A 120,048-nucleotide genomic window follows, 5' to 3' on the forward strand; every position below is an offset into this window, starting at 1 on the left:
GCTTTGGTTTCGTGGCTAGCCAAGACAAAAATCCTAAGCAAACTGGCTAAATTGTTGCTTAGGCTGATGGAGATGCTCTAAAGGACCAACAAAAGTTTTCCATAAGTCCAACAAAAGTTACACTAAAGTTACAACTAACCCTTTTACCAATCAATAAAGTAAACACATATCGGATGCAGTTGATCCAAGCACTATATTTTTCGTGTATATAAGTATCTAACTCTATACATATCGGATGCAGTTGATTCCCATGTGGGGTCCTCTCATTTTTTTTTTTAGAATTTTTAGATAGCTTGGCCCGGCGCACCCGTCGATGTGATTTTGATCGTATAGCACTACTGCCCTAAAAAGTATAATCCGAAACGACAGGATTTGGGGGGAAACGATTTGGGTTTTTTTTTTTTTTGGGGGGGAGGGGGGGGGGGGGGGGGGGAAAGCTGGAAATGATTTGGGTGGGAAAAGATGTGGGGCCTAGTGCCCTGTTATGGAAAATTTTGCCACATCACCAAGCTGTTTGCCATTTGGACATTTTTCATTCAAGTTTTTAATGGAAGGGTAACGTTGAAACTATATGAGCAAAATTGAAATCAAAAATTTTAGAAGGACGAAATTGAAACTGAGATATTTGTAGGACCAAACAAAAAAAAGGATAAGGGCTTGTTTGATAACCTAAATTCAACACTTAATACTGAATCAATTAAGTAATAAGTGATTCAGTAGGTTTGATATCCACATTTCATATTACTTAACAAATTAAGTATCACTTAAAATATAGGCTAAAAAGTTGAAAAAAATTAAGTAGCTTTGAGCTACTTAATTCTAGCTGAATTTTTGTGTACTTACATTCAACCGTCATACCACCACCACAACCACTTCCACCAACACCTCCACCACTCCATCACCACCACCACCTCCACCACCACCACCTCCACTACCACCACATCACCACCACCACCACTCCCTCCACTACCACCACCACCACATCACCACCACCACTTCCACCACCACCACCACCGCTCCTACCACCACCACCACCACTCCACCACCATCACCGCCACCACTACCATCACTACACCACCACCACCACCACCACTTCCTCCACTACCACCACCACCAACAGCTCCACCACTCCACCACCACCACCACCACTCCATCACTACCATCATTACACCACCACACACCACCGCTCCTACCACCACCTCCACCACTCCACCACCACCGCCACTCCACCACCACTCCTACTACCTCCACCACTCCCCTACCACCACTCCACCACCATTACCAAAAGTATATTGTGACCGTTAGTAAATTAAGATAGAATTGGAACAAAATTAATTCATAATTTTTTTAATTCAATACTTAATATATTTATCAAACAGCTTTTCAGCTTAAAAATTTCAGCATTCAGTTTTCAGTACTTAATTTTTCAGCTTTCAGTTTCAGTTTTCAGTTTTATCAAACAACCCCTAAGTCTTGCGTCAATTAAATCTAGTATTCTAGTTCTAGTGTTGCTTTAGGAGAGGCGTTGTGTTTACATCATCAGCCAGTAAAAAGGAGCTGCTTCGGAAGCAAGGCTGGCCCCGTGTGGTGCTTTTATCAGCTTTGGCCCCGGTTCAGAAAATTTCTTAAAAAATAAGCAGTTTATTTCATATTTTTAAACTCAAAACAATGTAAATAAAAAATAATTTTTTAATTTTTTTTGCACCGTATTAAAGCTTGATGAGATCTATTAAATAATATCCATATTGGTAAAAAAATTATTTGCATAAACACATTATTTTTGAGTTTGAAATTGCCTCATTAAAAAATAAGTATTTATTTTACGTTCCGGAATGGGGCCTAATGGGTTAACTTTTTTCTTTGGAAACTGACCCACCACGCGAATTATAAGTACGCTGTACGCACTCATTCCGTGTCTCACTTCGATGATCGAAATCGTTTATTTTGTCAAAATTCATTTGTGAGAAGATCATGCTAAATCTCAGCTTGATCGATTTCAGCTCGATCAGATATGAACAAGTGTGTCTTCTGAAAGTTTTATTTTTTTTCCCTTCAAAATGCGCAATTAAAAATATTAATCTTTAAATCACGATTTTGCTGATATGTGAGGGTGGGCTCAATTTTTTGCATGGTCCCATAGCAAAATGAATTGGACCCAATGAATGATTCTAATTATATAAGTGAAATATAAAATGAGCATACCCTCGCAAAGACGAACGAAGTGAAGGTGAACAAAAATTGATATCTACTCGAAAAGCTTGTGGAATTGAACAAAGCTCACATTACTTCGCAAGGAAAAAAAAGGACTGAAACATAAGTAAGATTAAAGGGAAGAAAAAAAAAAACGCAAGACAGTCAGCCAATTTATTTTATTTTATGCCTTAAATATTTTACCTCGTTCCTTCTGCATCTCTTCTTTTTGGATAACTTGGACAAGAAATAATAATACTCCTAAAAGCTTGACGAGGAGACAAGCGACAGCTGATGTGGAGAATTATTCAGCAGGAAATTTTCTTCATCACGCATTTTGTGGTCTCCACCATAAGTTTTTTGGAGCCCACAAATATATACGTTATTACAGTGTTAGGGAAGATTTTAGAAAAGTGTAGAGACGACAAATATATTCTTATTCTCCCTCCTTCATTTGTTTTTTAAGTTAATACTAAAATTTTTGAAAAATTATATTCCCTCCGACCCAAAATCTTTGGGTTTTTTTGATATTTGCGTCGTTCTTTGAACTCTTATATCTTTCAATTTAAAGTTCTCGATTAGATCTATAATAAAAAAAAATTAAAATTATGAAAAATATCATAAAATGAGAGATATAAGAATTTAAAGAACGGCGCAAATATTAAAAAAGACCAAAGATTTTGTGACGGAGGGAGTATGCACGTAGAGTACTTCCTCCGTCCCATTTTGGTTGTCCCTTTTTTATATTCGTGTCAATTTTCAACCACTTATATCTGCCAACGTGAATCTTAAAAAATATGTAATATGTATCTTATTTGATAGATTTCAATTCGTTTTAAAATACAAAGTTGTCGAAATCATGAAAAACATTATCGATTGAAAGATAAAGGCAATAGACACAAAAGAAACGCGAATCAAAAAAATACACAAAAGAGACAAAAGGAATAATGACAATGAAAATGAGACGGAATGAGTAGTTATTTTTATTTTAAAAATAACAAAAATTGCAAAAAGAATAACTGAAATTGTACTGAGAAGAGAGTACAAGTTTCTTTTTTTTTCCTCACTTTATTATTTGATTATTTACTACCAATAAATAAGGGGAGATTTAAATATCCATCCTCAAATCTCATTCAATGTAAGTATTTATCCAGTGTATTTTGAACAGTTATGTTTTTATCCTTTGAGATGATGAATTACCTATCTTACCATTTTAATAAGATATCCATATATGTGTGTATTGACTTCCTAAATTAGTGGGATTCAACCATTTCCTAATTTAGTGGGTTTCAAGTCATTCAACCATTTCCTAATTTAAAGAGGATTTCAAAATTTAAAAAATCTATATTAACCAAATCCAACCAATTTATTTTTCACCAATTTAAATTCGAAAACCATATTTATTGTTCCCTATCTACCATGTATTATCATGATTTTTTTTGAAACATGATGGAATCGACTATGTTTTTCATGATTACCATAAAAAAAAATTCGGAACACAGACAATATTCAAATCGATCATGTAATGACTCGGAATTTTAATGAATAAAAATTTCGTCATTTTCTTTTTAATTACTCGATATTACTTTTAATATTCCTTTTTTAAATTATATAATCTGTCGTAATTAGATTTAAGTCCTTTAAATTATATTTCTTGACTAGAAGTCCTTCATGGCTAGTAAAATTAGTTTTCAACCATCTAGTTGGAGGAACCGGACTACCAATTCACTTAGTTACTTTCTCTTAACCCTAGATGAACCTTTTAACCTTTACCCATTGTACAATAAAAATTAGAAAAACTTTTATTCATTGGACAATAAAAAACCTAGATTTTCCACCAAAGGTATCATCCTAGATTATTTAAGTACATATATAAGATTATATATAGTCCTATGTACTTCATAGACTATAATAAGCATGCTTAAAGGACTTATAGTCATTTCTAGGTATTATTCAAGTATATATTATCTCACATCTTTAACCATTGGTCAATAAATGCTAGGAAAAATTTTACTCCTTGGGTAATAAAGTTAGTTTACCAACAAGTACTAGGATAAATTAAATAAGTCACTTCCTAGATTTTTCATGTGCTTGTATACTTAAAGATATGTAAATGTACCATATAAATTTATTACCATAGATTCACTAGGTACACAAATATAGTATTCTAAGTGGAGCATGAGCCTATTGGACTATTTTATTAGGAAATCTTGATGCTTGAAAATCCTACTAGATTACATAGTACCTTGTGTACTTCTATATATACTTGGACACACACATACACACACACACATATATATACTCATACAAGGTACAAGAGAGAGAGAGAGAGAGAGGGAGAGAGAGAATCTTGTTGTACCTTGTTGGGTGAAGAACAAGACATCCTAAATTTTCTTCTACCAAATTCAAGTTATATATATAAGAACTTGGTACTAGAAAGAGATGGATGGATATGAGAAGGATTGGGAGAGTACCTTGATATGATCTACTTATGCATTTCTTGAAGTCAAATCTATCCACCATTGTCCTTATATATATATATATATAACTTACTAACTAAATCTTTGGACCATCCCATCTTTCTTCCACAAAATCTTCCAAATCAACTCCATAGTACCAAATCTAGCTGTGCATGCCAAGAACTAGGTAAAAGATGTACAAGCAACCTCATAACCTAACTCATTAAGCTTTTCAATCAAGCATGAAAAGTGAGAAAAAGATGAGAGAGAGAGAGAGAGAGAGAGAGAGAGAGAGAGAGAGATTCGGGTGAGAGAGGGAGAGAGGGAAGCCTTGGCCTATAAATAGCAAGCTCACCCAAGTCATTCTCACACCTTCACTCATTGCTCTCACTTCTCTCTAGAATTTCTAAACTTTCTTAGTTCCAAAGTTCAAGTTTCTATTTAAGTTTCTTGAAGTTCTTGAGAGTTACCACCAAATCACCTCCAAAAATCATCCCTAGATTTTTAAAAGTAGCCTAGTTTAGTTAGCAAAGTTGTTTCTAGGAAGAGAAAATCCATCTATCTTCCTTTCGAATCACTTCGGAGCCATTACGCCTCCAATTCGCAAAACCGACGACCTATTCTTAAAACCGACCAACCGCTAAGAAGAAATGTAAAGTCCCTTGTCCACTCACTCAACGTATAGCATAGAACCGTATGTTGAAAAGTATAACGTAGAAGCTTCTTATGGGGTATAAGTAGAATGTCCTTACTCTCTAGTTCTAAAGTATAACGTAGAATATCATTAACAGCTTTCTCTAATTATATAAGGTTATCTATCACCTATAGGTTTGAAATGCATGATAATTAGTAAACTTATTCTCGCTAATGGAAGTATGAACATGTTGGAATAATTGACTTTTACTCTAATAAATATGTGTTGTTTTGAATTTTCCACAAAAGAAGAAAGAACGTTTTTTCAAAAGATAAGACTTTATCATTGATAGAAGTATTCGTATTTTGATCTTTAGGATGATTATGAGCATGTATTATGAATTGTTTGTATTGCTTGTCTTGTTGTAAAGCATAAGTGATTTTCACTCTAAAGGCATCCGTACATGTAGCGTTATACTTTAAATGATGATTTGAGCATGATTAGTGTTATAGAGTTGGATGATCTTGTTAGTTTAGTTTCAAGATTACAATGAATAATTATGATTATGTATGTGAAAAGTACTCCCGCGGAGTCGTTGCATGAAAACGAGACACGGAAATCGAGAAACTAGAAACATGGCACCTAGGGTGTGACTAATGAAAATTCGTGTTTGGAAAACGAGAAATGTTTTGAAAATCGCAATGTGGCCAGACGTGGTAGCCCATTGTGTGGTGTGTGTTTTATGTGCCAATGGAAACCCGGTGCGGTGGAACCATTGTGAGGATACTCGGGAGTCCGGAACAGCGGAATCGAGATTGGGTGTGTGGCTTGGTTATCCGCGAAGATGAGCCAATGCAAAGTGTGCCAATGGGAACCCGGTGCGGTGGAACCATTGTGAGGATACTCGGGAGACCGGAACGGCGGAACCGAGGTTGGGTGTGTTAAAAACGATTTTGAAAATGTTGATACGATAATGAAAGGTGAAACCGGTGACACGGTCTTCAAGAAATTGCATAGGAGAAACTTAGAAATCATGAACACCAAAGATTGTGAATAGTGAATGCGGATGTGTCATTGTTATTTGTTTGTTAGATATGTATGTACTGAGTAGAATTTGTTAATAATATGCTCTAATGTGTGTAAGTTAAATGGTTAGTGGGTATGAGTTAGTTTATTGAGTTTTTGTAGCTCACGGTGTTATCTTTGGTGACCTTGACATATTATATTGGCAGCGACGCTGGTATAATATGTCAGATTTTATAGATGAACAGGGTGAACTCTACACCTTGGAAGCTTTCGGAGTCGAGAAGCTGGCCAGGATGGAGGAGCAAGTGAAGCAGTAGATAGGAACCCTAATTTCCCCTCCTTTTGTTGAACAAAAGTACTTTTGATATAATATTGAGCCAGACTCTATTTAGATTTTCAATGAAAATATTTATTTAACGTTTCCAAAATTCGGGGCGTTACAGATCATCTACCGACGAAATACACCATAAAATCTACTTGATAAATACACCATGAAAACCACTTGATAAAATACACCACGAAATTAATCTGCTTGATAAATACACCATGAACATGATATCTACCTTGATATATACAACATGAAATCCGTATGATAAAATACACTTTGAAAGTAATCTGCTTGATAAATACACCATGAAATCCACTATATAAAATTCCCCATGAGATATGATTGATAAAATACACCACGAACGAAGAAATACACCATGAAATATGTTTGATGGAGTAATATACACCACGACGAAATACACCATAAAATTACACCAACAAAACTCTCGATTCTCATAGTGGTTTGGGTTTTTGGCAACTAAATCAAAAAATATATAAACAATAAATGTGTGGTAACACTAATTACCACCATATATCTATAAAATACATGAGGATTACCATCCCCCTGATCAAGCAGAAAAGAAAAACAAATGTAATGAACCCACCATCGATTCAACAAGCTATGCAATGAAGCTGCACTAGGAGAGTCCTTTTTCACTCCATGTTAGATTCGCCTCCTTCTTCTTCACCAGTTGATGACGACGTGTCAGGGCGATGTGATGGACGACGGGATGAGGGCGATGTGATGGACGACGGGATGGCGATTGGGGGCCTCTCGCCTCTCTCTCCAAAACCTGCAAATGGCAATGGGATTTTGCCGAAATGGGGGTTTAAATGGTTTTGCCAAATTTTTGGGATTTGTTAGGATTGATTATCCTAAAATTAGACTAAAGGACCTTCAAAATTATTTTTTAGTCTCAAAAATCTTTGCCTAGATAGACATATATTATATATATATTAGTCAATGTATCTATATAATAAAGGGCAATCTTGGAATTATTTAAAAGCAAGAATGAAAACATAACTGTTCAAAATGACTTGGATGGATATTTACATAGGATGAAGTTTGAGGATGAATATTTAAAAACAAACTAGGTAAATGCGAAATTAATGCACAAATTTGTTTATAAACCAATTATATATCTGTTATTCGTAGCAGTTAAGCATCTTATTCACCAAACAATTTGATTTATTTATTTCCGTACCATTAGGTTCACTTGCTCATATTTAAAAAAAAAACTCATATAACAAGACATCAGATAAGCAAATAAACAAGAATTACCGCAAAGGTTACCAGATTTCACTAAGAATTACCTCGTGTTTGAAATCTTCGAGTTGCTATCAACTCTATGAAAGATAATAAGTGATTAAATTCTTTTCATCGATGGTAGAAAATCTTACTTTTTCACCACCATCTTTTTTGGTTCTACCGGTATTTATTGTTGCTCTAAACTGTTCATCTTGTAGATCCCATATAGTAGAGTATTCATTTAAAAAATAAACTTGATCAGACATCGATAGAAATATCAAAAATTGAATTTTACTTTGTAAAATAGATAGTTTATCTTTATTATTATTGACAGAAATTAGATCGTCCATTTTATAGACCTTTGACATATCTATCGACTTCCGATCAAGCTGATTTTTTTCGTGGCAATACTATATTGCGGGTCTTAAAATATGAATGATTCGGATCACAACAATAGACCGTAAGACCCATAATAGACAATGATAAAAAAGTAAGGTTTTACATGGATAGTGGATAGAATTTATTCTCATATAATAAACGAGAATCCCCGTCATGGATGGTATTTAAAAAAAAAAAAACCCACCTCTTGTACTCGCACTACTAGATAACTTACCCTAAACGGCGTCATCATTTACATTTGGAGTGTTATACTTCTTACGTCCCAATTTGTTCCTCCAACCTTGAAAATTCAATTATTTTAGGAAACACATATCTTATTTGGATCATAACTTTGACAAAAAAAAAACTCAACTTAAAAAATACTTATTACGCGTACTTCCAATCACTATTTTCATTTATCTCTCTTTATATCTTCACTTATTATTTTTATCTTCAACTATTATCCTACTTTCTCTCTTTATCATTACCCCAAAAATTCTTTTAAAATTTTTCAAAATTGTCATCCAAACACTGCATTACACCTAAATTATTCAACTTTCCACATTTACCCTTAATTTTTTCAAAAAAAAGTTTATTCTACTAAAGAAATGACAAAAAAAAAAAAATCAAACTAATTAAAAGTCAAATAAACAAATATTTTGGGTCAAATAAATCGGAGGGAGCAGTAAGGTAAACCCTGATCACCACACTATTACTCTCTCTCTCTCTCTCTCTCTCTCTCTCTCTCTCTCTCTCTCTCCATATTCATCTCCCTTTCCAAATTCAAACCCAACCTTCCCTTTCTCTTCACCTCCCCCACTTCCAACTTTCCCCCCCTAAACACATATAATACGCAGACATCCTCATCACACACATGACTCCCTTCATTAATTAACAAAACCTCTTCCCCTTCTCTACTCTCACCAACTATAATACTCCATACACAGAGAGAGAGAGATCAGAGAGAGGCAAACGGCCGCACACTGGTCGTAGCCATGGCGGATTACTACATCCCAACATCAAAACACTCCACAACCTCCTCCTCCTTCTTAAAAAGAACCAACGTCGCTCCCTTCCTCTTCGTCGCCTTCCTCTGTTCCCTCGCTTACTCCCTCGGTCTCTGGCAACACACCCACTCCGCCACCACTTCCAACCTGGGCCAAACCATCCCCTGCACCACCACCACCGCAAACACTACCACAACCACCACGTCCTCAACCAACCCCCGCCACTCCTCCGCCCCCTTAGACTTCTCGTCCCACCACTCTGCCGACGACGACGACGACACCTCCGGAACAACCTCCCTCGACGACACCATCAAAGTCTACCCCCCGTGCGACGTCAAGTACAGCGAGTACACCCCGTGCGAGGACGCCAAGCGATCCCTGAAATTCAACAGGGACAGGCTTATTTACAGGGAAAGGCATTGTCCCGCGAAGGAAGAACTGCTCAAGTGCCGCGTGCCTGCGCCGTACGGGTACAAGAACCCGTTCAAGTGGCCCGCGAGCAGGGATCTGGCGTGGTACGCGAATGTGCCCCACAAGGAGCTGACGGTGGAGAAGGCGGTGCAGAACTGGATTCGGTACGAGCCTGAGGGGCACCGGTTTAGGTTCCCCGGCGGCGGGACCATGTTTCCCAATGGAGCGGATGCGTATATCGATGATATCGGGAAGTTGATCAATCTTAAAGACGGGTCTGTTCGAACCGCCATTGATACCGGTTGCGGGGTGAGCTTCTCGTCAATTTTCTTTTTATTGCTCGCCTGTTTAGGCCAACTTACCCGCAACTCAATAAATTTTAAAATACCAATCGTATTATCTAATAGCATGGTTCAATTAAAGCTGGGACAACTCTGTGTGAACTATTGACCCCAAAGTTTTCTATGCAATTAGCCAATTAGCACCAACTTAATCTTGTTTAATTAGCTAATAATTGAATGATTCGAGTCCAATTTAGTTTGACCAGCTGGGTGTGGCCTGTGGGTGTGTTGAATTTTGGACAATGATTTTGGAATTCATGTTTTCTCTATGGTAATAATTGAATCTGTCAAATCTAATGGTGTCGTGAAATTTGGGAATTAGATTTGTCTATATCTACACGTTTAGGGAAAGATTGCCTGATTTTGACTGTAGAACAGAGAGGGGTGGTAAAGTGAAAGAAAGTGGTTGGCCAGCCAGAAACAGGGTAGCTTTCGGATCTTAATTTGTCTTAACCCAGAAAGGAATCGAATCATCTCTTGGGGGTTAAAAAAGACAGCCCCATGGATTCTGCGACGTTACTTTGTTTCTGGAAAGTAACGTACATTGTTTGATTTTGTGCAGTTTACTGACAGGCCCCACATTGGTTTGTCATTTTCCTTTTCTTTTTTCATCTGTGTCATTTTCCAACCAGCAATACACAACAGAGTTCAAAGTTGTTCTCTGCATATAGATCTACGTACATTTGACGGTTTCGGATACATGTTGTGTACGGAGTTGTGTTCGGAAATTGTGTTATTAGATTTTTTGTTTCCAATCAGCTCATAATCTCGCTGGACTAATCTGTGTTTGATGAAGTCGATTGTGGAATTACGCTTAATACAAGTACGTGGAAAGCTAAGGAACGTTGAAATTATGTTTTCTGATTAATTTCTAGTAAAAATTTTGCGAATTGAATTGCGCAGGTTGCAAGCTGGGGAGCATATCTCCTGTCACGAAACATACTTACCGTGTCGTTCGCACCTAGGGACTCGCATGAAGCGCAGGTGCAATTCGCTCTCGAGCGAGGAGTGCCTGCTTTGATCGGAGTCCTTGCCTCCATCAGACTTCCTTACCCGTCAATGGCTTTCGACATGGCTCACTGCTCTCGCTGCCTTATTCCATGGGGCCAACATGGTAATCTCCATGCTCCAATTGAAAATCTAATGTTGCTTAGATCAAAGAGTAGTGTACTTTGCGGTCTAAGGTTTTTTTTTTCCCCCCTGAAAAGTGGCCTACGGCCTACCTTGCAAATTTAAGTGAACATTCTATGTGGCGATATAATTCTAAGAGCAATGGTATGGTGACATATTTTAGTATCATAATTTGTGTACCATGAGATGTGTCACCAATGAATTGATAGAATGTGCTTCACTGCATGACAAATGAGACACGTCAAATGATACTCAAATGTGGTCACCAAAGTGTTACTGCATATTGTTATTCTAATAAGAACGAACTTGTGACTAATATATCATTGTACCATGGGATAGGCGGCGTTTACTTGATGGAAGTTGATCGAGTTCTAAGGCCCGGTGGATACTGGATCCTGTCTGGTCCACCGATCCGCTGGAAGAAATACTGGAAAGGATGGCAACGAACACAGGAGGACCTTAATGCGGAACAGACTTCTATTGAAAGTGTAGCCAATAGCCTCTGCTGGAACAAGTTGGTTGAACAGGGTGACATAGCTATATGGCAAAAACCTATCAATCACTTGCACTGCAAAGCTAACCGTAAAATCACCCAAAATCCGCCTTTGTGTCCCGCCCAGGATCCCGATACAGCCTGGTTAGTAATCCACTATCCACAGCACTACATTCTGGACACATTTTTGTAATTCATTTTTTTTGTTAGGCTTGTAGCACTGCTGACCGGCTTTTCGACGATTTTTGCAGGTACACAAGAATGGACTCTTGTTTGACTCCATTGCCCGAGGTTTCCGGTGGTCAAGAAGTAGCTGGTGGGGAATTAGCAAAATGGCCACAGAGATTGAATGAAGTTCCCCCCAGGATTTCAAGGGGAACTGTGGAAGGAGTGACAGCAGAGGTTTTCCAAGAAGACAATGAGCTGTGGAAGAGGAGAGTGTCCTACTACAAAACTGTAAATAACCAACTCGGGCAAACTGGAAGGTACAGAAACCTACTGGATATGAATGCATACTTGGGTGGATTTGCTGCTGCTATTGTTGGTGACCCTGTTTGGGTGATGAACGTGGTTCCGGTCGAGGCGAAGGTCAATACCCTCGGAGTTATTTACGAACGCGGATTGATCGGAACGTATCAGAACTGGTAATTCAACTAATCTGTTAGTCAAAGAACTTCATTTTACTTGATTTTTGTTTATGGACTTTTGTGGCTCATATGAAATTGGTTCCATTTGGCAGGTGTGAAGCAATGTCTACTTACCCTAGAACTTATGATCTCATTCATGCTGATTCAGTGTTCACCCTCTACAAGAACAGGTAAACGTCAACTCTAGAGATTATTTTTAGTAAGAATGCAAACAGGTAAAAGCCAACTCTAGCTGGAGGCTATTTTTTAATAGGAATATTTTAAGACTGATGACACTTTATGGATAATGAAATTTATACACGCCAGGAAATTTTATATTTTGCTAAAATGTGATATAAGCCTCAATGTATGCCTATGACAAATGATGCTCCCCCTTTATTATACTCCGTAGAAGAGTAGATTTTTAAGAAGTCACGTTACGCCCAGATGTGAGGTCACCGGTTCATTCATATTCAACTGCGTGACTTGAGGCTGCGCTGGCCGACTGCTGAGCACTGCCAGCTCGACCTCGTGTCCCGTCTCGGCCCACGCGGTCGAACATGAACAGGCCGGAGACCCCACACCAGCGACCGCGTGGCATCTCACGTCACCGTTTTGCGTAATCCTCTCTCTGTGAGAATAAAAGGGCAGTTGAACTGCTTTCTGATACACTTGATCTCGACAGATGTGAAATGGAAGATATCCTGCTGGAAATGGACAGAATCCTGAGACCAGAAGGGAGTGTAATATTCAGGGACGATGTGGATGTGCTGGTGAAAGTGAAGAGGGTGATAGATGGAATGAAGTGGGATAGCCAGATTGTGGACCATGAAGATGGACCCCTGAAGAGGGAGAAGCTTCTGTTTGCAGTCAAGGTTTACTGGACAGCTCCTGCTTCCCCTGATCAACAAGGATCTTCATAGGGGGAGGCCAGGGCACTACTAAATATTTTCTTCTTCCTATTTTTAAATCCTTTTTTTTTCTTTTTACAGTTTGTTATAGTTTTTTTGTTTTTGTTTTTTTTCATTTCTTTCTCCTTTTGGAAATGTACTCATTTAATTCTTTTGTGATTTTGTTCGCCAAATGCAGAGCCAATATTCATCAATACAATCAAGTGTTTTGATGTAGCCAAAAACTTTACATGATTTTATTCTCTTTTTTCCATTTTATAACCGGTTTGATTCAATGAAACAACCCCTAGTATTACTCAACAGGAAGGTTTTTAAAAGTAATTAACCTCATCATACTACCTAAGGTACAACGCACCCCTTCTGTGGGTGAGGTTAAATCTTTTGTACCAAAATAGTGCATGTACCTCTATTTTCGTGCAATTTCAACAACACGATAGACAACAAGGCCCCGTTCCGGAAAGAAAAAATAAATTTTTATTTTTTAAGAAGGCAATTTTAAGCTTAAAATCATGCGATTATGCAAATTATTTTCCTATCAATATGGATCTTGTTTGATAGATCTCATTGAGATCTTTAATACGGTGCAAAAAAAATGGAAAAATTATTTTTCATTTACATTATTTTTGAGTTTGAAAATATGAAATAAGTACTTATTTTTTAAGAAGGTGTTCTGGAACGGAGCCTGTCTTTTTCGGGAAAGAGTCTTTTGTGCAATTCTATGACTAACATTGCACAGTAACAGATGTACATGCACTTCTGAATACATGTGACTTAACACATGTCAAATCTTTTGTACCGAAAAAATATCTGTACCTCTCTTCTCCCGTGCAATTTCAACCGTAAGTTTGCACAATATTCTCTTTCTAGTAAGGGTCTTTTGTGTAATCTTGCGGCTGACATTATATGGGAATAAAGGTACAGACGTTTTTGGATACAAGTGACCTGAGGTGCCTGGAGTAGGGTAATGGAGAGAAATGGACTCCAGGTTGGCGTTACGCAATGAAGTGCCTAGCAGGCCATCACTGTGTTACACACCTCCGAGCCGTCGGATTGTGCATTCAACGGCTCGGATCTCATCTTGGCAACCAACGATCAAGGGTCGTTCATTGCCGAAATAAGATTCGAGCCGTCAGACGTACGATCCTACAGATCGGAGGTGCACAACACAGTTCTGCACATACCACTGCACAACACCATCCCCAATTCGGAGAGACACGCACAAAACAGAAAGTTTAGAAAAGTGTGATTTGGGACGTGAAGCAGGGAAAAATGTTTGTAATTTCGTTATCGACTGGTTTAAAGCTTCTATGGGAGTAGCAGACTAGTAGTAGTTTAACTTGGTCGACGTGCGATACTATGGTAAAATAAAATAAAACTAATGCGTTGGGATTATACAATTGGGAGGGCAATGGACATAAACACCCCCTTAACATTGATTTCCAGCAGTTAATTTTGAGGGCACCCATGAATAATACAGTAAGTCGATCGTCACCCCGCTTCAGGCGCCACCAGTTTCAATAACTCTCTTGGAATGCACCAAATTCGGGAATTCCATCAGTTTTGAAGACAAATTAAAAAATATATCAAAAGTCCAACAAATTTTAAACTTTCGTCGTCATTTGTTTCTTTATTCTATCTATCTATATAAGATAAGATAAGATACACCTTCAGTGTTCAAAAACTTCCAATGAGTTGGCCTAGCGGTCAAGCCTAGAACTTAATGATTTACTCTCTCCTTAGGTTTCATGTTTAAAACCTCTTAGGTGTTATAAATACGAAGCATTTGTTCCGGCTTCAAGTGGCATCCCAAGCAAGGACGGAGTCAAAAGAGGACTAGTAGCCGGCCCCCTCCCTACAATTTAAAAAAACCCTACTTTTACATTGAAAAAAAAAATTATCATCAACAAAAAAATTTGATTGTGTATATTCGGCAATTCGCTTCCCCTACGCAAAAACTCTAGCTCCGTCCTCGGCTCCCTGCTAGTAAACGGTGGGTTCATGGTCTCTTAGCATAAGTCAAGTCACATGTAAGCTGGTCCGAATACTTAGTAATAAAAAGATGAAGTGTTCGGCTAAAATTTGAAATTTTCAAATTTTCTCTCTTTTTTTTCAATGTCAGCCTAGGAAATGGTTCCTACTTCCTAGGAGAGAGAGTTTCATGCCGCTACTAACTTGAACCAACTCAAAACCTATGAGCTCCCAACTCTTGATAATTAGTTGATTCACGCAAATACTTCACCATCCAACAAAGCTATAAATGGATGAAGAAACCCATGCAAAATGGCACATTTTAAAAAAATATTGCTACCAGCTTTGAGTCATGGCAGCCATTAAGTCTCTTGTTTCCCTCATTTCCCGAGCCACGTTGTTGTTTGTTCTTGTGGGGCTGGTTGTGGTGCAGACCGAGGCCCAAACTTGCACGTCCCAGCTCGGTAACATCAACGTGTGTGCACCGTTTGTGCTGCCCGGTGCGGCTAACACCAACCCTAGCCCCGAGTGTTGCACCGCACTCCAAGCCGTGGATCATGACTGCCTCTGCAGCACCATCAGGATCGCATCCCGTCTCCCTTCTCAGTGCCACCTCCCTCCTCTCTCCTCTTGCAATGGTAGCAATTACTTCTCGATCTCACTCTCTCGTCAAGTCTCAAGCACCTTTACGTATTACGCATTTAGAACAATGATCACAAAGTATCTAGAAAATAAATATTGGACGTAGATTCGATTTTGATATATACTATAGACCACAACCTGGATAAATCTAGTCTCTGTGATTTCTCTAGGTACTTTTCTAAAGACATAGCACTCTTGCGAAATTTTGAAATATTGAATCTTGAGAATTGATTCATGAAGTGCTTGAATTAATTTTAGTATTTTCTATAGTTCTAGGCTTCTAGCTGACACTTGCCCGTATTTCTTGTGCAGTTAACTGAGGCGGTTGTGTGATGACGGAAGAATAATGGTCTAGTTTTATCATTTTAGTGTTTTTTTTTTTTGGTGTGTTTCTTTTGTTTTTCTTCAAACTACCCCATGAAGGGTCAGAATTATTATTAAATAAAAAAGAGAGGCATGTTTCGTCTGATGAAGGGTACAAATTAATCATGCATGAGCAAGTTCTGACTGCTTCAATGAATTGATATTTAAATTGATCCTCGCAAAATTCAAACATAATCCAATTGATCGATATTGTGGTTAAAAAACCATAACGTCATTGGCATGGCAACTTCCTTTTGCAATAATCTTATAGCGATGGTGACTGGCAAGAGGTCCACTTGTTTTTGCACATGGTTCGTGATGTAGTGAACATCAAAATTTCCTACACAAATCAAATGCACAGTTGACCAAATCGAGTAGTTTTGCCTAATCAATTTATAACATAAAGCTAAACCCATCATGCAACTATACGACAGATCAATATCATTGGTGTGTGTGTGTGTCTATGTTGGAGACAGGAATGAAATCAAGATTTCAAATGCGTCGGGATCACAACATAAACAACTCTTTAATATAAATAGTATTTTGCATACAGAATCAGTAGGCCGATATATACAAATTTAGAAGTAAAAATAAAAGAATACATACACAATGTTACTGTTACCGGGTGGCCCCATAAGCCCGCCCACCCACTTATCATTGATGTGTGTCTATGTTGGAGAAGTTTTTTTTTATGAATTAGGATCGCAGACTTGTAATATATGGCCAATCTTGATGGTTATATGGACTGAATTAATAATGAAAGTGAGAGGTTAGAGCCCATCCGCGTGCAACATCAAACCTATGATCGAATCTAGGCTAGAAGTTGGGGTACAAACGAGCCGAGTTGATCAAACCTATGAATCTAGGCTAGGATTTGGGGTGCAAACAAGCTGAGTCCAACCAAACCCTACTAGATTTGTGATCAGTTCAGCAAGGTATTGGTCAGACTCGAATTTGATTCTAGATAAGTGAGCTCAAGTTTGGCTCATAAAAAAAATTTGAAGCTCAGGCTTGGCTAGTCGAAGCTTGTTAAACTCAAACGAATCGAATTGAGGCTCGAATTTAGCCTCAAATTCAAGCTTGAAGTCAGGATCAAACTAGCAGAATAATATTACCAAATATATGACAAAAACAGGGAGAAAAAAACACCAAGAGCATGAAAGCTAGAATGGGAAGATCTAAACAAAGAATGAAACCGATAAGCAACGAAAAGTCTGGGTACGTATCCTTTCGAAAGAGAAAGAAGGGATAAAGAAGAGGACTTAAGAATTACAATACTTATGTCAGTGTGGGACTTAAGAGTCCAACTACAATTGGAAAGGAACAGGACTAAAACAGTATGGAGATTATATCATCATGCATCAGAAGTGTCTGAAGATTTTCCTTTTGAACCTTCAAAGGAAAGCTCCTGTCACATAGCTAGTCTTGTTTTCAGGCCAAAGGCTATTGCCGGGTGTTCGAAAAGCTAATCAGAAAGCCCGATTAGCTTCTCTTTTTTTTGAACTGTGTAGTGGATCAAAATATCCGAAGGTTCAAAAAGGTCAAAGGGGTGATATCACTATGGACTCATCGTTTAGTTGTCTCAGTTCATCTGTAGGTCAAGACACATCTTGATATTTCACGTCACATGTTATCCGAACAATAGGCGAACTTCTGAGCATCTTGCCGAACCTTTTAAGTATAACCGAACGTTTGATACTAACTTCATTCAGGAAGTATTTCTATCGCTCGGTGAGGTCCTTTCTCTCGGTAAACTTTCCGTTGTTCGTTGGATGCTGTTTACGCTCGGCAGGACTTTAAGTATCTGGTAGTGTTTGCTCGGAATAACGTTCGGACACCGTCTTTGTAGAACCTTCTAGAAGCTTCTAATGATATGTGGATTGTCTTCTCTGATAACCGAGATGACATCTCTGATTGATGTGACTTGTCAAGTATTGACAAACGCGGCTCTGCAATCTTCAAGAAGCGGCGTTCATTACATGCTCCTGACATGTAACGTCATCCGAACGTGGCAAAGCACGTGGGCTGCAAAACCAGCCTGTGCCGCACTTTACATCTTTGCCTATAAATAGAAGAGTGCTCCTTCTAGGGTGAGGATCTCTCTCAACTACTCTCTTCTCTCTCCTAGCAAATTTCTTACTAAACTTCTTTCTTCTCTACTTACTAATTTGTTCATTGGAGCTTCTTCTTGGAGGAACATCCCCCTCCGATTCTGCAGGTACACAAAGATCAACTCAGCACTTCCACGGTTCATCAAAAGGAGAAAAAAAATTCAAGAAGGTCACGGTGAAATCAGCCCCCACAAACTACAAAAGCCTAATTAGCTTAGGCTCCGTTCCGAAAACCTTTTTAAAAAATAAGTACTTATTTTGCCACTTCTCATTCAAAAATAAGAAGGGCCATTCCACAAAATTCAAATAAAAAGTTCCTTTCACATTTTCAAACTCAAAAATAATGCAAATGAAAAAAAAAAGTTCAATTTTTTTTGCACCGTATTAAAGATCTCAATGAGATCTATCAAACAAGATCCATAGTGGTAGGAAAATTATTTGCGTAAACACATAATTTTTGAGTTTGAAGTTGCCTTATACAAAAATAAGACTGTTGCTATGATAATAGGTGCCGGCGGAGGAAAATCGTACCGGCGGCCACGCCGGGCCATATCCGGCCACCTGACGGCCAATCCGAGCCATCCAAAAATTCTATAAAAAAAAACGAGGGGGCCCTTGGCAGGAATCAACAGCATCCGAGGTGTGTAGGGTGCTTGATCCGAGCACCCCTTTTCCGTGTATATATGATCAAGCACCCTACACGAAAAAGGGGTGCTCGGATCAAGCACCCTATACACCTCGGATGCCGTTGATTTTCGCGCAAGCCCCCTCGTTTTTTTTTTTTAGAATTTTTGGACGGCTCGGATCGGCCGTCCGGTGGCCGGAGACGGCCCGCCGCGGCTGCCGGTACGATTTTCCTCCCCGGCCGGTCGGTACCTATATAAATTCTTTCAAAATAAGTAGCAGCCTTCTTATTTTCAGGAACAAGCCTTCTTTTTACACAAAAAATAAGTTCTTATTTCGTTTCTGGAACGGGCTCTTAACACCATAGTACTGTTAAACACATGCAGGTGTTTGCAAAATTTGAAGGTTTGGGTGTTCATTTGCGTACCCTCACGTGTATGTACCGTCGCCCTGACACAGCGCGATTGCCCCAATAACCATCTTTTTCGGTGATTGCCCGAACAGCCCTGTTATGAGCTGGGACAATCCGTAGAGATAAATGCGTTTGGCCCCATTTTGGATCCCGAAAAAATCTAGAAAAATATCCATAAATTTTTGAATATTATTTTATGGGACCCTGTAAAAAATCAGCTCCAGCGGATATCGGTAAGTATTACTTTTGGATTCGTAGAGGCGAACTGAGCAGTTTCGCCCCTACTTATCCAAAAGTAATACTTACCGATATCTGCTAGAGTTGATTTTTTACATAGCCCCATAAAATAATATTCAAAAATTTATGGATATTTTTTTAGATTTTTTCAGGATCCAAAATAGGGCTAAACGCGTTTTTCTCTGCGTGGTTCTATGCGGATTGTCCCTGCTGTTAGAATTTTTGTTGCCCGAATGGGTAAAAATGGATTGCAGCCTAGGAGTGGACATAGGCCCAGTGGCTAGCCGACCCCGTTGGTTTGAAGGTTTTAAATTTTGGATTTTAATTACTAGTATTATTCTATTTTTTTAATCATTATTTTCATTTTTCTCTCTATCTTTTTAATCATTACTCATATTTTCAATCATTACTATATTTCTCTTTGCATTCATTACCTACAAATCCAAATACAAAATCCCAAAACAAACTGGGTAAATGCTTTTTTTCATAAGAGCAAGTTTACCGGCCAGTTCTTAGTTAAAAATACTTATGAATAGTGCATATTTTTATTTTACCTGCTCATATTTTTTTCAACACTGCACAAACACTATCTATTTAACCTTCTCTCTATTAAAATACACATTTTTTCAATCTTTTCTTTTATCCTATTATTATAATATGAGAGAGAGGGGGAAAAGGAAGAGGGAGATAGAGAGAATTAAATAATCAAACAAATGGGATTCTGGATAAACAGTTGTTCGGTATTAATACCTAACCAATTCTTCAAAACTATTTTACCTCCTCTACTGCAACTTGTTTTTTCTGTTCTCCTTCGGTAAAAATGCTAAAATGACCATTTTACATCATCTAGTAAACTTGCTCTAAGGGATTGGAGTTATACGTATGGCAGGGTCTTGATTCTCACAAATTAAGCTCTTATTAGACCGGCTTAAGCGAGGGCTTAATATGCAAACCAAGCCCGGCCCAGCGTACAAAATGCCTACTGCTGCATTATGGGCTACTAAACACTTTCTGGATTGCAGTTTTCTGCGCCACTAGTTGTCTCTATTTTTATCTTCATGCGAAATGGTCCCATCTTATCTTATGTATCCTTCCAATGAAAGGGGAAAATGACGGTTCAAGACGTGTTTTGATAATTAATACCCAATAAGTACATGCTAAGAACATTTGTTAATGCTGAAAATGTTCTTGAAGGGTATTAATTATCAAACTTGGAGGGTCTTAATTATTAAAACACGTCATGAGCCGTCATTTTCCCATGAAATTGAGTACTCTTTTATTGGGCCTGCGTAACCCAACAAAATTGCCATCGAGGATTGGAACGTGGTACTAATAATGGTCCCTATATAGTCTGGTTAGAGTATATCACTTGGATCTGGTTGGTCAAGACTCATGTTCGAGTTTCCCTAGTTGTTTATTGGTGTTAAAAATATTACTAACGCCATCCATACGTAGGACTTTAGCTTTGATTCCTAACATAGGTGCGGTAAGACTTCCTATAAATAGTGATGTATAGTGACGGGACAATACTTCTTAACAAATGTGATTGAGCACCATACAGGCATATCTGCACTTCCATCACTGGGAAAGACTATCGTGGAGTTGGTTTTTTTTAAGGGTGGGCATTGTGTCATGTCGTGTCGTGTCGTATTCATGTTTGTGTCATCTCGTATGAGAATTTCTTCAACCCTAACCTGATCTGTTTAGCTTCTCGTGTTATCTTATTGTGTCATATTCGTGTTCCATATAAAAACTAGCAGATTCTAACCCACTAACTTCGTGTGAGGTTCGAGTCATGTTATCGAGTCCTTTCTTCCCATTCTGCGTCGTGTCGTGTCATCTCATCTTCGTGTCAGAATTCTCTCGCTTCTTGTGTTATCGTGTCGTGTCATATTCATGTTCCGTGTTAGAAATAGCTAATCCAAACACGCTAACTTTGTGTCAGGTTTGTGTCGTCATTTGTCGGGGTTCTGTTTTAAGGATTATTGTCCCAAACAAAATTGGGAAAATTAATCTGGTTGTACATGACGTGGTGTTTTGGAAGTACAGACTGCACATGCTAAGACATCATATGTGGCATAATGTGGTTATAATTGCTCCAAAAGCAGGGTGCATAATGTATACAACAAGGTTTTTCTCTAAAGGCTGCACTAAAAAAATGTCATAATGGGGGATGAGTAAAGGGGATCCGGAGACCCTAGCGCCCCAGGTTTTTGCCCAGTGCAGCTTTTCATCCTGATTATTTGTCTCGATAATTAATGGTTTCCATTTATTACTTTTTTGGCAATTTTCAGAGAATTATTGTTTCATCGTGACGAGAGAAATTTAAAAAGTAAAAAATTACGATCGAAATTTAATTTTTTTTCAATAAAGACGAAAAAATTGGCTTATTCGTTTATTTTTGTCTTTATTCAAAAAAATTAAATTTTGATCCTAATTTTTTACTTTTTAAATTTCTTTTATTATGATAAAATAATAATTTTTAAAAAATTGACAAATAACTGACAAATGCAAAAGTAAATAAATAAGGACAAAAGCCGAACAAGGCCTAAACTTTTGTGAGGACAACGTCAAGTCCGTCGCCATGTATAGCTCCATCCTAGCATGCGGTGAAAAAAGTCCTTCAACATCACGTGTCAGTGCTACTCGAGAGGAGTTTAACTTTGCTCATCTTCGTTAAAAGAAAGTGAACATTATCTTTTATTTCAATGGTTGAAATGATATAGATCTTACATGTAAAATACATTTTTGAATAAATATGACATTATTTTATGTTGAGATCCATATCATTTCAATCAATAGAAAAAAAGATAATAATCCCTCATGTAAGGAGAGGGTGAGTAAAACTCATCTCACTCGCTTAACGAAATATTAGCATTGACCCTATAGTCACATAATTTCAAAGTCAACAATAGGCTAGTAGTAGTCCAGTACTAGTAGTATTATCATAGACATGAGCCAACTCTCTCTCTCTCTCTCTCTCTCTCTCTCTCAATGTGAAGTAAAATCTCCGTCCCCACCTCCCCAGCCCCAACCACTCCCACCACTTCCAGCCTCAACCGCGTCCGCGTCTCTTAAATATCACCCAAGCGTGGGCCTCAAGGTCCATTAACCCCACCCCTTTCGCTCTCCTTACTCCACCCCAGATACTCAACTCTCTCTCTCTCTCTCTCCCTTCTGCAAATGCCGACACAATCAACGCACCGACGATGAGCAATGGGTAAGGCATCAAGATGGTTCAGGGCAATCTTCGGCGGCGGCGGCGGCGGCAAAAAGGCGTCGGATTCGTCGTCGTCGTCACCGGCGAAGGAAAAGAAGAAGTGGGGTTTCGCCAGAGGCCACTCTTACGCCGAGTCGTCTTCGGCCGGGTATGGGGATGCAATTGACGCCAACAAGCATGCGATAGCGGTGGCGGCGGCGACCGCCGCGGTGGCCGAGGCGGCTCTCGCTGCGGCGCACGCGGCTGCGGAGGTTGTCAGGCTGACCAGTGGGGGATCCGGGAGTAGCAGTAGGCCCAATACGGCGGCGTATGATAGAGGGCGGCGGGAATTGGCGGCTGTGACGATTCAGTCGGCGTTTCGAGCCTATCTGGTTAGTATACCACTACTGGTACAACTACAACTGTGTACAATTTTGAGCCACATTTTTTGTTTCCGAAATTAACCCTTGTGGTTCTTGGTAATTACCACCGACCCTTTTTTTTTTTTTTGGTAATACACAGTGTCCTGTCTCTCCCACAGCCGTTTCCTACGCGCAGAGGTGACCCCAAGAGTTTCTACGTTAACATGGGGTGAGATGGTCCCAAGAGTTTATGGCAAGGAGAATCGAACTTGAGTCCTAAGTCCTAGCCAAGACAGCTTGGCTTGGCTAACCACTTTGGGTTAATTACCACCGACTTTGTTTTGCTGACCTCAGAATATATTGGTGGTTGGGATCTCTACTCTTCTGGTTAGAATTATCTGTGTAAAATAATAACCATGGAAAGGTGAAGTTATTTTAATAACTAATTTGCATGGTCCCCATTTTAAAAAAATCTTTCCATACCTTCTTCTGAAAAATCCAGCTGTAACCCTTGTCACACCTCACAGTTCAAACTGTTGGAATTTTTCGAGGCATCTGCTAGAAACTAATTGGGAATTAATGGAGTCTGGACTATGTGGGGGGAAATTGTTTTTGGCTTAGAACTTTGGACTCATCTAACTATCTAAGCTTAGTTGCCTTCTAGATTCTAAGAAAGCTGCCTTTTTTAATGTTGCTTTAAGAAAAGGGTTTTCACCAACATTTATTTTTGAGTAATCTTGAAATTTTAAAGTACTAATATAGGTAATGTTCTTTCCAGAAGAACAGGGAAAAGAAAGCCCATAATTTATATGTGTTATTCCTTCTCCATTGGACTTTATGTATAGTTAGTGGGCTTTACGATGATCTAAGGAGCATAGGTCGATTAAAATATGTTTGGAGGTGTCAATTAGTGTAAATGCCACATTCTACTAGATGATAATATCAAGAAAAAGTAATATAAAAGCTTGTATGACCAAATACAACGTTATCTTCCACCAATGGGAACAGGGCGTCTGTAGATTCTGTACACACCAAGTCAACATAAATACATGAACCATGTCTTTTCCCACCACTGTGTCTATGGAAGAGGTGATTCGTCATTTGGGAAATGTGACTTTGGTCATGTGCAAATTTATGTAAGTCTTTGGGAAGAGCATTTCCCCTCACCTACTCCCAGCTACCCTCGTGAATTACATTCCTTTTTTAATCACTCAACGTGTTAGACAAGTTTGCGAGCACCACAATTAATCTCTAAGTGATTCATTTCACCATTCGCTACCAGAGCCCCTTTTAAAGCTGGTTCAGTAGCTCTGTATGGAATGACTCCACAAGAATTGATGGCACCTAGGAGGCTCGAACTAGAGACCTAAGAGGGAACAAATCTCTAAGGCTGAGGCTTTAATCACTGGGCCAACCCTTGGGGTTTGAAGTTGCTTTATGTGGATGAGCTGGTTAGCCAGTTCTACTGGTAATGCAATCCTGTAGCAATGTTCACTTTATGCTTATGTCTCAGGCAACAATGACTTGTACAAACTTTGTCGTGTAAAGATTTTTTAAGAGAACTGTATATGAAAAAAAATGAGAGAATAGAGAAATATTTGCGGTAATAATGGTATGTTAATCCAAATCATAATTTCAATTATCAAGAAAAGAAATTATTTCACCTTTTCTACTTTGTGGCCTTGGGAGTACCTATGAATTATATTTTTCCACATAGTTTTCAGTTCACGTTTGGATGATGTGGGTCCAGTGCAAATAGATAGATAAAGGGTGCAGAAAAAAAGTAAGGATGGGGCCTCCAATTGAATACTAGGTTCATAATTTAGACTTTTGCGATGTACTTATTCCTCCTTTCATTCAAATTTTTCTTATTTACTTTCCCTATAATTATATGTGGCCAACTAGGCGGGAGGCCAGTGTTTTGATAGCTTTTAAGCTGTAGTAATGACTTGGTGAACCTGGCGTCGGCTTTTCAACATTCCATGCTAATCTGCTTAACTTTTCGAATTTTATTCTGTAAACAATTCCAAATAGTATGTGATTTATTGTATGAAATGGGTCTGTAGTTTTGGCTGCACTGCATTCCTGCTTATGTATGTGATATGTCTATTTCTAGTTTCAACCGCATTCATAATTACGTATGTCCATTTCTTAGTTTCAAGTATGGTGCATTCCCAACTTACATATGATTCGTACTGGTAGTTTTATAAGGTACTTTATCGTGTGGAAGTTGATCTGGTTAGTATCTGATGGGACATTTTGTAGGCTAGGAGGGCGTTGAGGGCACTTAAGGGATTGGTGAGGCTTCAAGCATTGGTGAGAGGGCATATTGTGAGAAAGCAAAGTGCAGATATGCTCCGACGCATGCAGGCAATGGCCAGAATCCAGGCCCGGGCCTGTTCAAATCGGGCTCATGTGTCAGAGTCTTCACAATCTAGCAGCAAGTCCTCCAACTCTTGCCACCCTGTGAGTATAGCTTTTGTTCTTTCTTATGTAACTACTGAAGGAGAATGGTGAATCACTCCTATTAAAATGTACATTGGCGACTTTAGAAAATCTATTGGTGTGCATGGTGAATCACTCCTAAACCAGATTTTATTTTAATATTCACTTCATTGAAATGTCCTCATGCAGAAAATTTGTATGTTTCTCCGGGTTGTTTCTATTGTTTTACATGGCCAGCTCTTTAGTTATTATATTCTTCGCTTGCAGGACCTTGCGACTCCCAAAAAGTATGGTAAGCAATTTCGTGCGTATAGTACAAAATCTGACTGGTCCCCAATGCAGAAGGTACTTGCTTGAATTCTGTGTTCATTTCCTTCCTTAAATAAATGGTCTCGTGATATTGGAAATTTCTCATTGAAATGCAACTTTGGTAGCAATTTTGTGGCTAAAGAATGCTTCCTTGGGAACTATTTGATTCCATTCATTTGGACTTTTTTCAAGTGTTAAAAATCAATTTACGAACAAGATACATCTCATGGAGCCAAGCGAAATTGGCAGCTTCATAAATTAAATCTGTAGTTGATAATGAGACTAAGATATAAACTTCGGGACATGATATTGAAAATTCAGGTTGAAAACCGTGAATTTGCTTCCAGAAACCAGAGCTCTCAATCATATATGAAGATCAAGGGCAATATTGACCTAGAAAGGATTCACATAGGTTCAAACTGGCTAGACCGATGGATGGAAGAACATCCATGGAACAGCCAGGGAGACGCATCACAAAAATCCGGGCGAGCCGAGGACGAGAGGAGTGACAAGATCCTTGAAGTAGATACTTGGAAGCCTCACCCAATCTCCAAACAAGGCAACAAAGTCTTTGGGGCACCATTTGACCCTCTACCAAGACACCCAACAAAACCCCAGAAGCAAAATCCAAGTACATCTTCCGGCGAACTCTCATCGTTAACATCCCTAAAATTTCCTACAGAAGTAGATCAGGGAGCCTTATGGGCTAGAGAAAACAGCCCGCAAATGTACTCGGCATCGTCTAGACTGGGAAGCAGTGGCAGAAGAGGTTCCTTCACGCCCGCGAGGAGTGGGTGTTCAAAAAGCTTATTTGGAGACTATATGGGTTACCCTAACTACATGGCTAACACGGAATCGTCCTGGGCAAAGGTTAGATCCCAGAGTGCTCCCAGGCAGCGAATTATGCAAGTTGAGAAGCCGGGTTCATTAAAGAGGTTTGTTCGTGGGTATTGGGATGGAGATAGTATTTCAGAAAGGGGTTTGGATATGTGTGAAGACTTCGGTACCAATGCATATCCAGGCCCTGAGATGCCAATGCGAGGAAACAGCACCACCGGGTATAAATCCAGTTATGGTGGTAGATGATAGATAGCAGTAACAGCACCCACACACACGTGGGTCACCGTTCGGAACGGTTTCACTTTTTCTTGAAATCTTCAAGTCTGTATGGGGTTCCATGCTTGAGCCGTGCTTCTCCTTTGTTCTTTGGTGGTTTTGATGAAGTCCAGCCATGATTTTTCAAAGATTTCTCCGTATCTGTCTAACTTGACGCCATCAGTGTACACTTGGATCCTCTTGGCAAAGATCGTGATAGCAACGTTTCCGCTTCCACATTATAAAACGCTGATGTTGGTGTGTGTGCTCTCATCTTCTTCTATGTATTGGCTTGTAAGTGTTTGCTTGTAAGAATTTTAATGACAATATGTGCAGATCATAGAAAGACCAGGAGGCTGTGTTTTGAAGCTTTTTTTTTTTATTGCAACCACCTGTATTTGAGTATTTGACTCTCTTTTGTTTAATCTGTTCGACAGATCATGAGGCTGAGCCTCAAACTTTCCATGTATTTATGGGTTTTTTTTTTTTCTTGTTCTTTCACTGCAAAGCAGTTGACTAAATGCATGAAGAAATGCAAGCACTGAAGCCAGTGTTTATCTCTTTATGTTGAACTATGCATTCACGGATAGTCACTTATCATTTGCTTGACTTTTGGTCTATCGCCTTTATCTTCCCATCAACTCTAATCGGTATTACCGTTTTGTTTTTTGTTTTTTTATCGCAATCGGTATTACAGTTTAGGCCCACTACTCTAACGATCTTCCTTCAAGTCTTCGATAGCCAGTCATCTTTCAACCTAGTCCTAGAAACGCCATGGCTCCATGACGCCGGTGTGGTCCCCTCGAATCAGACAGTCGAAAAAATCAACCCGTAGTATGCGGGGAAATCGGATGCGAGCTACTAGCGCTGCTCAGTCTTTAAATTTTTTTCCTTCTTGAAAACCGGGTTGTCAAAAAGGCAAACAGAGCAAAGGACTTGTTAGTACCCTAATGAAACACAATTCAACCTTGGATGCCCACAAAAAGGACTTTGAATTAAATCCATTGGCCGAACCCCAGTTATGCTCTTCTCTTTCTGTCACTTCTCACCTAAGGTATTGAACACCAGCCAATGTAATCCAAATAATTAAGATCCCAAAAACAAACAAACAAACAAACAGGTGCACGCGGGGAGAGAGAGAGAGAGAGAGAGAGAGAGAAGTTGGTTGATAACAAGGGAACTCCTCTTGTTCGTTTTTGGTGAAATTGCAATGCTTTGTTTTGGTCAAGCTCAATATTATTGTAGAGGAAGCCTTCGGCTTTTTGGACTACAACTTATATCCATCGATCTTGTTTTTTTTTTTCTTTTTTTTTTTTTGGTTAAACAGATTTACCCATCTATCTGTTTCAATTACCGAAAAGCTACAATAGTTTTCTCCATTGCAAAGTGTGAAGAGAAAACCCCTTATTTAGTCATCCGCAACCATATGATTCATAAAAAAAAAAAGGACCCTTTTCTCTTGAATCTCCGAACTCATGGGATGCTGCAGCGTATCACCAAAAAGAAGAAAAAAAACACATCAGAAACCCTGCATCACACACATATACACAGAAGAGAGAGAGAGAGAGAGAGAGAGAGAGAGAGAGAGAGAGAGAGAGTTACAAGTCGCAGTCAGTGTTGGGTTCAATAGTGAAGCCAAGAGAGACCCCACAGAAACCAGGCAAGGTAGCAATAACAGTGGCATTAGGACTGTAGGTAGTGATGAGTCCCATTAAGCAATTGCAAACCATCTGCCGGCCATCGGCAGTTGAATCAGCTACGCTATTCAGGCTACCCACCGCGTCACAGCACGGGGATCCAGGCATGGGGTCAGGCGAGCCGTAAGTGACAAAAGTGTTGCAGGCAGAGATGAGCCCAACCACCGTGGTGCAATCTATCGGTGTGGTTACTGCTGCAGCCCGCAATAGCAACATCGCTAACCCTATCACCATTACCACCACTCTTTGACTCCCCATTGAATCAAATCCCTTAGTTAAACAAACCCTGACCAGGGTTCTTTCTTCTACTAATAGTGCAGAAATTTCGTCATCTGTTATAGCGCTGATGAAGTTGAGTTGGTGCGAAACAAGGAACGCATGTTACTCATTAAGATGGCATGAGTACGCGTGCGAAGATTTGGCTAGAAATTAAACGTTTAATCGACATTAAATTTGCCTATGCAAATGTCTAATTTACTTAGATGCTTAAACGTCCAAAAATAAAAAGAAGCATATCAAAAAGGTCTTGTCCCTTGAGGAGATTGTATGTGGATTAATTCACTCTTCCATTTGATGATTTGGAACTTAATTTATGTATCGACTGGTTCTCTGCTCAACACAAATGAGATTTATCTCTCTAATTCTATCGGGTTACACCGTCTATCTGATTTGTCTAGTGTAATAATCAACAAAAGCTTGAGTAATGATTCTTTCAAATTAAAATGCCGATTAGCTCATAGTTCACTTCTTTATGCCATGAGCTGATCCCCAAAAACCATCAAGAAAATCAGACTTGCTTCAAACAAAAGAACCAAAATTGCTCGAAACAAACAACCCTGAATTGATAATCGCACGAGAATAAAGTGTACAAAAATGGTGTCAATACATGCGAAATTAACTAAAAATAAATGAAAACCCAATAAGTGCGACTGAAACGATAGAACTAACATCAGCGCTAACAAAATCATGGAACATTTCAAGTGTTTAGTACCCAACACGAACACAGGAGACAATGGACTTTCACCGCTTCCCGCCACCACCTCCAAGCTTGGGGCCCTTCGGAGCAGAAGCCTTAGGCATGTTGCCTTTACCCGCCTTCTGTGACTTGGACATCACCTCGGCTTTCTTAGCTTTCTTCTCATCCTTGGTTTTCTTGATCCTCTCCTTTATTTCACTGAATTTTAAAAAACCCAAATTAGCATCCAGCAATAGCTGCATTAACACCCAATTAAAACCTAAAAAATAGCTGCATAAACACAACAACAATCACTAAGTTAAAGGAAACCATATACCGGAGAGCAGCCTCCCGAGCAGCATCACGAACTTCAGGCTTCTCTGCCCTTTTCTTCTGTATAACTTCCAAAGTAGCACCAACAATGGACCTTGAGTAAGGTTTCTTAGTCGCACGACGCCTCTTCTTAACAGCTTCTTGAGCAATGTCCTGCGAGTGTTAGGAAGGGAAATCCATAGAAAATAGGTCAAATAATAGGTCACCAGGCAAATAAATGAAAGGATTAAGCCCCGGTCCAATGATGACGCAGAAAAACAAATCAGCCAATTTAAACTACCTTCTTATGCTGCTTCCTGTACATGGCAGTCCAGCAGAGCTTCGAGGGCTTCAGCCGGTTGTGGAAATACCTCTTGCATTTGGAATTGGCAAAGAGGAAGACCTTCATTGAGCAAACAGAACAAATTACTTTCAGTTTAATGAATACCTGACTAGAAACAAAACAGTTACATAAGGACGGAGGACTGCATCTCAAGGTCCCCAAAGTCTGCAGACAGCCTCTACAAATAGAAATCAGCTTGACATAACCACTGACTTTACCTGAGAGTCTGATCGGACAAATCTGATACCCCTCCCAGGGTAAATCTTGGCCCCGCTGAAGCGGCAGAGTTCGGTCCTGAAATTAGCATGTTTTAGTTTTTAAGTAGCAATTAAAAGATTTGGGGAGAGACTTAGTATATTAGAATTTGATAGACCACCCAAATTTTCAACTCGCCATAGAAAGGACTTGGTAAATTATGTAGATGAAGTTAGATAGAGATACAAGATATCAAGCAAAAGGAAAGGAAACATCACATGTTTTCTGTTGCAACAAGAAGGAAAGAATATAACTTCGCACAAACCTACCCCTAATTGAGTCACCTCCATCGCTTCACTATAATTGATGTTGAAACTGAATAAGTTTTGGCAAACAAATTTATTATAATCAACTATTCTTGGCATACAGTCCAAACAACATCATGAATGTTGTATGGTGTCTTCTATTATTCTACGGACCGGCATATGGACATAGCTCAAAAGGCATACATTATACATCCAAACCCACAAAAGCATGTTTTGTGGTGCATTATGCACAACCTTAAAACAAACATGAGTTTCACTAACATTGATGAGATTGAGCTCAAATTCCACCATAAGCACCAACAGAGGAAACAGCTATGAGTTAGTAAGAGCCTACAACCATTTATCAATTCTACATGATAAACGTGTAATTGAAACCCACTGGAAAGGATAGTGCATAAAACGCAAAGTACGAACTCCAGAACAATGTGTTGATTTTTTGCAAGAATCGATTCGATGCGTAAATCCCTCTTTTCCCAGTTCTTGTCGTGGGAAGCCAAAGATCATGGACTTGCTGCAATCTATCTCACCCACCATTTGATATTAATTATATACGAAAATAGCACAAAGGATTGAGTACCAACAAATCCGTATTTATTACATTAATTATGAACAGGACAGTTAATTGCAGTCGATACAGAAAACAGTCATGACAAAATTCATCTCTATTCATCCATTTTTTCAGAAACCAGAGAAGAGATTAAAGATCACGATTCGTAAAACACAAAGACTTTACTATACAGAGAAATGATATACTAGTAAATCGATAGAATCGAAGGAAGAAGTGGAAATGAATGGAAGAAAGTAGAGGCTAAGAACGTACTTGAGAACCATGGCGGCAGAGCTGTTCTTCTAGCTTGGAAAAACCCTAACCCTAGATTGCTGACCGATATATAGTCGCGAGAGGACCAAAAGTTTACCCATTATTACATGACCGGCCCCTCATTTTTTCAAAACATCGTTTGTACCACTAACTTCTTTTTTTATCCGCAAAACATTTCCAACCCACTTCTATATCTTTATTTGAGAGTGTGGATGTGACATATTGAGGAAAAAATTTGTCATAATTTAATCTTTTCTTTAACTTTTTGCACTTTATGGAAGAAAATTGGAATGATCCATCGTCTTTTTTAGAGATTTGAAAACCCAAAATTATTGTGGTTTAGAGAACCAAAAATAAATTTGAAGACAAAATGTCTAAAAAAAATGATAAATCCCTCCAAGATTTTCCCATAAAGTACAAAGTTGAAGAAAATATGAAATAAATTATAAAATATTTCCTTAATATGTCACATCTACACTCTCAAATAGAGATATAAATATGGGTTGGAAATGCTCTAAAGGCTACCACTACCTTTTTGACTTCTCCCTTTTTCCTCCGGTACATGGTTAACCTTGCTCAAGTTTCTACCGTTCAAGGAAGAAAATTTGTCAAGGCTCTTTAAGCCTAATTTTTAAGGGGCTTTTTCAAGTGCTTTTTTGCTATTTTCTCCTAATTTTTGAAAGATTTTGGGTTAAATTTTTTGCATCATATTTTTCATCTAGTTTTTTTTAATCTTTTTTGTCATCTTATATTAAATATTTTTAATTTTAGTCTATGTAAAATACTTTTCCAATTTCTCTCATTGAAACAAAAAATATATGATGTAAAAATTTGATCCGAATCCTACAACTATAGAAAAACAACAATAAAGAACGTGATAAAAACTCTGTAAAAATTAGGCTGAAGAGGCCCTAACATTGCTCGTGTGCGGACCCTTTTCCACCAAGCCCCATGCCTTGCTCTCTTTTGAGATTGAATCGTGGGTATTTAAACTGGTAGATGGAGTACAAGGATGATAAAAATGATTTTTTTTTACTTCACTTTCTTGCAAATACATTTCAAAATTTGTCTTCAATATGCTTTGAAAATTGTATTGCGCGTAATTTTAAGCACCAAAAGACAAACAGCCTAAGACTGCATTCGTTTAAAAAAAAAAATGGAGTGCATAAGTTATATTTCCCTAAAAGAAAATGTAACAAGATAGTGAGAAATCAATAGAAAATTTGTTTACTTGATACTTTATTACTACAGTATTTTTTCTTGAAAACTCTCTTTGCAAAACTGAAATTCAATCTATTCTAGATAATATTCATCTCCAATAGCCTCACCCGTGAAGAAAGGCCTCATTTACTTGTAAGCTCACAACGAGTCCGAGCCCATAAAGCTATTACGTCGGACGAATTTTAGGGCTTTGTACTAAGCCCAGGATGCTAAAATTAAACCCATAAAAAAAGCTGTGTTCTAAAACAAGATATTCCTCGCCGAGTACTCACTGAGTACTCGCTCCAAGGTGCTTGCCTGCTTGGCCGAGATGACTAATCCCTACTCAGTGGGCAATACTCGCCGACTAACGCCGAGTACTCGCTCCAAAGTGTCTGGCCGAGCGACTACCAAGTAGCGAGTTTTAGAACACTATAAAAAAGACCACCTCCAGATTTAGCTATAGATTAATTGGAAATGTTTGTCACTTTTTCCTCTCTTTCTTTTCGTTTTAGCAGAAATGCGATTGGATAAATTTATGCGCATCTCAATTAATCTCTCACGTGGTCCGATCAAAGATAGGTCATTACGTCGAGAATAGAAAACTCGCGAGGTAACTAAAACCTGGAGTTTGCAATGCACTTACTTCCAACATTTTCTACCACTGGACTAACATCTTCGGGTTACTTGTCGTTTGCTACATATGTTAGTAGGAGTAGTTTATTTAGAAGCGACTGGTAAGATTAACTATATTTATTTAAGCAATAGAATCTACGGGCAACTATTTTCCTTTGTTATTACTACTAGCTAAACCAATACCTGTTTTCCTAGCATTACCGTGTGCCTAATTTGGCTACAAACGAAATCTGGTTTACCTGTTTCGTCTCCAAGTTCTAATCCTTTTGTGAAAATTTCACACTTTAAATTAATTTATAAGGTAGAGAAAGTAACTCCTAAAATACATACTCTCTCCTTCCTATTTTGGTTGTCCATTGTGGTTATTCGTGTCAATTTTCCATTACTTATATCTTCCAATATGAATTTCAAAAAATATGCAATATAGATTGTGTTTGATAGTTTTCGATTAGATCTATAATACAAAGTTTTCAAAATTATGAAAAATATTGTAAATTTTGAAATATAAGCTTTTAAAAAATGACACGAATAACGAAAATGGACAAAGAAAATAAGATAGAGGGAGTATTTTTTTAACTATAATTTGCTAAAATACAATTACTTCAGGAAGCTATATTCCGAGGGGGGTTAAGCTTTTTTGAAGACTTACGTGACGATTTAAAATGTTACTAAAATCTAACATCTCTACAATTACCACTCCAACTAACGTGCCGGCGTCGTTATTATAGTATATCTTTGATTTATGCTTGTTTTTACGTTTTATAACTTATTATTTACTTTTTCGCATGTCGAATTCGACATACGAGAGAAGAACTCAAACGACACCTAAGAATTGACATCTTGGTTAATTAAACTTTTGTTCAAATGTCAATTCATTCATATATTTATATATATATCATGTTAAATTTAACATTCGTGGTTAGAGATACTCTTGGACATGATGCTCTAATTAGGTCTTGTGTCCCACTATATATGGCAAAGTGCATTTTTTTCATTCATGTTCGGACTTCGAAGTTGTTCAGAAAATTTGAGACCTGCTATCCCCCCGGCCCCACCTCCCTTTTCCCGCATTACCTCTCTCTCTCTCTCCATTTTCTTTCTTTACAGTTTGCTATTTTCTTTTTCTTTTTTCCTTTTTTTTTCAGTTTGGTTTTTTTTTTTTCATTTTATCTCCTTTTCTTTCTTTCCAGTTTGAATTTTTTTTTCTCTTTAATAATAGGTTCAAGTATAATTGTAGGCTTTGTAAAGTAATTGAGAGAAAAAAAAAATGTTTCAATTGATCATGTTTATTTGACTGTTTTATTTTTCTTTTTTTGTCCTTTATAGATTAAAAAATATAGTTACGAAAAGAAGTGTTTCAATTTTCAATCCGTTTGAACCAGTGCAAATATGTTATTTTTCTGATCATTTCATCCTAAATGGTCGTAATAAATTTTTTGCTTCAAGGCCTTTCAATGGACACCCTAAGAGAATCTTGAAACTAAATAATGAGTCTTAGGGTATTTGTTGAAAGGCCTTAAACCAAAAAATTCATTATAACCATTTAAAATAAAATAATAATAAAAAACGATCGTTGCTCTGATTTAATTGAATTAAAAATTAAAGCACTTAATTTTTGAATTATATTTTTAAATATACAAATAGTGTATTTATAGAAATTAAATAAATAAGATATAAGTAATTAAATAAATAAAAAAATTAAAAAGTAGGGGGGCCCGAGGGCTCTGCTGTCCCCATTGGCATTGGCACAGTAGCCCCTATGAAGCTCTTAAAACGTTTCTGTTTTAGTTTTAAAAAAAAATAGAAACCAGCCATTTGCAATCCTATGGAGTAGAAACGTGATTTGAGCAACATACTACTGAATCAGTTAGGAGGATCTATGTTAAATAATGGTTAACAAATTTATTAAATTGTACTATAGTTTAAAAAAAAAGTAATCCTAAATATAATATTTGTATTCTGGATTAGTATGTCATTTGCAAAATACATTTCGTAATTAGTTCCCGAACACTAATTGTAATCTTAATGAATTTTTTGCTTTACGGTCTTTCAACGAGCACCCTAAGACTCATTATTTAGTTTAAGGACTCTCTTAAGGTGTTCATTGAAAGGCCTTGGAACCAAAAATTTATTACGACCATTTAGGATGAAATGATCAGAAAAATAACATCTTTGCACTGGTTCAAACGGATTGAAAATTGAAACACTTATTTCGTAACTATATGTTTTAATCTATAAAGGACAAAAAAATAAAAATAAAACAGTCGGATAAACATGATCAATTGAAACATTTTTTTTCTCTCAATTACTTTACAAAATCTAGAATTAGACTTGAACCTATTATTAAAGAGAGAAAAAATTCAAATTGGAAAGAAAGAAAAGGAAATAAAATGAAAAAAAAAAAGAAAATCAAACTGTAAAAAAAGAGAGAAAGAAAAGGTAGAGAGAGAGAGAAAAAGAGGCGGGGGGTAATTTGGGAAAAGGGAGGTGAGGCCGGGGGGTGTCAGGGGGAATAGCAATTTACGAAAATTTAGCAAAGGTGATGAAAAACTCTGCTCAGGCTGATGTGATGTGGACTAGGAATTTATATAGTCTATATAATTATTCTGACAGAGAGTGAGTATTTTTAATATATAGTGCTAGTTAAGTCTCTGTCTCGACGAAAGAAATTTAAAAAGTACGATAATATGAATTAAAATTTAAAAATAGAAAACAGTAAAAGTATCCTTTTTTAATTATTTTTTTTTGTTAGAGATTTTTTAAATTCTGGTTATAATTTTTACTTTTGTAGATTGCTCTCGTCAGGATGATATTTTTGTAGATTTCAAAGTGGACACGAGTCTAATAAAATTCTTGGAAGACAAAAAAAAAAAAAACACACCAAGGTGATTATTTCAAATGTGAAATCATTAATGGCAGAGAAAACGGTTTACTGCATGGTTTGGTACTGGCCAATGATCGATCGTGATTTTGCGTTAACAAAGATCGCATAATGCAAACATAATTAATTGCATTAATTGAAAATGATTTTATCATGGAATTCAAGTTAGCAATAAACTAGCAATATATAAGATATTCTGAGAGTTAAATGTTTGTCCCAAAATATGTTGATCAGGGTATCCGCAATACTATAATCATAAAATGATAACCAAAAGTTGTCACATCAGCTTTTGATTATTTATTTAAGAGATTGTAAGATTATCAATGTAGATATCTACAATGACATAATCAAAATTAGATAACAAAAACTTGTCACATCATTTTTTCAAACTACAAAAAACTGAAAACCGTGAACAGTAGAAAATAGTTTTTCTAAAAATAGATTTGAAAGTATTTACTAGAAATAGAAAATAGTTTTGGAAACTTTTTTTTTGAAAAAAACTATATTTAAAAAACTGTTTTCTAAATAAAAAGTATTTTTTTAGAAAAGAAAGAGAGGGAGGAAAAGGAAAGAGAGATAGAATATTTTTGTATAATGATTGGTGTATTTGATTGAGAATATGTAGGGTCTATTAAATTTGGTTATTGTCAAATGTTGCTAGTTTTGGTTATCCAAAGTCAAAAATTTGATTATTTCTAAGGAGATTGTTAAGTTTGATTATAGCATTATGAGCCATATTTTTGCACCAATATTATTAACTTTAAAAACTTTTTACTTTTAATTATAGCACTGTGGATACTTTCATGTTTTTCTGATTCTTGTTTAGGAAGAACCCATTAATATTGCTAGCTGGAGAACCCATTAATCTCTCTCTCTCTCTCTCTCTCTCTCTCTCTCTCTCTCTCTCTCTCTCTCTCTCTCTCTCTCTCTCACACACACACACACACACACACAAGTCATTCATTTTGTCTAGCTGCAATGTGCGACTCAATTCACCTTCCTAATTTTCCTTCCATAGGAGTATCCATCCTCTTTTGCTGTCATTGATATAAGAATATCCAAGAATTGAATTAGAGTGATACAATACATTGAAGAATGCAGGCCATGCATCCTACTCAAACTAATAACTCAGCAAACAATTCCGGAAAGACAACTGAAGCACACTCAACAATGTCAGATGCGATTGTTTACACGACGGTGAATGTTCGTAAACCATTATGAATAGGTTGTCATTTCTGATCATTATTATCCCACAACAAATGATCTAGAACATATCCACCGAAAAAGGCCAATTGCTACGACCCAAAAACCTCCACCAATGGATAACGATTGGGACACATCCGACACGTGGGAAGGCACGGCAGCCCACGCAGCCACGGCAACTTTTTTTTTTTTGTTAATCGATAGGAGGGGATAGGGGAAGAGGCGCTGCAATTCACAGTGATAAGACTTGAACCCAACATTTTACCTCTCGTATGGGAGTGCCACAACCACTAGGTCAATCCCTTGACCTTACGATGGCTCCTTTAAACATTGGTTTTGGGACTCAAGTCTCAACATTTTTTTCCTCCACACGATTCTCAATAAATTTTCTCTTAAATATTACTCTCATTTATCTATCTCTCTCACCATTCATTAACCAAAATCTAAAAATTCCAAAACAAACATGCTAAAAAAACTAGACTGCATTTGGTAATGCTAGGGCCTTGGGGAAAACACCATAAAACGCATGACATTTGGTAGTAAACTCATGGAGTTTGGTTTCACGATCAAGGTTGAGACTAAAGAATTTGATCCATTCTTAAATTTGAAATTCAAAACCTCTCACGTGCTATTAATTTTTATGGGAGCTGGTTCACATGCAACTTAAATCAGGCTTCCACTGGCATATGGTGAAGATGAGTTTTAAGATATTGGTTGAGGTGCATATAAATGGGTTTGGTTCACGTATGTGTTATAAATAATTAAAACTTGATATTTGTTAGAACATATGAATTACTGCCATATTGGACTTGTGACAGGTTTGACCTTCTTCTTTATGGTTCCATTGAGGGAGGAACCCCGGTAAATTTCAATAGATTGGCATGATGGTTAAGACTTGCTCCCTCTTAAAATATTATATTCGAAATTTTGGAGGTGCTATCAATTCATTTGAAGTCATTGAAAATTTATTGTCATTAACTTCAGGGTTTCGAGATTAATCGAAATGTGCACAAATTCCCCGAACACTTAATTAAAAAAATAAAGAAAAAAGGAGGAACTCTCTTAGAAAAGATGCGTCATATTTTTTTTGTTAGGCAACCTAATTAGCTAAATGGGAGACCCTACTCCACCGAGGGGACAACATGAGTGTTGGTCTCATCCGGGCCGTCCATGTTCGACAATGGACGACTCAGATTTCATTTGATCGAACAAATTTCAGTTGTCCAATCGAGATAAAATCCGAGTCATCCATTGCCGAGCATGAACGGCCTAAATTGGGCCAACACGCACCCGGGTTCCTAATTACCAGTTCAGTTTCTTTAATTTTTTTTTTTTGCAGTTTTTTGTCATGGTAGATGTCAAATTTATCTTGCCGAAATGGCTACTCAAATTCATCTTAGGGAATTTTTTTTTTTGTTACGGAATTTTTTTTTTTGTTACACTCCACAAATTACCATATGTACTTCAAGAATAGAGTACAAAAATCAATTATACGTATAAATTGATTTTCGCACTCCACTTATGGGTAATAATTTGTCAAATCATGTCCCTTTTGATAACAGTGATAGATGTGTGAGATTCGTAAGGAGATAAGATTAGAATTGTGATTGATAATGAGAAAGAATTAGTAATGAGTATGTTTGTTTGAGATGAGATTGGATTAGATGATGAGAATGGATTGATAGAACGAATTAATAATGAGAATGTGTTGGGGGTTGGGTTGGGATTGGTAATACCTAGGGCTGTTACTCGAAACTGAAAAATCGATCGAAATTGGAAAAACCGGACCGGACCGAATTTTTTAAACCGGTTGAATAATTTCGATCCGGTTTCGGTTTATAAAATTCCAGAAAAATAATTTCGATCCGGTTTATGTGTTCTAAAAACTGGTTGAAACCGGACCGGTTATATATATGTATAATATATACATACATATATATATATATATATATATAAACATAGGGGAGGGGTTGAATTATGGGTTTTTGGTTGATATTTTGTGGTGTATATTGGTCTAATAAATATATTTAATATATAAAAATTGTTTTTATGGGCTTAATTATGTTTTTATGGGTTTTTTTATTAATGTATTGGGCTCAAAATTGATCTTTTTTTGTTGGGCCCAAAAAAAAGGGGTTGAATTATAGATTTTTGGTTGATATTTTATGGATTGAATTGTAAATTTTTTGATGTATTGGGCCCAAAATATGGATCATGAATGAAAACCGGATAAATCGGACCGAAACCGATTGAGCCGGTCGAAACCGGACCGGTTTATTTCAACCGGTTCCGGTTTCTAAAAATCTCAAACCGGATAACCGGTTTCGACCGAAAAATACACCCAAACCGGTCGAAACCGAACCGGTATCACCCCTAGTAATACCATCACCCCCGGGTATTCATAATACCCCCTAAAACCTACCTTACTAGTCCCAAGGGATTAATAATCCTAATCCATTTTGAATTACCAAACAAAAAATTGGTAGTCTCTGGAGATTGATAGTCCAATCCCAATGTCTAATAAATTTATCACACGGCGCCAGTACCTTGTAAATTCTCATGAAAAGGTCACTGCAAATTAAATGGAGAATTATTGATTGAGAAAATTATAAATTACAAACTACATTATTACTGCAAAATTATTCTCTGACTTCACCACCTCTCCAATTCTCTCACCCAATTTCGCTCGGAGTTTGGTAGGATACATGAATCTCAATCTATGAAAGTGTACATGAAGAAAAATATACGTTTCAAATTCACAACACAATAGTGTGAATCTGAAACGTCCATTTTTCTTCATATACTTTTCATGGATTGAGATTCATTTGCCATACCATTTTCGATTTCGCCAATAAATACCGAAATAGAACTGTGTTATTCATACAGAGAAAACCCACACAGATCACGAACAATTTTTTTGTGGGGCTCATTATGGGTCCCATACAAATAATCCAAGTCGTTCATTAAATGTAAAACATTTTTTCAAAGGTTTTTGCAAAAATCAGCTCAATCTAATATTTATAAAAACTCGATCCAATCATCTAATTTTTCATTCGAATTTTATGATAATGAAAAAATAGATGATTTGATCGAGCACCTATAAGTATCAGATTGAGCTGATTTTTTAGAGGAGGCTCTTGAAAAAATATTTTTCATTTAATGAACGGCTTGGATCATTTTTGTGGGATCCTTAGTGGGCCCTACAAAAAATCTGTGTGTGATTTGTGTAGGTTTTATAAGTGTGGTTAGCATTATACTTTCCTCTAGCAGTGAAGAGTCTTCTACACGCGCGGGTCCGCACGGGTCAGACAGCATCGTGGGGGCGCCTGGCGGACATCACGAACACTGTTTTAGGGGGACCCCACCTCCCCCCTCTCATTTCTCCCCTTTTGCTCAAAAACCCATCCCCTTTTTTCTCATTTCCCTTTTTGCTCAAAGAACAGATTGAGCAAGAAAAACCCCAAAAAATGCATGGAATCCATTGAAACCCGCTGCTGGTGGGGGTGATTCTCTTCTCAAGGGAAACACCATCCTTTTTTTTATAGAGCTTCGATTTCTGCAACCAATTGAGACTTGCAAAAAGGGTTTGAAAAATCAACCCAAAAAAGCCCACCTCACCCCCATTGTTTGGCGTGCGCCATTGGAGTCATTGTAAGTCAGCTCCAAACCTGCTCAAAACCCAACTTTTTTTATGCATACTTTGCACTCAAAACAAGTTTTCTGGAGTTGTATATAGTCTCTGGGTTAGATCCCAACCAACACTAGAGAAGAGAGGTACTGCGAAGATAAAAGCATAGGCCCACGAATCAGAGTTTTTGTATCTATCTTTTCTCTCTGTATATCTCTCTCTCCCACTATTTTTTATCTGGAATTGGGACTTTAAAAAGATTAGCTTTTTTATCCGTTGAGGAAAAGAGTCAACTGGGTCTTTTCCCCCTGATTTGGTAGTATGTGTTTTGTAAGCTATTGAAAAGTCGCTGAACTTTTTTTGTACAGATATGCAGTGGTTTGGCTTTCACTTTTTTTTTGTTTTGTTTTTATTTTAATGGGTTTTCTCTACTTTTTTCTTCCCTTTTCTCTCTCATCATTTTGAACGCTTCGGTTTCGTCCTTTTGGGGCATCTTGACTGCTGATGACAGCTATAAAGGGTCAACTTATCTGAAACTAGGGTTTTCCTGATTCTTTAAAGAGAGAGAAACTTGACTGAGAAATATTAAGCAGCAATAAGGGTTTTGGTTGGCTTGTACCAACCCTTATTGTTGTTCTTAAATTTTGGTGGGTTTTGGTTGGTGAGTTGAGTCATTTCTTGATGTCAAATGCAGGATATGAGAAGAAAACGTTGAAATAGTTTGGAAGTGTTTTTGATCATTCTAGAGAGAGAGAGAGAGAGAGAGAGAGAGAGAGAGAGAGAGAGAGAGAGAGAACGCAAGCAAGATCAAGTGTTCCACCACTAGATGAGTGATGAGTCTTGGGGGTTTCATTGGTAGTAGTGGCGGCGGCAATGGCCGTGGGGACTCTAGAATAGTGGTGGTTGCTAGTTCCTACAATGCCATGTCCACTGCTCCTTTGGGGCAGCTCATTGCCCGCCCTCTCTCTTTTGCCTTTGTAGGCTTCATGTCTAATATACCGGTGCATTGATACATTTCAAGATTTGCTCATTTTGTTGTCTTATATTGAGTTGGGTTTTGGTTGGTTTGATTTCAGAAACCTAAGATGGAGGGACAAAGAAGTGAGATGGCTCTGATGGAGGAAAATTATCTAATGGGAAGGCTGAAAGAGGACATGCACGAGAGTCGGTCCGAGAGTGATAATGTGGAAGGTGCATCGGGCGATGATCAAGATGCCACCAGGAATAAACAGAAAGGGAGGAAGAAATACCATCGACACACTCCCCAGCAAATTCAAGAGCTTGAAGCGTAAACTTTGCTACTTTTGCTGCTTATTGCTATATATGTTTTGAGAGTTCTGCTAATGCAAGTTGTGCTTCTTGATTCTAATAGTTACTTCAAGATGAATAATCATCCTGATGAGAAAGAGAGGTTGGAACTTGGTAAGAGGCTATCCTTGGAGGGCAAACAAGTCAAGTTTTGGTTTCAGAATCGACGGACCCAAATGAAGGTAATTTCGATCTTTTTGCCCGGGCTGTCATTGGTGATTCTTTTTATTTTTGACGTGGAATGAGTTCTAAAACTGAAATAAGTTGATTTAATCAGACTCAAGCGGAGCGCCATGAGAACAGTTACCTCAAACAACAAAACGAGGAACTTGTAATTGACAATATAAGAATGAAGGAGGCCATGGGGAACCCAATTTGCAGCAATTGTGGTGGGCCAGCGATTCTGGGCGAAATATCTATTGAGAAGCACCATCTCAGGGTCGAGAATGCAAGACTGAAGGAAGAACTAAATCGGATCTCCACCCTGACGAATAAGTTTTTGGGACGGCCGTTGTCTTCATTCGCTGGCGCTGTCCACCCTCCAATGTCAAACACTAACTTGCAACTTGCTGTTGGAATAAATTGCTTCAGTGGTTTAAGCTCAGTAGACACCACATTTCCCATTGGACTTGATTCGAAAGATGGCATTTTGAATTCGTCACCAGTTATGCCCACAGTGCCAACACAACCTAATGGCATAGCACACGATGATTCGTTTCAGAAATCGGTATTCCTAGATCTGGCATTGCGTGCATTGGATGAGTTAGTTAAGTTGGCTCAGATTGATGATCCTCTCTGGATCCGAAGCTTAGATGGTGGGGGAAGGGAAGCATTGAATGAGGAGGAGTACATCAAGTTGTGTCCTCCTTGTATCGGAATGAAACCCAGTGGCTTTGTAGCGGAGGCTACAAGGGCAATGGGTACGGTGATGGCCAATAGCTTGGCCCTTGTGCAGATGTTGATGGATGCGGTAGGCTATTCAATCCTTAGATATCTTGTTGTTCATGTTTTCTCTCCTTTGAATTTTTTTATAGGTTTGCATCTTATATGCCATTTTTTTGCTTTCTAACGCATTTTTCATGGTGGTTGAGTCATTTCACCACCTTAGCGAAGAAGCTGCCAGTTTTTGCTGCAGATATTTCTCTTATTTCTTGCTGTGTTTACGAATGCATTCTGGATCAGTTTAATGCATGATATATTATGCTTAATGATGACTTTATATGCTTTGCAGAATCAATGGTCAGAAATGTTCCCTTGCACGATTGGAAGAACATCTATTATAGATGTGATTTTTAGCGGCATGGATGCATCTAGAAATTGTTCTCTGCAATTGGTATTTTCCTCTGAACTTTCTTTGATTTGTTTTTTTCCTAAGCCGTAAATCCTAAAAGACACTATTTTTCTCTGTAGATGCATGCGGAGTTCCAGGCTCTTTCACCTCTGGTTCCTGTTCGTCATATCAAGTTTCTACGGTTATGCAAACATATTGCTGACGGGGTGTGGGCTGTGGTTGATGTGTCTGTTGACGGCAGCCGACAATTTTCAGATGCACACTCATTTGCCAACTGCCGGAGGCTTCCTTCTGGTTGCATTGTTCAGGATATGCCAAATGGTTATTCCAAGGTAAAGAAGTGTAGTGTATTATTGGTTCAATCTTTACATGAGCATTTACTAGGGTTATTTGTTTGACCAAATGTGAACATTGGATTGAACTGTATATACAAGGGTGTTTGGTTAAAGAATTTAGACTTATTATGACCCAAAATTAAACACGCCTTTGATATATAATCCCTTGAAGTGTGGGATGTACAATACCATGGGTGGTATTATTAATTTGATTACTTTATAGTGGTGTCATTTATATCTGGTGGGATTATATATTCTTTCACTAATGGTCCCGTCGAACAAACTGGCCCTTTATATTTGTTGAGATTGCCTATGTCCGGATATTTCCCATTTTGGGTCTACAAAAAGTGGTTATTGCAACTCAATTTTGAGGTTACTTGGCAATGTATCAAATATACTTGTATTTATTATACTTAGTGATCAGGTGAAAATATCCTAGAGGAGCTCGGTTTCAATAATGGATAGTGGGATTGTACTAAGAATCTGAACCTTCTATGACTATTTTACTGAGGCATGTGCTTATTTTGATTAAATAATCTCTAACCTCCAGATTTCAAGGCTAGGGTTGTTTATTTAATTATTTCCATGATTTTGGTCTACTCCTTGCTAGAACCACGGAAATAGGACTCAAGAAAAGGATACAACATGACACCTTAATTTTCTACTACAAAAACGGAATGGCCGGGACACTGCACAAGTTATGTCTACTCCTAGCTAGAACCCCGGAAATAGGACTTAAAGAAAAGAATACAACATGACACATCAATTTTCTACAAAATAACAGAATGGTAGGGACACTGCACGAGTTTTTGTCCATTTTTTACGTACATGAAAACAGACTGTTCCTTTATTTTGTAAGTTATGATTGTCGTTTAAAATATCAAAGTAATGAGAAAATAGTTTCACAAAGTGGAAAAAAAATAGTGCATCATACGTTCTAGGCAACTCTATTCTTAAACAATTCGGAAGCATTGGCCTTTAGGATATACATAAGATGTCCAAATGAGATCCAAGAACAGATTAACAGGTTTAATAAATGTGGATCTTTGTCAAACTTTGAGTTTTACGTGTATTTACACGATTAACGAGAGTATCCAAAGGGTAACCCGGCTGAAATAGTCAAAGCAACAGTTGGAAGTAACTGGAGTCCGACAAGTGTCGGTGTCTGGCTTAGAAGTGTCGACTATGCTTCTTAGTCTACTAGTTCAGAGAGGAGAAAACCAAGGAGATCCCCATTTCGATGATGTTGAATTTTTTTGCAACATTTGCTCATTCAAATGTCTTAGAGATGTCATATGTATTCGTGAAGGCCTTGGATTTTTCAACTGGTGATGTATAGAATATGTTTCTGATGCTTCTATTCTCTCTCTCTCTCTCTCTCTCTCTCTCTCTCATGTTTGTTTATTAGTTTCGAGGCTGTATTACCTGGATACAGTCTTACATTGTACTCCTTCCAACTTAAAAATTTACCCGTCTCTTGTTTATCTTCTAAAACAATGTTATCAAGTTTTTTGAATGCATTTATATTTTGCAAGTGAATGGAAAGCGTGTTGTTCCTGTCTTATCCTCGGTAACATTGCCTCTTTATGGTTGACTTCACAACTCATCTATCCTAAGCCTGTATAATAGCCTTGATTTTGTGGATTCTTATCAGTGTGTGTGGTTTACCGTCTGTCTCTCTCTCTCTCTCTCTCTCTCTCTCTCAACACACACGCACATACATACGGACGAATTGCATGGGCTTGCACCCATGAAGATGCAACAGTCGCTCATTCATTGTGGTAATCATTGGTCCTTGCTTCTCAACAAAATATGAGGTGGTGATCCCCTTAGACGGAAATATTTGGGTCTTATTGGAAAATCCGGGAAATGTGGTGTGCTTTAGTGGTATAAATTAAATAATGAATTGTTATGAAGGGAGTCCCCTGAATTTCTGGGAGTCGTTATGGCTACCCTCATGGAAAAACACTGAAACGAATGTATCCATTTTACCTTCAAAAAAAAGAAAAAAAGAACCACGTAGGTAAATATTTCAGCCTCCTATGCATATGCTCTCTCTCTCTCTCTCTCTCTCAGTTTGCGACCTTCTCAAGTACTAGTAATCAACAGTGGAAGCAAATCCTTGATAGCGCGTTAAGAACTACAACTACTAAAAACTAGAATCCAGAAGCAGGTGCTAATTCTAGAAATAAATCGCAGGTAATGTGGGTTGAACATACAGAATATGATGAGAGTGTAGTCCACCATCAGTACCGACCATTACTCAGCTCTGGCATGGGCTTTGGTGCACAAAGATGGCTCGCCACCCTACAAAGGCAGTGCGAGTGCTTGGCTGTCCTCTCTTCCATCTCTTCCGTTGAAGATCATTCAGGTACCACTTCGTTTAAATCACCCTTATTTTTTCTCTTTTAAATTCCTAATTTGACTCTAATGAAATCCCATGTTTAACAGGAATTACATTGCATGGTAAGGCAAGCATGGTTAAGTTGGCCCAACGCATGACTCGCGATTTCTGTGCCGGGGTCTGTGCAACCACGCATGCATGGCAGCTAGTTCAAGCTGGAAATGTGGGTGAAGAGGCAAGGTTGATCATACGGAATAGCGTGGATAAACCTGGAGAACCATCTGGAATTGTGTTGAGCGCCACAACATCAGTTTGGATGCCCATAATGCATCAACGTCTGTTTGATTTCTTGCGAAATGAGCAACTGAGGAGCGAGTGGGATGAGTTATCTCATGGTGGGCCAATGCAAGAGATGGTCCACGTGGCCAAGGGCCAAGATCGTGCCAACTGTGTTTCTCTTCTTCGTGCTACCGTGAGTAGTTATCCACTCTTAACTGAATGGGTTTATGGCCTGATTGGTATTGTTTTTAGTTTTCCATTTTACGGAAACAAAAGAAGTGTGTAGTTTGGTAACAATCATCCATTTTGTCATTGTTTTCAGAAACAATTCACCAACCTATTTTATAATGATTCCCGGCAAATGGAAATAGGAAACATTGAACAGAAAACAATACCGCACAGGTTTCCTTGCAATTTTTACTAATTTTGTTTTAGCTCGACGTTGCAGGCTGCTAATACAAACCAGAATGCCATGTTGATACTGCAAGAGACGCAAACAGATGCATCGGGCTCGCTTATAGTGTACACAGCAGTTGACGTAGGTGCAATGCAGATGGTTATGAACGGAGGAGATTCCACTTCTGTGGCTCTCCTGCCATCAGGATTTGCAATCGTTCCAGATTGTTTTCCTGATTCTGCTAGCTCTAACGACCATAAGGACATTTCGATTAAAGGCAGTGGTGGGTCCCTGTTGACTTTGGGGTTCCAAATTTTGGTTAATAATCCTCCTTCGGCCAAGCTCACAATGGAGTCTGTCGACACGGTCAACTGTCTCATCTCTCGCACGATTCAGAGGATCAAATCTGCTCTTCACTGCAATTAACGTGGGTGCGGTTATCCTCCAAGTTTATCCTAGTTTGTCTATTTTTGAGTTCGGCGAAACCATTTATAGGACCTATGAAAAGTTGCAAAGAATGGTTGAGTCAAGAACGAACCCTGGTGAAGGGTGGCGGTTCGGGTATTGACTCGGTTCTCAATAGTCTATTGTTTTTGTTGTTTTTATGTCGTATGGTATAGGAAGGGGAAACTGAAGTAGTGTGATTGTGGGATGGAGGGATTTCCTTTTACGGATTCTGGTTTTTCATTCTCTTTTTGCGTTGAATGCGATGTTGTTCTTTTGTTCTTCTATTTATGTTTGTTCTGAACTGGTCTGAAAAGATAGCTTTCATGCGTTTTTTTCCTTTTCTACTGTTCAAATATGACGCTTGTTCTATATAAATGGGATTATCTTGTTCGTAAAAAAAAGAAAAAAAGCACGATGCTTACTTTTGCCTTTTTCCAATTTCACTGCACTGAATGTTGTGTTGCAAGGAAAGCTCTGGTCACATAAAAAGGGCTATAAATAAGGATTCTTGAAAGTTACTAATGCGCGCTCTCTCTCTCTCTCTCTCATTAACAAAGTAACAATGTGCCAGAAACCTTTGTCGCTGATATGTTTCATAACTCATTTATCTTGAGAAAACCGGTTCAGTGTTGCAATGTTTTCTCGAAATCTCGTTTTTCTCCAAGATAAATACATTACGAAAGTATAATAAAATGATATCCGATAATAACTATTTTTGGCGCGATTAATTTCTTAGTGAACGATCTCAATCATCGTTGTTGGCCCCAAGAAGAGCCAAAATATGGGAGACCGGAGAGGATCCATTTCCGTTCGGATATGCGCACAGTCTGTAGACTTTGTGACAATCATTCCACTGGCAGGCCAACACATCACATTTGGGCCTAGACCCGAACAGGCCCAACGCCTTATTATCCTTCACAAACCTCAAAATTACCCTAAACACCATCTCTTTTGAAAAAACTCAAAATTACCCCACAACAGTCCAATAACTTACACCCGTCCCCCATCCCCCCTAAACCCTTAACAACCCACCGCAAATCTGGATTCACATCTCCTTCCCTCATTCCACCAAAATGTGGAAGCACAAAACCCTAACCTTCAAACCCAATTCACTGTTCCATTCAATCCTTCAAACAAGACCCATGTCACAGTCCACCTCCATACCCAAGAAGCTCCAGCGCGTGCGCGACCACGGCTACGACAACTACATGGAAGTCGAGAAGAAAACCCGGAAAGTCCTCAAGTTCCAAGCCCTGATCCTCTCTCACCCCTCCTCCATCCTCTCCGTCTCCCGCCTCGAAGCCCTCGCCCAGCGCGGCCTCGGCCTCAAGCAGCTCGAAGCCGGCCGGTTCATCCTCAAGTTCCCCCACGTCTTCGAGATCTTCGAGCACCCGGTCCAGAGAATCCTCTACTGCCGGCTAACCCGGAAAGCCCAGCTCCAGATTGATCAAGAAAACCAAGCCCTCCTTGCCCAAGTACCCGATGCCGTGACCCGTCTCAGGAAGCTCTTGATGCTGTCCAACACCGGCCGGCTTCCGCTTGAGCACGTTAGGATTGCAAGAAAAGACTTTGGGCTTCCGGATGACTTCGAATTCTCGGTAATCCTCAAGTACCCGGAGTTTTTTCGATTGTTTGATGCTAAGGAGAGTAGGAGTAAGTACATTGAGGTTGTGGATAGAGATAAGAAGCTTGCCGTGTGTGCTATAGAGAGACTTAGGGAGAAGGAGTATAGGGAGAAAGGAATAGATGCTGAGAATATTAGGTTTTCGTTTATTGTGAATTTCCCACCCGGGTTTAAGATTGGGAAGTATTACAAGATTGCTGTGTGGAAGTGGCAGCGGCTTCCGTACTGGTCGCCTTATGATGATATCTCGGGGTATGATTTGAGGTCACTGGAGGCGCAGAAGCGGATGGAGAAGAGGGCTGTGGCGATGGTTCACGAATTGGTGTCGTTGACTGTGGAGAAGAAGATTACTTTAGAGAGGATTGCACATTTTCGGTTGCCGATGGATTTGCCGAAGAAGCTCAAGGATTTCCTTCTTCAACACCAGGGGATATTTTATATATCGACCAGGGGTAATCATGGGAAGCTTCACACGGTTTTTCTCAGGGAGGCTTATAAGAAGGGGGAGTTGATAGAACCGAATGCTTTGTATTTGGCTAGGAGAAAGCTTGCTGAGTTGGTTTTGCTGAGTCCTAGGAAGGTTAATGTCGATAGAGAACTGGTCAGTTACAGGAGGGGCGGAGAAACTGAAGAAATGGGGAACGTTAGTAGAGCCCTTGAGACTGAAGAGAACGATAGACAAGATGCAGAGAGGGGAGAAAAGTTGCAATCAGAGTTTGATTGTGATGACGATTGTGATTATACCGATGAGGATGATGATAGTGAGGAGGTTGAGGGTGCAGGGGCTACTTGTGCGATGAGTGACTGAGATGAGATAGCCTCTTGGATAGTGACTATGAAGTATGTATGCACGTTCTTGAACGGGATATGCTTTCTGCCCGGGGTCTCTGTTTTTCAATCCTAGAAAGCAGTAAAGAATACTTGTTTAGAGAACCTTGCATCTTGTTCGTCATCCTAATTGTGAAGGTTATCGAAAAACGGATAGGCTAATGCGATAAGGCTGGCATCCCAGCAAGAAGGTATCCCTTCCTCCTAAAGATTTGTAAGTTGATCTCTTTCATAGGTGAATCAACTGGGCACGACCATATGAATTGTGGTTCTTATTTGATGCCTCACTCAAAATTGATCTAGTTGGTTATCCAATTACAGGACCTAGAGTTAGGATCCACAAACGAATGCTAATTCTCTTGAAAACGTCACAGGGTTAGCTCATTTTCTGAACCATTTCATCTTCTCTGATATGAGATCATACTAGAAAACCTTAAATGTCTTTGATAAAGGAGGTTGCGGAGTTATCGTGTTAGGGTCTGATGAAGTTGGATTCCAAATATATAGGTTGACTGCTAGCTAAACTCCCCAAGATGTGAATTAGTTTGTAAGATGCACAAAAGAAGATCGGAATAGCTGATCAAGAAGTAAATGAGATCTGCAGTATCTTGTGAGGTGGTGAACGGTGTTTACTAGATGGTGACTCAGATTGATGTACATATGTTGCTTCGCTTGCTTTATTGTTTGATCTGTTTAACGGAATAAATGGAAACAGTTGTGACAAAGAATACAGAAGAAACAGTGTTACCTTCATTGAATTTGGGCAATTTTTTTTCTTTTAATGTATCTTTCAGCATGTGTTCTGAGAGTTCTTGGAATTTATTTTGTAATAACTAATAAGGTATTACTATTCTTTTCAATATTGATTGTATCAAACTTTCAATCATTTGAATGAAAATTCTTATGTATATTCCCTACGATGATTCTATTCAACTTAATCTTTTTTCTGCAAGCTGCATCTTGGAAGAAACAGGTCATGAGTATATTGTGAGATCACAAATTGCCCTCCTTGGATCGAGTTTCGACTGCAAATGCTAACATACCAAGGGTTGTTTGATAGTTCAGGAATTTAAAATTCCATCCCTATCATCTTGATACCTGCCCTAGTAGTGGCCTTTGCTAGTAGCAGTATGCATTTGATGTTGAAAGCTGTATATTTTAAAAGGCTCAGTTTGGATTGTATGCACTATGCAATAATATTGATGGGAAACGAAAAGGTAATTACGGATCCTCTAATTTTTTCCCTGTTAGATCATGGTATCATGTAAGCCCTTTAATAGCTGATGTATTTAGGTTGTTGGGTGTTGAATTTACTAGTATTAAGAAGATGAGCATCGGATTATATATCTGAACTGGTCATCCAAACATAGCTTAAGACAAGACTCTTGGGAGTTCACAACTCTTGTTAGTAGTTGAGTTTATGAATCTCTCTTGCAGTTTCTGTAAATCCTCTGTTTGCTTCTTCTTCAGCACGTAAACTTGATGTTGAATGGAACATTGTGTCCTCATGATCAACAAGTTGCTTTTATCTTCAATTGTCTTTACATCCATTACTATTGTTACATGATGATATCATGTACACGATTGGTTGGCATGCAATCTGCAACTAGTAGTAAACAATAAGAGCATTATTAGATATTTTGTCGACCATAATAACATTTATAGGTTTTGTAAAGGCAAGTGACTTGAACAGATTAAGCTGAATTGACCCCTAGCTAAACACCCCTAGATGTGATTCCAAGATGGACAAGATGGGATCTAAGTATCTGATTACGTAAACGAGCTCCGCAGTAGCCTATGCGGTGTTGAAAGGGTGTTTATTCGAATACAATGATATACAACCATCGTTCTCTTGCTTTTAGCCGTTTGATCTGTTTGACGGGATAGGTGGAAACAGTTATGGCAAAGAATACAGGAGGAAACGGTGTTACCTTCATTGAATTTGGGCATCGTTGTTTTTGTATCTTTTACCTTAACTAGAAAAGATGTTACTCTCTTGTACATCGATTCTGTCAACCATTTGAATGATGTCATAGGTATATCCCATCTTTTCTATTATTTGAAGCCAAAGCACCTGCTTAGTTTTTGCGTATATCCCATCTTTTCTATTATTTGAAGCCAAAGCACCTGCTTAGATTTTGCTTCACGGACTGGTGCAAGTGATGTTACGTTGACAAAAAAAGGTCAGTATGTTGTCAAATTTGCCAGTATAAGCCTTAAATGAGGGTTTTTTTGTTTTGTTTATATTATCTTATTGTATTGAATTATAATCTTGCTTGCTTCATACAGTTGTTGTGTTGAATGTGAGAATGTAACCGTCATGATAGGGAAAGTCAACTATTATAAGTCTATAATATGCAACTTAATTTTGTTCTGCAAGCTGTCCCTTGGAAGAAACAGGTCATTAGTACACTGAGATCAGAAATTGCTCCCAAGTCTGCAAATGCTAACATACCAGGACTTGTTTGATATCTCAAGAATTGAAAATTCTGTTCCGATCATCTTGATAGTTCCCGACTTCTGGCCTTTGCTAGTAGCAAGCATGTATGTGGTGCCGAAAGCCATATATTTTAAAAGGCTTCGTTTGAATTAGAGGAATTTGATGAGTAACGTTAAGGTAATTCGGTATCCTTCAAATTTTTTCCCCTGGAGCATTCTCGATTTATGTAAACCTTGATTAACTGATGTATTAGATTGTTGGGTATTGCATCCACATCACTATTAAGAAGATTTGCATTTTGACTAGAAACTGGTCATCCAAACGAAGCTTAAGACAGGACTGTCTAGAGTTCACTATTCTTGTCAGTACTTGAGTTGATCTATTTACCTTGCTGATTCCTATCGATCATCTGTTTTGCTGCTTCTTTGATGAGCGAACTTGACAGTGAATGGAATATGGTGTCCTCATGATCGACAAATTGCTTTCATCTTCGATGCCATCTTTCTTTATGTTCCGTAACGATGGTCAAATGATGATATCATGTATATGAGCGTGCAATCTGCAACTAACCAATAAAACAGTATTAGATAATTCGTCAAGTATGATGAAATTTATAGGTTAATCAACGCAAGCGATCGAAACGGATGGAGCTGAATTGGTGTTATCCCATCAGCTTATCGCGTTATAGAGAAAAATCTTGTAAATAAATGGATTACGAGGCTTATGATGTCATTGGCTCTCCTGTAAATAGAGTTTTCCTGGTTACACTGCTCATGCATTGCAATGTTGTAAGGGAGTCTGCTCTCTTTCGGATAAATTGTTCAGTGCACTGCACCCTGCAGCCTGCAGGATAGAGCCGGGCCGTCCATCTCAACAATCAATGATTTAGATCTATAACTTTTTCCCAGTAAGAATTAACTTTGACTGATAAAAATTAACAAACATATCCAAACTATTGATTGTCGAGATGGACAGTCCCAGTGGCGTAGTGAGAAACTTATGTAAGTGGGACACCTTTTAAACACATTTCAAACAAAAAAATTTGTACTAAGCAACGTTAAAATGTTTGTGCTAATAATTAAAAAACCTAACATATTTATTAATATAGTAAATTATATAGAATATAAAAATAATCGAATTGCTTGAATTGTCTCAGTGTATCAAGTCTAAGAGCAATTCACTATTCAATATTTAGCAATACTGCTCCCATTATTAATAATTGCTAAAGTTTAAAACGTATAGCCCATTGTTTAGACATTTTTGAATTTTGGACATTATGCATTAGAAAGTTCCAATAAGTAAGTGACTGTTATTTTTCATATTAGACATCTCATTTCGCCAGTGTAACGACAATGTTCGAATATGTGAAACAAAAAATTGGAATGAAATGATATTCGCCATGTGTTAGAAATATTAAAAATAAATTTATGAAATACAATTAACTAGACAAAATACAAAATATACATTTTAAAATCTTAAATTAAAAAAAAAATTGAGTGGGGGCGCGTGCCCCCGCTCGTCCCATGCTCCCTCCACCACTAGACAGTCCGGATCTGTCATGTTGGGTGCACTATAGGGGATTGCACCGCAGGATTTTTAATTCCCTGAAAATATTACCATACAAATGGCACATAACTTCATCCTCGCACTGGAATGATTTTAGTATTACGATTTAAAACATGCCCTTTTAGTAAGTTTCCCCATCTTAATTCTTGAGGTTGCCGTAAAGTATTTCGCTCTCAATCAATCCGCAAATTATGCTGTGACAATGACGGGCCGTAAATTTCAGTTTATCTTTCGGACCTCTTCTCAATTTCTTTTCACAATTTGATTTTCGCAACCTAGTTGTTCATTCGTTTATTCCGTGAGACGCCACTTGCAAAAAAAATAAGGGCTAAACCTAATTTAGATTTACTAAAAGCTGATTTAAGGTTGTTGGTTGGCAAGGTTTGGTTTTTCTAAAGACCTTAGTAGCTAACTGATTAGATATATTATTAATATTTGTTGGCACACTCATAGAAAAATCACCAGTAAAATATGTCCCAGTAGTTCTGGTAACAACATTTCAAGCCTACTAGTTTTAACATAACATGACAGCATCATCATTTGGAAAAAAGACTATAATTCCTACAAATTATCGAGACACCCTTGTTGTCTACTTCTCCTTGGTTTTATTTCTTGGATGGAGGCATCTAACAACTACCATGAAAAAACAGAAGTAAAGAAAAAGGCAAAAGCAAAATTAGAAGCAATAAGGAGAGGTGTTTGGTAAAGCTATCAAGAAAATTTTGCCAATTGAGGGTGAGTTAATAATGATGTTGGGTTTTTTTTCAATTTCCAGGTGTTGGGTTTGTCATTTGCAAGGAGAGAAGTTATCTTATGAGCCTGAAACACCATATTTGTTGTGCTCTCAAAAAGATCAGAAAATGAGACATCACTATTCCTTAAGCGATGTGGCATAGTACTTAGTACTTAGTACTTAGTAGTATTTTAGATTTCTTTGGTTATTATGTTGGGCTGTTTTAGTATTGTTTACTTTTGGTGCACCCCTCCTTGATTAACACAAAATTTGCGTAATTAATTTCGTGAGCTACCACAAAAAATATTCTGTAGAAATTGGCGCTCCCGCTCTCAATATTAGCTTTATTTTTTTTCCGCTTTCAATCATCGCTCCCTAAATTTAATAATTCGAATTGTTTCTGAAAGATGGTTTCACGCTCATACGCACATATTGTATAACTTAGCTTTTGAGCACTCTCGAGCTCCGTTCCAGAAACTTTATTAAAAAATTAACAGCCTATTTCACATTTTCAAACTCAAAAATAAAGTAAATGAAAAATAATTTTTCAATTTTTTTCGCATTATATAATGAGATCTTTCAAAACAGATCCATATTGCATATTTTTTAGATTTTAATAAGCCCATAATATTTGAGCTTGAAATTGCCTTCTTAAAAAATAAGAACTTTTTTTTTTCCGGAACGAAGCCTCAAGTCACTTATCAATTTCTACACTTTTTTTTTTTATTTCCGATGTCAAGGGCGTTTGAGCCATTTTACGTGCATTCCGATTCTTCTTCTTTCGGATATAGTCAAAGGCAGATCCTCACACTGGAATTAGAAGATTCATAAGAGATTTATCTATTGTGCTCGGCCTCAAAAGGTTGCTAAATTTTAAACTCAAAATACTTGAATTTAGTTTTGATTTCCAATTGCCACTTGAACTAGCTTGGGATTATTTTTATCAATTAACCTATAACCACAAACACATACACTTCCTCCCACACGAGGAGTCCTTGTGAGTACCCGTATGGGAGGAGTTTGTGTGTGTGGTTGTAGATTCGAGTATTTCTATACAGTATATATCTTGTCCCTGTAGTTTTTCCTTTTCGCATTTACCGGCTGTGTGAAATCCAATGTCAACAGTCCCCCCCAGTCTCCACTTTCTTCTCCGTTTCAAAAAAGCAAAACCGGAAAAGAAAGGAAACATCCATCAGGCTACCATCCAAAACCCAAACATAGAAAACATCTCTCTCTCTCTCTCTCTCTCTCTCTCTCTAGTCTCTCCTCTGCAATCTATATACACACATCTCCAGCTCTACATATAGTGAGAGAGAAACAATCCACGTCATCCCACCTCAAATCCAATCCCACCCCAAATCCATTTCTCCACGCCACCCACTCACTCCCTCCCCACCTTTCTCTCTCCCCTCATGTCATCCCCTCCAATTTAATCCCCCTGTTTTTGTTTTGAAACCTTTTGTTAACCGACGGTTGACCTAATTCATCCCCATCCTTTACTAAATTCCCCATTTCATTACACAATTAGATACAAAATTCCAAACAGAGAGAGAGAGAGAGAGAGAGAGAGAGAGAGAGGGTGTAGAGGAGAGAGAGGGATGGGGAATTCGTTCGGGTGCTCGGCGTCGGGAGAGAGGCTGGTCTCGGCGGCGAGGGACGGCGATTTGGTGGAGGCGAAGATGTTGCTCGACTGCAACCCTTGCCTCGCCAAGTACTCCACCTTCGGAGGCCTCAACTCCCCTCTCCATTTCGCCGCCGCCAAGGGCCACAACGAGGTACATCGAAAATCGCATCTTTCTGGATGTACGTTTTGTACGCATCGGTTTGTGTTTACGTACGTAGTTGTTCTTTTACGCGTGTAATTTCTTTGGTGATTGTAGATTGTGGCTTTGTTGATTGAAAATGGAGCTGACGTGAATTCGAGAAATTACTGCGGTCAGGTGCGAGATCTCGGCATTTTTGTCTTTCTAGGTTATTTTTTTCTTTGAATTCGATCAATTGTTTGGAATTCGATTCAAGTTATGCGCTTGGTCTTGTAATTTATGATGGTCAAAGACGGCAACTTGTTGGGTTGATTGAAAATTGGAGGATCTGTGTTTTTTAAAAATTGATTTTGTAGACGGCGTTGATGCAAGCATGTCGTTACGGGCACTGGGAAGTTGTACAGACTCTCCTCCTCTTCAAATGCAATGTGAGTTTTCCTTTCTCTTATTTTGTGTTTTTCGTTTTACCGGCGTGTCTGTTGTTTTATAAAAGGGGCTTAATTTGATGACATATAATCTCCTAATGAAGAGATGGCCAGTGGTTCGTTTCCGTTGTTCTTATTCTGGTTACACTCAGAAGCCTTTCTCTAAAGTACTCCCTCTGTCCCCATTTAAGGTCCCTCGTTATATTCTAACCGGATAAAATGAGTGATATTTCTAAATCAGTAATAAATTTTATATGCAAGATGGATCTTGTTTGACAAAGCTTAATTAGTTTTATTAGACAATGTTTTTCAAAATCACATAAAATATTATACATTACGAGATATAAGCAATTGAAAGAAATTGGCACGAACTCCTAAAAATAACTGTTAAATGCGGACGGAAGGAGTAAGTTGATTCCTGTTGGAGTATCCAACTCAAAATTAATTGGCAATGTGTGGAGAGGTTGCCCAGCTCATATATTAGCTTTGGAGGTTATAACTAACCAATGTTGGACAAACTCTAACACTTAATCTGGAAAAAAAATGTCAAGCTCTATCACTCCCTCTCCCCACATGAGCGATCCCTGACTTGCGTGCGGAGAGGTAAACATAGAGATCACAACAAAATAAGGTGTGGTTATGGGCCTTATGGCACAAACAACGGGGCAATCAATCAAGAGAGTCTTGTTCAAAAGCTTGCGAAAGCCTAGCTCTAATAGCATGTTAAAGCATCAAACTCAAAACCAATTGACAATGAGTGGAGAGGCCACTCATGTTGGTATACTATTATTGGGCGTTGGAATTAACCAATGGGGGACAAGCTCTAACAATTCCTGAGGGTCACATATTTTAGCTACTCTTTTCAGGTTACAAGAGCTGACTATCTCAGCGGAAGGACAGCTCTCCATTTTGCAGCTGTGAATGGGCATGTTAGATGCATAAGACTAGTTGTGGCTGACTTTGTTCCTAGTGCTCCCTTTGATTTGATAAATGATGTACCCGAGAGGGAGAAAACTGATGCTTCCAATATTAGGAGCAAATATGACCAAAGGTATCTTTATTACTTGAATAGTTCTTGTTTATTTTTCAATTGTAAGACTACATGGATATGCTCAAGGAGTAGAATACAGTTAATAGCTTTTCTAAATGCAACAAACACAAATAGTGGACAACTGGTCCCTATAGAACCCACTACCTAATTCTTGGCCAGCTACATGTTGCACTAAAACTGGTCTTCGATATGTTTTCCCTGCAGAATAAAATTTGTGTTCGATTTTTTAAAGAGGGATTTGTCAATGATGACTGAAGAGTCATATTACATGAAGCATTTTATTATTCCTTTATTGATTCAACATTTTAATTAATTCACTTGCAGCGCATTATCCAAGTTTGTAAATAGGGCTGCCGATGGTGGTATCACTGCTCTTCATATGGCTGCATTGAACGGTTATTTTGACTGTGTACAGCTCCTACTTGATCTTCATGCGAATGTCTCAGCTGTGACATTTCATTATGGGACGTCAATGGATTTGATAGGTATGGTTTTTATTTGAGGCTCAACTTATTGACTGTGATCAGTTTCTCAACTCAAAAACAAGAAAATGCATTACTCTGTAGGAGCTGGAAGCACCCCTTTGCACTATGCTGCTTGTGGGGGAAATATGAAATGCTGTCAGGTAGGTTTCTATTCTATTAAGTGAATTTCTGAGGCTTGAAATTTTTGCTTTGTTTGAAATGATTATCGTCTTGTATCTACAGATCCTTCTCGCAAGAGGTGCCAGTCGGATGACTCTAAACTGCAATGGGTAATACAGACTGAATGCTTTTTCTATTGTCGAGTGTTTGAATGGTTCGGGTGATTATTGTTGCTCTTCGTGTGTCTAATGGAAATATCTAATGGTTTGCGTGATTATTGTTTGCTCTTTGTATGTCTAATGGAAATATCTACGGTCTCGCAGGTGGCTTCCTCTTGATGTTGCCAGGATGTGGGGGCGTCATTGGCTGGAGCCATTGCTGGCACCTAATTCTGACTCTACTGTTCCGCTGTTTCCTCCTTCTAACTATTTATCGTTGCCCCTCATGAGTGTGCTTAACATAGCTAGGTAATTTGCAACCAATTACTTCTGCCCCTTTTTTTGTTGGATCAAAGGAATCTGGCATCCACTCCTTTTGATTTGGTTCAACAGTTATGGTACCGCTGGATTACAAATTTTCAAGACTATGGTGTCATTTTACTAATTAGATATGGATGGATACCCCTCGTCTCTCACTCTTCTAAAGGGAAAAAGAGAAAAATTACCTACCAGCTGGTATTGGATGGGTAGGTCTATCTGTATAGGGGACCCCTTCTTTGGGAATTACGAGTTTTATGGGCTTTTTTTGGTAGGAGAGCCTTGGTGCAGTGGTACGGTTGGTCCATTGCAACTTGGTTTATGGGTTCAAACTTCAAAAACAGAACCTTGGCACATGAGGATAAGAATGCGTATATCTGAATTCTGAACTTCCCCAAACCTCGCAGTGTCTTGAGCCTCATGCTTGAGTACTTGACTGCCTTTTCTCATATAATGCAATGCATGACCATGTCTTAAGAGCATGTTAGAACCACTCAAGACTTATGAGTGATATCCCTACAAACCTCTTTACGTGCTTAAATGCTTCTTGCTTAGTGCACACCTGAATCTTCATAGGGAAAACTCTGGGTTGTGCTCGTATAAAATCATGCTGATCTGCCTAACTTAGCAACAACAACAAAAAAGGGTAAATGAACTTTTGTTGATATGCATGATGAGCATTTCCTATCATTGGAATATAATTTGTTTTTGACACATTTATCTATATATGAAAAGGGTTTGATTTCAAACTAAGTGCTGTTGGCTACAAGGGATTCTTGAAATGATACATTTTAAGCTTTCATTTTCTTCAGAGAGTGCGGGTTGCAGTCATCAACAACTGGCTCTGATGATGTTGAGATCTGTGCTGTTTGCCTGGAGAGATCCTGCACAGTAGCTGCTGAAGGTCAGCTTTTTCATCAAGTCTGCAGACTTCCTGTTGCATTTTAGTTTGTGCCTGCATACTCCTCTATGACTGCATGATACGATGTATTGTATATCGGCAGACTCGGCACTGTCCTTAAAAAACATACAGATACCTCTGGGTGTTCCTGTGTGATATTACTGTGAGGACTTATCCATTACTCCTTCATGGCTCTTCTTCCTCTTCCTCTTCCCTTTGCTCAGCATGTGTTGATTCCAACTTATGATGGCGATGTTTAGGTTGTATCCGAGTTCACTTGGAGTTACAAGGAATTTTAGGATACAAGGTATCTTATTGCCTAGTGGACGGGTGGCCTATGAAAACTAAGCTTCTGGCTTTGTATTTGTTTGTTATAATTTTCTCTCACATCGGTTCATTATACCTCGAAAACTAGTATATGAGCATAAGCGGCTTCTCCTCTTATTGCCAATTGGTTTTGAGGTGGATGCTTTAACATGGTATTAGAGCGAGGTTTTTGGAGGCTTTTTCCCTTTGTTTGTACCATAGTTGCCCTTTGTTTTGTTGTGATCCATATTTTCCGGATCCTTTGTTGACCTCTCCACGTGCGAGTCGGGGGTCGCAAGTACGGGGAGTGTTGGAATTATGTCTCACATCGGTTAATAATTATACAACGAAAACTAGTATATGAGTTTGGGTGGCTTCTCCCCTCATTGCCAATTGGTTTTGAGGTGGATGCTTTAACTTTGGTCATAAGGTAGCTGGGAGGGATGGTTTTGCAACCCTTATGTAGAAATGTATTCTTCCTCTGTTTGGGGCTAGTTGGTGGTCTGTCCTACTTTTTTTTTTTTCATATTTTCCCAGAAAAATTCCAATTGGTTTACTTCTTATTAGTTCGTGATTGGGTTACTCTCAAATGCCCTTATTTCTCCCTTTTGTTTATAATTTATCACACAGCCCCTGACAACCAGGAAAAGCGTAAAAGGATTCATTTGGCTGACCCCAAATGATTTTGATATATAAATGCTTGTTGATTCTGACATGAAATAAGCATGTTCAGTGATTCATAGCTTTGAGCCAGATACAAGCATTCTCTTCCGCTAACCTGGATCCATGTAGCACTTTACTTTCCTAGTTTTGATAAGTGCCCGGTCTTCCCTGAAACTCTTAGTTGATGTTGTTCTCTTCCTTTATCTTTGGTTAAGTCCTTGAACGTAGAGTTCAAGCTGATCGAGGAATCAAGGCCCGCAATGGGGTACATTCGAGATCTTAAGAGGAGGTTCGTTACAGCAAGCGAGGAATCAAGCCCTTCTGGAATGGGGTACATTTGGGAAGAGGAGGTTTCATGGTGGGAGGGACTTAATTGAAACATCTCTAGCTAACCAACTAGTGATCTGCTTGTATTGCATCTATCACATATTTTGAAGAAAAATTCCTTTTCTTTGCTTTAAGCAAATGTGAGATCCTACTTGGGGGAATTAACAGGTTACTTCCATAGTTTTCACTTTCAGTATTGATGTCTCCTCCGAGAAAACATCCCAGTATCTCGCCAGTGAAGGAACATGCAAAAGGCAAAGAGAGTGGGTCATCATCTGCCTAAACCCGTTCGGCATTAACGTAAATTTGGTATTCATAAGTCTTTGGTACAAGACCAACATCTGCCTGAACACCGTTGACATCGTAATCTGAATATGTGGATGAGTTTGGCAGTCAAGCCACTCAGAAAACTTCCACTTCCCCTTCAAATCATTTTTGGCAATTTTGTCCTCTCAAAGGACGCGTCATTTCATCAACTTGTTTTTCCCCCCCTCAAATTGTCTTCACACTTGATGCACCCCTTCCTTTGCCCTTTTAACATCGTCTACTCTAAACCAAAGCACTCCTCACTAACTTATTGGTTTGGTTGTATAGAGTGAAACTGTGTGTATGTAACTCTTTCATGTCTTGGCATAAACAGATTGCGAACTTCTTGTTTAAGTATTAACCTTTTCTTATCACAAGCACGGGAACTGCAAAAGTTGTATGGTTTTTGGTTTTGGTCCACCATTTTGTTGAAGCTATTTTTTACCCTGAATGAGGTTCCGCAGGTATTTCTATTCTATTGCATAAAGTATACTAATCTCAATGATTCTCCTTTTATGTTCTCAGGTTGCAGGCACCAGCTTTGCGTAAGATGTGCACTCTACCTCTGCTCAACAAGCAACATCCCTTCTTTATTACAAGGCCCACCTGGGTCCATTCCTTGCCCTCTTTGCCGACACGGGATCGTCTCCTTTGCCAAACTCCCCGGATCTCCAACAAAGGAAGTCAAACTCAGTCTGTCCCTTAGCCTCTGTACCCCGTGCATGCTTCACTCCCGTGACTCGGATCGTTCAACTCCTGATATACGAAAGAATCGTGTAGCTTCTGTTTCACCCGATATCTTCTGCCCTGTCACTTGCAGTCCGTTTCCTTCAGTTATCCCTATGTGCGCTTGTAGTGATGGACCATGCCCCACCTGTGGACCACATGAGGTTGAAGCACGAGAAGGATCTCCTCATCAATCCCAGTCCACAACTGTAGACCAAGACAAACTGGAAAGAGTGAGGCTGGAGAAAACAAGCTGTTCGAGCCTGTTTTGGAGCAGAAGAAGCTGCAGCAGAGAGCACCAGTGCAATTCAGAGATTAACGCCTGACTATCGTGCATGATTACTTTCTCATATCTCATTGAAAGGAATTTTGACAACGGCACTTCTCTGGTACTCTCTATTCTGTTTTTGATTATGCTTCTATTGGTTTGGTGTGTGGCGGGCGTGGCGGCAGTGAATCCAGTTACGGGATTTAGGCATTTTTACCGCATTTTTCAGATTGCTTGGTTAAAATATCTCGCGAGCCTTGTAAAAATTTGTATGGTGGGGTTATGGATTGGTTGCAACTTGCAAAGCGAAAGTGATAAAAGGTCTGCTTATCATTTTGTTATATATGATGGAGTTCCTTTGTATATGTCCTTTTCTCCTATTTTCGCATATAAAGATACAATCTCTTGGCTATAAATTCTCAGAATTCTCAGAATGAAATCTCCTCTTTACGTTTTGCTTGCCCTGAGCTTAGTCGCATAATCCTTGAGAATGCACTCGCGCTTTCAATTCTTGCTTTTCACTCGCATTTTCAATCCTCGCAATTATGGATTTTTGTAGTTTGGGATGTTTTTAAAAGACGCTACCGCATTTGGACTCCCACTCATGCACGTGTATGCAAATTATGTGACTAGGTCATGAGTAGTCTTTGGTGAAGGTGCATCGTAAATGTGACTTGATCAGTGAATCTAATGGACAGTCCAGATCACATGCTTAGAAAGACTTCAGATTAACCAACGCTTTATTCAGTCACTAGCGAGCTGGTCGCGGGCAAGTCCCGCTGGTATACCAATTGCCAATTAGGCATAACTGTGCATGTTTTTTTCTTTTCTGCCAAATGTGTGCGGAGAAATTACACTCCTCTATATTAAGGGAGAAAGGGAAGGGGACGTGAGGTATAAACTACCACAGAGTGGAGTATAAACGACAACTACAACACTAGCGAGCTGGTCACCAACGCTTTATTCAGTCACTAGCGAGCCGGTTGCGGGCAAGGCCCGCTGGTATACCAATTGCCAATTAGGCATAACTGTGCATGTTTTTTTCTTTTTTCTTTTCTGTCAAATGTGTGCGGAGAAATTACACTCCTCTATATTAAGGGAGAAAGGGAAGGGGACGTGAGGTATAAACCACCACAGAGTGGAGTATAAACGACAACTACAAGACTACCTTGCCTAGAACGAAGTTTGAACCCAAGACCTCCCAATTGAAAGGATCCCAAAGATGAGCTGGTTCTTTAAGCCTGTGCAGGTCAAGAAGTGCTATATGGGCTAGATTCCATTGGCAACTGTTGGGTATTCTAGCTTTCTTATTTATTTATTTATTTATTAAGATTTTGGGTCCAAAAGGGACCGGCCTCACTTTGAGTAGATTATTTCACGTCTACCACACAAATAAAAAGGAGTGTAGAAGAGGGGAGAGAAACTATACGCGTGAGAGAGTGCAGAGAGAAATACTACTACTAGAAGTGTAAGAGCAATCAATAAGGTAAAAGACAAGGGCTGAATGGTACTTTCATACTGTTTGGAAGATGATGAACAGTAAAATTTGCATTGTAGTATAGATCGATATTTTGGACTGTGGGGACCACATCACCACTCCAAGAAGAACTGGAGATTCAGGACACACATGGACCTGAGATCCCCTGTCTATCCTTCATCAAACTTAAAGATAACCTAAAAGTTAGGGTTTAGGTAGGACCTACAATTCCTTAAACCTAGAAAAAGAACTACAGTTATCTAGGCAACGGGACGAATTGGAGGCGGATATTACCATCGCTTCCCCATATCACCATTACTGAGAGAGAGAGATTACTAGTGGCACTGGGCACGAACGGGGGTGGGTGAGGAGTCGTGCGGCTGTTATGAATAAGATGTGGGAGTGGGAGAGGGACTGACTGACCAGTGAACCAGTGTGTAGATCTGTCAATGGGCCGGATCCAATCCGGATCCGATAAATCTGAATCCGATAAGATTTGAATTCGATCCAGATTCAAGAAGACTCAAATCCGATAGTGGTAATCTGGATCCGATCCGAAAATTCGAATCCGATTCGAAAACTTTTTTACTTCAAAAATTTTAGCCAAAAAAAAAAAAAAATTCCAAAATTTTTTTTAAAATAAAAATACAACTTCTTAAACAATTTTTTTTTTCAAAATAAAAAATTTACTGTTTTTTTTTTAAATTTTAAAAATAAAAAAATAAAGTTCGGATTCGAATTGATAACGGATTTAATCCGAATCCAATTCTTCTGATCGGGTCTGAATCGGATCTAGTTTATTGACAGGCCTACTGGTGCGGCTGTTGTGAATAAGATGTGGTGGTGGGAGGGAATGACTGACCAGTGAATCCTAATTGTTATAAGTGTAGAATAATTGACCAGTGAACCCTAATCGTTATAAGTGTAAAATAATATATATCTCAAGGGATTTAGGACGGAATAATTGATCAGTGAACCCTAATCGTTATAAGTGTAGAATAATATATATCTCAAGGGATTTAGGACGGTGAAAGGACAGGAACGGGTTCTGAACGGGCACAGGCTTACTCCCGAATCTTACTCAATCCCCAAAAAAAATTTTAAATTTTTTTTTCCTTATCTGCTCCGATCTCTAAAAAAAATCTCCGAATCCTCAATCCGTTCGAGACAGAAAACGGATTGGATTGGATATGAACGGATAGTACATAGTCTAATGGCCATCTCTACTTCCTAGACAACAATAACAAACAACTGACTAAAGCAGAGTACGATAAAAGAAAGACATTAGAATAACAACAAACCCACAAAATCCAACGACCCTAAAAACTGCCGACAAGGTCGAACACCCTCTTTAATTTGTACTCTTTTAATCAAAGATCACTTCAGATGAGACTGAAAGTTGAATTCTCTCTCTCTCTCTCTCTCTCTCTCTCATTTCCTTCTTGCAGCAGTTTCTCTCTGTGCATTGAAGTAAACTGCAGCCACTGGTAGTCCCAAATCATTCTCTTCTGAGAAATTCCTTGTGTTGAAATAGTCCCTTGAGCCTGGTGGCCTCACTGTCATTCTTGTTTTCTGCTTGAACAAGAGGAATACGTATCTGTGGATGCCGATAACCGGCTTTGGAGTCTCGTAACTCACAATTTCTCTTCCTGTTTAGTAATTGGAAAGAAATTATACCCCATTTCCAAGTGATCACAATTTCAAATATATATATATAAAAAAGAGGTTGATATTGAGGATTAACTCACCAAATGAAACGTCAGTTGTACCGGGAATGTCCGTGACAATCCTGAAATAGAAAAGGGTTTGTCACATTTATATTTTTGATATAAACCACCTTGTCCATATTAGGTTTTGGATTCGTGGAGGGAAAATCCAGGATCCAAACACATCATAGTATATAAAACCACACATGATATATATTTACAGGGAATTGGGTTAGACGAAACAAACCAGTGGAGATGTTCGCGTAAATACGGTTCACTAGGGCCTGGAGCATCTGGGTCTGTCATAATCTTCAACACCATCCACAAAAACGAAATCAGAGAGAGAGAGAGAATATAATGCAGTTGAATTTGAAGATTACCAGGGTATAAGCAGCTCTCATGTCTTCACCACCAATCTCTACACGGGGTCTAGCAGTAGTGAGAGAAGGCATGATCTCATGGCCATTCAAAACATGATTCTTGGAGTTGTACATTACATCCATTGTCACAACCGGAGTGAAATTGTCCACCACCTCTCCTACCACTCTCCCTAAGGCAAGTGGTTCTACGAGCCTTGACATCATGACGAGAGAGAGAGAGAGAGAGAGAGAGAGAGAGAGAGAGAGAGAGTTTGGTGCAATAGAGTTTTAGATTGTTAGAGCATTTATAGTGAACAAAGAGATGCACATGCTTGGCTTAGAAGCTTTTAAAAAGAGGTCTTGTTATTATCAGCCCATTGAGTTGACAATAAATACACTAGAAAACAAGAAAAATATGTGATTCTATGTACTTATTGCACCCTTTAATATACATTCACACACTTATTAATGTCAGCCCATTAAACTGATTTTAGAATTTTTCTTTAAAAAGAGATTTGGGAACCGTTTGAGCATGCTATAGTATAAAATGATAAATTGTCGACTCTAATACCAAAACAAAACATGTTTAAGGCCTCCAAATTCAATGGGCCTCATTTTTTAATCCATTTGTACGGTTGGTGTTTTGTTTTTTAATGTGTTCAATTTAGATAAAAAGAGAGAGAGCCAAGAGATCGAACCATTGCATTTTACCTTGCCAGAGCATTAATTACTCTTTTCATACTATTAATTAGTCATTGTATTGTCAACAGAAACCCAAAGTCTCACAAGCTAGCCCTTCAAATCTTTTCGTTAATCAAAAAACACTACATTTATTCTGGGATTTAAACGGATAACTCCCATCATCTTTTAAACAATATTATATTATATGTTAAAACAACTTGATTTTAAGAGCTTGACAGGTAATTTTGCATAAAGAAAATTGTACTTCACGAGTTAAATAAATTGAATTCAAAAATCTAAAAGGCCTCATAGTAATATTTCGCCTTAGGCCTCAAAAAAACCTTAGGCCACCCTGATGTTTGTATATAATTCATAAAGAAACCACCAGATAGGCGAATTTCTATTGTAAAAAGTTTCCACCCACTTGTTGTTGCATGTCTTTAATTGGAGAATCTATGTGTCGCTACCCTATTGGCTTAATGAGAATGAAGAATAGTCCTTTTCCTCTTTTACAATGTCCTTGGCAAAATTCAATTTCCATGCCTTTTCACGTGAGAAACTTATTCACGGCAATCTGTTTGTTTCCGCAATCAAGGGTTGAGATACGTTTTTAAACTATTACCAGTAATAAATATTACTTACCGTTGACAGTTTGCCTTTAATCTGAATTTTTTAAAATACTTTCGAACGACCGAAATTGGCCTCTGTAAACTTTATTTACGGGATGCCCCGTTAAAAAGTTTTTTCTCGCCTTTTCACATGGAGGTAAAACACCAAAAAGCTAGCATGAGAATTTGTACCGTGTTTTTAATCTAGGGGTGAAAAGAGACCACTAATAATTAATACAGCTGTGTTATCCTATTCAAGATGCTTTTAATTGTCTAAGTTAAGTCCTAAAGTACAAAATTCTAGGCCATGAGTGGCTGCGAACCAAAGAGTGAACTTCCACTTTTGAAACTTGAAACTTCATAGCTTTGAAGCTCGATCTTGAACTTGTTACTCTTGGTTTTTTTTAAAGAACTAGCTAGTTACTCTATCAAACAAATTAATTGGACCAAAAAAATAAATAAATCATATATCCATTAATCTTCCATTGCCAATTCATGCATCAAGATGACACATGCATGCTACAAGATAGTGATCCGGACAGAAATGGGTCGCACAGTGTACTTTGTATGAAAACCTCTTATGAGTGACTGTCCAGATCAGAATGACAGTAAATTAATGTGTTCATAGATGTATTATTATTGTATCTTCTATTCTTTAACAGGAGGAGGAGGGGCTTTACCATTTTTATGTTTTGTACTCAGCCCAGTTTCGTATCGAAATGGATTAGGGTTTGTCAAGGTTTTGGTTGAGGTAGTTATGAGAGTTATATCCATAGCCATACCAACATAAGGAGAAAGCTAGCTTAACTACAACCTTTCCTACAACATCGATCGTACACGTGACAACAAATTCCACTTTTCAGATGCAACTAGCAACTCCAAATTCATCCCATAATAACCGCTACATTTTTATAGTACATGAGATATAAAATAATCTCTTCTATCGATTGACAAAAAAAAAAAACCCGCTACATTTTCATAGTGGATTTCACTATGCTATACAACTGAATCCTCTCCCCTGAAAATTAGTAAGATCAAAAAACACAAGCATGTATAGTCATCTGCAGTTAATGCGAAACTGAAATGAAAAAAAATTTATTTCACCCCTAAACGGTTTCTATGCCAATAAAGTTTCCTAAGCGTACTAGCTCTCTCTCTCTCTCTCCACTGCCTACATATTAATTTATATGAATGTATATCATGCAAACACAAGTTTAAGTAATTAAAATTTGCTCTCTCATGAGTTTCAGACTCAAAACTTTAAGATATTAACAATTTTTTGAGTCAAAATCCCGACTTTCCACCCAGTTGGGCACAGTTTTGCTTATCAAAAAAAGAGAAAGAAATACCAGTGCATACTCCGTATCATGCAGATAACATGAACATGAAATTAACAAATAAATTCAATTTTCAATGTACTTATTTCTGCTGAAGAATGGATAGAATGTACTCCGAGGAGTGGGAGCAGCCCATTGATCTGATGGTCCAAAACAAACAGGTAAACGGAATAAACCTATCAGGGGACGACACGTACCTCTGGGTTTTGATAAAGTAATCATATATACTAACAAAAACCCTTTTCCCCAAAATCCTTGAAGTGTCATCTCATTTTCTCCTCCCTCGCCTCATCAATCATCCTCATCGTCAGCTTAAATTCTGGGGGGAAAAAATCCACTTTATTTTCTCGAAAATTTGACACGTCTCGCACCTTTTAATCCTCAAATCAATTTTTCATATTAGCCATGTGTCCTCCTACACGTAGGAGATTGCTTCGGCCTGAAACTTAGGCTTTTGTTTGGAAATTGTGGAAAGAAAAAAAAGAGAAGGGAAAATAATTAAGAAGGAAAATGAGAGAAAAAAGAGAGAATTTGACTGTTTTTCATAACTCTATTTTGCCATTTTCTCTCTTCTTTCTTTCAAAACCAAACAAGGGAAAGGAAATTTTTTTAATTTTCTTTCCTTTTCCCTTCTTTTCCCCATGTTCCTAACAAAGTCTTAGGAATTTACGCTCTCATCTCAGAACTTAAGTTCAGTTTCCTTTGCCATCAATTTTTAGGACTACTTCACCCTACGTACGAGTGAGCGTGTGAGAAGGCTATGAGAGGGGCGCAAGATTAATTCGATGTACGCACGCGTAAACTAACTTGAGACACACTGCATTACAGAAACAAAAAAATTGTCCCCAGAATTAATTCTCTGGAATATTGCTCCTAGAATCCACGCTGTGTGGTTTATATTCACTTAATTGGATGCGCACTGAAGTGAAATTCAATTACACATGCAGTAGTATAAATTTTGAGTAATTTTCTTGATTCCAATACTGAGATTTTAGACTTTCATCTTTTTTGTGCTTGTGTATTTAGCAAGCATATATCATAGGATGGAGACATTCAATAAACAATAATGGATAACGAAATTGGTCTCCCAAAGATTACTCGAGAAATACATAAGTCGATCCGAACATTATGAGTTACCCAAAAAAAATTCACGTAGTGTACTTACTCATTGTTTATAGGATGAAAATAGAAAGTGTCTGATAAATTGAAAAAATTGGTTAAGTGAAAGCCAAGGAAGATGTGCTTTGAACGGATCGATCAAGAAACTTTTTCTCTATTCTGTTTGTAGGATACTGAGGCCCCGTTCCACTTTCTCAAATAAGTATTTAAAAAATAAAGACATATTTTTAAGCTTAAAATAATTGGTTTACGAAAATAATTTTTCAATATTTTTTTTTTTTGCAGATTTCAATTCAAACAAGATTCATATTTCATATTTTTTAATTTCAATAAATGTATTATTTTTAAGCTTGAAAATTACAAATAAGTACTTATATTTTAAAGGGGTACATTGAAACACAACCTAATACGCGTGGAGTCCCCCTTGAAACAAAGGAATATTTTGGTGCAGTCCATTTGGGCCTCTAGGTCCTCAAGCCCAACTTCCAGCCCAATACCGCTCTCTCTCACTGACTCACACACGCAGAGGCCGAGTTGCTGTGCTCGGCCAAGTTCCCGCCCGTGCTTTATAAGAAAGTTCATCGGCCAAGTTCCCGTCAGCAGAGACAGAGCCAGAATTTTTGCCGGGAGGAGGGGACGAATATCCACAATCAAAAAAAAAATTTGATGATAATTTTTTTTTCAATGTAAAAGTAAGGTTTCCTTGTTCCCGTGCTTATAAGTAAGTTCATATGGTGATAAAAGGATATCGTTGTTGGTAGAAGATGTTCAAGCCAGTGGCAGGGAGCTAGGATTTTGACTCTGGGGTGTTCAGATTAATAGGCATATATTTTTTTATCGGAATTATTTATTTATTTCACAATTTTTTTGTTTTTCAATACATTACATTTGTACATTCTAGCCTAATGCAATTAAAATACAAATACAAATCATTTTTTACTTCAACATTCAAGTGATTATTTTTTATTTACGAAACAAATTGAGAAATGAGAATGTAAAATAACCGATTTTTTTTTATCAAATCAAGTAAGAATTATTAAGATTATAAGTAGCTATACACGAATAATTATCAACAATATTCAAAATCAGGTATATACAAAATAAAATTTTGAAAACTCGGGGGTTCGAAGGGGATCAGGGGCCGGGGTGGGGCAAGCCCCAACATAGCTCCACCACTGGTTCAATCTAAGCATCACGGAGCTAATACGGTTGCTCATGAAAATGGCTTCCGCGACATCCGAGGAACGATTTTGAAGGTTGTCTTTCCGGGCGAGGCGACGCCCCTCACCGCGCAGTCTGCCCTCGAAATGGACTTTCGTAACTTCTGTTCTTTAGGAAAGTAGGACGTTTCTTTTTTTTCCTGCTTTGGGTTTTCGTTTTCTTCGTTTTGTTTTCCCTCCTTCCTCTTGCATTCAGATTAGCCAAAAAGAAAAAAAGGAGTAGGTCGGCTGTGGACTTTCCCCTCCTTTAGCTTGAAAAGATGCCAGCCAAATCTGAAAAATTGGGCAGCCCACACACACAAAGATACACTCTCAGGTAACAAATGTCCAGATAAAAGCTACTACTCCTTTATTAATCTGTTGACAAAAAGAGGAATCGGTTGAACTGATAATACCCCTCTTACGTACAAATCTCTTTTTACGATCCAATTGAATTCCGAAGCACCCAAAAACAAAATTACTATTTGCGATCCAATCAATCAGTCATTTGCCCTTGAAGAAATAATCCCATCCCATGATGGACGTAATTAATGTGAAATAAAATTTCTTATGAACTACGGAGTACTAGCCGATAAACATGAATTTATAACATTGGGATTTCACCACATATTGGAAGCAACCCGCATTTAACATAGGGTCGTAAAATGTGGATAAGAGTCTATAACATTCATACTTATTCACATGTAATTTGATTTCATATTTATCTATATCAGATTAATCTAATCTAATCTTGTAAGAGTTAATTTGCAAAAGTTCTACATAATAACAAAAATGAATCATCTCTACTGATAAAAAAGAAAAAAAATAACATTTAAATACTCCAAGACCGCTAGAATATCCCATGCGCCCAATTCTCTACAAGTAGATAGATGCGAAGTATAAAAAACTAAAATACCGAAGTAGTATACGATGGCCGAACCATGATATGTGGGGGGAAAAGACCAAACGAAACATTAATAAAAATTGTAATAATCATCCAACAATCATTTGAAAAGTAGAAATTAGCCTTGCAATTGATTGCCAGAAATAAAGTGGCAGGAATAGATGGAGGAAAAGAGGAAAAATAAAGATCGCGCAGGGAAAAAATATACTCCATTGACTAAGACTTAATTTAGCTTTTCTTTGGATTACTCTTTCTTTTGTTCAAAAAAAAATTGCTTTTGTAAGTTCCTTTCTTAAGTTTCTTTGAATTATTTGTTTGTCTCGACGATAGAGATGGAAAATATAAAAAATAATGACCAAAAGTTAAAAAAAAATTACTAAAGACAAAAGTATAAAAGAGGAGAGATATTTTTTAAGTTCATGATTTTGTATTTTTATATTTTCTCTCAAAAAGATGAATAAATGATTAAAAAAAATTAACCAAAGCAAATAATATTGAGGTACAAAAATAATCCCATAACAAAGTTGGACCAAATTAATGTGGGAATGAGAGGTACAAGAGGAAAATTTTATTCTTCCTTTTTTCCTCCCATAATTAGATTGCCCCGTAATCTTAGATTTCGACTCAGTTTGGATGACAGAAATCTTGTGAATGAATGAGAATGTGATAACATACTTCCATGATTCCGATGTTTGGAATGAACGAAAATAGAAATGTGATGTCACACTCTCAGAATGGTAATTGCTAACGCCACGATAGGTTTGTTTAGTGCCACGATAATCATGCCTATATGACTCTTTTACCCTCTAAGTTTGTATCTCTCTTTCTTTCCCTCACCACTTTCTGTTGTCCACCACAGGGTCACCGACGACCCCATTTGTCTTCGATTACATGTCTACTCCTCGGCTTAACATCTTTCTCTCTCTCTCTCTCTCTCTCTCTCTACAATACACTGTTCCACCTATGGCCACTACCAAGATGAGGATTCTCACTCTTCTTTCACATCTGCCTCTTCAACCAAATTCCTAAATCTGGTCCCAACTATGACTTGTAGAAGAACACCTCATCTTTAGCCTTATTCGCATCATCCCCAGTGAATTCGAATCAAGAAAAAATGTAACCAAACTCTAATTTTTCCCTTTGCATCTGTACATAGATGTATATCACATGAAAATAGAGGATTTGAAAAATGAGATAAAACCAGAAGATGTCGTGATGCTCTCCTCGTCTTCCTAATTGGGATAGAAAAATCGAGTGTTTATGTAAAACAAGAAGAGTGTTTATTTACGTTAGGAGACGGGGTATCTGTATAACTATTATGAGAGAGAGAGAGAGAGAGAGAGAGAGAGAGAAAGAGAGAGAGAGATGCAATTTGCAATTGACGGCAGCGGGGAGGTGGATCTGGTGGTGGAAAATTTATTTGGTGGTGGGTCAGTTTTGGGGACTTGATGGGTGGTTGAAAATCGGAAGAGGATGAGAACTGAGGGGAAAAGTGATCAAAGTGGGTTTCTTCTGCTAGCTGCCAGAAAGAGAGAGAGAAGACTGTGTGGGTTTGACCAGCGAGGACAATATCGTGAAACCAAATTAACTGTCGTGGCATTAGCGCCAGCCCTCAGAATTCTCATGTTTGGAAGAATATGAATAGGAGTGTGATTTCTTACGACACATCTGACCAGGAATCACATTACCAAATTAATTGAGAATCTTATCCCTCCCTTGTCCCAGAAAATCTTAGATTTCTGGCTCAACCAATAAAAAAAAGAAAATATTGACTTCAATAAATTTTCAAAAAAATTGATTCATACATAAGATTATTGAATTAATCTAAACACTAGAATAAAATTGAGGAATTGTATTCCTAGGAATTTCATTCCTATTAATCATGTTCTTATTTCCACCCAAAAAAATAAATTCTTAAGAATCTAGTAATCACATTTCTATTCTTATTGAAGATTTCGGTCATCCAAACCGAGCCTTCAGAAGTAGTGGAGTGATCAAATTTCTCTTTTATTTAAGAAAGTGATTACTCCTGTATTGGAAGAAGATCGGTAATCAAATTCCTAATTAATCTCTTTCCAAGCATAAAAATTTTATAGTAATTTTGAAATCACATTCTCATTGCCTCCCAAGATGTCTGTCGTCCAAATACAACTAATCGAGTTGCACCGGCCTTAACACTAAATTATTAAAAAGGGTAAAGAACACCGACATCTTATGATACAATCATATAGCAATATAAGCAACACTCCATATATAATACTCCATAAATAGTCATACTTGGCTGGTGCATGTGTTATGCTACTACTAACAATTTAAACAACACTAGAAAAAGGAGTAAAATAAAAAAGAAAGTCATCATTTTCACCCAAGGAAAGCTACAAAGTCGAAGAAACTTCCTGAAATGGGTCCCCACAGAAGGTTCCCGAAGCAAAGCGTCCCCTTCGGCACGTGCCTCGTCCACGTGTGTGTACACCTTTCTACGAGTTTCTAACATCCTCCCACCTAGAAAACAATCCACAACTAATCAATTGCACGCCCTCCGTGATTCGTCCGATTGCACTGCCTAATCCACGCCGTCTCCTGATCATCATCGTCACCGTTCCCGTGATCGAACGGCTCCGATTTCACCTCCGCCCCGCCCAGCTGCAACTGCAAATCTCGGTCCTCCGCTGCCGCCGCCGCCGCCTCGCCTTCCCTCATCCGTTTCGCACCAATCGCGACGCCGAACAGCCTCGGACTCGTCTCCGTTTCGGCCTCCGTTTTTGACTGGCTGCTGCTACCGCCGTCGGCGGAGGTTTCTCCGCCGCAGTACCTCTTTAACGGCAAGAGATCGAGCGGCTTCACGGCCGGCGAACTGGTCTCCGCCGGTTTGTTCGCGTAGTTCGACATCAAAGCGTAGATGTTGTTACACAAACTCTTCATCTGACTCAACTCTCTGTTGAGTTGGGAATTTTCCTTCCTCAGTCTCTCTTTCTCGTCGATAAGCTCGGACGTGCTTCCAGAACTCGTCTGTCGACAAAGCACGGGCGTAGCAACGGGCGACGAGTTCGACGAGATTACTTGTTCATCGCCGGAAATCGACGGAGAACCCGTCCCTTGCGGCAACGGTGGAGCGGCGGCCACCGTCACAGCAGCCACTGCCACGGCAGTGGCAGGCGTAGCTACCTTTCTCCGCTGGATATCGCATAGAAGCCGTTTTTCACCCTTTCGGAAGAATTCATTAGAGAATTCCCATCGATCAGGGACGACCTTCCGAAATCCCTAAAAAATAATTAAAAATCAGAAAAAACAGAGCAAAAATAGGAAACGACTAGAAAAATGTTAATTTAATTCATATTTCGAACACATCATGGAAACTTAGACTCACGTATGTGTTCAATTGACGCACGAAGCTCGAGAAATTGTTGTGCTTGAAATACTTGGGTAGCAAATCTCTGGCGAACTCGGTGGGATTCCACACAATGAAGGTAGATCCGTCGTCGTTCCACGAGATGATGTCGTCGATGGCGACGTCGTCGACGAGCTGGTACGTTTTGTTCAGAAACGGCGTCGGAAGCGTCCTCGACGCATCTCCGGCCGCCGATTCGCCGCCGTTCTGCTCTACCGGAGGTGGGGCCATCGCCTTCCACCCTAAGGAAATCGGAGAACTGATAATTAAGCCCAAGAATTTCAAAAACAAAATGATGTCAAAACCAAGGAGCACTCATCGGAACAGTCGGCATACCTTACAGATGAGTTTGCAGGCGATGATGTCGAACCAGATCTGGCAGGGGTTGTAGAGAGAGAGAGAAGCGTTGATCGAAGGGTGTGGGTTTTTTTTTTGGGCAATTCTAGAAGGTTCTGTGGAGCATAAATAGGAGGGGAACAAGTTAATGAGAGAGAGAGAGAGAGAGAGAGAGAGAGAGAAGGAAAACGGAACAAAAAAAGGAATGGAAAGAGCGAGAAGCTACGTGTTAATCCAGAAGGTTTCTCATTCAAGAGTATCTATTTAGGAGTATCATATGTGTCGATATATAAGAGGGGTCCGACTTTACAAAATTATTACGGTTCGATTATAAAAGTTACTTATTAGTGGATGTTTTGAAACACCATCACATGTTATTTTAATTCTTAGTTATATATATGGAAATGACTTCGGTGTCCCCGGTCATTTTGGGAACATCGTAACTTTTGACATTACAAAATCATTATGAGCATAACCAAAACCTATTATGAGCATAACCAAAACCATTATGAGCATAACAGAACCATAGCAAAGCATAACTTGTTTGTTATGCCTTGGTTGGGTTTGATTATGCCTTGGTTGGTTTTTTAAATATTTCTTGGTTATACATTTTTTGAGTTCGGTTATACTTGTAATGAGTTTTAGTTATGCTCATAATGGTGAAATTATGCCAAAAATTACGATGTGACACCATAGCATCATCTATATATATATATATATATATATATATAGAGAGAGAGAGAGAGAGAGAGAGAGAGAGAGAGAGAAATGTGTGTGAATCTCAAATAAATGAAAATTTCTGAAAAGTGTTGGAACACCACTTAGCACAATATCTTTGGATCACTAAGCAATTATCCGTCTGCTCATTGTGTGTTAGTAAAGTTATTATATATTGTTATTAAAAAAAACAAGAAGACTGACAATTTAAGTTTTTTTTGTCGTTTTATATGCACTTTTTTAAAATTTTGGTCCATGTTTTTATACTTTTTCGATTTTTTTCGCCGAGCCAAAAAGTTTGATACTCTATAAAACTTGTGGTAATTTTTTAAATATTAAGAAGAAAAAAACCATAAAAAATGTGTTAAAAATCTCTTTAAAGTTAGGCCGAAGAGGCTCTTGAATGAAAATTCTTAGGCAAGAATTTTTAGATTAGGAGCGGTAGATTGAGAATTAAATCAAATTAGATATAAATCTAGAAAACCTTTGATAAAATGTGCAAATAAATTTTAAAATAGAATGGTGTTTTAGAATATAACCACAATAAATAGATTTTGCTGGGTTTTTTTTCCCATCATGTTGCCTTGCATAGAATCTCTTACTGTAATTATAATTGAATGTACAATCTTTTTATAAAAAATTCTTTCACCCATCTTTCTCGTAACTTGTCAATCTATAAATTTTGTATATTCATTGTACTTTGCATATATGTAGGTCCTATCTTTGGAATTCTAAGGCCTAGTTTTCCCCACACACACACACACACACAAAGTCAACTTGACCCTTTGTTTTGTTCTTAGAGCATCCGCAATGTAATAAGCAAATGCGTATAGATAAGCAAACTTAATAGGGAATGACTTCGGTGTTCCCGGTTATTTTGGGGACACCGTAACTTTTGGCATAACAAAACCATTATGAGCATAATCAAAATCCATTATGAACATAACCAAAACCATTATGAGCATAACAGAACCATAGCAAGGCATAACTTATTAGTTATGCCTTCATTGAGTTTGGTTATGCCTTGGTTGGTTTTTTGGATATTCCTTGGTTCTGCCTTGTTTGGGTTTTGTTATACTTATAATAGGTTTTAGTAATACTCATAATAGTTAAATTATGCCAAAAATTACGGTGTCCCCAAAATGACCGGGGACATCATAGCATCATCCAACTTAATAACAATGCTCAAAAAATGTCTCACATTGTAATAAGCAAAGTTACAAGTCTTCTAGTAAATAACCAAATTCCACCAATTCCATAACTAAACTTAACAACTTTTACCAATAACCAAAACGAGGAATTTTCAAGTGAGGGATTCCTCATTTTAACAAAATGAGGGACTTTTATTTTCCGATCAAATTTTAAAAATTCGAACCGTTCAATGTGTGCAGAACGTAATTTTAAGGGTCCCCGCGAGAAATCAGCAAAAAAAATGGCCGGAAAGGGCGTCATCCGAGCAATTTTTTTTGAACCATTCAATGAAAACTGCTCGGATGAAGCCCTTTCCGGTCATTTTTTTTGCTGATTTCTCCCGGGAACCCTTAAAATCACGTTCTGATCACTTTGAGCAGCTCGGATCATCGAAATTTAATCGGGTAGGGGAGTCTCGCATTTTAATAAAATGAGGGATCCCTCACCGGAACCTAACTCTAACCAAAACTCAATAACAAAACCTAATAACCAAATTCAAAACTCAAAAACACCCTATATTGGAATCGTCTCATCGAGACGAATAATGTGGTGTGGTCGGGTGCGTGATTAAAACTTGTTTGCAATTGGACATAGGTGCATTGCATATTGTGGGGTTTTTTTTGTTAGGGATGCAAAAATAGCCAATGTGGAGGTAGATGTTGTTAAGTTTGATTATGAACTAAATAGATAATCAAATGCTGACGTGACACATTTTGGTTATTGATTTTGATTATTCCTATTGCGGATGCTCTAATAATTCAAAATTTTATTGACATTTTATTGGATATTTTCAAAAAGAAATAGGTAAAAGTCACAATTTTTTACTTTTTCGATATATCTTGTCGAGACAAATCAATATTCCACAAAAGTTTGACACAAAATTAAAAAACTTAAAAAAAAAATTGAATAAGGACAATACAAAAAAGCCCCAAAAGCCAATTGACTTTTTTTGGAAAACTGGCCCTAAGAAATTGAATAATTTTTTTTCACTCCCTTAGAAATCAGAATACAATAATATTTGGTGATTCTTATATAATTATGCGTATATATTAGGAGGACAAGGGGTACAAACCTGCTATGAGTACATACAAAGGGGTATACCCCGTTTACATTATTGCTTTGGGGCCGTCTCGAGTTCAATCGAAGCCGCTCATTTTGTTCAAAATATTTTATTTTCGGTCAATGTAAAAAATTAGCTCAATTGGATATCGGTTATGGCATTTGCGTAACATCCAACTTTATTTTAGAATTCTTTCCTGAATTCAGGAGCAAAGTTGGATGTTTGGTAAACGCTCTTACCAATATTTGAATTGAGTTGATTTTTTGTATTTACCCAAAACAAAATATTTTGAATAAAATGAGCGGCTCCGATTTTTTTTGTTTTTTGAGATCTGAGACGGATTTCAAAGTAATATGTACCCCTTTGTATGTACGCATATTCTTCGATTTTGGGAATGAAACACAATTGCGTTTTCATTTGACCCCCAAAGAGTTATAATGAGAAGAAAAAGAAAAAAAAAAAAAGGAAAAGGAGGTTGCGAAATGCCAATCACCCCTTCGTTTCTGGGTTCTACTCATTGCAAGTTGGGACCTTGTCTGTCTTCTTCTTTTTCATTTTTGTCATGTACTGCTTCTATGTTTTCAAAACTATGGTTCTTGCTAGGGATTCTTGCAGATGAACCCTTCTTTGACTTTGTTTTTTCTAAGGAAAAATGGTGGAGAAGGAGTGACCGGGCCTTACAGCCCTCCCTAGATTTGTCCTCCCTAGATTTGATTGTAGGAACTCTATACCCACGACAGGTCCCGAAAAGGGACCAAAGATCTATAGCAACTACTGACCCATAAATGGCTACTGAAACATCGCTGGATTTTGTAAGAGAGCAGAGTTTGAGAGAACGTCGTTAGCACGACTTGAATCTTGGACTTTCTGACCATCCAAATCACTTGGGAGTCGAAGATATTTTAGAGATGTCATGGATTTATTCCACCATAGTAAAAACATCAACACCATATAGCCTCACCCATTCAAATAAGCACAATAAAAGCATCTTCAAAGGAGGAAACAAAACCAAACCCAATTTGAAGAGCCAAGTTATCAAAACACCCTCCAAAGGAAGAAGCACTTATTTGTGTTGGTGGAAGACATCCTAAGTTCAGTTTATTCAATCCTACCTATAATTAACAATTAACAATCTTCAAACTCGGATTTCTTGTATTCCATAAAAAAAGGTACTCCCTCCGTCCCTTTTTAAATGTCCTACTTCGTAACTCCAACTTATTAAAAAAATATCATCATTATACCTTTCACATCAATTTTTTCCTCCACTTTCCCTACTTACCCATCATCATTACACTTTTTACTCACTAACTTTTCAAAATGGAATCTACTTTTAGAGACAAAATAGACAATGTACCAACTTTACCCACTAACTTTATCAAATGGATACTTATTAAGGGACAGCCCAAAATGGAATACTGAACTATAATAAAGGGACGGAGGGAGTACTTAAAATTAACCCCTAGGAATTTGGCCAAGTGAATGTGAAAAAACAAATACTAAGTGTTAGTCCTCTACAAGGGTCGCTTGTTCGAATCACAATATTTCAAACCTTTGGGCCACTGAAGATTCTGCCCGATCGTTAACTTCGGGCCTTTAGAATCCCGGAATTAGTCGAGGTGCGCGTAAAGATAGCCAAAAAGCCACAAAAAATTTCCTCGGTTTTTGGTAGTGGAGGAGAATCATTCTCATCCAAACCTCTATCCTGGTCCCCTTATAGGATCCAAACATGTCCCATTTCTACAAAATTTACCACCATTCATTCCAGAGTTCCAGCACAAGATTAATAATATTCCTACGCGTATTGTTATCCAACCAAGATAACGCGAAAACAAGTGGATATACTTTAGTATTGCAGGAAAACAACGTTAGTAGTAGTATTTTCTAGTGAGAGAGTCACTTTCCAAGAGCATTTCTCTCTGTAAGTATTGAATGCCAAGTGAAAGAATTATCTGTGCGTTTCCTCAGATACGAAAATAACACACCCTCTGCTGCATTTTGCCAACTTACATCACAAAGAAGCCACACTAATCTAATTGAAGCAATTGGTTATCGAACAGATGGAAGTAAGACGGCTAGAAGAAGCTATAATGGTGAATGAGAAAGAAGTAAGACGAGCAGAAGAAGCTAATTGTGAATGAGACAACAACTGGAAAGCATCGTGCGAATAATAATGAAAAATAAGTTACCTCATCAAGTAACAATGCGATGTATATGAGATAAAATTAGGCAACATAAAATCGATATAGGCATTGCCACAAGTATATCCAGATCTGGTGAATTACAGTTTCCGTAATATTTTCAAAAATGGTTTCAAGTACGTCTTCAGCTCGCTTCGCAGTTGAAGTAACAGAATAAAGACACTAACAAATGTATTTATGTCGTATCCCAGCCCTTGACCTCTTCAATCAAAGCAAGCACAAACACCGTCTTGTAACTCATTGTGTATCTGCTTTTCATAGACCATAAACACCTTTATTCGAGGTGTGGTGGTCCAAAAGAGAATCCTCCAAACGACTCCTTGACTAAATAACACACTCGACAAGAAACCAGAACTTCCGATAGTAAGATTACCTACCACTACAAAGCCTCGGTATCACACATACCCAAGAGCTATTACAAGAAGACATTAATGCAAAAGGTACAACACATTAATTTTATTACCACAACATCATCAAATGAACAGCGGAAGACCAAAGATCCTCAGATCAAGCAATGACTGCAAGTTATCTATGTTCAGTAAGCACTAAGCACAACTTTGATTACAAGATGATAAGAAAATCAGGTCTGCTCCATATTCATGCCGTTCCTAAACGAAAGTAGATGAGATCTCCATTTGGTTATCAACAATTAATCTTGGAGCTGGACAATTGCAATGAATATGCCATACGCATAGAACATGGAAATATGGCAAAATCTAGGTGAGTACATTGCTGTATATTATACTCAGCAAACTTAAACAGGAAGGATCTTACATACTTTTTCAGCAGTAATAAACTTAAAAGAGGAAAGGTGAAGTGAAAACACAGGTTCATTAATTACTTTTCAAGAAACTACTTTATCTTTATGCAGGAAATTTATCTCTGTAGACACTAAGCAGTAAAAAGTAAAAACTATTGCATCAGAAAGAAAGAAGCATGAAATCCATTTGGGAGAAGACACTAGAAAAGAGTAGGATATGTCTCCAAAGAATGATAATTCAGCCTCAAAACTAAAGCATCAATTAAATACAATCAAAAAGCATCCCTACAGCCTCAACACTCTTGGCTCAAAGGCAGATGCAAAACCAACTTGAAGGTGTCAAATACTTATACCACATTGGGGAAATGCAACCAAAAAATGATAATTCAGCCTCAAAATTAAAGTGTCAATTAATACAATCAAAATGCATCCTTACAGCCTCAACACTCTTGGCTCAAACGCAGATGCAAAACCAACTTGAAGGTGTCAAATACTTTTACCACATCGGTAAATGCAATTTTCCCCAAAGCTGAAACTCGTCAATTGGATACAACGACAATGTATCCTTACAAGCCCAACACTCTTGGCTCAAAACTAGATGCAGAACCAACTCCAGGGCTGGATGTCAAACACCACATCATGAAACGTACAAAATGCCCCGCCGATATACAACAATGCTCGCCAAAGTAAATATACCCCAAACAAATGTAATCCACCAAGCCATAAACAAAGGTATTTCTTTAACTAAATCTGAGCAGGGGAGTAAACTACACACCGGTTGCAAGTCCTTAAACAACTTACCATCAACTTGAGATAATCCGAGAAAGAGCAGTACCAAAGCTGGTGGCCCAAAAAATTGCAGAACCACAAGACACAAGTAGTGATTATGCAGGAAAACCTTCGCCCTACTGTATTCCAAATCCGGAACCTTACTAGAATGCAACCTCTGATACCAAGACAAAACCGCTTCATTCAGATACATTTGCAAATTCGAGCGCAAAGTTATAATCTGCAGAAGACCCGAAGCCAACAAACACCAAACCCTAAACTTATCGAAATCAGACTTCAACATACCAACATTACCAACCAACTGATCAACATCGCCAATCAAATTTGCTCCTTTCCTATTATCAGCATTCATGTTGACAAGGATATTAGCAAATGGACCAATCCAAAGCAATGAAGTGAACATAACCAACAATTGGTTAGCATAAAGCAGCATTCTTGCAAACCACCCGCAATGAATTATCGGCAAATTGCACCGAATCTGATCGGTTCCTAGCCAAAATGACCGGGCATTCCTACCCGCCGGCATGAACAACAAGCCCGCTGTACCTCCCATCAAACCAGCAACCAGAAACTTACCAAACCCATCCAAAAACCCAAACCCAAACCCAATAACAAAATTAGGAACAATCTCAAGGACAATCATAAGCCCTAACACAAACCCTAGAATTCCCAACAAAACACTCAGTTGCTTCTCCGACCGCTTCGACGCCGATCTTTCGAACGAAACCCTAGTAATAAACACAAGCAGCCTACAAACAGTGGCAAACCCTAATAGAACAGGAATTATAGCACCGTTAGATATAATACCCGAAGATTCTGACTTGGGTAAGAAACGGTGGAGTAACAAAGAGGAAAGGGCAATGGCGGTGGAACTGAAGGCGGCGTTGAACTGGTTGAAGTAGAGCCTTGACTGGAGGTGGGCGTGAGTGAGCTTGAGCCTGAAGATCTGGGCCTTGTTCTCGTCGAATTCGAAGCTGGGTTTGGATCTTTTTCTTGGTTTGGGATCCGGGTCGGATCCAGGCCGGCGGATGGCAGCCCGGACGCCGTTGGCGCTGGTGGGGGCGGCGGGGACGTCGTCGGGGTGGATGTAGGTGTGGAGGGCGTGGAGGAAGAGGACGGGGATGTGGAGGAGAGAGAGGAGCGCGTAGAGAGAGAGGGCGAGGGTGGATTGGAGGAGCAGGTTGCTGGTGGGTAGCAAGTGGAGGAGTGACATGGTTTTTGAGAAGAAGAGAAGAGATGGTAGTGTTGTTTTGGTGGTAACGAGGACAAATTGAAGGGCCGTGTGACAGTGAGATCTTGAAAACTGATTTGAGATTTGGTTTGGGAATTGAGAGCTCGTTCCAGTAGGGTAAAAATGTCCTTATTTTTTAAGAAGTTCAAGCTAAAAAAATATGAAATTATTAAATTTTAAAAATATACAATATGAATCTTATTTAAAAGATTTCGATGAGATCTTTAATATGATGAAAAAGAATTGAAAATTTATTTTTTATTTATATTATTTTTTAGTTTGAAAATATGAAATAAACTTTTTATTTTTTAAGAAGGTTTCTGGAACAGGACCTGATTCTCTCACTCTTTTTATTTTATTTTAATGTCACTCTCTTTCTTTAACAAAACAAATCATTCAATCAAGACAAGTGATATTAACTAAAAGAAGGGTGATTTTGGGAATGACATTAACAAAAAGAGAAGCGGCAAAATCATTCCCCTTTGGTTTTTGTTTTTCTGTTAGGTGTATTCGGATCCAGAGCCTCTGCCTAAGAAATTTTTCAGTGCCGAGTAGATATATCTCACGTAGTGCCCGCTCAGCACTCTCAAGCCGTCCGATGCACTTTTGGAGGATTCAAATTGAAACATTATCTCTCCTCTCACCCCACCCTTCTCTTTCTCTTTTCAAATCCGAGCCGTTCAAAATCGCATCAGACGGTTCGAATGTGCTAAACGAACATCATGTAATACCCACCCGGCGTCGAAAAATTTCTCCTTCTACTATGTTTTTTTCCTGAGCGCAATTCCGCACATTTGACATCTTGGAAGGAGCTTGACTTTGACACGTTCGACCATAACTTTGATTTTAACCTGGATCTAGCTAGTCGTGCTTTCGAAGCTTCGGAGTTTAGTTGTAGACTTTTCGACGATGACTTGGCGTTTCGTTTGCTTACTTTGGGTATTTTAATTGAGAAATGATATTGGCACTACAAAAATTGATGCAAGCACTCTAAAAAATAAAGAAAAGTGACTTTGAAGTTACACTGATTTTGGAGTGCCTGCATCAATTTTTAGAGTACCAATATCATTTCCCTTTTAATTTTGGTTGTTGGTGAAAAGATAAATATGGTAATGATTAGAGAGATAATGAGTGGAGAGAGAAATGAAATTAATAATTGAAAAAATAAGATAATGAGTGGAGAAAGATATAAGGTAATGATTGAAAAACAAAGTTAAAACAAAATGAAACATCAAAACGAACAAGGCTATCTTAACTGGGATTCGGATATTCATGACTCTTCGATGTTTGGTACTAGGGGATGTGAAATGCTTCACCATTTAAAATCGACATAAAACATGGATGGTACTCAATCCATGGATATGCGCTCACATATCGTAATGGAGTCAAATGAGTCATCAGCAAAGGATTCTTTCTATAGTGGGCTGCGTAGTATGGGGGTCATTTTTAGTCTAGTCATTTAATGTGATGAGAAAAGGGTCAAAGACAACAATAATGTTTTGGGAAAGATTACAATGCATATTCTTTATTTAGGTGTGTATCATATGCACTCTCCAAAATGTTATGAATTGTAGAGAAAAATGTTACGAATCGTATTGCTAAGAAGTTACGAATCATATAAAGGTTACGAGATACACCAAAATGTTACGAATTATAATGAAAATGTTACGAATCGTACTGCTGAAAAATTATGAATTCTAGAACAAAAAGTTGCAAAACATACTAAAATGTTATGAATGAATCATAAAATAGGTGCATATAGCCTTTCAAAGAGTGTGTATTGTAGACCTTTCCTAATGTTTTTTACTATGATTTTCACTCTCCACTGCCACTTCTTCCAACGTATGGCATGTGTTACGTTGTTGCTTATAAGTGTACTTCCAGCCATATAAGAGTTCACAAGGGACAACAGAGTGCGATAGGATGTGTTTCAGAAGGGCATGTTGTACAAGCGCAAAATCCAAACAGGGCGACACATCAGCAATAATCAAACGCTTGACAATCCAAGTTGGTCTGGGAGGGGCACCAAGAAAGGCTCTACTTCCAAAAAGCCTTTGAATAGAAAGAAATGTGTCATTTTAGGTCTTGATTTCCTCCTCATTAACCTGAATCTTCAACCATCCTTGGAAACTGATGAGCCCTTCAATTTTTTCATCAAACTAGTATCTCAGTTGTTGAGGTTCGAGCCAGAAGTAAGCTTTTCCAGGAACCAACACTTCCACCACAATTGAGATAGATAGCTTGACAGCTTTGTGAGCCCATTCCTTTTTCGGTCGGTTTACAAACGCCATCTTAGGATTTTGATGTTGTGTCATTTGGTTTCCAAACTCCATCTGGATTCCAATGTTGTAAAGTCTTTGATCTGAATAGAAACCCATCTTGTGCATCAGGGTCCCATGGTGAACAGGACTAAGCGAATAATGGCATTTGGAGACAATGATTTGAGGGATGGAGGTCATCATGTGGCTAGTTCAACCTACTACAAGATGAGGCCTCTTAGGTCTAAATGGAACAGGGTTATTCAGAACGCCAATTCTGATAAGGGACGTCATCACATGGCTAGCCAACCTAAGCGAAAATTGAGACTCAAGGACCTTGACAATATTCAAAATTCTCAAGCCTTCCAAAAAGGCTACAAGGCCTAGGTGCAAACGATCTCCTACAATTGAAGATAGCTTCAACAATCCTCACATCTTCTGAGCACCACATCATCGCATGCTCCATTTGTATCCTGTATTTGATTTTATTCTCTAAATAATGAATCTTTTGCAGGTGTTGGAATGGGAGATGTTTATATCCGTAGTGTGCTATGTTGTTTTTGCAATCCTATTAGGGTTCACATTTTGATTGGTTTTGTTTGTTGGTTCTAATTGTATCCCCTCTAGCTTGTTATATTTTTATATTATTAATGAAGTTCTCTCTTTCACCCAAAAAAGAAAAAACTCACTCTTCCAAATCCTAATGTCACACTTCAAAGATAAACTAAATCCTAATGTCACACTTCAAAGATAAACTAGAAACCTTTTTTTCTGATCGGCAGATAAACTAGAAACTTGATAGTAGCACTAAACCTCCATAGAAAAATGAACCACTTATCCACAGCCAAGAACCAACCACCCTAACCTAGCTCGCGACGAGCACCTCCAACGGGCTCTAGATAGCAATGAGCACCTCCGACAAGCTCTCTATTTGAGCCATGTTAGGCAAAATGCCTAGTCAAACACACTTTTTCCAAGTCTAAGAGGCTCTTTAAATGACTAATTTTGTCTCATGCTGTAATGGCTGGCTCCAGCCACAAGTAGCTAGTCTCTAATGGCAAGGCAAATTCATTTAACCAATGAAAAAACGTCACTTTATTAACCTCCTCACTAACCATCATTAACTAGGGTTCTAGTTTTGTTAGAGTACACATCTAAAAAAGTGACTAAGCAAAATAAAAGTTGTAATTCTTTAAGTACTTTGAGTAGTCAAAATACCTGTAAGTGTGAGAAAAGTTAATTTGGTGGTCTCGGGAGCACTGCCAAGTGGTGCCCAGCAGCCCTCAACACCACACATTGGCTTCACAAAAATGTGTGGTGTCCCATGGCACTGCCCCAGGACCACTGAATAATTACTCTTTCGTGTTGGAGATGCTTCTGTTAAGTAAACAGATGTAGCTCCCTAGGAGATTTCTCAGTTCAAAAAGCATAGCATCCATGCAATATTTGCTCCATCTTTTCTGCTGAAGATTTTACAAGAAAAGTAGCATTTAGCAAGACACAAATTCATAGTTAGAAGATTTGTCCCTGATTGTTAATAAAACTGTTACTGAGAATGCCAGATAACCCCATCACTTCCAAATGCTGTACGGGCAGCTTGTCAGCTCCATTTGCAAGAGGCGGAAGGTCTTCCCTGGCATTTTTTGTTACCTCCACCGGTTGCATCTGAACTGCCTTCGATGTCTATATCTTTCACACCAGCAGTTAACGAAGATGATGCGTCATGCTTCCCATCCTTTTTGTTGTCGTCGTCATCATCCTCGCCCCCATCAGATGCATCTTCAAGCAACGAACCTTTTCGCCGGAGTTCTTTCACTTTTCGGAATTCATCGTAATGAGCTCGCCTGAGCTCCCTAAACTTTTTGCTGTTCTTATCTGTTCCAGAACCTGACGGAAAAAAGGGAAAGCTCATAAATCAGCAACCGTGAGTCAGAATTGAGACGGTCATTCCAACAAATCAGTAAAAGAGTGACACAAAAACAGAAAAAAAGAAAAAAAAGGGGAACAAAGTTTCCTTATTGTTGCTTGAATTTGCAAAACATAAATCTTCAAACAAACAACTGTAGTACTCCAAAGGCTAGAGGAGAGACAAGACAAAGGAATTGTCCTAAAAGCAAACTAACCATTCCTCAATCTCTCGTAATAAAATAGCAAACAAAAATGAGGTTCGGATGCCTTCAATAGAGAGTAGAGACGATGAAAGGGGGACGAGTCAAACTCCAATTACCATTGCAATTGAGAAACCAGTAAACAGAGAATAGAACAAGAAGAAGTTTATAACTAGTACATGAAAACATTAAGAGGGAAGAAAAACTAAGAACCTCCATCATCTTGGTCCATAGGCTCTGCCTCATCATCAGATGATGTCCAGCCACCAGACATCAGAGGGCTTTTGCCACTCGAAGAAGCCACATCATTCAAAGCAGAACGGATTGCTTCTGCATGCACAGCATCAACGGTGGAATCCTCAAAACTACCCCCTACAGGAGAAAGTGATCCTGCAACAACTACAAAACTTCAGCTCATACTGCTTGGAACAATTATACATTGTCCCAGAATAAGAGCTATACTATATCAGCTCTATAACAAACCATAATTCAAGATTTTACAAAATCTTAATCCACTATAAGCCATCTGTAAATTTTAATTTTCTTGTGCCCTTGTCCTTTTAATCTATGTAATTTTCGAATTCGGTGATTAATAAATTTTTGGCTGATCAAAAAAATGTTTATATGCATGTTCATACCCAAAACCAACACATCTCTATCCAAGGATTCAATGAATAAAACACACGTCTGGTAATTCATCTATTTTTTTTTCTTTTTGCCCCTTACACTCATAGGTTGAACACCACAAGTATTGTGTAGCAGAACTGCATAGATACAAGTAACAATGTCATAAAAATCGCTAGGTGCTAGTCGGGCGGAAAAGGGGCGCCTAGGCGCCGACTAGTCAGCTGCCTAGCATCTAGGCGGGGACTAGGCACCCGACTAATCGGCTGTCTAATCTAGGCGTCGGACCAACGCCTAGTGCCTAGGCGGGGACTAATCGGCCTAGGCAGCCACCTTTTAGAGCACTGACAAGTACAAAAGTCAATCACAAATAGATTCACTTGTACCTATCCACTATCTTTATCTTGGGCATATTCTGACGTATAATGCAAGGGGTGGCTCTACAGCCAAGCCCTGGTGGTCAATTGAATACCAATTCTTATACTCTTGAACACCCAAAACCAGTTGAACACCCAGCCAAAAACCAGCCCACAAATCAATCTAATTTGAACAACCCAATTAGATCTCATGGTTGAAGACCTAATACATTCGCTCAAACAAAGCTTACATTCATAAAGAAACTTGAAAAAGAGAGAGAAATGGGGTAGTATCATGGTTTGCTTTCACTCTCCATGTCCATTCCCGATGATTGAAATGTAGACATTAACTACATTTAAATTTGTTGTTTGTTTAACTTTTAGAATTATGGACAAGCTTAAATGAAATTCAACAGCATTGCAAAATCCTGTTAACTTGACAATGCTCCTTTGAATCCTGGACTATGATAGAAAATATGGACAAAATAAGGAAAGCAAATCTTCAAAAACGTCTGTCCAATCTATTTGGCATAATTTCTTTCACAATTTATTAGTAGATTGATACGCCTAAGTAACATTGGCCCAAAAGATTGTCCACTACGCAATACGAGAATTTTAAAAGAAAGCTTAAATCTTTTTACAAATATATGTTATTTAAGTTCTCAATTTGCGTAGTGGACAATCTTTTTAGAACAAAGGTCATGTTTTTTTACCGCACTATTTATACATAAGTATGAGATTTTTGTGTTTGTATTATTGGTTAATAGAGCCAGTAAAGTCACGATAATTTTTCAATACCCTACTACAAATTCCTAGAGCCGCCACCATACAAGAATGGCAGAATGAACTTTAAATTAATTAGCATAGAAACCATAGTTGTTAGATAACTTGTACGCCCATTTCCTATTTCCTAACAACACTCTTGGTACAATCGATAACTTACCATGGTATGATGGTATCAGAGTTCAAGTTGGCAAAAGGTCTTTTGAGTTCAAGTCTCTCAATTTACATTTGTTCCCCGTTTGCATGTTTCTCTCCTTTGCATTAAGTCAGTATGTATGAATATTTGATTCTCTACGTGCAAGATAGGATTGCAGGTGAGGGAGGGTGTTAGATAGCTTGACATACATTGTTGAGCCCGTTTCCTGATAGCTCAAGCTTTTGGGACTACCGGTAACTTAACAACAGTATCAGTCAATGAACCTTAGTCAATGAACCTTACTCTATCTGGTGCATGTGGTCCATATGCAAGCAATAGGGACTCATTAAACCAATAATTATGTAGCCACGGCATCATTTACTACGTCCCTTGAGATGATTCCTATTAGCAATTATGAGACCATTTCTAGGAGCCATTCACTACAAAACGGAAATGATTATATAGCATATTGACAGACTGATCAATGTGACCCCTCCAAAAGCATGTCCTCTAACTATTTCGAACTTACAATGCAGCTCAGAAGCGCAACAGTGTCATTTGAAACGAAAGCGGGGAAAAATAAAAATGTAAATACAGGAGGGCTTTAAAACATTAAGACCCTTTAGCAGCTTATCAGAGCACTTCTATCCACTAAGGGGAAACCTTTCGCATCCTCTTGACGGGAAAAGAATGTGTTCGAGTTTGTCCCACATCGGTTAATTATCTCCTCCAAAACTAGTATATGAGCCTGGGCGGTCTCTCCACTCATTTGGTTTGGAGTTGGATGCTTTAACATGATATCAAAGCTAGGGTTTAGGAGAATTTGTTCCACTTGTTTGTGCCATAAGTGCACTGTTGTTTGTTGTGATCCATGTGTTATGGATCGTTTGTTTACCTCTCCACGTGCGAGTCAGGGGTTGAACGTGAGAGGGAGTGTTGGAGTTTGTCCCACAACGGTTAATTATCTCCTCCAAAACTAGTATATGGGTCTGGGCGGCCTCTCCACTTATTACCAATTGGTATTGAGTTGGATGCTTTAACAAAATGCAACAAAACTACATTTATGGACTTGAAATTTTCGCCAAACCCCAGCCTTTGGCGACAGTAACTTTTTTTGTAAATAAAAGAAAAGAAAAGGAGAGGACAAATATCAATGCTGCTATAACCAAGTAAATGGCCCAAATTTGGATTTTCAAGGCAGGTTACTGTCCATGCAAATACAGATACACACAGATCATATAGCATAAATTATTGAACGCACCATCATCATCAATCCTGGGGTGATATGGCGTCTTCGGCTCAGTGATTTTCTGCCTCACCGGTTTATTTTCTTCAATTTCCCCCAGATTAGCCTCATCCCATCTTACACGGCCTCTAGAACCCAGATAAAAACCACAGGTTAGCACAAGATACATACCTCGTGCACAGGGTAAAATGTAGATACCCAATGTTTTATACACCTTACATCAATAACAAAAAATTCATTTCGGAAACATACAAGAGCCCGTTTGTTAGCCGGACTAGTTTTGGGGAATAAATAAGAGGGACAGATATGAAGAGGATATGGTAGAAGGACGATTAATTAAGAAGGAAAGATTATTTCATACTTCGTTTGTTTGCTAGTTTGCAAGGGTGGATAAAACTAGGTGGATGATGAAAAAAGGTGATAAATAACTTTTTTGCCCTTCAAAGTTCCTTACTTGGGTAATCGGAGAAGGGGTACTAATTATGGACAGGGTTGGAGGTGGCCATATATAGTCCGGCTGCACAGGGACTATTTAGTACCCGGGATTAGATAGTATGAGTTTGTGGGCCTACCAATTACAGGATTAGTTAATCCGGACAAATAGTCCATCCATCCAAATAGTCCGGCTAACGAACAGGCCTTAACAGAATGACCTATAAGGTCATTGCCTCTTAGCATAAAGTAAAAGCGCCTGGTTAGCTGCCTTTCTATGCAGCAAACAATACCATTACTATCAGTGGCACACCCAATGAGAGAAATTCAGTTTACACACGGAATGAGCTACTATTAAAACCATATCACTAAGGTGCTTATTTAGAATAGGAAACAATACTATTACTGTATAGTCCGGCTGTGTAGATAGTCGGGGTGTGTATGCCTACCAAACACAGGATTAGCTAATTTGTGCAAATAGTCTATCCATCCAAATAGTCTGGCTAAAAACAGGCCGCGACAGAATAAGGTCATTGTCTTTTAGCACAAAGTAACGTGCCAAACAAGGTGCTTAGTTAGAATAGGAACGTGTCAAACAAGTACCGATTCTTAAACAGGAAAGTAACATTGTAATCTTTGATCAAGGATAACCAAACAACTTCGGAGCTTTTAGCTTTCAACTACATTTAAATACACCTATATAAGCTTGCTAGAAATAGTGATGTGAGGCAAGTACTAAGCACTCTCTCCAATAAATTCTGAGGTCAGCAATAATCCAAAACAGCACTTGTAGCCAATTTAAACAGTTCATTTTGTCAAAGAAGTTTGCGAAAAAAGATGGTGTGTGGGGTGTGTGGGGTTTTCACCAGCATGGGAGAGGGATATAAAAGCAATTTTAGTTTCGATTTGCTTTTGAGTGTTTTTGTTGACTGATTGAAGGAGGAAAGCAATGACTCTCAAAACAAACTAAAGCTCTGTCCGCGGGAGCCATACTGATGCTTAAATCTTCTGAACAACACTACCATAAAAACCTGCTCGGTGAACCAACAGTGAACCAAAATATTTAAGGCACATGGCATGTATACTTCATTCTATAATCAGCAGATGTTCCAAATCCACAAAGCACGCCAAGTAGTTGCGAGTAGTCCTGATTATCCTGAAATAAACACAATTTTGCCTGTCATAAATAAGACACTATATAGTATTAGTATTACTATTTCATAACCAGATGAAGAGAACAACAGAGTAGAAGGTTTGAGATAGTTCTTCTCAGGCGTCAGGTCCATAATGACCTGTCCATGAGTGAGATAGTGATATGCGACAGACGACCACATATCAAGGGTGACACATGCGGAAAAGGAAAAGTAACAAATGTCAACCAATATACACTTTGCTTATAGTCAAGGACGGAACCAGGATTTTACCCTAGCAGTGGCGAAATGTCTACTAAAAAAATCTAGTAGTGGCGAGACTATATAAAGTTGGGCATAATTTTTTTTTTTACATATAATAATTGCATTTTCTAAAATTCTTGTCGTGGCGATCGCCGCTACTAGACCCCCCCTGGTCCCATCCTTGCTTATAGTGTTGGGTGATGTTTTGACACTTAGTGTTCCTACATTCAATTGCTAGGTATGATTATCTTTCACATGGAAAAGTGTTCATGGTCCACAGTTTCTTCTGCAAACTTCTGAAAAACTAACAAACCAAGTAAAACCTAAAGTTTACAAGACTAAAATTAATGTTTCAAAGGTAAGAAAATCAAAGAGTCTGTTATGATATGAACAAGCCAACGCCTAGAGCCAACTTGGGAGCTCCTCAAATAACTCACACAAATTCTATATAGAATGACAGGTTCCTGATTGCACAATTAGTTTCAAAACTGCACATCACACATCAATGGCCAAATTTAGTCAGCTAGGACAGAACTTCCTCATAAAATTCCTCAACCTACAACCGTAAGAGAAACATGAAAGCAAAACAATGAATTTCAGACGTGAGGGAAAAACAAACGCCAATAATTGAGAATTGAGAAACATGATCAAACCAATAACAACGCATGCAATTCATTGAACGTAAAGGAAATCCAGTAATCGCGTACAAGAACACGGATGATGTATGATAGAAGCGAACGAATTGCCAATTTCTCAAACCTATATCAGAAAATCAAGAGAAATCATGTACTAAAACGAAAGATGGAATCATGAATTGAGAAAGAATAATTCGTACCTCTAGTTTTCGAGAGTCGACACGAGGGAGATCTTCTCGATTCCCCGCGACCGCGAGTTCTTCAATCAGTTAAGGAAAGCTTGGATCTTGGGCCCTATTTTTACCCCGTCGGAATATTTTCTGTTTTCCCAAAGTGACCCTCATTTGTGGTAGTAATAGCGTGTCAGCCAACTGACTTTTTCGTTGGTAGGAAAAGAAATTTGGGCTAAATTTCACTTCCATTCCCTCAACCATCGAATTTCTCCCTACTTCGTCCATTATCTATATATCAAAACCAACTGAGCCCTTATAGCTCGTTTGGATGGTGAGAAAGGGGGACGGCCAATCAAAGTACTTTTTTTTTTTGTACTTTTCTAATTTCTCACCAAATATTCAAATCAAATGAGTGATATCACAAGAAACCATAACCATTTCCTTTCTCTTCTCATGAAACTCCTCCGTTCAAAGAGGTTGATAACGCTTTGTTTGGAAAATAAGAAAAGAATGGAAAAAGAAGAGAAATTTTAAAAATTTACCTTTCTTTTGTTTGGGTTGAGAGAGAAGAGAAAGGAAAATGCTAAAATAGAGTCGTAAGAAAAAGTAAAAATTTTCCTTTCTTATCTTACATTTTTCCTCATAATTATTTTATCTTCTCTTCCCTCACTTTTCTCAAGTTCCAAATAGAGCATAAAACTTTCCAAATCGATACCCATTTAGGTGATGTTCCACTTTCTCTTAATGTTCTGTTTCTTTTGTCCAAAAAGTAGGCTTGTTCCAGATCTCAGCAGCTTTCTTTTTTTCAAAAATGTTCGAGTGAAATGACAATACTGCGTCAAAGAAGAGGGAGGGTGTGTGAAGAAGTTGAATTGATAGGAGGGGTATTATGGTCATTACGACAATGATCTTTTTAAAAATGAAGAACTTTTTAAGGGAAAGTGGAGTGGATTTTCTTTTTTGTTACTGTTCATTACTGAAAAATGAACTTTGGAAAACAGAAGCAAATCTGGAACAACATCTTAGTCTAAATATGGGTTTCTAGTCTATTTAATGGATGATCACTGCGAATGTTCCGTTACCAATGTCAATATTGAAGCTCATTGTTGTCATTTCGATTGGGTAGTTAATGGGAAAAAAAATTGTCACAAACGATGAGGTGCATATATACATGATATATGTGAACATGGGGCTAAGCAAAAAGCTACTATTTTTTTTTCGTAATACGATTAAGAGCATTTTTTTTATGTAAATACAAAAAAACAACCAAGCGAAAGAAGATTGTACTAGAAATATGGATTTTCTGATAAGTAGTTATTTAATTAAGAATGACAGTTTCTTTGATACTTTTACAGAAAAAAACAGTGGCTTTCATCGAGTAAATACACAGGAAATCCAAAATTAGACTAGGTGAATATCAATTTGGAAAAGGACTGAATAGGTTTAATCGATAGATTCAAGGCGAGTTAGACAATAGTAATCGAATAGTTAAGGGGATAACAGCGAAGTTTTGGGATTCGATAACGGTCAGGAGGGTAAAATGGGGAATTAAAGCGTGAAAGTGAGGAGAATAGAGAGAGAAAACCGAAGAATTCGAGAGTTTTGCAATTGGGGATTGCCAGAGCAGAGAGAGAGAGAGAGAGAAGCAGCTTGTAGGAGCTCTACAATTTCCCCCAAAATCCACAATAGCCATTTGCACGCTTCTGCGCCCAGAGTACGAATTCTCTCTCCTCTCTACCTTTTTATTTTCCGACGCTATTCGTTTATTGCTCTACTCTGTACGATCTTTGATCATTGTTTCTTGATCTGTGTATTTTATTCACTTGATTCTTTCAAGTGCCTGATGTTAAAAATGAACTGGGTAGATGATTTCGTGATGTTGTGATCGTGGGTCATCGTTTTTCCGTTTAATCATAGCTGAGATCTCGAATATATCTAGTTTCCGTGTTCCTTTTTGACCTTTTATTTAATCGGGATTGGGTGCGATTGCGTGTTTGTTTACTTACTCATTCAATTCTGTTAATTGGGTATTGTTGGGAAGTTTCATGGGTTGCCGGTAAGAGGTGATGAGAAGCACCTTTGACTGGAGAGTATGAGTGTTATTTGGTTGATCAGACATGCCCTATCTATTTGACTGTTACATGCTGGCCAATTTTCATGTACTGAATTCTTAGAAAGGAGGTTTATAGTTATGGAATAGGAACACCGATGTAGCTGCAATTTGGTTAAGAGAACACTAGATTGTAGTTTGGACACCATTGTTTCCTTTTTCTTTGTCTTTTTTTGGTGAGTGACGCCACTGTTTCTTGTTTCCCTCTTTGTTGATAACCAATGGATTCTCATTGCAGTGTTCACCAACTTGGTACCTTATTATTCACCGAAAAATGGTGTTTATTGGAAAGGAGAAAGTTTGTTGTGCACATTGCTACTGAATATGGTTCATCAATGGTGCTTTACAACTTATCTCTTTCTTGATGTTTCACTATTTGTGTATACTTTTTATCAGACTTGAAACTCTATACATAGAACCACACACACTGTGATTGTGATGTCTTTTGTAAGTTAAATGCAGAATTTGAATCTAAATTCAGTTGCTAGTTGTCAACGTGGTGTCAGAAAGAATCTTGTCATCAAATTGAACCTTTTAAGATTTTGAATGATGGTAGAACTTGGAACTATGACCCCGGTAGAGAGAAAAGTTGGAACATCTGGATTTTTTTTCCAGATAGTACTGTTTGTCATAGATGCTGATCGCTTCGTTTGTATGCTTTTCTCCAGAATATTGGGATTATGAGCATTAGGTGAATATAGTCAGAAGATATGGCGGGAGGTTCTTCTTCCGCTTGAAGGTCTCAAAGAACAGATTAAAGATAGACACATCATTTAGAGATGTTTTCATTATTTTATGGACTTTGGAAGTATATATTCAGCAAGACGGAGTTTCATGTTCTTATTCTCGGAATTGACAAGGCTGGGAAAACGGTAAGATGTCTACTACTTTTTTGCTGTTTCATTTCCTCTCATAGTTCATAAAATGCTAACTCAACCTTGGAGTGGCAAATCTGGTTCATTTCCTCTCTTTTTTTTCCAATTATCTATGTCTATGTCTATCTCCTTTTGTCTTGTATAGGCATGTTATGATTGTTATCACATTAGCGATTCCAATGTCAGGAAAAATATCTGTTTTGACCGTCTATTGAGTCTGTCTTAACCAACAGCATGGACATTCCATCACTTTTATCTTGGCTCTTATTCTAGTCCAGTAGTTGTTAATAACTGAATTCAAGGAGTTAATATCAACTTTTATTAATTATAAATAAAAAGCAGAAGTTTGTCAAAAGAGATATATTTTGTCTGATTTTTTCTCTCTCCATTCTTTTAGACTTTACTGGAGAAGTTGAAAGCACATTACTCAAACCTGGAAGGCCTGCCTCCTGATAGAATAGTTCCCACTGTGGGGCTAAACATTGGGCGGGTAGAAGTGTTAAATTCAAAGCTAGTGTTCTGGGACCTGGGAGGTCAGGTATGTGACATATTCCTACAAATAATGGTTAATTGTTGATCGTAATTGACATAGGAGGATACTTTCCTACTAGTTTCCCAAAATAATATTTTGTATCTCTATGACATTCCTAGGAGCCATTTCCCGATCTGCTTATTTATGTCATCTCTTGTGTTGTTGCTTTTTAGTTAAAGAAAATGGTTTGAGATCTAAGCAAATTGGGGTCGACATGAAAATAATACCAACATGTAATAACATCAGGGTTTTTCTTTAGTTTGTTTTTATGACATGGAAGCAGTACAAAGGTCAATAGAACTGTACGCATTCCCTTAAAAAGGTGTGTACGATATACAAGATATGCCCAAAGTGGTTTTGGATATACCAATTCAGGAAGTCACATCCCAATTTGGTAATATGGTGTGTGGAATGGAAGTACTTTAGCTCAATGTTGAGTTGGTAATGACTAATGACGTGAAGTTGTGGTAGGGTAAAGTGGTATTTGGTTATGTTCAAATCAGGTGATGCCAGGCTTGTTTACAGACCAGACTTTTATCTTGACGACTCAAAGTTGTGTGGTTATAAGTTATAACTAAATTAGTTTTGGTGCTGAGAAAGAAAAAAATTGTATACGTAATTAGAATGGGAATGTGTGCTACTATTTTGCTCTACTGGAAAGGTTTTCTAGTTAAAGACAGACAGCTAACGGTAAGAGGGTTCTTTTTCAGGCTTAATGTAAATTGTTAGATACTTGTAGAAATCTAATTGACATTTTCCGTTTCAAGGCTCGGTGTTTTAAGATCTGTGGAATGAGGTCTATATGTCAATATTTACAACGAGATTTTGAGATTTTGCAAGATGAAACAAAACAAAAAGTGACAGATGGGAATTTAGCTAGACCTGCACTGTATAAATATCTAATAGAAAGCTGGCTTCAATTTGTACATTTGAGGCAAGCCTTTGAGTATTTTGGTCATTGATGCAAAACCTTTATTCCGTCAGCTTGGTCTTCGCTCGATCTGGGAAAAGTATTATGAAGAAGCACATGCTGTGGTATTTGTCGTCGATGCTGCCTGCCCATCGCGTTTTGAAGATTCAAAATCTGCACTAGGTATCTATCTTAGCTACTTTATTACCTTTGTTGTAATTGATGTGAAGTTGTAACCTTATAGTGTAATGCTTCAGTAATAATGTAAATTTGGTTCTCAGAAAAGGTCCTTCGGCATGAGGATCTGCGAGGAGCCCCTCTTTTGATATTAGCAAACAAGCAGGTGAGCAAGCTTTTGCTTTATTACCTTCTCCAATGTAGCTCTAGTTGTACATTAATGTTGCCCCTTTAACCCATAAGATAGGCATGAATCAGGTTTATAGAAATTACTCATGAACCCAAATACATACTATAAACACGAGGGAAACATTTATAGTCGATTTCTGAGAGGACATTGTAAATCAGGATACTGAAGATTCTTCATTTATTTGGAAAGATATTACAGTATTTGTTAGACACTTCTCAACCCAACCTCCCTCCCGTCTCTTCCATGTGGATTTACTCTTTCGTATCTTAAGATGATCATGTTTTGTTGTAGATGGCTATTATTCATATTTTTCAACATCTTTCTTAAATTTGTTGGACTTCTTATATGCTGATTTCTTGTCGCCCCGAATCAGCTTTTGATACTGATAGGAAGAATAGATCGTTTTCTGGAGGATTCATTTTGGTTCTCTGGATAGCAAGGGATATGGAGGAGTGACAAACAAACAATTTTATGATGATTAAAAGAGTTTCGTATTCTTGGTTTTGCCTTACGACCCAAAAAGTTTTAACTTTCTTGCATCTTTTTGCGTTTGGATTTTGGTAGTCAGCTTACTCATGGATATATCGGTTTGATGCCAGGATCTTGCCGATGCTGTATCAGCTGAAGAACTTGCTCGATATCTAGACCTTAAGAAATTGGATGAAAGGGCTTACACATTTGAAGGTGTTTCGGCTTATGATGGGTGAGTATGTATCTTTTGAATCATGAATGTCAATCCTCTGCTATTACAAGGTGATGGTGTATCTATTCAACAACAACAAAAGGATGGTATGGAAGAAATTTGGAATCACAGAACCATTCTGGAAACATGTTGCCCGTGGGTTCCGGGTTTTCATCTTTTTCTCCATCTGATGTGAAGTCAAATGTAATAAAGCTAAAAAATGAAAGCCATGTTTTGGGATGTCATTGCAGGACGGGAATTAAAGAAAGCGTGGATTGGCTTGTCGAGGTTATGGAGAGAAGCAAGAGAACAGAAATGCTGAGAGTCCGTGCTGGCGTACCCGCGTAGCAAACTCAGGATCTGCATAGAGGAGATTATATCATTATAATTTGGATTTTTTTTTTTGCTTTTGTAACTTTTGTACTTAGATTATGGTTCAACATAACCTACACGTTTGGACTTGATCACCAATTGGTTTCAAGCTCACAGTTTATGCCTCTGTATTGGTTTCTTATTGGTTCAACTGGATATGATTTTATTTTGAGAAATAGTTGATTCTTGAGTGACAAATCTGTTTAATTCATGGTTCGCTTTGTCGGATTGGGTAAAAAACCTAGTATGGAACTGTGAGGAAAGTTGTCATTACCTAATAAACATATCTTTGGAATTCTTACATGGTGGAGAGTGCTCAACTTTTTCACCCAAAACTTCCAAACTGTACAATTGAGAAAGAAGCACAGAGGGAGCTTCCATGAGGCGAAACAAGATAAAAATCAAGGTTCCAATTCTTTAGAAAAGTCCTCTCGCGAGTGGCATATCTGTTATTCAATTTCCTAAAAATCAAGGTTCCAATTCTTTAGGAAAGTCCTCTCGTGAGTGGCATCTCCGTTATTCAATTTCCTTGCAATTCTGGAAAATGTATCTAAAAATGAAATGTTAAACAGTCGGCACATGTCGCCAAAAAATAAGACTACCGAAAAGAAGAGCAAAATAGTCAGGCCTACCAAATGAAATAGTAACACTTTTTGAAAAGAGATTAAAGAAACCATGAAAAGTCGAATGCTTGGATACATAGTGGCCAACTAGAGTTTATATAGCGCAGGAAACACAGAATTTAAAAGGCCAAAAACGCAATGGCATTGGAATTGAGTTTGCCATCTAAGAACATCCAGCTACTTCAAATGTTTGTCATAATGGAATTGATGTTGAGTTTTTCATCCCAAGAACATCCAGATTCTTCAAATCATTTGTCTCAATCTCTTCAAGTTCCTAAATAGTACTGCCGAAGAGTTTTAAGCTAGTCAGTTTGGCACAAGCGAACCTGGAGCACTGGCTTTTTCCTTCACGAAAGGCTGTGGTCCTGCAAAGGGAAGAAACGTTCGAGTTTACATGTTTATTTCAATATAGAATGGATCACCTAACGAGGGTGAATAAAAAGCTGTTACAGTAAAACAGTGACCGCAACAAACTGCAACTTGCACCAGTTGACCACAATGAACAAGTGAATGAGTCGTGGAGTCGTGCACTTTTTGGTTTAAACAATTTATCTAGTGGCCATATCTCCACAATTCTGCCAAACCAATGCATATTGAGCTGTAAGACTACAAAGCATTACTCCTTTGTCCACCAAACATTAGACGCACGGGAGCCCGACGGTACTGAATACTGGATCTACAATTTACAAGTATCATCAAATGCAGCCAAAGAAAGTGTTTCTGAATCATTATCAGTCCATTTTAACAATCAAAGGAGTATTTGCAGATCTCATGTTTCCAATTCCACTGCTCAAAAGGTCATGGCCTAACAAAGACGAAAATTCTAATGGAATTTGAGTGAGTGATGGTGGGAAGTGACTTCTTTTTCCTCTCTCCATTCACCTTCTTCGCATATGTTTCTTATTTGTGCTATAGACAACATGGGAAATCTCAGCAACATTACTTAAAAATCAAGATCTAAGGTCATTACCCAGCTCCTAAGTCAAATTATCCTCCAACAGAACACGTTACTCCCACTCTCAAGCCTCGCTATGCGCTTACCCTCTCAATCCTAGCAATCACGAATTTTTGAAATTTGAGATGTTTTCGGATTTCACACTCTCCCTTCCACTCACGCATTATGTGACGTAGCCCCGCTCACATATATTGGATAATATCAACGTTTTGGCATGGCAAAGCACATGAAATTGGGTAGATTCAAAAGTAAAGGCAAAAGCACAAAAGGGATTAGAATCTTACTGGAAATTAGGGCCTTGGGTCTGGTCTTGAACAGAATTCGCTGTCGAATGATCCCAATAACTTCAAGCTCCACCTTTGATGACTGTTCGTGCTCAACGTTCTCCGCATCCGAGTCCCTCGTTTTCTTCAATACAAGCAACGGCTTCTTCAGGGGAATTTTGGATCCGGTCAATTCATGGTATCCAACGGTGAAAGTATAGGTCTCCTGCGTAACAAATGCGATGGAAACAAGAATGAGCAAAAGGAAACTGAAGTGGTAAAAGGTGTAAAGAAAGATTGGATGGATGGAGTTAAAAGAGAGAGTACCTGAGAAGAAGGGCGGCATAGTTGACCGATTTCGAGGTTTTGGAGACGGTTTTGGAAGGCGGGCTGGGGTTCGATTACGCCTTGCAGCTCGACGATCGCCCATTCTGGACAGTTATGTTCCCCGCAATTGCACTTCACCCGAATATGCATTACTCTCTCTCTCTCTCTCTCTCTCTCTCAAGAAGTTCGAGAGATTAGGGCAGAATCCGGAAAGGGAATCGAGGTGTGTACTGAACTTGAATTTGGCGGCAAAATCTGAGTGCCCTCTTCGTCCAAAGGGAAAAGTTGCACAATGAGCAGTGCTAGTTTTTTTTTTTTTTTTTTTAATCAAAGCATCGATACGGTTAAGATGATTTTTATTGAAAACAATCAAAAAATATCAAAACCTACAAGAGAAAATCTTTTTGACTCTCGTGAATAGTTGTTTACGGAGCTAATCGCGACTGTCAATCCAGATGTTAATGAAATTTTTCCAGAAAAGAGTTCTAACACTTCAACTTTTCCCAAAAAGTTTCACTAAAATTCGAACCGTTCAAAATACTTTTGAACGATCGCGATAGGCTGCTGCTGTAAATAACTTGTTCACGGCGGAACCGTGAATAAGTTTCTCTCAACCTACAAATGATAGGTTGTAATTATTTTCTATCGGTCCCGGACGAAATAAATAATGTTCGTCCACATTTTTAGTAGATGAACAAAATCATACTACTATTTCGTGAGCGAGCTTTTAAGGGATGTATATTATAGACTTTTCCTTCACTTTATAGTTATCGGTGTTTCTATCTATCGTCAGAAGAAAATGGATAGGTAGATTGTAATGGGTGAAATGATAACAAAGTGGTCCAAATCATGATAACAAAGTGGTCCAAATCATAACAAGCTTATGAAGTAAGCAGTAAGAACAGCTTGTGAAGTATGATGGACACTGCGCGAAAATACACCACCAGCTCGCCTGAAATCCAACACGAATCACCCAGTTGGTCAATTAAATGCTACGATAAAAATGAAGACTACTCTACAACATGAGAGAGAACAATTAGCTGCAGTGCGGACAACACTTCTTCGAAGTTGTCTGCAGATGAATCTCTTATCCACGGATTGTCTTTCTTTGGAGCTCGTCGCTTCTTTCTTCGCAATGAGGATGAATGCCAGCATCACCTGAATTACGTAACCCCACATTTGAAATCTCCGAGCCTTTATCCTGCATTGTTTCCGATGAGGAGGTGAGTGGGCACTCTAAAATACCGAAATCATCGACCACTGGAATTGCACCGGTGAGAGTCTTCACTGCAAAGTCAATGCACGGGTCTCCCCATGAATCTCCAAAAGGCCATTTGACCGAGGACCCTGGATTCTCCTCGGCCTGATACTCATCTTCTATAGGAATCGCATCCGTGAGAGTTTTAATGGCAAACTCGATGCACGGATCTGTCCACAAATCCTTCAAAGAGAAGCTGAGAGGTGATCCTCCATGCTCCTCATCTGCTTTTATATCATCACCCTTATCCTCCGGGGCTCTCTTCTCAACACACTTTTCTGGAGGAGCTGAGTCTAGCAAATTCTCAGCTTTACCGGTTTCTGCCTCATCTACCAGTCTGGCTGAAACTCGATGAGTTCTGTTATTCGTTTTCAGCTCTGCTATTGGGCCGACTTCAATTCCAGCAAGTCGTTTTGAAGCACGACGTGGCAAGTCAGGCTTTTCTCTGTTATTCTTTTCACTAGCCCGAAGTGGTAATCTCTTGTTTTCAGGATTTTCCACCCCATTTTCTGCTAGATTTTCTGAAACTTCCCCAACTACAGCCTTAGGATCACTCTTCTCTCGAGGCAAGTCAGGCTTTTCTCTGTTATTCTTTTCGCTAGCCCAAAGTTGTAATCTCTTGTTTCCTGGATTTTCCACCCCATTTTCTGCTAGATTTTCTGAAACTGCCCCAACTACAGCCTTAGGATCACTCTTCTCACGAGGCAAGTCGGGCTTTTCTCTGTTATTCTTTTCGCTAGCCCGAAGTTGTAATCTCTTGTTTCCTGGATTTTCCACCCCATTTTCTGCCAGATTTTCTGAAACTACCCCAACTACAGCCTTAGGATCACTCCTCTCTCTTCTCTTCGAATCCGAAGCTTTTGAAAGGTTGAAACAAATCATTGTAGTTCCTTGCTCACCTGCAGAGATCAGAAGCAAGGTCCTAATATCATCTAAGAGTAGAGATTATAAACCAAGTTAACCAACCCAAACTATCATGTTAATACTTTGTTTGGAACTAGGATAAAGTTATGTCGGCTCAAATTCAGAAAACTCATGACGTCACAAGAGACTTAACTAAGTGACTATGTTTTGTTGTTTTCAGCAAGGTTGTGCATGTCAAATGTTTAGAGAAGAGGCATTTTTGTTATACTTGAATTGTGCTTTTGTTCTACAAAATAGTAGGATTTCTAGTATTGATTAGACTACACACATATAACGCCACCCAAAACACAGAAAAAAAATGATGGCAAGATGAACAATAAAACCAAGAAGATGGTTTAAATCGTAGTTTCACCCAGGCGTATGCCATCACCTGTACAGATTTCAAAGGTTTGGTCGTCCTTCAATACCCCAACCACCTTTGAGCTCCGATTCCTGGTCATCGGTTCATTTGCTCGGCTGTCTGCTAAGTTGAGTTGCTCAGCTACAGCAGGTGACTAAGAGACGTAAAAAACCATGAGACGAAAAGAAGTGTCAGACAACTCACCCAACAATAGGTTATGTTCAAGGCTTCAAGTTAAAACTGATTCAACACAAAATAACGTAATTGCCCTGACGAAAGGGAAACCAATCATGAGAGCCGCCATGGCACACCAAAACGTAGCGAAAGAGATGCAATAATGAAAACGGCTTGGGGAAGAGGAAGCACTGCGAAGAGGATATATATGACACAATAAGTTGAATGTCAATTCTCACGGTTTGAGATTGTCTTGACAGTCAGAAATCTTAAGCATCTGTAAGACAGGAATAGGAAATCAAGAGATGCAACTGAATCTGAAGTCCCCCGAAAAATCTAAGTTCCATCCCCTTCTAACATTTCGTGGAACCATCAAAATCAGTTGTGTGGACAAATAATGGTTCTCCATTTCAGGTAGTAGCAAAGTAGCCAAGAGGTTACCACATATGTTCCGTGGAGGGCCTGGAGGCAGTAACATTGAATGCAAAGGAGAGAAGTGGAATGCAAACAAGGGGAAAAAATGCAAACAAAGGACTTGAACCAAAACCTCCCATAAATCACATCACTAATACTATGTGCCATCACCAATTGTCAACAAATATTAAGTTTCAATCCAGCAACTTGTTAGGGGTAGGTTTTAGCTTGCAACTTTCTTATTATTAGTAATAAGATGGTTTAGAACCCTCTCTCTCTCTCTTTTCTAATACTTAAAATAACAAGGTTAGCTTCCCTTCCTTCATCTGGCGCGTAGGAGCGCACTTTTGCATTCCCCTTAACAAGGGAGTGCAATGGATGGGGATCCCCGTATTTAGAAATGGGCCCAACAATGTACATAAAATTATTCAACCCAACCATCTTGGAAGGTGGGTCCAATTACTGTAGTTACCAAAGAAAATAATTTGGAACTGAAAGCAAAACAAGTAGAAAGACAAAGGAAGAACTTAGGGACAACAGATATGTATAAATCATTATCTACAAAATTCACCTGATTTGGGAATCGAAGATGATGCAAGCAAGGGAAAACAGAACCAAGCAATTTTTGGGAGGACTGCAGTGATACATTTTCCAGAGAATATTTGAAGGTGCTTGAGAAAAAGTCTCAAGAGGATGAAGATAAAGCCACAGAAGAACAAGCCCAAGTATTGGGTACTTCTAGTTCTGACTCATACTCATTTTTTGATTACATTAACTCGTCATGGAGGTAACCCTCCTACCACGATCTTGTCAACTACAAACTAGACTGGTCCAACAATCAGAGCTTCAACATAAAACATACGATATGTAGCAGTACGAAAAAAGCCATTCCGATATGTAGCAGTACGAAAAAAAGCCATTCTGAAGTACTGATAGAACAATAGACAAATTTAGTAAAACATATGGATTAAGGTACAAACTTTTATTGCAGAAAGCTTTCGGCTACGGCCGGCTTTTCTCTTCCCGTTGGATTTATGACGGTAGCTTTCTACGTTGTTGAGATACCGTAACACCTCTGGCTTGGAAAAGAACTTGAGTTTATTTGAGGGATCAGAATAGCACTACAACAAACACAAATAGCCATTCTCAGAAACAACTAAAACCGCAACAAAACAAGGCTACCAACCAATAGAGGTTTCCCTGAATGCAAATCTGTCAGAAAATATGAGCTTTATCCAAATTTAGAGGCAAAATCGTGTGATTCTAGGACAAACTGAAATCCCACGAAACAAACAAATTCCATATCAGTGAGATTGATAATGATGCTTCCGATGAAAGTTCGTACTTTTTAAACCTTGAGGCACCTTCGAAATATCAAAAAAAAAAAGTTTTTTCAAGAGATCTTCGAAGGATTTTCTACAGATCATCGAGTCTCAGTGCTCTCATATCAGCTTACAAATTCTTTAGGCGCAATAACCTAAAACCGAAATTTTTGAGAATTCCCACACAAAAACAATGAGTTGAATGTCAGTTAATGATCATAAATGTGCGATTTACTCCTGAGAGGTTTAGGCAAAAACCCACTGTTTCTTTCTTTAACTCTTTCAACGTTCAGCATAAATTTCTGCTTATCAAGCATTTTCCTTCCACATAAATGAGTTTTTGATACCTTGCACTATCAAGTTCCTATTCAAGATTTTATCTTAGCTAGCAGCCAATTCATAAACCCCTCTTCTCGAGTCTTCACAATACTCTGAAGAAATGCATGCTTAATTTTATTTTTATTTTTCAAATTAAGGAACGACCCAAAATTTTTATTTTTTTTTGAACAGATATTGTATACAGAAATATAAAACACAGAGCCAAAGTTTCAATTTTTTTACAGTCAAATCAATGTAATGGGCAAATGGTTTCAAGTATTTAGAGCTAAACCCAGAACCAAAATGTGAAAATTTACCGTGTCTCTCTTTCCATTCTTCCGTATTCTGACTTCGACCGTCCAACCAGTAGGAAGCCACTCGGGCGACGAACTCTGCTCCGCCATTCGCCGGATCTTGCTTTTCTCCGGTGACCTCTCTCTCTCTCTCTCTCCAATCTTTCTAACTTTCTCTCTCTAGAGCAGAGTGAGGGATGCCATATCTGGAGACAGGGACAAAAGCTCTCCAAAACCACGTGTTGGCAGACTTCTATGCTTTGCAATTCGAGAAGAAACCCCGAACGTGTCGAAGGCGACAATACGGTATACCGATGGTTAATACACCGCTCTCTAAAATCTCAACTTATCCAGACCTCTCTCTCTCTAGTTTCTCCTTCTCGCCCATTTTTCAGGGGAAATTATTGCACCCCAACTACCAATTGGAACATGGAATAGTCGCCAATAACTTATGTCCATGGTAGTCGTAGTAGTATTACTACTGGGAGAACTATTTCCCAACCAATCGAAACAGATGTTTTACTTTTTTTTAAAGGTGAAAGGTACTTGTACTCTGTATATGTAGACTGGAGAATTCGGATTAAGGTTATGTTCCGGAAATCAAAATAAATTTTTATTTTTTAAAAAGGTAATTTTAAACTCAAAAATTATGATTTTATTGAAATCTAAAAATATGCAATATGGATCTTGTTTGGAAGATCTTGATGAGATCTATTATACGATGCAAAAAAATTTGAAAAATTATTTTTCATTTACTTTATTTTTGAGTTTGAAAATGTGAAATAAGCTGCTTATTTTTAAAAAAAAATTCTGAAACGGGGCCTAATTCAGTTTACTGACTATACTTTATTTTTTAGGAAAAAATATTATGATGACCTATAGGCACTTTTAATTGAGAAATTTGGATTATTTTCTCGGCGACAGAACTTTTCCGGCCTATCTCAAGAAGAATAATTTTGTTTATCATCGTTGCAATACTTTCGAGTCTTGTTTAATGGATGTTACAAGTTGGAGAGGGTCAATAGTGAAGATGGAAATCATGAGATTCAATTAGTGGTGGAAAGGAACTAGTAGTGAAATTAGTAGTTTAGTAAATCAAACGTAGAGATTGTTATAACTGTACTTGTTTTAATTAGGGAGTGAAGGGATTAAGCCGTTAAGGGGATAATATGCCATAATTCTCCGGATTGTACTACCTGTCCCACCCCTCGTGTTAGCTATAATCCCCCATTTTGAGAGATTCATCTGTCCGCGCTGAAACTTTGACCCTCATAATTACAAACAAAAGAGTAATACGGGCGCCCCCACGTATACAGCAGCCCAAACCCATCTCGAGTGTTCGCCAAAAAGTTATCCCATCTATATGATAAGGTTCCGTTTCGGAACGTAAAATAAGTTTTTATTTTTTTAAAAAGTAATTTTAAGTTCAAAAATGATGGATTTATTGAAATCTAAAAATATGCAATATGAATCTTGTTTGAAAGATCTCGATGAAATCTTCTATACGGTGGAAAAAAAAATTAAAAACTATTTTTTATTTACACTATTTTTTAATTTAAAAATATGAAATAAGTACTTATTTTTTTAAAAAGTGTTCTGGAACGGGGTCCAAGTTTATTGCTTTCATGAACTCTACATACTTTCAACCAAAAAGAGCTGTGAGTGTATATTGTATCTTTCCTGCTCCTGTTTGTTACATTTATCCCTGAAATCCATACATAGTTTTGCCGGCCAATGTAATTTACATAAACGTTACTATCATTCTATTATTCCACAATTTTGATAACAGTAGTCCATTTTACTATATAAAGCTCTCAACAATGTCCCGTTTGAGGGGGGGGGGGGTTTGGGACCCGGGATGCTGCCAAGCAGTTCCTGTCAAGCGCCATGCCGAGAGTTACCGAATCGTTCATCTCAACAATCAATGATTTGGGAGAGAATGTATGTTTTTTAATCCAGACCGCTGAAAATACTTTTGGACGGTCCGAATGCGCCTTGCTCAGCAGGATGCTTGGCAGGAACTGCTCGGCAGCGTCCCCGGATATTGTTGTAAATGTTGCTGATGTGACATATGATCCTCTACTTCTGATACAGTCATTTTCAGAAAGGAAATCGTCATTTTCTTGCAAAAATTCAGAATAAAGGGTTAGATAAGATCGTTCTCACCCCTGCCAGTTTGATCAAATCTTTTGGAGCGTGTGATTGGTTTTATATTCCAATTACTATAAAGAACTGTAATTCTTGAGTAGTAACTCTTGTCTTTCCTGTGTGGGAGGCCAATGTTCGAGCTCCGTCATGGACGTTTGGGATTCAAAGCTATGAATAGCCTTTGAAACATTATGCGTGAATGAAGCAAAATGGTGTCGTTTTGCCCGGACAACACACATGTGGGACAACAGGCTCCCAAGTTCGGTAAGTTATGTATTGCTATTGTTTAAGTTAAATACTCAGCTTTCCCAGTTTTTCTAACTAGTTGGTTTCTCAACAACATCAATTGAATCGATCCAAATAAGCTTCATGAAGCATTGGTGATGAAGCTATTGATCTTCTTTGTACCATCTCAGGATTTTACTAAGTAACTATTCAGTATGTGTGAAACATGGTTATACCAACTTACCAAGTACTTATCCGTTTGTTGGAGTCTCTGTTGTCTATACCTTAACCGGTACCATCCCCGAATTTTATTTCGAGACGGTTTGGCCAGCACTAGTCGCATCAGCTTAAATAGTCGTTATCTGGTCTTCCTTTGATAAACTGGATCTGACTTTTCAGAATGTGATACAAGTTAATCGAGCTTGAAGTGTGATTGCAGCTCTTTAATTGTTTTCGTAACGAAATACCTCCGCACGTGTCGTAATAGCTCCATGAATGAAAATTTTGATGTTCAAAAAAAAAAAAAAAAAAAAAACTACCAATGTCAAAAGAAGAAACTTCATTAGTTGACATTGAGCTTACATTACATAATAGCACAGCCCTAACTTGTTGGTGCAGCCTTGCAAAAAACTACTATGTGAATATGTTGTGGTTTACCATCCACAGAGAACAGACAAGCATATGATAGGCATGCACCAACAGAAATTAGCAATTTCCTAATCCTCCTGATTAAACCACCAGGCAGGCTGAGTAGTAGTATAAACCAAAATTGAACATAAAAACAATACAGTCAATTGTCACTACTTGTCATGCTAGTGACTTGACATATACTTCTTTTCCAACCCCACTTGGGCCACTTCCACTTGCCTATTAAATTTAGTTTTAAGCTTAAGCAATTTTTCATAAATGCGACAGGACATAATGGTAAGGTTGTCCCAATGCGACCACGTGGTCCCCAGTTTGAGTTACAGAACGAGTCTCTTCGTTTTTTGAAAGGCAACAAGCCTCTCTGTTTATGAGGTAAGCTTTCCTACCACTAGTGGCTCCACTAGTTGGGTTGGGTATTCAAATGAGGGTCCTCATTGATGATAAAAAAAAAAAAATCCCGAAAGAACCTCATTGATGATTCCAAAGAAAAAGGAAAGAATACCCTCATTCTTTTTCTTCCGCATATGCCCTAAACGAAATATGTTCGTCTCGGCTATTTCACTCTACAAAAAAATGCCCAGTGTATTGTAGTAATTCTTTGTTGTTTGTCAAAAACCTTTGACGGGTATCAACAAGAAGTAATTTTCCATTGGGAACTTGTTCAGTGGTTGAATGAATACCCTGCTAAATAGTAACTCTGGAGCCGCCATTGTTGCCTATATCCAACCCTCCTCTATAATAGCGAGAGCCGTATGTCCTGGGTATGCAATTTCCCAAACCATGATTTATGTTAATATGTTTTTACTTCTCCGTTCCACTAAGGACCTTTACTTCAAAAAATAAGTATTTTTTTTTTTAATTAGTGGAACATACCCATCGGAAAGGAAGAAAACAAACTGGGAAATTGTGGTTGGTGGTGTGTGCTTATGAGTGAATGATTGAAATACACACATCCGAATACAAATTGTTTGCACGTACAAAGCATTTGAACAGATTCTTGATTTAGCGATTTCAATTCCAGAATCTTCTTTTTTCGACAAGGCATCATCAGCAGATAGGGATTTCATGGGGGGCTAACTTCCATGCTTCAAACTTAGCGACCAACGGGAAGCATGAAGTTACCAAAAGATGGAAACCATCGAGAAGAGGAGCTGTGAAAATAAATAACTATGCATCAATGAAATAGAACAGTGCCACGCAGTAATTCTTCGTGATTGGAAGGGAAGTCGCATAGATGGTTTTGCAAAGAGTATTCAAGCCGCTTCAATTCTACAAGCCGCAGCAATATTGGCCATTCGATATGCTTGTGTTCCGGCAAAGGGTAGGAACTTGTTGAGCATTGAGATCCAGGGAGACAACAAAGAAGTTATTATTCACCTCTGCGTCTCTGAGGACGACCCTCCGTGGGAGTGTGCCCCTATATTTCTGATCTCTGAACAATGGCGTTGGAATTTGAGTTTTAGTATTTCTCTTGGTGTTCTATCCGTCTGGGGATTTTCTTCGTGTTCTCTTTTGACAGAGCCAATCAACCAAATGTGATTGGAAAATAGCCGAAAATTTGAAAACAGGCCGGAGGGGATACCAAAAGTGTTAGTATCCCCAGTTTACAAAAAAGTGCTTAGTCTAGTTGTAGTAGGTGCAAGCTGGTCTCAACCCTCTACTCTTTCTAGATGTTATTTCCGAGATCCTGGACTCAAGAAAGGAATTCACAAATGCCCCTCCAATCCTCCTTTTTTTTCGGTTACACAAGAGGGCCTAGGCCCTATAAACAAAAACATTCGTCACAGCATCTCAATATACTCCGAGACCATTGCGGTCATTGCTCAGAACATCCAGCACCTCTACCGAGGCTTGATCAAACACTAGTTCGCTTACCCAGCTAGTTTATGTGCGCATCTATTCTCTTCCCTCTAGCCCAAGGTTAAGTCACAGATCCAACTCATTTTAAGTTGTTCATTGATGAACAAAATCAGGTTGTAAATAGGATCAAGGGTTGTAATCCTCTTTAACAATTTCCAATGATATAAAAAACACCCATACTTTTTTTGGTTTTTTTTGTGTGTGTGTGTGTTTGGTTCCCAAGAGGAAAGTGAAAGAAAAAGGACTGAAGTTGAACCCATGCAATGTTTTTTTGCCTTGATGTTGCACTGCCAATCCGATCCCGATATATTAACAAGAAAACATCCAAAAGTTACATCCAATGAAAAAATTATATTGATCATAGACAAAACTATACAGTATATAAAAACCTTAACTTACGTTTCAAACCGAAAAGACTAAATCATAACTTCGATTCCCATCAAGATCCGATCAATTGTGAAGTGCATTAGGCCCATCTGGAACAAGCCGGCGCGAAACTGCAAACACCGGGTCGTACCCCTGATCCTCCGCTCGATGATACTTGGGAATGGTGCCGAAGTACCGCAAAAAGGCAGAGTGGAACTTGGCCCTCAATCTCTGCTCCGATTCTTCGGCTCTAGCATAGCGATCAAGGTGCCGGCAACTGGATACCTGGACTCGCGCGAGCACGATTATGATAACTATGAGTGGTAGTTGAAAGTTTTGAGGTCTCATGTTTCAGATGATGCAGGAAGAGTTGAAAGAGGGGATTATATAAACAGAGGAAACAAGTTTTCGGAGGTTGGCTATAGGTGCTGGCTGGTGAAGTTTATTCACAGATAATGGTCCCCTCACTTGCGAAAGTCTAAGCATGGCCAAGTGAGATATGATATGCTTTTTATTTTGAACCTTCAACAGGCACATCGATGCCGGGTTGTTTTCAAAATTAGTTTTGCAGAATACTTTTCAAAAACTCGTTTTGTCGGCGGTTTCTAAGGCTCGTTTTTTGATAACTTTTTGAAAACAGCCTTATTTTAGAAGCAGATCTTTAAAGGATGGTAATGTTCACCCTCTTTAAAGGATGGTGAACAAAATTATTCACGCAAATCTTTCGTATTCTTGAACAGCCTGTGGAAAAATGGACAGGATCCGAGTCCGGAAAAATGTTTCTAAAAGTAAATCTTGAAAAAGTATTCTGCAAAAATGATTCCGAAGACCACCGCCATATCTGGCTGTTGGGACTTGGGAAGACCTCCATGGCACGTCTCCAGATCCTAAAGGGTTGACTTTATCTTTGGTACAAGGCAGTAATGTCCTAGATAGATTTTGTGAACCGGCCGGGGATCCTGGAGCGCAGGGGCACGCAACACAATTCGAGCCGTCAAAAAAGTGTTTTTGATGGGTCCAAATTTGATAAAAGTATTGCGCACCCTTACGCTTCACGGTCCCAAGTTCCATCATTTGTCAAGCACCGGGCAAAATTTCAAAGTAAAGATAAAAATAAGCAGAGAAAGAGAGTATATTAGTAGCAGGTTGGTAAGCAGACGTTTAAAAAACCATACAATCGGTTCGCTGGATTCAACTGGAATGCTGTTTTTATTCCTTGAGAGAAAACAAAGAAAAAAGAACAGCTTGTCTTTGACATTTTCATTTTCTGAAAACTGTAAGCAACTGGGGGGATCTTAGCTTTGAAAGAGCCATTTTATCTCAGGTAAGAAAGATAGAAATGGGCTTATCATCACTCATCAGTACTGTAAAAATGGGAATTGTAAAAGTACATGCTAGGAATTTTTCAGATTTTACCAAACTCTTACCTTTTCGGATCGAGTTCTGCAACTTCTCTCCAAAGCAACTGGTGTCAGGAAGGACTTCGCTCTAGTCTTTTACGACATTCGAGATCCTACTCTTGTTTTTGGAGCCTTTGCGCAGAACAAAATTATGTTCAGAACGTAAACTTAAATACACAACAATACTAAATTTATGCGGTTCATCCAATGGGAGTCCTTGCGCTGGTGTCGCGATAGTGAAAGGATACAAAACACATCATTGCCCATGGCTACAAGTAATCACATTCGGCAGAAAATATTAAGAATGTCCTTGAGTAGATGCCTCGCATGATTTAAATACAATACTATCAAGCTCAGCATACATAAACAGATACTCAAAACCGAAATAAAAAAATCCCGAAAAGACGCTAGTTCGATGGCTTCAAAATTTAATTGTGGCACATGAACACCATTTTAGAGAATAAAACAGGAAGGTTTTGTATAGCGTGCACGACTCAAGTTATGTCGTTTGTTAGTTCCTCATTGTCAAACATCAAGAAAGGCCAAACGGATGTCACCTTGCAGGCTTGTTCGCAATGACACGAAGGGTTAATAAACAAAAACAGAACGATATTGCGTTCTTCATTTTTCTGGATATTTGGCTCATTTGATTTATTGTAGCTTTGAATTTCGGCAACTGACTCGGTCCGGATTGATCTGCCGTGTTACGAATGTCAACTTAGTAGAATGAATAATAAGAATAGAAAAGGACAACTCATCTCCTTCTTTGACTTCCGGTCGTGTTTTCCACTCGATCATTAGAACTGAAATGTTTATTCCTAGTTTTCATGGTTTTTCTTTTGTTTTCTTGGCAGAGCCAATTGTTTGACTAAAGTGAAAAGGTAGCATATTCACATATTGTATGATCAAAATTAGTGGAGGAATCTTGGGTTTTTGCTTGTTTCTCAGCAAATCTCGTTGAGGTTGCCGGAAATATACGACGATAAATGAACTGAAACTTGGAAAACCCCAAATACAATAATTTGACTTGTATGTTGGATTATACTTGAATCGCCTTTCATGTTCGTGTTTAACCCGAAAACAAAGAGATGGCAGCAATGCAGACGGGGACTCGCGTGACAGTGCCAGGTCATCAGAGAGAGAGAGAGAGATGGTAGCCAATTCCCTCAAAGGAGAGTTGTGCACGGGGATAATACATCGCCAGGTTTGTATTCCCATAGCACTATAGGATTCAGACATACAATCTGTAATTTGACAAAGCAAGCTAGCCTCAATCCTACAGAAGTGCTTGTCAATAGCAGTTGTAAGACACTACCCCCTGATAGAAGGAGGGGTGTGATTCACGATACCCAACCGAGGGGAACAGCTCCATTAGTCCGAACATCACTCAGTTATCAAAGCACCACCGGCGGACCTACTTCCAAACCACCAACCCCGTCCCCCACCACCAGCACTCCCACCACTTCAGTTACAAAACAAGGATCATCACTTCCATCCACCTCAGTTACAAAACAAAGGATCATCACTTCCATCCCCAATTCTGGCATATCAACTCTCTTTCAGTGGTGTCATGCATAAACCAATTGTTTGCATTTCTTTTCGACTTCTGCACAATTCCTATAAATTAAACATCCTTCCTAGTATTTACAGGAAATATCAAACAATGTACAGAATTACACAGAATAATCAAATACCTGTTCTACACGCTGAGGCTGCTAGTGTCTCAAATCCTTGAGCAACCCCTCCGTCTTTTGTACCCTGAATCTCCTTTTGCTTCTATCTTCATCCATCCCGTCACTTACCAGCAACAGTAAAAAACTAGCACAGCTTTTTCATCAGCAAAAAGGCTGTGCATACACTGATACACAATGCACCAAAAAAACGAACCTAACAATCCACAGTTGCAAATTTGTGTTTCATCATGACAGAAAGCAACAATTCTACCTCAGACGGGAGCAGCATAGTAGTTTAGACAAAACCCAAGAGGCAATTCCAAATATTTAGCAGATTTGAATACAAAAGTCAAACATGTCCATTCCATTATTAAACAGTACAAGCTAATTAACGCTTTGGTGATATTTTAGCTTAAGGAAATAACTCGTTTGTTTAACGATGTTTAAAAAACACAGGCACTCAAACACTACATTTTCTAGGGGCCTTCACATTTCAAGTTGTTTTTCTGGATCCCGATAGATGTAATAGAGGTTCATTTACAAACATCACTCTTTGTCAACATCAGCACCAGATGCACTTTCTCTGGTTCCAGCAGCTGCATCCTCCGACGCATCATTTTCTGTGGGCTTATCAGCATGGGACTCAGTTGCCTCAACAGGTTCGCCATGGGAGGGCCCATCAGTTACTGGTACTGTATTCTTGATTGTCCCAACCTTAACATACTTGCTCATGAACTTGTATTCCCAATCTTGCAATGCATCAAGTTCAAAGGGACCAAGACCAGATACATCCCCAGTTAGATCTTTGTCCTCAAAGGACATCTTTGCTAGAGCCCTACTGGCATCCTTTCCAGCAAATAAAGCATAAGGACCACCAGGTCCGTAGAACATCCTGCAAGAAAAATGGGATGCAATCAAATAGCTCAGTATTGGTCAAACAAAACCTTAAACGAATAGAAAAGGGCTTAATTGCAACCAACCAGAAGTTCGCAACACTTGCTCTCACATGGCCAGGAAAAAGTTCTGGCAATCAAGCACCCTCTTGTGTCAAGAACTACCTACTTTGGCTAGATGTGTAGTGCTTATTACACCAAATTGTGAAAGCATGGCAACCTCCTTGCAAAGGAGACCCGTTTTAATATGCCACAGTAATCACAACAGCTCAAAAAAGAAAGGAGATGTGGGAGGCAGGGTTGATCCAGGAGGAATGAACCTTCCTAGTAATTTTTCAACAGCAATAATTTCTTAAAAATCTCTCATTTTACCAGTAATTTATGAGATAATCACAAAAAATAAAAAAAACATAGGAGCTCGCATCCCCAAAGTCGGAGTTTGTGCTGGAGAGAGTTACTACAGATATGGCAATAGAAATATGGTATCATTTTCCTTTTCCAGTTTTCCTAATACTGGTACAAGGCTAAAATGAAATCTCAATGACACACACACACACACAAAAAAAAAAAACAAACTAAGTCTTTGCAGACTGCACCCACAGCATTCTATTCCCTTACCTTCAATTGAAAACAAATAAATTATACTCTTGCAACAAGTACTATAAATGGATTCCCTCAAGACTCGATCATACGCTTGGCTGCATAACTTACCCAATAAAGTAGTAGCTGCACGCACTAATCAATACATAAATATTTGTGTTTAGAGAGTTAGAAACCGAGTGTGACCGAAGATCACAAATGGAAATCCTAAATGAGTCAGTTAGCAGAAGTGGAAAGTTGGGGACTGAGTCAAGCTAATCATAACCAACCCAATAAAAAGTAACCACATCTCATACCAGAGTGAGGGGGAAAAATACCGACAATCCTAACATTCCATATAAGCTCTAAATACAGAAAAAAGACAACCAAAACGAAACATTCAAAATCTAACCAAACAAGAACGCTAAAGACATGAAATGGAAACTAAGAACAAGAAACATGGTCTTAAATTGAAAAACAGGCATATAACACAAAAGGTAACTAGCAATAGCTAGTCAACGAAATATATATTTATAGTTAATATCAGATTATTGTCCAAATTGGTGAGTATTTTGGCCATTTGGTTTCTTAGCAAGTATCGGAACAAGCAAAAAATTAGATTCTTGTCGCAATAATTGACCGCATGCAAGGTAGAAAATCCAGCCAAAAGAACATCAAGCACAACACCTGCACCGCCAAAGAAGAGGTGTAAAACAGGAAAATAGCAACAACACCTATTTTCTTCTTTTACACCTCTTCTTTGGCGGTGCAGCCTTGCACGTGTTATGCATGATGCCCCTTATTGGTTGGATTTGGTAGGAGGTTGTTGGCCATTTGTCACGGCAAGAATCGAATTTTTGCTTGTTCATATATTTGATATTTGCTAAGAACCAAATGGGCCAAAATCCTCACCAATTTGGACAATAGTCTGATATTGTCTATGAATATATACTTTATTGACAACCTTTTGAAGTGTAGTTATTGCTAGTGACATTCTTTTTTAATATCGTACATGCTTGTTTTTTCAACTTGAGACTTTCGTGTCCTTAGCTTTCTTGTTCTGTCAGATTGTTAATGTTCCGTTTTTGTTTTGTTGTCGTTTTCTATATCTAGAATTTACAGGGAATTGTTAGGATTGTTGGCATTTACGTATTATCCTGTTGACCATGCCCGTTTTGGTTGTCGTTTTTCTATATTTACAATTTACATGGAATCATTAGGATTGTCGGTATTTGTCCGCTCACCCTGGTATGGGATGTGGTTACTTTGTATCGGGCTGGTTAGTTCTTATGATTAGCTTGATTCGGTCCCCAACTTTCCACTTATGCTAGGATCCAAATACATAGAGAAGAAACAAAAGATCTCCTACTAGTCACCTATTTGGATAATTAGAGACAAAAAGGAAGAAAATAGGAGAGACCAATACCCAAAAGCCACTTTTGAAGAACTTTAGAGACAAGAAATCAAGCAGGTAATAAAAGCCTGTGCGAATCAATAGACACAGCAGCAGAAAGTGAACTTTACAACTCTATAGAACCCACACACACTCTTAATCCAAACACATGCAAGTTCCTTCCAATCCCCAACAAGTACTTTAACTCCCACAGCGCATCAGAAAAAGTAAAAAGCTAAAAATCGAGAAATCTCGTCAAAGCCTTGAAAATCACATAAACGAAGTTGAATACTGAAAAATGAGAAAGGGAAGTCTATTGCCAGTAATCCCAGAACCAAAAGTCGAATTCTAGAAATTACATAAAAGAAACTAACCCAAAAATCCAAACAAATACAGATGCTTAAAAATAACAAAACCAAGTCCATCGATAAACCAAACTACCAAAATCAACAAAACCCAGAAGCATAAGAAGAAGAAGAAAAACAAACCAAAAAAAGAGAAACCCCTTAGTATACCTGCTCTGAGACACGTCATAGATCTGACCCTTGATGGCCATGAGGAGAGGCTTGGTAGCGTCGTTTCCATCGTAGGCCTTCAGTTCCTCTTCGGTGATCTCCCCAAGCTGAACGGGAGGCGGCAGAGGCTGCATCTCCTCTGCTGAAGCCCTGGTCGTCCTCTCATACTGACGATCGGACGACCCGAAGAGCGATGAGAGCAGGTAGTAAACGGCCAGGCCCAGAGCGAGGCCCGTGAAGAAGGTCCCCGGAGAGAGTCCTGTGTAGACCGCGATTGATTCTTTCACGGTCTCCCATAGTTGAAGGGCCATGACTGATGAGAGAGAGAAGAGGCGAGAGAAACGAGGGGATAAAGGGAAAAGGGAAGAAAGGATTTTCCAAGAAGAGCGTAGCTATGATTTATCTACCTCCGTTTGATGGTAGGAAGGGGAAAAGATTCGGAGGCAGCTTCTCTAAGGTTGCCTGTTGAACTGCACGGGGCGCAGTCCTGCTATTTTCGGCATGCTTTAATGATCAGACTCGTTCATTTTGTAAAACTTTTACTTATAAAAACAATCGTGCAAAGAATTAAATCAATTTGATATCGATATAATTTTATTTTGCGAAAAAATGAGTTGACCATAATGGATCACAAACTGAAGAACTCATTTTGTGGCAAATAACGTGCTTCGTTTAGAGATCGGTGTTCAACTAACTTCTTTGTTTGAATTGATGTTTGAAAAAAAAATTGAAAAATAGTAGGGATAATAAGTGGAGGGAGATAGAGAGAGAAATGTTGAGAGTAAGAAGAATCTAAGGAGAATTTTTTTAAAAATGCTTTTTGAATCCTAAAGAGAACAAGGAATTCTACATGACTATTAGAATCAGTGAACAAGTTCAATTATTAAAATAGGTCCGAAATGAGGCTGAAAATGGTCGAAGTGCACTCGTGCAATCCAATAGACAACTTGAGAGAAGCTGCCTCCAAAAGATTTTTCGATCCCATAAATTTTGCGTTTTGCCTACTTTAATACTATATGCGTCAAACTCGTGCTATGCACGACGAATCCAAGTTCACACGATTTATGTAAATTCATATTAAACTAATTTCTGCTTAGTTTAAATTGTCAAAATTCATAAATTGTTCAACACATGTATACTATATATTAAAGCGAATGGTGGATTAACATCCTACATCAAGAAGTTCAAGTGTGGAGATAACATCCGCATTGTGCCACAGTCCACAGATAATGTTCATATTATTCCTATTTGCTTTTGCATCATGAAATCTCTATTATAAAACAGAAGGGTGTGGGGACAAGTTGTTGGAACGGCTCAGATTCATTTGATCCAAAGGCTGTAGTGCATCCTCCCACTTTCCGGTTAAGTGTCCATGATTTTCACCTAAATCACACAACTGCTATCCTCTTTCAACCGAGATGCGTAGTGCCGTAGACACAAGTTAGCACTAGTACTATTATAACTCGACAAAAACTTGACTCAAATTTAAATAAGAGAGACTTAAATATTCATCCTCAGAACCCAATTGAATTATGTTTTCTTCCTACTCA

At 38.4% G+C, this 120,048-nt stretch overlaps 16 protein-coding genes across 18 annotated transcripts; 7 read left to right on the top strand and 9 right to left on the bottom strand.

Moving 5' to 3' along the window:
• Positions 1–9,130: 9,130 nt before the first annotated feature.
• On the top strand, positions 9,131–13,407 carry LOC131319547 (probable methyltransferase PMT15). The gene is made up of 6 exons (XM_058349847.1): positions 9,131–9,990; positions 10,926–11,136; positions 11,493–11,790; positions 11,898–12,290; positions 12,386–12,463; positions 12,958–13,407. The coding sequence occupies exons 1-6, from the start codon at positions 9,259–9,261 to the stop codon at positions 13,193–13,195; spliced, it is 1,950 nt and encodes a 649-aa protein (XP_058205830.1). The 5' UTR covers positions 9,131–9,258; the 3' UTR covers positions 13,196–13,407.
• Positions 13,408–15,372: 1,965 nt separating this feature from the next.
• Positions 15,373–18,074, top strand: LOC131321311 (uncharacterized). The gene is made up of 4 exons (XM_058352308.1): positions 15,373–15,871; positions 17,668–17,749; positions 17,869–17,919; positions 18,006–18,074. Exons 1-4 carry the CDS (start codon positions 15,504–15,506, stop codon positions 18,072–18,074), a joined length of 570 nt encoding a protein of 189 aa, XP_058208291.1. The 5' UTR covers positions 15,373–15,503.
• Positions 18,075–22,513: 4,439 nt separating this feature from the next.
• On the top strand, positions 22,514–27,419 carry LOC131319203 (protein IQ-DOMAIN 24). Its single transcript, XM_058349361.1, has 4 exons — positions 22,514–23,131; positions 25,367–25,567; positions 25,814–25,891; positions 26,177–27,419. Exons 1-4 carry the CDS (start codon positions 22,757–22,759, stop codon positions 26,939–26,941), a joined length of 1,419 nt encoding a protein of 472 aa, XP_058205344.1. The 5' UTR covers positions 22,514–22,756; the 3' UTR covers positions 26,942–27,419.
• A 694-nt stretch (positions 27,420–28,113) lies between these two features.
• LOC131319448 (putative non-specific lipid-transfer protein 14) lies at positions 28,114–28,932 on the bottom strand. Its single transcript, XM_058349682.1, has 2 exons — positions 28,553–28,932; positions 28,114–28,433 (listed from the first exon to the last, which is right to left on the bottom strand). Exons 1-2 carry the CDS (start codon positions 28,903–28,905, stop codon positions 28,424–28,426), a joined length of 363 nt encoding a protein of 120 aa, XP_058205665.1. The 5' UTR covers positions 28,906–28,932; the 3' UTR covers positions 28,114–28,423.
• A 532-nt stretch (positions 28,933–29,464) lies between these two features.
• On the bottom strand, positions 29,465–31,678 carry LOC131319332 (large ribosomal subunit protein eL24-like). Its single transcript, XM_058349539.1, has 5 exons — positions 31,599–31,678; positions 30,476–30,551; positions 30,216–30,317; positions 29,940–30,088; positions 29,465–29,821 (listed from the first exon to the last, which is right to left on the bottom strand). Exons 1-5 carry the CDS (start codon positions 31,607–31,609, stop codon positions 29,668–29,670), a joined length of 492 nt encoding a protein of 163 aa, XP_058205522.1. The 5' UTR covers positions 31,610–31,678; the 3' UTR covers positions 29,465–29,667.
• A 9,595-nt stretch (positions 31,679–41,273) lies between these two features.
• Positions 41,274–47,848, top strand: LOC131319254 (homeobox-leucine zipper protein ANTHOCYANINLESS 2-like). 2 transcript variants are annotated; one of them, XM_058349428.1, is made up of 9 exons: positions 41,274–41,292; positions 42,223–42,434; positions 42,519–42,636; positions 42,732–43,424; positions 43,686–43,787; positions 43,865–44,077; positions 46,280–46,451; positions 46,532–46,896; positions 47,152–47,848. In XM_058349428.1, exons 2-9 carry the CDS (start codon positions 42,232–42,234, stop codon positions 47,524–47,526), a joined length of 2,241 nt encoding a protein of 746 aa, XP_058205411.1. In that variant the 5' UTR covers positions 41,274–41,292; positions 42,223–42,231; the 3' UTR covers positions 47,527–47,848. The 2 variants fall into 2 exon arrangements, with proteins under 2 accessions (XP_058205411.1, XP_058205410.1); XM_058349427.1 differs by lacking the exon at positions 41,274–41,292 and adding an exon at positions 41,548–42,123.
• A 711-nt stretch (positions 47,849–48,559) lies between these two features.
• Positions 48,560–50,916, top strand: LOC131319316 (protein ROOT PRIMORDIUM DEFECTIVE 1). Its single transcript, XM_058349520.1, has one exon. The coding sequence runs from the start codon at positions 48,621–48,623 to the stop codon at positions 49,977–49,979; it is 1,359 nt and encodes a 452-aa protein (XP_058205503.1). The 5' UTR covers positions 48,560–48,620; the 3' UTR covers positions 49,980–50,916.
• A 4,917-nt stretch (positions 50,917–55,833) lies between these two features.
• Positions 55,834–62,950, top strand: LOC131319157 (E3 ubiquitin-protein ligase XBAT33). Its single transcript, XM_058349300.1, has 10 exons — positions 55,834–56,513; positions 56,619–56,678; positions 56,858–56,929; positions 57,793–57,977; positions 58,302–58,462; positions 58,544–58,602; positions 58,685–58,731; positions 58,885–59,028; positions 59,850–59,941; positions 62,066–62,950. The coding sequence occupies exons 1-10, from the start codon at positions 56,337–56,339 to the stop codon at positions 62,590–62,592; spliced, it is 1,524 nt and encodes a 507-aa protein (XP_058205283.1). The 5' UTR covers positions 55,834–56,336; the 3' UTR covers positions 62,593–62,950.
• Positions 62,951–65,331: 2,381 nt separating this feature from the next.
• On the bottom strand, positions 65,332–66,363 carry LOC131319150 (CEN-like protein 1). Its single transcript, XM_058349292.1, has 4 exons — positions 66,098–66,363; positions 65,965–66,026; positions 65,760–65,800; positions 65,332–65,660 (listed from the first exon to the last, which is right to left on the bottom strand). Exons 1-4 carry the CDS (start codon positions 66,299–66,301, stop codon positions 65,443–65,445), a joined length of 525 nt encoding a protein of 174 aa, XP_058205275.1. The 5' UTR covers positions 66,302–66,363; the 3' UTR covers positions 65,332–65,442.
• A 7,773-nt stretch (positions 66,364–74,136) lies between these two features.
• LOC131321056 (heat stress transcription factor B-2b-like) lies at positions 74,137–75,932 on the bottom strand. Its single transcript, XM_058352073.1, has 3 exons — positions 75,649–75,932; positions 75,292–75,554; positions 74,137–75,185 (listed from the first exon to the last, which is right to left on the bottom strand). The coding sequence occupies exons 2-3, from the start codon at positions 75,541–75,543 to the stop codon at positions 74,445–74,447; spliced, it is 993 nt and encodes a 330-aa protein (XP_058208056.1). The 5' UTR covers positions 75,544–75,554; positions 75,649–75,932; the 3' UTR covers positions 74,137–74,444.
• A 5,843-nt stretch (positions 75,933–81,775) lies between these two features.
• On the bottom strand, positions 81,776–83,676 carry LOC131321055 (uncharacterized). Its single transcript, XM_058352072.1, has 2 exons — positions 81,992–83,676; positions 81,776–81,873 (listed from the first exon to the last, which is right to left on the bottom strand). The coding sequence occupies exon 1, from the start codon at positions 83,574–83,576 to the stop codon at positions 82,212–82,214; it is 1,365 nt and encodes a 454-aa protein (XP_058208055.1). The 5' UTR covers positions 83,577–83,676; the 3' UTR covers positions 81,776–81,873; positions 81,992–82,211.
• Positions 83,677–87,286: 3,610 nt separating this feature from the next.
• Positions 87,287–95,858, bottom strand: LOC131321312 (protein phosphatase inhibitor 2). The gene is made up of 6 exons (XM_058352309.1): positions 95,746–95,858; positions 93,585–93,690; positions 92,623–92,693; positions 91,121–91,233; positions 88,174–88,359; positions 87,287–87,739 (listed from the first exon to the last, which is right to left on the bottom strand). The coding sequence occupies exons 1-6, from the start codon at positions 95,856–95,858 to the stop codon at positions 87,453–87,455; spliced, it is 876 nt and encodes a 291-aa protein (XP_058208292.1). The 3' UTR covers positions 87,287–87,452.
• On the top strand, positions 95,320–99,798 carry LOC131321057 (uncharacterized). The gene is made up of 7 exons (XM_058352074.1): positions 95,320–95,453; positions 96,518–96,721; positions 97,122–97,262; positions 98,241–98,349; positions 98,448–98,509; positions 99,133–99,236; positions 99,467–99,798. The coding sequence occupies exons 2-7, from the start codon at positions 96,629–96,631 to the stop codon at positions 99,561–99,563; spliced, it is 606 nt and encodes a 201-aa protein (XP_058208057.1). The 5' UTR covers positions 95,320–95,453; positions 96,518–96,628; the 3' UTR covers positions 99,564–99,798.
• A 421-nt stretch (positions 99,799–100,219) lies between these two features.
• On the bottom strand, positions 100,220–102,055 carry LOC131319248 (uncharacterized). The gene is made up of 3 exons (XM_058349418.1): positions 101,756–102,055; positions 101,450–101,654; positions 100,220–100,575 (listed from the first exon to the last, which is right to left on the bottom strand). The coding sequence occupies exons 1-3, from the start codon at positions 101,903–101,905 to the stop codon at positions 100,517–100,519; spliced, it is 414 nt and encodes a 137-aa protein (XP_058205401.1). The 5' UTR covers positions 101,906–102,055; the 3' UTR covers positions 100,220–100,516.
• Positions 102,056–102,582: 527 nt separating this feature from the next.
• On the bottom strand, positions 102,583–107,247 carry LOC131319247 (uncharacterized). Of its 2 annotated transcripts, XM_058349416.1 has the most exons (4): positions 106,823–107,244; positions 105,846–105,986; positions 104,308–104,431; positions 102,583–103,912 (listed from the first exon to the last, which is right to left on the bottom strand). In XM_058349416.1, the coding sequence occupies exons 1-4, from the start codon at positions 106,907–106,909 to the stop codon at positions 102,843–102,845; spliced, it is 1,422 nt and encodes a 473-aa protein (XP_058205399.1). In that variant the 5' UTR covers positions 106,910–107,244; the 3' UTR covers positions 102,583–102,842. The 2 variants fall into 2 exon arrangements, with proteins under 2 accessions (XP_058205399.1, XP_058205400.1); XM_058349417.1 differs by lacking the exon at positions 105,846–105,986 and having other exon boundaries at positions 106,823–107,247.
• Positions 107,248–115,412: 8,165 nt separating this feature from the next.
• LOC131318451 (membrane steroid-binding protein 2-like) lies at positions 115,413–119,010 on the bottom strand. Its single transcript, XM_058348243.1, has 2 exons — positions 118,499–119,010; positions 115,413–116,010 (listed from the first exon to the last, which is right to left on the bottom strand). The coding sequence occupies exons 1-2, from the start codon at positions 118,807–118,809 to the stop codon at positions 115,665–115,667; spliced, it is 657 nt and encodes a 218-aa protein (XP_058204226.1). The 5' UTR covers positions 118,810–119,010; the 3' UTR covers positions 115,413–115,664.
• Between the last annotated feature and the right edge of the window lie 1,038 nt (positions 119,011–120,048).

This window comes from Rhododendron vialii, chromosome 3a (assembly GCF_030253575.1).
Source record: "Rhododendron vialii isolate Sample 1 chromosome 3a, ASM3025357v1".
NCBI classification, from domain to species: domain Eukaryota; kingdom Viridiplantae; phylum Streptophyta; class Magnoliopsida; order Ericales; family Ericaceae; genus Rhododendron; species Rhododendron vialii.

Excerpts from the sequence above, each read along its gene's own strand:
- LOC131319547 (XM_058349847.1), top strand. The coding sequence starts at position 9,259 with ATGGCGGATTACTACATCCCAACATCAAAACACTCCACAACCTCCTCC. Across the intron at positions 11,137-11,492 it reads TATTCCATGGGGCCAACATG|GCGGCGTTTACTTGATGGAA; the intron begins GTAATCTCCATG and ends ACCATGGGATAG. Across the intron at positions 12,464-12,957 it reads TTCACCCTCTACAAGAACAG|ATGTGAAATGGAAGATATCC; the intron begins GTAAACGTCAAC and ends TGATCTCGACAG.
- LOC131321311 (XM_058352308.1), top strand. The coding sequence starts at position 15,504 with ATGGCAGCCATTAAGTCTCTTGTTTCCCTCATTTCCCGAGCCACGTTG. Across the intron at positions 15,872-17,667 it reads TTTAGAACAATGATCACAAA|TGGATCAAAATATCCGAAGG; the intron begins GTATCTAGAAAA and ends TGAACTGTGTAG. Across the intron at positions 17,750-17,868 it reads TTAGTTGTCTCAGTTCATCT|GAAGTATTTCTATCGCTCGG; the intron begins GTAGGTCAAGAC and ends AACTTCATTCAG.
- LOC131319203 (XM_058349361.1), top strand. The coding sequence starts at position 22,757 with ATGGGTAAGGCATCAAGATGGTTCAGGGCAATCTTCGGCGGCGGCGGC. Across the intron at positions 23,132-25,366 it reads CGGCGTTTCGAGCCTATCTG|GCTAGGAGGGCGTTGAGGGC; the intron begins GTTAGTATACCA and ends GACATTTTGTAG. Across the intron at positions 25,568-25,813 it reads CCTCCAACTCTTGCCACCCT|GACCTTGCGACTCCCAAAAA; the intron begins GTGAGTATAGCT and ends CTTCGCTTGCAG.
- LOC131319448 (XM_058349682.1), bottom strand. The coding sequence starts at position 28,905 with ATGGGGAGTCAAAGAGTGGTGGTAATGGTGATAGGGTTAGCGATGTTG.
- LOC131319332 (XM_058349539.1), bottom strand. Across the intron at positions 30,318-30,475 it reads TTGTCCGATCAGACTCTCAG|GTCTTCCTCTTTGCCAATTC; the intron begins GTAAAGTCAGTG and ends TGCTCAATGAAG. Across the intron at positions 29,822-29,939 it reads GCTCGGGAGGCTGCTCTCCG|TGAAATAAAGGAGAGGATCA; the intron begins GTATATGGTTTC and ends TTTAAAATTCAG.
- LOC131319254 (XM_058349427.1), top strand. The coding sequence starts at position 41,980 with ATGAGTCTTGGGGGTTTCATTGGTAGTAGTGGCGGCGGCAATGGCCGT. Across the intron at positions 42,124-42,222 it reads GCCCTCTCTCTTTTGCCTTT|AAACCTAAGATGGAGGGACA; the intron begins GTAGGCTTCATG and ends GTTTGATTTCAG. Across the intron at positions 43,425-43,685 it reads TGCAGATGTTGATGGATGCG|AATCAATGGTCAGAAATGTT; the intron begins GTAGGCTATTCA and ends TATGCTTTGCAG.
- LOC131319316 (XM_058349520.1), top strand. The coding sequence starts at position 48,621 with ATGTGGAAGCACAAAACCCTAACCTTCAAACCCAATTCACTGTTCCAT.
- LOC131319157 (XM_058349300.1), top strand. The coding sequence starts at position 56,337 with ATGGGGAATTCGTTCGGGTGCTCGGCGTCGGGAGAGAGGCTGGTCTCG. Across the intron at positions 56,930-57,792 it reads TCCTCCTCTTCAAATGCAAT|GTTACAAGAGCTGACTATCT; the intron begins GTGAGTTTTCCT and ends TACTCTTTTCAG. Across the intron at positions 57,978-58,301 it reads AGGAGCAAATATGACCAAAG|CGCATTATCCAAGTTTGTAA; the intron begins GTATCTTTATTA and ends ATTCACTTGCAG.
- LOC131319150 (XM_058349292.1), bottom strand. The coding sequence starts at position 66,301 with ATGATGTCAAGGCTCGTAGAACCACTTGCCTTAGGGAGAGTGGTAGGA. Across the intron at positions 66,027-66,097 it reads TGAGAGCTGCTTATACCCTG|ATTATGACAGACCCAGATGC; the intron begins GTAATCTTCAAA and ends ATGGTGTTGAAG. Across the intron at positions 65,801-65,964 it reads TTACGCGAACATCTCCACTG|GATTGTCACGGACATTCCCG; the intron begins GTTTGTTTCGTC and ends TTTCTATTTCAG.
- LOC131321056 (XM_058352073.1), bottom strand. The coding sequence starts at position 75,543 with ATGGCCCCACCTCCGGTAGAGCAGAACGGCGGCGAATCGGCGGCCGGA. Across the intron at positions 75,186-75,291 it reads TGCGTCAATTGAACACATAC|GGATTTCGGAAGGTCGTCCC; the intron begins GTGAGTCTAAGT and ends ATTATTTTTTAG.
- LOC131321055 (XM_058352072.1), bottom strand. The coding sequence starts at position 83,576 with ATGTCACTCCTCCACTTGCTACCCACCAGCAACCTGCTCCTCCAATCC.
- LOC131321312 (XM_058352309.1), bottom strand. The coding sequence starts at position 95,858 with ATGTCTGATCAACCAAATAACACTCATACTCTCCAGTCAAAGGTGCTT. Across the intron at positions 93,691-95,745 it reads CAATTAACAGAATTGAATGA|GTTTGAGAAATTGGCAATTC; the intron begins GTAAGTAAACAA and ends TTTCTGATATAG. Across the intron at positions 88,360-91,120 it reads CCCCAGGATTGATGATGATG|TTGTTGCAGGATCACTTTCT; the intron begins GTGCGTTCAATA and ends GAAGTTTTGTAG.
- LOC131321057 (XM_058352074.1), top strand. The coding sequence starts at position 96,629 with ATGTTTTCATTATTTTATGGACTTTGGAAGTATATATTCAGCAAGACG. Across the intron at positions 97,263-98,240 it reads TCTGGGACCTGGGAGGTCAG|CTTGGTCTTCGCTCGATCTG; the intron begins GTATGTGACATA and ends TTATTCCGTCAG. Across the intron at positions 98,510-99,132 it reads TGATATTAGCAAACAAGCAG|GATCTTGCCGATGCTGTATC; the intron begins GTGAGCAAGCTT and ends GTTTGATGCCAG.
- LOC131319248 (XM_058349418.1), bottom strand. The coding sequence starts at position 101,905 with ATGCATATTCGGGTGAAGTGCAATTGCGGGGAACATAACTGTCCAGAA. Across the intron at positions 101,655-101,755 it reads TATGCCGCCCTTCTTCTCAG|GAGACCTATACTTTCACCGT; the intron begins GTACTCTCTCTT and ends TTTGTTACGCAG. Across the intron at positions 100,576-101,449 it reads ACCCAAGGCCCTAATTTCCA|GACCACAGCCTTTCGTGAAG; the intron begins GTAAGATTCTAA and ends TTCCCTTTGCAG.
- LOC131319247 (XM_058349416.1), bottom strand. The coding sequence starts at position 106,909 with ATGGCGGAGCAGAGTTCGTCGCCCGAGTGGCTTCCTACTGGTTGGACG. Across the intron at positions 105,987-106,822 it reads AGAATGGAAAGAGAGACACG|TGCTATTCTGATCCCTCAAA; the intron begins GTAAATTTTCAC and ends TGTTTGTTGTAG. Across the intron at positions 104,432-105,845 it reads GAAAGCTTTCTGCAATAAAA|TCACCTGCTGTAGCTGAGCA; the intron begins GTTTGTACCTTA and ends TACGTCTCTTAG.
- LOC131318451 (XM_058348243.1), bottom strand. The coding sequence starts at position 118,809 with ATGGCCCTTCAACTATGGGAGACCGTGAAAGAATCAATCGCGGTCTAC. Across the intron at positions 116,011-118,498 it reads TATGACGTGTCTCAGAGCAG|GATGTTCTACGGACCTGGTG; the intron begins GTATACTAAGGG and ends TTTTTCTTGCAG.